Below are 140,507 nucleotides of genomic sequence, written 5' to 3'. Positions count from 1 at the left end.
CCCGTTATTATTATTATTACTATTTTATGTTCATCTGAGGCCAGAAAGGAGACCTCACAAATGCCTAGAATTTCAGAACTGGAAGGCGTTTAGAGGCTGGCTCTGCCAACTGGCTGTTTTGCAGACCCAGGAGACAGAGGTCCCCAGAGGGCATGGGGCTTGCCCAGGGTCGCTCAACCACCCAGGGCAGAGCTGGACTATGAATTCAGTCTCCCAGCTCTAAGCTTCCTGACCTTTCCAAAAGTAACCACTGTCTTGAATTGGGTATGTATCCTTCCCATAATACATCCTTAATATACCTTTTTTTTTTTAAAGAAAGAAAGAATTGTTCAAGGGAGGATGCAGAGAATGTGGGTCAGTAGAGAAAGAAATCTAGTTCAGAAGAGTAGCATTTAAGTCCTTGACTGGTTGGTATGCTCCCTGTGTGACCTTGGGCAAGTCATTTCCTCTCTCAGAAACTCAGGATGCCTGAGGAGCAGGAGTAGGAGGATGGGACTTCTCTAAGACTTGGAATGGGTCTAGTTTAATCAATTGGTCCTCAAATATTTATGGCCTAGGTTATGGCAAGTCAGTCACAAACTGCCGTCCTATGGTAGGGACAGATGTGGTGGATTGTTGACCCACAGTGGGCCACATCACTGCCTGGCCACCAAAGCTGGAACTAATTAGCAACTGCTCTGTCCACTTTACCACAGTCCCCAGCACTTCCTACTCTCTACACCCAGCGCACTTGCCTCCTGGACATGACCTGCCTGCCTTCTGAGTATGCAGTTTCTGGGCCAGGGGCGTGAGGCCATGGAAGTGGGGCTCAAAGCGCATCTGAATGACTTCATGAAGCGTGGGCCAGCCCTCGGGGTGCTCAAAATGACCATGTGGGATGCACGGACATCAGTCCCTCTTCTGTGGCCTGGCAGCGTCTCAGAAACATGTTGGCTAGGTAGAAGGAGCTTTCTTCCTACTTTGGTAGTCCCCAGAAAGAGTCTACAGGCTCCAGAGGTTTGGGGGTGACAGAGCATCAGCCTAGAGATTATGCAGCCTCTTCAGGGAAGGGACTCCCTTGACATCTGCCACCTCACCAGTCCTCCCAAAGCCCTGTTCATTGGTGGTCACCACTTCACAGATAAGAAACATTGCCTTGTACTCCGAACCCACTGCTCTGTGCTCCACTCCTCTGGCTGGGAGCCAAGGCCTGGCGGTGACAACAGGCACCAGGGCCTCAGCACAGATCTGCGAACAGCCACGACCAAGCTGGAGGGTGGCGTGGGAGGCTGCGAACCTCACGGGCAAATGTTGGGCCCTGGAGGCAGCTGCTCAGATGGGAGACTCTAGACGGCGCCACAAAGTGCTCTGGGGGTACAAGATAAGCAAGGGGACCCGGGGTTCCTGATAGTAAGCACGGGTCCCCTGGCCCTGGAGCCTGCAGAGTTGTTCAGAAATGTGCCTGCTTGTGCGGGAAGTAAGTACCTGCCGGGCACCAGGCGCCTTCAACATTATCTTTGATCCTCACCCACCTCACCCCCCGCTGTTTTACAGTTGAGACTGAGAGTCAGGGGGCAGACACCTTCAGTGTCAATTGCTCTCCCAGGTGCCTGTCACCCTGTCCTGGTCCAGGGAAGGGGAGAGCGGATGGGAGGTTGGGAATGGAGCTTGGGGACCCTGTGGTGAGGCCCTGGCCCTGGCTTGTTGCCGAGAAGCATCTTCTTCCTCCCAGATCTCAGTTTGTGAACAGGTGGGTGAACTTCACCTGGCCAGGTCTCCAAGCTGCTGGACAAAGCTCAGTAAACATTCTGTGCTCTTTAAAAAAATGTTTAGGTGGCTTTTATTTGAAAAACCATACACCTGAACTTCCAAAGGCTCTACCATGTGACTTTTGGTTAAGTCAAGCTCTCACCTTCTCTGACTCACCTTTACTTTGTCTACAAGACAACCCAGTAAATACCCGCTCAGATCCCAGGCTGAGGTTCTCAGGCCTCTGTCCCATTGTCCCCCAGGCCTCTTTGTTGGCTGTCACTGGACTGTATCAGGCTTGGCCTTTCGCTATGATTTGTTTCTTTTCTCCTTCCACCCATTTCCACTTTGAATTACTGGCCTCCTAACATAAAGGAGTTAATAATTTATTCATCTGCCACCACTCTGGGTAAAAGGTATCTCAGCTGATTCTCAGCCCCACCCCCTCCCTTTCTCCTACTTGGCCCTTCTATAGCTCCTCCCTCCCACGACAGCCATTGCTAACGCTGCATGTCAGGTATGGTGTGTAGTGCCTCACCTGGAATCGCCTAGTCTTACAGCAGCCCTGTGTGACAAGTGCCGTATCCCCATGTTGCAATTGAGAAAACAGGCCCCAAGTCACCTAGCTGGGAAGAGGAAATACACGCATCTGTCCCTTACCATCGCCAGTCCACTCACTCATGACATGACGGCACAACCCAGCTTCCTAGAAAAATCCAGTACCTTCTTTATTTTGAAGTCACAAAATCTAGTAATCTACATTTCGGCTCCGGTTAGCCAGCCTATCAAGACATCGAAGATCAACAGAGTTCCTCTCAACAGCTTGTCTGAGCCCTTGCATGAATCACCTATTTCTTTGTGAAGATGCTATGTTTTAATTTTTTCCTTTTGACTTTATCCTTATAATTAACATTTAAGAGCTTGCTCAGTGTCGGGAACTGAGCTAATCATTTGGAATGACCTTTTTATACTTAACTCATCCTTTCCATTTTACAGAAGAGGAAACTGAAACTCAGAGAAGCAGAGTAACTTTCTCAAAGTCACACAGCTGGAAAGTCGAGATGCTTTCTCGCTCAATCAGATTGGCAACTGGATTCAAATTTATATGTTTGGATACAAGCCCTCAGGGGACCTCGCTGTATACATTGCCTTTTTTTTTTTTTTTTTTAAATCCTCACCCGAGGATATTTTTCCCTTTATCTTCAGACAGAGTGGGAAAGAGAGAGGGAGAGAGAGACAGAGAGAGATAGAAACATCATTGTGGGAAAGACATCAATTGGCTGCCTCCCGCATGACCCCGACCAGGGCCGGGGACCAAACTGCAACTAAGGTCTGTGCCCTTGATCAGAATCGAACCCACAACTCTTTGGTCTGGGAGCCGATGCTCTAACTGCTGAGCAAACCGGCCAGGGCTACATTTGCTTTCAGTAGAATGACCGTCTGATCTTGGGATTTGCAAAGTGATGTGGGCGGGAGTCCCAGAGGGAGGGACCAAGCACAGACTCTCCCGGTTGGGCACAGCATCTGTTCTTCCACTGGGTCTCAGCCTGGACACCTTCTCATCGAGAAAAGGAAATGATCCTCCTAGCAGGAGGCATCCTCAGAAACCCAGAGGGGCCTGGGTTTGAATGTGCCATTTCAAGCTGTGTGACCATGGGCAAGTCCCTGTCCCTCTTCTGGCTTTCGGTTACCTTGCCTGACAGCCACGGCTTGTGCTGAGTGAGGCGAGGCCTTGGGATGGTCCTGGTTCCCGTACGGCAGATGTTGGCCTGCGTGCCGCCACTGCCCCGTCCCACGCTCATGTCAGACATCACCGATCAACCACTGCTTTTTTTCTTCTAAACCTCAAATTCCTTCTAAATGCAGTCCTCCAGGCAGCCACTATCAACTACTTAGAGTTGGCACACAAGATTGAAGGACATCCCAGAACCAAATTAGATTTAATTATTGTGTGGACAGGGTGGAGAGGGGACAGGCCCAGGGAGGCAATCCGGCCAGGGTCACTGTGCTTCTCAGTCTTCTTTTCCTTGTCTGGGAAGGCAGGAGGAGCCCGCGCTAGACTGCACCAGATCCCACCTCTGGCCTGGGGTGGGGACATTTCGTGGGACTCAGAGCTGTGCTCACGTTCAGGCTCAAGGTTTCTGGGTCACAGCCAGGCTGAAGGAGTGAAAAGGAGGAAGCCACATTCAGATCATCCTGCGGAGCTTGGCTCACCCCACTCCTGTGATAGTATCAACAGTAATAACAACAGTATTAATAAGAGCTATTAACATTTACTGAATATTTATTAGGTACCAAGCCACCCTGCTAAATGCTTTGTATGCATTCACACTTTAAATCCCTCTAATAGCCCTGGCCGGTTTGGCTCAGCGGTTACAGCATCGGCCTGCGGTCCAGAGAGACCCGGGTTCGGTTCCCGCTAAGGGCATGTACCTCGGCTGCAGTTTGTCCCCGGCCCTGATTGGGTTGTGTGGGTGGCAGCCACTCGATGTGTCCCTTTCACATCGATGCTTCTCTCTCTTCCTCTCTTTCCCTCCTACTCTATCTGAACAAAAAATGGAAAAATGTCCTTGGGTGAGGATAAAAAATAAATAAATAAAAATAAGAAATCCCTCTAACAGCCCATTTTTCAAGGGAGGAAAATGACTCAGGTGAAGTGACTCACCTGAGTTGTCCCCGCAGGTGAACCAGTGGAACCACTGAGATTGACTTGGCATCTGTCCACCTGAGGCCACTCCCGTCCTTGGCTCAGTGTGTGGACTGCCAGGCGCTGCTGTTGCTCCTCCGCTCACCATCCTCATTCCTCACTCGTGACCGTGGTGCTGCTCTGCCTGTGGAAAGGGGTGCTCTCCCAAGGGGACCTTCTGCACACGTGGAGCAGCACAGCCAAGCCTCTGTTTTGCATGGTGATCCTTCCACCAGAGCAGTCAGTGTCCTACCTGTTTCCGGGGCCTCGCCAGGCCGATGGCCCAGGGAGCCCAGGGCAGGAGTTTGGGGCTGATGTGGGGTTGGGCTCGTGCCCCACTGCAGATGGAGCAATTCTGGTTCCTGTTGTAATCAGCCGCACCCTGGCCAAGTCACGTTAATACTACTAGCCTCAGTTTCCAGGCTCCTATCATACTTTTCAGTTTTTCGAGCCCTTTCTTATTCATGAACTCAGACTCCTTCCAACAGCCAGATGAGGTATGATCTTCCCTTTGTGAAAGCGGATGCCGAGGCTCAGGTCACATGGATGGCAAGACCAGCCCTCAAACTCAGGTCAGGATCCCAGGCTCAGGCGCTTTTCTTCTCTCTTTCTTTTATCTGTTTTTGTTACAGATGTCCCTCATTTTTCTTCCACTGATACCCTCGTCCCTGCTCCCGTCCGCCAAGATCTTTCTTCATGTGTCCCAGCCTCTCCCGTCTTTGCCTTTGCCCCTGCTGTCCCCTCTCTTGCGGCGTCCTCCCTGCCCGTGTTGCCAGTTAGCATCATGGCTGCTTTTCTGGATCTTGCTCCGAAATCTTGAGTCCTTCATAATCTGATTATCCACATAGTGCCTGGCTCCGAGTGTCAGTCCCTGAAGGGCAGCAAGCCGGTCTGAGTCGTTCGTGAATTCCAGCGTCTCACCAGGTCACAGTGTTTAACGTCCTGGAGTGCGGGTCAGGCTGCCCCCTGGCAGGGCTTTTCACAGCCCAGCAGGGCTTGGTCACTGTGGAGAAACACGTGAAGGCTGTCCTGCTGGCCTCGACACCCGAGCCACCCCAAGCTGAGCCCGCTGCCCCTCCCCGATCTCCACCGGTGTCTTCAGCTCCCCACTGATGACGCGAGCTCCTGAATGGTTCTTAGTCTTGGCAGAAAGTTTCTCTGCTGACGGCTCAGGCCCTTAGTGAGGTAGGGTTCCCCCAGTGTCATACCTTGAACCGGTCTTTGTCTGTTTTGTTCACAAATGTACCCTTAGCACCAAACCTTAATGTTTTTAACAACAACAATAATAGCAATGGCTGTACACAGAGTAACAAATCTACATGGTGCACAGTACACACTTAGTACATATTTGATGAATGAATGAATGACTACTTGTACATCAAACCCTGAGGCTGGGCCCAGATAGAGGTTTCCAGGAAGGAAAACCAACCTGTCAATTTGCCCCTGTCTGGGGCAGCCCTGGCATGTGTCAGCTCTCTAATTCCCTGGCACAGCCCAGTAACACAGACTAGCACCCCTCCAGATGGGGAAGGAGCATGACGCTCCAAGGGAGAGACAGCTGTGATCTAGAATGCACCGAGACAGAACCAGGGCTCAGTGTGGTTGAGTAACTTGCCCAGGATTGCAGAGCTGGTGGGTGGTGGAGCTGGGATTTAAACCCAGAGCCTGGAGTCTTTCCCTCCTGCCTCCCAGTCTGCTGAGTAGACTGGTTTGGGTTCTGGTGAGGGAGGATGTGTCTGTCTTAGGGATGTCTGATCCAGAGATCCAGGCCTGACTCCAGACAATCTTAATGTGTTTAATAATAGTGAGAGTTGTCATTCACTAAATCCACATAAATCCCTATATGTGGCCTGCTAAGTACACGTTTTCCATATCCTTTCTTATTTGATCCTCTTAACCTCCCACAGGGTAGGTACTTGAATCCGGGTGAGAAAAGCTCAGAGAAGGGAAGAGACTTGCCCAAGGTCATGTGGCTCGGAATTTGAACCTGGGCAGCCTGGCTCCAGAGTGTGGGCCCGGAATCACTTAATTAGATAAATCTCTGCAGGCCAGATGTGTAAACTCTTCTTGAACCTGACGGTTTTCCGGAGCCCGACTCTGGGAAGGGAGAGGAGGCAGGAATTGACTACGTGACATTTCCTGTCCCCCTGAGCTGAGATGTGCAGAGTTTATCTGTCCCTTGCGCTGTTCCTGGGGTAAGGGAGAGGTGGAGGTGGGGAGCGCAGCCCAGCAGGCAGTCCCGGTGTCTCTAGGACCAGGGTTAGGGGAAGGTCAGAGCAGTTACCTTGGCGGAAGCTGCTGCTCACTCAGAAACCTCAGTGGCGGACAGGCCCCAGCCTCGGTCCAGGACTCTGGCCTCGGGCCTGACCTCCTGGGTTGCTGTCTCAGGCTTCCAGTGTCTTCCTGGGGTGGGAAATCTCAGTGGGCTGTCTTGTGTAACAACTTTGCTCTGACATTTTCTCCTTCGACACCCAAATCCTTGGGCTGGCCTGCCTGCCTCACTTCCCCGTTCCGGAGGAGCTGAACCTCTCCTGTTGGGTAGCTACATGATTTGAATAATCGATTGTTTCCCGACTGGCCCCTGGCCAGGCGGAGCTCAGCTGTGTGAGGCCTCCAGCTGGGGCTCCAAGGCAGGCCCGCCAACCTCCTCGTCCCATCAGTGAGGGCGAAATATGGGAAAAATGCCTGTGCTGTTGGCTTTGCCAGGCCAGGACCCAGCTGATTCCTGTGGCAAAGGCAGTGCTGGCCTGGGGCTTTGTCCCCTCACTGCCCAGAAGCAGCTCTTGGTGGGAGAAGAAAGCGGCTGCCTCTGCTCTAGAAAGTTCCCGCCGGACCGGCCTTTCTTGTCAGCTCACTTGGGTGCTGGTTTCTTGGCACCTGTCAAGGTGGAAAAGGAGAAAGCAGAGTCAGGAAGGGGAAGACATGAGTGCGGGAGCTCATTCATTCATTCAACAAACATTTCTTTATCCCAACTGCCCGCTAGGCTCAGGGCTAGGTGCTGGAATTCACAGATGGATCTGGGCCAGTTTTTGCTTTCAAAGAGCGTTCATTGTGTGGGGCGATGGCTGTGTTAACAGACCCATAAAGGAGAATGCAAAATCCGAGGAGCAAAAGCGGTCACCTAACTATGCCTTGGGGCAGAACGACCACAGAGGATCTCTGGAGAAGGCAGCATCCAATCTTGTTTTTGTTTTTTCCTCTAACAGATATTTACTGAGCATCTTCTATAGCAGATGTGGCGGCAGGTGCGGGGGATCTAGCAGTGAACAGCACCGCGTCCTTCCTCCTGGGGCGCCACTGCACTGGAAGAGAGACCATAAGGCATTAAGTTCATTCCAGACAGTGATGAGGCCTGTGAGGAAAATAAACAGGCCTGTGCACTAGTGAGGGACGGGGGTGCTGAGGGGACTTCTTCACTCGGCCTGGGCAGGGACGGACTCGGAGAATGTGGCCTTTGAACTGAAAAACGAGAGGGAGTGAGCTAAGCGAGTGTTCCTGGCACGAGAACAGCCAGTGCAGAAATCCCAAGGGAAGGGAGCGGGTCACGGAGGGCTGAGTGGTGAGGGGCTGGGGCCCGGGATGATGTCAGAAAGATGGGCAGGACCTGGAGCTTGTAGACACCCGATGGGCTCTGGAGGAACGAGCAGGGGACTGCCAGGGGACACGGGCTTGGTGACCTCCTGTTTGTTGGATGGCCCCTTAAAAACAGTTTGCGGAGGGACAGACCTCGGGGCCTGGCACTCCAGCCTTTTCCAGGCACAGATGGGGTGGCTGCGCCTGGAGAGAAGTGACCCCCCTCCCTAGATCGCAGTGGGAGGTAATCTAGGACTAGGTCTAGGTTCCCTGCCCACCGGCCAGGTTCTCTCCACTATGCCCTCGCAGCCTCTCTGAGTTAAGGTGGGCATTTATTAATTGCTTACTGTTTGCCAAGAAAGATACATACCTTGCCTAGTTTGACAGGAAGAAGGTGAGGCTCAGGGACCTGGTTAAGGGTCATTCAGACGTGAGTTCCTTATGGTTGAACCCTGGCCAAGTTCACTCTGGAAATGGGACTCGCACTGCAGTGCCCCTCCTTACCCACAGGGAATACATTCCGAACCCCTGTACGTGCCTGAAACTGGAGAGCACTGAACACCCGTGGTTGAGTTCATTGAGAAATTAGGCACAGTAAGAGGTGAACAACAATAACTAAAAATGAAATAGAACAGTTATAACAACATACTGTAATGGCCCTGGCCGGTTTGGCTCAGCCCACGGATCAGTGAGACCTGGGTTCGATTCTGGCCAAGGGCACGTACTTTGGTTGCGGTTCATCCCGGCCCTGTTCGGGGTCCCACAGGAGGTAACCGGTCGATGTGCCTCTCTCATGTCGATGTTTCTCTCTCTCTCTCTCCCTCCCTCCTACTCTATCTAAAAAGGATAAATGAAAAAATATCCTCAGGTAAGGATTAAAAAAAAAAAAAAGGTAACATGATGTGGTCTCTCCTCTCTCAAAATATCTTATTGTACTGAACTCACCTTTTCATTAAAGGAAGCACTTGATGGCTTCTCTTTGGCAAATCTGAATTGCCGGCATCACTACTGTTGCGCTTTGGGGCCATTAGTAAGTAAAATAAGGGTTGTTTGAATACAAGCGCCGTGCCACCTCTATAGGCCATCTGATAACAGCTACTAAGTGGCTGCTGGGAGGGGGGCGTCTGCAGCGTGGACACGCTGGACAAAGGGGTGATTCGTGTGCTGGGCAGGATGGAGCAGGACGGTAGGAGTTTTCATCAGGCTACTCAGAACGGCGCACAATTTAAAACTGATTATTTCCAAACTGCAGATGACCACAGGTAACTGAAACCTTGAAAGATAAAGCCACAGATAAGGGGGTACTAGTGTAATGCCTTCTAGTTTAAAAGACTGATGAGGATCCAGTGAAGTATCATGCATGTCAACAGCTTTCTATAGTGCTTGGAAAAATGTAAATGGTCACAGCATTTTTGTTTTCATTTCAATTATTTTATGGACCCTGGAACCTATAAATAGGTTAATCATGATCCTTGTTTCAAGTACACTCATCATTGGTCCATAAGTGCCCTCTTGTCTATTATTACAAATAAATTTAAAATACCTATGAATTTCCTGGCTGGTATGGCTCAGTGGTTGAGCATCAACCCATGCACCAAGAGGTCGCTGGTTCAATTCCCCATCAGGGCACATGCCTGGGTTGCAGGCTTGTAGCTAATTGATGTTTCTATCTCTCTCTTCCTCTCCCTCTAAAAATCAATACAAATATATTTTAAAACATAAAATAAAATAGCTATGAACTATTATCCAGGACTAAAACTAGAATATTGACCGTGATTGACATCTTCCTTTGGATTCATCCATCCCTCTCCTACTCACCTTCCTTTATGTTGGTATCCACCATCCTGAATCTGAGTTCCCTTTGCCTTAAAAAAAAATTTTTTTTTCTTTATTGATTTTAGAGAGAGAGGGAGAGACAGATAGAAACATCGATGAGAGAGATCATCGACTGGCTGCCTCCTGCATGCCCCGCACTGGGGATCTGGCCCACAACCTGGCATGTCCCCTGACCGGGAATCGAACCAGCGACCTCTTGGTACATGGGTCGACACTCAATCATTGAGCCACACCGACCGGGCCCCTCTATCTTTTTTGATTAGTTCTTATCTGTCACAGAAACTTGAGACTCATTAAAATAAAGTTTAATGAAAAAAAAATTATAGAGGTGAAAAAATATATTTATATCTATATGAAAGGTTATCATACACAATCTCCTGAGACTTTTTTTTCCCATTCAATCTTGTATTGCTGAGATCCATCCATATTGTTGCATGGCGCTGTAATTCTTTTTTGTTGCTCTATGATATTCCACTGGGTAAACTGTTCCACAAGTTTTATTTACTCAATTTCTTGTTAGTGGCATTTGGGCTATTTTCAGGTTTTGCTAGTGTAGAAAAAGCACCTATGAACATTTATGTATATGCTTTTTAATGAATGAATTTAGAGATTTTTCTCTTTATATATACCTGGGGGTAGAATTGTTGGGTCATAGGTCTATGAAAATTCGTTCAGTATTACAAGATAGAAGCAAACTGTTTTCCACAATGGTTGTATCAGTTTACACTCCCACCGGTAATATGCAAGAAGTTCTGATGCTCTGTGTCTTCTGCCATACACAGTATTATCGGACTTAATTTTTTCCAACTAAATAAGTATAAGGATTTCTCATTGCAGACTTTATTTGCAATTCCCTGATTACCAATGAGGGTAAATAAGTTTGTATGAGTCTGTGTGTGAGTCCCCTCCTGGGAGTGTCTTTTGCCCCTTTTTCCTTTTTTTTAAAGGGCTGCAGGGCGCCTATGGGTCTCGAACCTCTCAAGCAAGAGTGGTTGGCAAATGAAGGCTTGACTCAAAGGAATTGCTGAGCTAAAGCCAGCCTCACTTTTGCCCCTTTTTCTACTTGTCCTTTTTTTTGGGGGGGGGGGGGTGCGGGGCAGTTTCTTTTCTTATTAATTTGTAATAGTTCTTTATATTCCTGAGTCTGATCATGTTTTGGAAATAGAAATTCTAAAATTCAATATAGTCTTAACAATCTTTTATTTAATAGTTTGTGCTTTGGGGTCTTGTTTAAGAAAGTGTTCCTTATCGCACGGTAAAAAAGCTGCCCAGCTGGTTTGGCTTAGTGGTTAGAGTGTTGGCCCTCGGACAGAAGGGTTGCAGTATTGATTCCTGGTCAAGGGCATGTACCTGTGTTGCAGGTTCAATCTCAGTTGGGGTCCTTCAGAAGGCAACCAATTGATGTGTTTCTCTTACATCGATGTTTCTCTCTCTCTCCCCTCCATTCTATCTGAAAAATCAATGGAAAAATATCCTCAGCTGAGGATTAACCAAAAAAAAGAAAAAAAAAGAAAGAAAAAAGCTATTCACTTGTGGTTTCTACAAAATGTTCTAAAGTGTTTGTTTGTTTGTTTTAACATTTAAGACCTTAATCCCTATTGTATAAGGTATAGTGTAAGGTAGAGATTCAATTCCAATTTTTTTCTGTCTAGATACCCATTTTTTTTCTTATGTTTTCCAGTTTTCTTTGTTGCTGATGTATAGAGATACAAAAGACTTTTTTTGCATTATGATTTTATCAAGCTAACTTGCTAAATTCTTTTTCTAATTGTTTGTCTATAGGTTCTATGTGGACAGTCAGTTACAAATAATGGTAGTTTTCTTCTATAATTTTTAATCTTTATGCTTTTAACCTTTTTTCTTATCTTATTGCACTGGCTAGGACTGCCAGTACAAACTTAAATAAAGACAGTGGCACTAAGTGTGTTTGCCTTGTTTTTATTTTTATTTTAGAGAGAATGTTCTAAGTTCCCCCACTTAGAATATATGTGTTGCAGATTTTTTATAAAATGCTTTTTTTTTTCTGGTTAAGGAAGCTCTTTTCTATTCATAATTTACTGAGAGTTTTTTTAAAATAATAATAATTTGTGTTGAATTGTATTAAATGCTTTCAGAAAGTATCTTGAGATGATTATATGTTTTTTTTCTTTTAATCTGTTAACGTAGTTAATACATTTATAGATTTTCTAATATTAAACCATTCTTGTATTCCTAGGATAAAGCTAACTTGTTCACTATATAATATTTGTTTATGGTCTAATAATGTCCATTTGCATGAATAAAATGTGCCTTTGATTTTCACTTTTTATGTTGTACTTTTCTTCTTTGGGATTGAAATTACAATGGCATTATAAAATTAGTTGGTGATAATTTCTTTTTTACTGCTCTCTGGAAAAATTTGGGTAAATTTGAGATAATTTGTTTCTTGTAGTCTGATAGAACTCACCTGTAAAATCACCTTGGCCTGTTATTTTCTTTGTGGAAAGATTTTAACTACTGTTTAAGTATTTTTTTTAATTCAGGATTTTTAAATTTCTTCTTAAGTCAGTTTTGGTAAGTTCTTTTTTTGGAATATGTGTATTTAATCTACTTTTTCAAATTTATTGGCATAAGATTGCTTACAGCATTTTCGTGGTATTCTTTTCCATAACAATTGTGTCTTATCTCTATTTTTAATTTTTTTATTACTCTTGCCTCAAGTTTATTGACTTTAAAAAGACTATCTTGTGGCTTTGACGTCAACTGAGCCTTTGTTTTCTGTTTTGTTGATTTTTGCTCTATAGAATCTCCTTTTATTGTTGGAAGGTTTCTGTTTTTGTAACTTTCTAAGCTGGACACTTAGCTAATTAACTTTCAGCCTTTCTTTACTGAGTTCCACAATTTTTGATATATAGTGTTTTTATTGTCATTCAGTTCTGAGTAATTTTAAATTCTGCTATGGCTTTTCTTTGATCCATGAGTTATTTAGGGATGTTTTTAATGTCTACGTGTGGGGAATTGTTTGTCTTTTTATTTTTTTAAAATCTCCTTTATTGATTTTAGAGAGAAAGGAAGTGAGAGGGAGAGAGAGATAGAAACATTGATGAGAGAGAACATCGATTGGCCGCCTCCTGCATGTCCCCCACTGGGGATTGGGCCCACAACCTGGGCATGTGTCCCGACCGGGAATCGAACTGGCAGCCTCTTGGTGCATGGGTCGATGCTCAACCACTGAGCCACACCAGCTGGACGAATTGTTTGTCTTTTTAAAAACATAACTTAATTGTACCATGGCCAGAGAATGTAGACTGTGTGCAAACCTGTTATTTAAACTGTGAGACTTGTGCTATGGTCAATTTAAAAATTTTTTTTTGTTTCAGTGTTCCTGAAAATAATGTGTGTGTATGTTCTTTGTTTCTATCATCCTACATTTTAAATTTATCTTGATTTTTCTGTTTGTAACTTTTTTTTTTTTTTGTGGTGCATGCCCCTAGCAGGAACGGAACCCAGGACTCTGGTCCACAGGCCAGATGCTCAACTGCTGAGCCAAACAGGCCAGGGAATCTGTTTGTTACTTTTTTTTTTTTTTTTTTTTATCCTCACCCGAGGATATTTTTCCATTTTTTGTACAGATAGAGTGGGAGGGAGAGAGAGGAAGAGAGAGAGGGAAACATTGATGTGAAGGGACACATCGAGTGGCTGCCACCCGCACGACCAACCAGGGCCGGGGACAAACTGCAACCGAAGTACGCGCCCTTAGCAGGAACCGAACCCGGGTCTCTCCAGACCGCAGGTCGACGCTCTAACCGCTGAGCCAAACCGGCCAGGGCTGTTTGTTACTTTTTAAAAAATTGTTAGTTATAGCTTTTCCCCACAAAGACAAGATTAGCATTTTCTCAGGCCCCTTGGTCTCCCTCTTCCCCTTCAGCCCTTCTTTCTTCATCACATGTCCTTCAGCTCCCTTGACATCACATTAAAATTGTCTAGAATTTTTAGTTCTGAGTTATTTTAGATATATGTTCTTCTTATTCTTTTCTTTGATCAGTGATTTTTTTTTAACACTAAACTTTACTAAGTTATTTGTTCAGCCTTCTCATGTCTTTAGTATCATCTGTGGAATTTGTTTCTATTACTTTAGTTAGTTCAAAAAACTTTTTTTTTTTTTTTTGGTGAGGGAGAGGTCTCTTTTTGTACAAACATAAGCTCTTGAATGTTGTGATGTTTATTATTATTAGCCTTTAACATTTGAATGACAGTTTATTGTTGTTAATCCTCACCCGAGGATATTTTTTCCTCTGATTTTTAGAGAGAGTGGAAGGGAGGGAGAGGGAAAGAGAGAGAGAGAAACATCGATGTGAGAGGGGCCAGGGATTGAACCTGCAACCCAGGTATGTCCTTGACTGGGAATCGAACCCATACCCTTTGGTGCATGGACCAATGCTCTATCCACTGAGCCACACCAGCCAGGGCTTGAATGTCAATTTAGCTGGTTATAAAATTCTCCATTCAAATTCTTTTCTTTTGGTACTTTGGTCAATTCAATTTGATACTTACTCCTTTGTAAGTGATCTCTTTCCTCTAGACTTTTAGAATGTTTTTTGTTGTCTTTTAATAATCACTATAATATTTCTAAGTGTACACTTTTTCTTATTTGTCCTGTTTGGTATATTGGAGGCCCTTTCAAATTGAGATTTTTCATCTTTTATTACTTCCAAAGTTATCTTTATTATTTCTTCAAGTATTTCCTCCCTTGATTTATTTTTCTCTCCAGAGACTCCTATTATCTAGATGTTGGAACTTAGACTCCCACCTCTTTTTTTGTTGATGTAAAATTTCATATAATAAAATGCATAGATCTTAAGTGTTCAATTTAATGCATTTTGACAAATGTTCATTACTTTGTAACCATGACCCCAAAACAAGATTTAAAAAAAAGAACACCCAACACAACGAAACATTGCTAGCGCTCCAGCCAGTTTTCTCACACCTCTTTCTAGTCTATTGGCCTCCCAAATGTAATTGTTCGGATTTCTTTCACCATTTGCTCTTTTCTAGAGTTTCTTACTGATGGAATCTGGCGGCACGTACTCTTTTATGTCCAGCTTATTTCACTTAGCAAAATGTTTTTGAGACTCATCTATGTGTGTTGTGTCAGCAGTTTACTTCTGTTTTTGCTGAGTAGTTTTCCATTTTATTGACTACCATTGTTTCTTCATTCTTCTGTTAATGCACATTTACACTGTTTCCACTTGGGGGTATTATAAATAAAACTCCTATGAACACTTATGTATGAATCTTTGCATAGGTATATTTTCATTTCTTTTACGCAAATACCTAGGAGCGGAATTGCTGAATCATGGGGTAAGTGCATGTTTCACTTTATGGGAAATTGTCAAAGTCACTGTACTAAATTATATTCCCCTGAGCAATATGTGAGACTTCTGTTTTTTTCTATATTCTTGGCAATGTTTGATTTTGCAAGTAGTTTTGATTTGGTTTTAGTCCTTCTGGTGGGTGTGAAATGGGTTTAATTTTAATTTACCTGGTAATAATGATGTGAGCACCTTTCCATTAACTATTGGTCATTTGTATGTTTTCTTTTTGAAGTGGCTAAGTCTTTTGTCCAATGTATTTTGGGGATATTGTTAGTCATTTTATTGTCAACTTAGGAGTTCTTTATTTCTTGGATTCAAGTTATTTGTCGGCTATATGTATTGGGCATTTTTTTTTTTTATGAATAGTTTATTGATTTTTTTAGAGAGGGAGGAAGGAGAGAAGAGAGAGAGAGAAACATTGATGTGAGAGCACAACATCGATCTGCCGCCCCCCGCACGCTCTCCACCAGGGATCAGGCCCACAACCTGGGTATGTGCCCTGACTGGGAATCGAACCAGCGACCTCCTGGTGCATGGGACAACGCCCAACCAACTGAGCCACACTGACCGGAGCACATATTCTTTTTTATTATGTGTCTTGTCTATTCAATTTCTTGATGATATCTTTCTATGAACAGAAATTTTAAATTTTGGTGAAGTCCATTTGGTTAATTTTTTCTTTTATGAAGTTAGGACTCCTTGCCTACCCCAAAGTCATTCAGCTATCCTCGTATGTTTTCTTCTGGAAGCTGTATGAATCTGGTTTTATAACTTGGTTTATGATCCTGAGATTTGGATTGATGTTTTAACTATTAACCGGTGTCTTCCCATTTCTCCACATTATCTGTTCCTTAGTCCTCCCTGGCTTCCCCCTGAAAGTGCTCCTCCATCTGATACCCCAGCTCCCTGTCATTCCTTCACTGCCGTGTCCATTCTGCCCAGTACGTTTGCTATTATCATTGGTTTTTCATATAGAATATTTCCATTTGGGTCCTTTAAAACTTTCTTGTTCTATTTTGAATCCCTAATATCTTTCCTTATTTCTTTTGAGTGTTTCTAATGCTTCTTTAAAATTCTCAGGCCATTTGTTGAAGATGGCTGATTCCAGTGGTATCTCTCATCAGTCTGTTTCTTTTGAAGCCATTGTGCTCCTTGGATTTCCTGTTTGGTTTTTAACTCAGGAGCTCACTTCTTGGGGGACTCGCCAACTATTCTCTCTGGTGCTGGTAAGAACCTAAGCCTGACCCTAGTCTCTGTTAGCACGGAGCCCAGAGTAGAGACCCCCAGGCAGCAGAAACACACAGTTCCTCACTGGGTTTGCCATCACCACTCCCTCCTCCCTAACCCCCCAAGTAACTAAGTCCACAGGATTGGGCCCCACATTCAGCACCCCAGGAAGGAGCCGCCGGGGAGGGGCTGCCTGCCTAGGTCAGAGCCCACTGGACTGGAGATCTGGAGGGGGAGGGGTGGCGGAGTGACTGTGGAGGTGTGTCCTGATTCCTGCACTTCCATGTGGCCTACTCACTGCCCTGAATTACCCAGCAGACACTTGCCATCTGCCTGGGCCTGCGACGTCCATGTGAGAGCCGAGGGCTCAGCTGGTCTTTCCAGGACAGCGGGGGCAGGGAGGGAGGTTACTGGGGAAAGCTTGATGCGAAGAGGCAAGAGCAGAAATCAACCCCTATATTCTTTTCTCCAATGTTCCCCACCACCCTGGAGACTACATCCTGCCCCCTCTCCTGGCATCCCCCTCACCCTACACACACCAGTTTAAAAGCCCCTTTTGTCTCCCCAGGAAATTTGGTTTTCTCTGTCGATTCCTGGGTTTAGTGACATTTGCTCTATTGTTACTCGGGGGTGATTTGGGGAAGAGGGTCTGGGAGCCATGTATCTTCATCTCCCCTCACGGTCGGTGTTAGAGCCGAGCACGCGCGGCCCCCGCGGGCACCGCGTCCTCAGCCAGAGCACAGTGGCTTCGGAAGAAAACCAGCACACTGATGAGAGAGACCACTGGAGTCAGCGGTGGGCTGAGAATTTTAAACAAGCATTAGAAACACGCAAACGAAATAAGGAAAGAGTACTTCCGATCAAGGTGGCGGCGAACCGAACCCGGGACTCTCTGGTCCGCAGGCCGACGCTCAACCGCGGAGCCAAGGTGGCCAGGGCAAGCGGGTTCTAAATTTCATGTGAAAAAGCAAAGGACTGAAAAGAGCCCAAACAATTGTGAAGAACGAAGTTGGAAGACAAGGGCCATCTGATGTGACTGCTTACTGTAAAGCTGTAGGGATGACTACAGTGTGGTATATTGGTAAAAGGACAGACACATAGATGAATAGAACAGAGTCCAGAAATAGACTCATGCATATATTGTCCACTGATTTTCCGCAAAGGTGCCAAAGCTGTTCAATAGATAGTATCTTCAATAAAGAGTGCTGGAACAACTGAACATTCATTCATATGTAAAAAGAAAAAAAAAAGAACTTTGTTCCATAGCTCTATGTCACATACTACAATAAACATAAAAAAAAAAAAAAATAAGGAAAGATATTAGCAGCATATAATAATAAGAAAGTGTTTAAAAAAAAAAAAAAGAAAGAAGGAAATATTCAGTATGAAAAACCAGCTTCATCCTCTGTCTGCTTCTGCCCCAACCTTTGCACACATCCTACAGCTCACTGTTCTCAAAAGGAGACCTGCACGGCCTCTAGACCTTTGCATGGGCTATTCCCTCTGCTTGGACGGCCTTACCTCTACTTCTGCTGAAAGAATTCTTGTGCATCCTGAAGACTCCTTTCCTGACGGCCCCTTATGGTCAGTGATGGCATGGGCTTCTGGAACTAGGAAACCAGGGTGCTTGTTCTGGTTCTTCAACTAATTGGCTCTGTGACTTGGGACAGGTCACGCTACCTCTCTGGGTCATAGGCTCCTGCTGGGGGTAAGAAGAGAGTGCTGGGCAAGGCTAGATTATTCCCAGAATCCCTATTAGCTCTGACATGCTGGGGGTTGGTTAAGAACAAAGGTTCTGGAGTGGGGCTGGCTATGATTCCCTCCTGGGTCAGCACTTAATCAGTGTGTTTCAGTGAGCAGTTATTTCAACTCGTGAGGCCTCAGCTTACTAGCCTAGTGTAATGGTTAAGAGCTTGTACTTTGGAACTGGACTGTTTGGGTTTATAATTCCTGCCACTTGCCTGCTGTGTGACTGTAGGCAAGTGACTTGACCTCTCTGTGCATTTTTCCTTCTTCTGCAAAATTGGATTGCTACTAACAGTGCCTACCTCAGAGTGTAGGAGCATAATGAATGCAGCTATTGTTCTGCTGGTGGTGGTTTTACACCATTATACAGATTTCTCCATTCAGTTCGACAAATTCTTGATGTCTGTCTGCCAGACTCTGCTAAGTGTTTCTCAATACACTATTTATCTAAATTTTATCTCCTGACAGATACTGTCCATTGCCTTTTCTGTTTATGACAACCTTGCAAAACAGAGATGACTAGCAGTGTGTTTACAAATGAGGAATTTGCAGCCCTATGTATAAGGTCACTTTCCAAGCTGCATGGCTAGGACTGAACCCATGACCACTTCTTCCCTGGCCAAGGTCTTTCTACTATACGTAGTGTTCAGGGAGATTCTGCTGGGGCTTGGGGGTTGCTGAACGAATTGAGATGGGAAAGCTCAGTGAGAAGCTCCCTCCCACTTGCAAATGTACTCCAGCTGTGTGCCGGCTGGAGGCCACGCACAAGGTGTCTTTTGTAGGTTTCGTGCAAATGTAGGCTTAAGTGATAAGGCAGAAGTTAATTGAAGAGGCAGAACAAGGGTGGGTTGGACAATGAGAGGCTCATATGACCTGGGATCGAGAGCCAAAGGGTCTCTGGGAGAGGGAGGGGGACTCTTGTAGGACATGGAGGCAGCAGAGAGGAGGATCAAGTTTCAACAAGCCCGGAGCTGGACCAGGACCAGGAGGCCTGCAAAGGCAGATGTGGGTGTTGCCAAGAGGCAGCCCCAGAGGGCAGCACCGGCTGAACCCCAGCCCCACCGTGTACTGCTGCGGGTCTAGGCACCCGGCTTCACCTCTCAGAACCTCAGTTTCCTCCATTGCAAAAAGGGCTCCTAGTACCATTTGGTACAGTTAGGGGAGAGGGCACATGGGAGACGGGCAACCCTGAACCAGGATCTCAGTTCCTTAGCTCGTTAGGTAGGCGTGTGCGGGCTTGAGATTTAATCCTGAAGCTCTAGTTTCCTTTTCTGCAATTTGGGATCAGATTCTCGGCTGCGTGGGATTACTGCAAAGCTACAGCAGGACAATATTTATTTGTTTGTTTGATTGTTTATTTATTTATTTATTTTTTATCCTTACCTGAGGACATTTTTCCATTTTTTGTTCAGATAGAGTGGGAAGCAGAGAGAGGGAGAGAGAGAGAGAGAGAGAGAGAGAGACAGAGAGAGAGAGAGAGAGAGAGGGAAACATCGACGTGAAAGGGACACATCAAGTGTCCTCCCGCACGACCCAACCAGGGCCGGAGACAAACTGCAACCGAGGTACATGCCCTTAGCGGGAACCGAACCCGGGACTGTCTGGACTGCAGGCCAAGGCTCTAACCGCTGAGCCAAACCGGCCAGGGCAGGATAATATTTATTTATAAGATTAACCCTCTCTGACCTGTCTATTTAAAACTGTAAATGCCACCGCTCCCCCGCTATCCTCCTCCCCGCCTTCTTTTTCTCCATTAAACTCACCACCTGCATTGAGTTGATTTTCCTTTCCCTGTTGTCTGCTCTCCCCACCAGCAGGAATTGGGCTGTTTTGTTCAGTACCTAGAACAGCCCCTGGCTTATAGTAGGTGCTCAATAAACAGGGGTCAAATGAATGTTGGTTGAATACCATATAGGGAAGGCTCTAGTGCATAGGAGATGTTGAGTCAGTGTCAGCTGGGTCTTAGAGATGGAGGGCAGAGGCAAGAGAGAGGCCAGGACAGGCCACTTGGGGTGCCAAAGGCTGCTTGTGAAAGCACTTGGGGCCTGGATTTCAGGGTAGTGCCTGGGTCCCTCTCTGGCCACAGTCTGCAGAAGGCGAGCCCTGTAGGAGAGGAAAGCGAGGAGGCCTGAGCACTGGGACTCTCAAGGAGCCAAGACCCTTAGGCAAACAGCAAGTCCATGATACGTGGTTTTTCTCTATATTTTTTTTATTTTTTATTCTCACCCGAGGATATTTTTTTTTCCATTGCTTTTTTTTTTTTTAATCCTCACCCGAGGACATTTTTCGATATTTTGTTCAGATAGAGTGAGAGGGAGAGAGAGAGAGAGAGAAACATCGACGTGAAAGCGACACATCGAGTGGTTGCCACCCACACGACCCAACCAGGGCTGGGGACAAACTGCAACCAAGGTATGTGCCCTTAGGGGGAACCGAACCCGGGTCTCTCCGGACCTCAGGCCGACACTCTAACCACTGAACCAAACCGGCCAGGGCTCCATTGCTTTTTAGATAGAGTAGAAAGGAGAGAGGGAGAAAGGAAGAGAGACACATCGATTGGTTGCCTCCCGCATGACTCTCACTGGGGCCAGGAATCAAACTTGCAACCCAGGTACGTGCCCTTGACCAGGAATCGAACCCAAGACCCTTCGATCTGTGGGCCGATGCTCTAAATGCTGAGCCAAACCAGCCAGGGCAGTTTTCCTTTTTCCTTTGGCTTTTGAAACCACGTGGACTGCCCCAAAGTGGAACGAACTACCTCAAAGGAATGGCCAGCACCATCCCTGCCACCCAAAAGGCTAAGAGAAAAAGCCCTGAGTTTGGAGCCAGGTACACCCAGGGGCATGGCCTGGCCCTGCCCCTCTTTAGCAGGGGGACCTTGGGCAAGTTACTTCACTTCTCTGAGCTCTGTTTCCTTCTCTGTGAAATGGACGCTGACTTCCTAGGGCTTTTGTGTAAAATGCAATAAAAATGTGTATCACGACCAATCGCCACTAGACTGGAGTGCCTGGGAGGCCGAGCTCATACCTGCAGCCCCTAGCACGGGGCCAGGCCCACAGTCGAAACCTGGTGGTCAGAGCTGTTAAACTCAACTGACAGCAACCTGTTGGGAGTGTAGGTTCCAAGTCGCACACAGAGGAGGGACGTTAGGTAAATCCCACCCAAGGAGCTCCTACACTTCTACATATTTATAGATTCCCAGAAGAAAACTAACTTGTATTCAGTTGGACTCATATTTTACCATGCATGTGAACCTTACTGACCCATCTTGAGCTTGTTTGCAAGGTTTGTTCGTTGGTGTGAATACCTGGCTGAGTATGACACGGTGTGTTTGCTGACAGTGGCTGAGAAAAACGGAATCGGTGTCCTGAGGTCAGTGTTTCAGGTAACCAAAAGTCCAAGGCAAACAGTAAGGGGGAATTACTTAACTCATGTCGCTGTGGTGTTCAGAGGTAGCTTCAGGCATGGCTGCACCAAGGGGCTCAGAGGTGTTACCAAAGACTCAGATTCTCTGCATCTCTTTATTCAGCCTTCGGAGGGGTTGCTTCCTCTTCGGGCTCTACATAATGCCCTCCCCACCACCTCACACCTTCACAACACACCATCCAGCTGTTGAAAGTCTTCCAGCTTAAGCCAGTCAGGACCCCCTGGAGCTGGTGGGGGTGGGATCAGTCCCACCCAAGCCACTTGCTGAAAGGGGAGAGTCGTTTCCCAAAGGAAACTTTCTCATATCCTTAGGAAGGAGGAATGGATTCTGAGTGGCCCAAAATGATAGCGAATCACTACAGCAGTCAGAGGGGGTCAGTGGAAAGCCACAGAAACGTCTGCCTGTGCATTATGGTGTACCAAGTTACCCCCCTTCCCCCGCCAAGAAGCCGATATTGGAGGCAAATGGAATTAATTGTCCTGATCTGCAGATGAGGACACAGCCCTTGAGCATTCAGCCTCTCTGCAGACCTGGGAGGCTGGGGACCAGTGTGACGGAAGCCCCTCCCTTCATGGAAGGAGCGCTTTGTCCAGATAGGACCGGTCCCAAGGAGGCTGCAACCATGGTCCGGGGTGGAGGGAGCAGCCGCCAGACCGGTCGAGGCAGTGCCGGGCCCACACACGGTGGGAGTCTGGCCACGCTCACCGCCAGGACCCCAGCACACACTCACACACTCACACACTCACACTCACACTCACGGGTGGAGTGAGGTCACCTGCCTGCTCGCGCGGGACTCCTGTATCGGGTGGCCGAGAAGTCAGGTCTTCCATCCGTGCCGGAATTTGGCTATGACTGCGATGGGGGTAGCAAGCAGACTGGAAACGGAGCCAGACAGGCCTGGCCTAGATCCCGGTTCTCCCACGTGGGTGCTGTGTGACCCTGCACCTCCCGCCTCCTTTCTGAGCTTCAGTCTTCTCTTCTGACCCTAGCTGATCAATCGCACCCCACTGGGTTCTTGGAAAGCCGAACAAAGCTCCCGGCACAGGGTAGGCGCTCCTTTAAGAGTTTCTTCCCTTCCTTCTTCATAGTGTCCTGTTAGTAGCTGTGTGTCCTCGGCCAACTTACTTGACTTCTCTGTACAGTGGGAGCAATGATAGCACCTACCACATGGTGGTGGTGTGAGGATTAAACTAATGGATGCGTGTAAAGCATTTAGAACAGTGCCTGGCACGCTCGTTACCCTATTACTACTAGCTACAGGTATTGAGTGTTCAATCCGTGCCAAACCCTGGGCCCTTATCTCACTGGTTATTGTTGCATTCTCAGTCTTGCAACAGCACAGTGACATAGGCACTCACTAGGGTTGGCACGAGGAAACAGGTCCAGAGAGGTGAAGTGACGAGCCAAGGTGAAGAAGCCAGTAAACAAGGGGCGCTGCCAAGCTGTGCGCCCTTGGCTTCTTGTCTGGGGGTCGGGGCATAGCCGCTGCCCTGCTCCCTTCCAGGGTCACTGAGATCACACAATAGCGGCCAGGAGCCTCCGCCGGCTGGAAGGTTCTCCGGGAAAGTGAGGAACATCGTTATCCGTGGGCCCAGCTGCAGCGAGCGCTATCTCTGGGAACATTAGTGTACGCCTTGCTCCCTGACGTGAGGCGGGCATTTGCAAGCACCCTGCACACATCATCCAGGGATGCTCCTTGTGTTGGCCACCACCCAGCAAGTCACAAGTTCATGGCCCATTTCCCCGCAGTCCAGAGCCGCCTCAACCTCCTCTGCCGGGGCCCTTGTGGGACCGTCTGTGGAATGGAGGCTTGCTCTCCCAGCGGAGGGCTGCCAGGCTGTGTGGGGCACTGGGGGCTGGAGCAGGGAGATCCATGGGGTCCAGTGTCCTGCGTGAGGACTAGCTGACGTAGGGGGTTGTGGGGGAGGAGGAATGTGTCCAGGGTCGCTGGTCTGGCCAGGAGTGGAGCCAGGTCTTAAGCCTGAGGTCCTCCCCTCCCCCCACTGCAAGTCCCAGGTAGTTCCTGATGCAGGGGGGTCCACAGATGCACAGCTCAGGGACTTGGCATCAGTCATTCTTAGGACTCTCAGCCACTGTGACACTGTATAGCCTCGGGCAAGTCACCTCACCTCTCTTCTGTCAAGTAGGGCTAAGGGGAAGGCCTCCTCCCAGGGCGGTGACGCGTGTCCCACGAAAGGACGTTGGGGAAGAGCGTGCAGGGAGTAGCAGCCAGACGGCAGCTGCGGGGAATCCATTCATCTACAGACACGTAACGTGCCGTGGCCCTTCGGCCTCGCCTGCTGCTTCCGAGCTGGCCCTTCCCCTGGGAGACAAGCGCCCACAAGTACCGTCGAATGCTGGCTTAGTTGGTACTGCCTGTGTCACCTCGGGCCAGCGACTTACCTCTCTGTGCCTCCGTGTTTGTAAAATGGGGATAATGTTGCCTACTTCGTAGGTTGTTGCGGGGAATCAAATGGGTTAATATAGATAAGGTGCTTAGAACAATGCTGGCACATAGTAAGGGCTATGAAAAGGTTCGCTATTATTAAGAATACAATGACAAAGTAAGCAAAACAAGGACTTTTCTAGAATAGTCTCCTTTTGAAGTGTTCTCTTCGGTGGACACAAATCATTGATGTCTAGAATTTCAAGACACTGGCATCCATGCTGTGCTGCCAGTAACAGCTCCCCAAATCCTTAGCTGGTTCATGGGAGACCTATCCCTGCCATTGATATGCTGTGTGACCCCGAGGAGGTCAACTGCCCTCTCTGTGCCTTCCTTCTTGTGGATTGTGAGAGCAAGGGTGGGAGAGCCACATCTAGTACAGAGGGGGTCATGCTGCAGAGGTGTTGCGCGAAGTACCAGAGTCTGAGGGGGTGGCCAGCATCTCAGAGAAACTCCGTACATTGCCCTCCCCGCCCCCACTTCCAGGCTTGGCGCAGAGAACAGAACATGTCCTCTCCGTGGGATGGTGGAAGGAAGCCTGTGTATCCACAGAGCAGCCATCCCTGACCTTCCTTTGTGTGGGTGCTCCAGCCACCCCAGGCCTCAGGCGGGTATTCCTGGGCCCTGCCATCTCCCTCCCCCGCCCCCTGCTGCCAGCGTTCCTCCCACCAGTTGAATATTGATTGGCTTCAGTCCTCTGCCCTCAGAGCCCATCTGGGGCATCAAGACTGTCCAGGTGCCTCAGGAGCCCCAGGAAATCTTTGACTCCAGAACCCAGATCCTTGGAGCCTCTGGTTCCCGCTCTGCTGTGTGGTCTTGGGCAAGTGGCAGACATCCGAGCTCCGACAACCTCACCTGTAAAATGGGCTGGCGACGAGGCTTGTAAATGAGATGGGCATGCAAAGGGGCTGCTCTTGACCAGGCCGCGCTCAGGCAGTAAAGTCCTTTGCGGTCAGGCCAGGCTGCCTCTCTGTCCTCTGTCACCACTGATTGGCTCCTGCCTTTCTTCCTGACCTCGAAACCCTGCATCGCTGCCTCCTCGCCTTCACACCTTCGGGTCCTCCTCTGGGAGCGGCCTTTCTCTCCGTTCCTCTCACCCCTTCCAGCCCCTCCAGGGAGCCCGCTGGGCCGAGCCTGGATGCTCTCTCTATCCTTCAAGAGGAAAAGAAAGCGTCAGACTGCCTGGGGGTTGTTTCCTCCCACACAAGTGTGTGTGTGTATGTGTGTGTGTGTGACACAGGGACAGACACACAGATCTGGTTGTCTCCGGAAACACAGACAGACCCCCTTGACTGTAAGAACTGGGACCTCTCCGCCTTAGTCAAATACCTACCTAGTGGAGGTGCCCAGCAGGCAGGGAGCCGTTGGTTTCTAGTCTTGGGTCTAGAAGGACCTCGCAGGCATGCTGGGTGAGCAGGTCAGCCCGTGGCTGCCTGGCCAAGAGGGCAGAGAAGCCCCAGCCCCTCATCTACCCTACTTGCCCTTCAGTCCATCCTCCCGACCCTGATCATAGCTGCTGGCCAACGTTCCTGTAAACCTTTCCATGTATGAACTCATAATCCTCACAACACCCTATGGCTTCTGTTAGTCTCCCACTTTGCAGGTCGGACACCCGAGGCACAGAGGGTGGTGTCACTGGCCCTGAACTACCCAGCACGAGGTGGACAGAGGCAGAATCTGAACCTGGAGCCCTGGATCAGAGCTCTCTGTGATCTCTGCTGAGTGGTCTCTGCAGCCAGTCAGCATTGACCCGGCCACCCTTCCACCCACCTACCGACATCCCCACCTGGCCGGCAGGGCGCCAGGTTCTGCCAGCCCAGGGGCTGCCACCATCGGCAGAGCTAGATCCATGCTCTCTAGGAGCTCACGCCGTGGTGAGGAGGTGACACCAAGACTGATAAATTCAACAAGGTCATGAGCGCCTGCCTGAGGTTCTGGGAGCTTGGGGAGGAGCTGTCATTGCCCGCGGGCTGGAGGGGGTGGGGCAGCCCAACAGAGCTGAGGTGGAGGTGAAAGGGTGGTGGAAGGACTTCCTCCGGTAAACAGCAGGGAACGTTCCAGGCCAGAGGACGCAGTGTGCAGAGGCATTACGGCTGGAGGTGCTCGGGGGACAGCTGGCATCTCATCAGAGCCCTCAAGATAAAATGGCTAGGACGCAGGCGGGCTGCCGCCAAGACTCCCTGGACACGCCCACACTTGTTTTCTGCTGACAGGCTGTCAGCAGCTCGAGGTCTGAGTGGTGCTCCATGCCCAGCACCTGGCCCAACGCCCTCTGGGGAAGTCCCTCCTTGAGTCTGACCTGCAGCCCACTGTGACCATCACACAGTCCCTTCTGAGCCCTTCACCCAGGGGCTGCTTCTTGGCAGCCATAACTAATTCCGGCAGTGAATGAAGAGAGCCCAGCCAACCAGGCTTGCCAGAGACACTGGGCTTGGCTGAGAGAGGGATTGATGTCCTCTGTCCCTGACCCTGCCGCCGAAACGTTCCTGGGCTGGTCTTCAGCAGTCCTCTCTCCCCGGGCAGCCGCTGCAGCCCAGTCCGGTCTCGCAGGAGCCCCCAGCCCCATCCCATGGGGAGAACTCAGCACCTCTCTAGAGCCAGAGCCTCTTGAAAGAGCCGGGAAGCCCAGCTGCCTGGCCAGAGGCCTGGTTCCCTGCTGGCTCCGGGCTGGTTCGGTAGGTTCCCTGTGTGTGTCTATGGAGATTAGGAGCTGGGAGACCGGAGGTAAGTCTTTCCTCTTCTTGGGGGTCTCAGTCTTCCCATCTGGGTAATGGGATAATCTCTAAGGAACAGTTTCCCCAAGCAGATCTGCTCATAGAATGAATCGCTTGCCAGTGCCTGCCTGGGAGATTCTGAGTAGGTATAGAGTAGGAAGAACAGGACTTTATTTTGGGGGTTATATCTTTAATTTTACCTCTTAGATTTGAGTAGTCACTCCATTAAACTAAACCCTTCCCCTCCACTCCCAACACTCTTAACTCTTATGAGATCCTCACAACACAGCAGGGTGGGGCTTAGCCACTAGATGAATCTTGACATAAGGTGTATATACTTTTAACTGCCTCCAGACCATTGTAAAGAGCGCTTCCACCACCCCACAAAGTTCCCGCATGCACTTCCCGGTCTATTCCCCTCCCGGGTAACCACTGGGACTCAGACTTTGTCCCCAGGCACCCCTGGTGATTTTGTGCTCTGGTACATTTAGGGGCATCTGCTCCAAGGGCCCTCCCCAGCCCGGACATCCCAGGACTGTGACCACTGGACTGGGGCTCCCTAACAACAGATAACTGCCCCTCCGACCCCTCCAGGCACGCTGGGAAGCACCCGGGGACACTCCCTGGGTCTAGGTGGATTTATTAGGCTGGCTAGGGGGGAGCTTTAGAGGGTGGCCAGGCCCAGGAGCTGGGCGGGGTGGGGAGCGTCCCTGTGATGCAGAGAGCCTGGAGCAGGGGTGATTCCTGGGGATGTCCCTGTGCAGGGCTCGGCTCAGCACCTTCCGTCTGTGTGACCCTGTGTTACCTTCCCCACCTCCCCTGGGCCCCCACTCCCTCAGCCGGGAAGGAGATAACTGGATCTAGCTCTCAGGGTGGCTAATGAGGATTAAAGTAGGGTCACGTGTGTCATACTCACATACAGCAGGTCCTCTCCTGGGTGGGGGCTGGATGCTCAGTGCAGGGACCAGCCCCACGTCCTGACGCGGGAAGTGATGGGGGCTGGGTCAGCCTGCGGGCTGTGTGACACTTGGAATGACTTCGCTGGTACACCCTGCCCTGCCTTTTATCACTAGGGTGTTGTGAGGGTCTGATGGGAGTTAAGGGATTATTGAGAAAGAGAAAGTTTTGATAATATGGCTGGTTTTCCTGTTTTCGTGCTGACTTCAGTGGCCTTTCTGGGGCCAAGAAGAGAGGGCTCCCCTTGGCACCGAGAGGGTAGAAGCATCTCCCCGATCCTGGGCCCTCTGTCCCACGGGATCTGAGGCGCCCCAGGGGGCAGGAAGCGCTGGCTTTCCTTCCAGGCTCTGCGGGGCCAGCGCTTCACGTCCCCGAGCCTCAGTCTCTGCGTCTGTAAGATGGGCTCGTGCTCACCATCCGACTGCACGGGATGTCGGGAGCCAAGAGGAAACGGAGAGGGGGAGGGGGCACTGCAGAGGCAGAAGGGGCTCTCCAAGCCGGCGGTTCAGCTACCTCCAGCCTGTGTGCTGGCTCAGGTGACCACTGGCTTTGGGCCAACACCTGGTGGGTGCTTGACTGAGGCCTGACTGCTCCCCTGCAGGGTTGGGGTTACTGCTGGGTTTGAATGCCAGCCCTACCTCTGAGCTTCTGTTTCCTTCATCTGTAAGTGGGGACACTAGGACCCAGCTCATATGGCCTGGCACACAGCTGGGGCTCAGTAGGAATAGTGCCCCGTATTCTGGACATGGGTTCCCCGCTCCGGGTGGTTCAGTGCAGACTCAGATTCCTGGGCTTGTAAACGGGGTGCACAGCTGCTGCTGCTGTGGAAACCATGCCCAGCCGAGGGTTCTTCTCCCGCTGCTGCTTTTACCCCACAGTGTGCCCGCTGGTGCACAGTAGGTGCTTTTCTACCCTGGCCGGTCAGGAACGTCCACGAGGACACTGTCTGTCCTCTTCCCTCCGAGCTCTTAGTGCCTAGAACAGAGCTGGGTAGACAGCAGTGCTCAGGAAATATTTGGGAATGAAGAATAAATGGACGAAGGTGCGAGAACCAGCATCGGGTATGAAGGATTGGGCCGGGGGAGGGGAGCTTTGTGGGCTAGTCCCCTCCCTTGTCATCCTCCTGGGCTAATCCCCGAAGATTAACCTGGGGACAGAGCTGGGTCACTGGCCACTGACCCAGGGCTTTGGAGTGAGCGTCCAAGGCTAGTATGACCAGGCGTGTACAGGGTGTGGACTCCTAAGGACCCTCTTTGCCTCAAGATGGCCCTCCTGTCCTCCACCCTGGACATGTTCCTCACCGCGGTCCTCAGCTTCCTCCTCCTCGTGCTGGCCCTGGGCCTGCTATGCTTCTTCACCTGCCGCCTGGCCAGGCCACTCAGGTAGGAGCGTGCCCGGCCCGGCCCCGCCCGGCCCCACCCTGCCCGTCTTCCTGCCTCCACACCTTCAGCTTCTGTTTGCTCTTGTGGGGTAGCCTCTCTCCCTGTCCATGGTGGGGAAACTGAGGCCCAGAGCAGTTGAGTCAGCCTGGGGTTGAATTGCACTTGGCCATGGACAAGCTTCATTGAGTTTTCTAAACTGTAAAATGGGGGTGGAGTGGGGGTAGGGGTGGAGGAATGGGGTCTGACAACACTTGGGAGGATTACGTGAGATCACAGATGCAAACGGTTAGTGCAGGGCTGGGGACAGGAGTGCCCAGGAAACAGTAGTGATTTCTCAGTTGTTATCTGTCATATGTCCTGGACATTTTGAGACGTAGCCTGGGGCTGGCTTTTTGCCCAACTCCCAGGGCTCCAGTGCCTTCTGCCCCGGGATGCTGACTCAGGGCCTAGGCCCAGCCCTTTGGCTCCCTCCCTCGACCAGCCAAGTAGCTGCTCCTTCTCTGCCCCGAGCCGGCCATGTCTTCTGCACACTTGTCATGAATAATCAGGGCACGTAGCTGGGAGCCTGGCAGAGACGGTCTGGCTGGGAGGTGGGGGTGATGGGGTTGGCACACACTCAGATGCTCCATCCTGAGCTGGTAGAGCACTGGTGGAGGGTGGTGGGCAGCCGGGGCCCCCGCAGCCCCAGAAGCCCCAGACCGGGCCCCTTGGAGCCTGTCACCCAGGGCTGACAGAGAGCAGACTTGGAGCCTCTGAGTGGGGGTGGGGGCAGGAGAGGGGCAGCCAGCCAGGGAGACCGGCTGCTGAAGGGTTTCCGGATTCCCACCCCTCCCCTTCCCAAGCAGGGGCAATGGGAGAAGGCATCTGTCAGTCTCCAGGACAAGCTCGTCTTAATGTCACATCCCTGGGGCCAGAATTCAGAACATTCTAGTCATTACCACGGGCTTTTTCATTTAGTCAGCATTTAGAGATCTGCCTCACTGTGTGGGGTTAGTGATTCAAAGGTGGACACGACGATCTTGACTGTCACAAAGCCATCAGTCTAACGGAGAAGAGAGACACACAAGCGTAACCCTGCAGGGCTGGGTGAGCCGTTAGACCTTCGGGGGCCACCCCTCATTCTTCTGTTTCCTCATTACTTGTTTGTTTTGGACCCGAGGTTCACAGAGAGTTGAAGGGGTCATATCTCTGTGTATGGTGCACTAGCATGGGCTCAGTTCTTATTTTATTTATTCATTTTCCCTTCATCCCTGCTCCCCACGGCCAATCCCACCGCTCCCCAAAGGTCCTCACGTTACTGTGTGTGATGTGTCATTGGGTTTTTACGTGTCCTTGTTAATTCTGCTGTTTTCTGTATGTGGTTGTGGCTCCCATTTACGGACAGGGAACTGCATCTTATTCTTTGTTCTCTTCACTCAACCCTGTGTTTAAGCTCCATCCACACTACTGTTTTGACTTCTGGTTTTAATACCCCTGCCACATAGATAGATCCTCCACCACCCTTTATTAATTCATTCCCTAGTTATGGGCAGAGAGTTCGCCCCAAATCTTTATAAACCAGCAGTCAGGGGAATATGCCAAATGTTTCTCCAATAAGCATGATGGTTTCTATGGGTTTTTGGTATAAAATTTTCATTAAATTAAAGGAGTTCTTTTCAATTCCTGGTTTTCCGAGGGTTTTTATCCTGTAAAAGCCCTGTCCCCGTTCCCTCTTCCTAGGTGATTTCGTCACGTTGGGGAACCAGAGGCCCAACCGTGGTCAGGTCTCCAGTGATAACCTCCTTGCCGATGCTGGGCCCAGCCGCCAAGTAGTCAGGGCTGCCCTCTGCCACTCTGCTTGTTCGTAATTTGGGGCAAGTCACCTTGGTTTTCTCACCTGCAGCAGTCATATGGGCAGGTCGTCACTGAGACATCACGGTGAGGGACGTTACACCGGCCTTCACTGTGTCTGTGTCCTTTATAGATTGTTTATATACACTCCCAGAGAGGAGTCTTTTTATGTTATTAAAGTATAAGACGTGTCAGAAAGTGTCCATACCATACACCGACTGTGTTTCCAGACTGAACCCATGCAGTTAGGCAGCACCCAGGTCCATCAACAGAGCAGCACCTCTCTGTCCGCTCTGCCCCTTCCGTCTCCATCTCCCCCACCTCGGTGCAGCCTTTGTCTTGTCTTCTAACACCCTTGGTTCATTTTTATAAACTTTGTATCATTGAAATCACACTAGGTGTATTCTTGGGTCGGCTTCCTTCACTCGACCCCACCTTCGCAAGATTCGCCCTTGCTGTTTGGGGAGTCGACTGCTCCTCGCTGTGCGATCTCCATCCTGTGAACCCACACAGTGTGTTTCTCATCCCGCTGAAGACGGACACGGTTCTGAGGTCATTGGGATCAGCGCCGATGTGAACATTCTACTACATGCCTTTTGTGAACACACGTGGTCCTTTCTCTTGGAGGGCTTGTGTGTGGGGTCAGCTCTGGTGGGACCGGCCAGCTTTCCAAGTGGTTGTACCAACCTGCAGGCCACCCACGGTGAATAGCTCCTCTGGGAGTTCCGCGGCCTTGCCGGCGCTGGGCTTTTCTGCACACACCAAGGAAGGATTTAGGGTGATTCTTTCCTTCCCCCTGCCCTGTCCCCTTAGAGCACTGACTTTCAACTGATGTAAATAGTCACTAGAGTACATATACAAACAAGGCAAAGTCCCTGTTCGCAGACGCTCTCGGTGTGGTGGGTGCGCCGGGCCAGGACAGAGTGACTGCTTTCGAAACGGAGGTGCACGCAGTGATAGCAACAGCATGAAGCCCCGAGGCAGTGCCTCGGCGTGAGGGGGCTCCTGGGGCCTTCCCGACTTCAGTTTAAAACGACTTTGAATAACATTTTAGGGTATCGATATTGTACATCCTTTTATAACATGTTTAATGACATTAGGGTTTACTCTAGAAGCGTTTGGGAACTATAGCAGAATAAAAATAATTAGAAATCATCTGAAATCCCACCACTGAGAGCTAAGTGCTTGCCCTCGGATGTTAGATGTGGGGTGTTTCATCCGCCCTCCCCTCCCCACTGCCCAGCTGGTTCTTAAGGAGCCGGGTGGAGGGTGGAGGAGGAAGGCCGTGGGAAAGCCCAGGGCTGCGCCGTCGGATGGCGATTGGACGGCGCGCCTGGTGAACGCGGGGTGTTTTGTGGGATGTGGTGCCCCGAACCCTCGCCTCTGGGCACTGGAGTGCAGCCTGTACGTTTTTAAGGTTGAATGGAGACCACTTTTCCAGTGGTAGAGTGGTTCTTACCTATCATGACACTAAAGGTAGAATTTTGTGCCTCCTTGCTGTTTCTTGTGTAAAAAATAATATAAGCAGAACCACTTCAAAATGCAGCTGGGCCCTGGCTGGTTTGGCTCAGCGGTTAGAGCGTCAGTCCGTGGACCAATGAGTCTCGGGTTTGATTCCAGCCAAGGGCACGTCCCCGGCCCTGGTTGGGATCATGCAGGAGGCAACCAGTTGATGTGTCTCTCTCACATCGATGTTTTTCTCCGCCCCCACCTCCCTCCCCCTTTATCTGAAGATAAATAGAAAAATATCCTCTGGTGAGGATTACAAAATAAATAAATGGACTTAGGCCCTGGCTGGTTTGGCTCAGCGGTTAGAGCGTCAGCCTGCAGACCAAAGAGTGTTGGGTTCGATTCTGGTCAAGGGCACGTACCTCGGTTGCTATTCCGTCCCAGCCCTGGTTGGGGTCGTGCGGGAGGCAGCCAGTCATTGTGTCTCTCTCACATCCGTGTTTCTCTCTCTCTTTCTCTCCCTCCTACTCTCTCTGAAGATAAATGGAAAAATATCTTTGGGTGAAGGTTAAAGAGAAAAAAAGGAGTCGGTGCTGCCTTGCCCGTCTTACTCCCCAAACCTTTGGAATGTTAGAACTGGGCACAGTCACCTTTGGACTGGGCCGAGAGGAGCACTGTATCCAAGCAAATGTTTGCAAAAATAACAGGAAAGCAAACATTATGACCATGGCATTCTGACTGAAAGTTAATGACGTTCTTTACAATGATCATCACTATGTTCATTTCTCTGCACCTGTAGAGAAATTCCTTCCGTGGCTTATCCGCAGCCATAAAGATGCCTCCTTCTACTGATGCAACTATTCCCTTTCTCTTCGTCATGAATTCCCATCTTCATCTCCCTCTGCGTCCCACAATGGCAGTTCTTTTTTATCTCAAACACCTGTTGCCTCTCACCTTGACTTTTTTTTCCTTTTTTAATCCTCACCTGAGGACATTCTTGCATTTATCTTCAGATAGAGCAGGAGAGAGAGAGGGAGGGAGAGAGAGAAACATCGACGTGAGAGAGACATATGGAGTGATTGCCACCCATATGACCCCAACCAGGGCCGAGGACAAACTGCAACCGAGATACGTGCCCTTAGCAGGAACCGAACCCGGGACTCTCTAGTCCACGGGCCAACGCTCTAACCTCTGAGCCAAACAGGCCAGGGCTCACCTTGACTTTTTTTATATTTAGGTGAACATTCACGACAAATGGAATAATCATTTATATCTTGGTTTTGGTGGAAATAATATTATTTTCTGGAGAAACTCTTGCCACTTAAAATTCTTCAGCTACCAGTAACATTTATACACGATAGGGTTAGTACATTTCTCAGCTGCCTGACAGTGTAACCACAAGTGAAAAACATTCTTTCTCTTTTTTTTTCTCAATGACTAAATATTTATTTTCTAGGCACAAATATGTAGATAAGCAAGAGGGTAAATAAAGACAAACAATCATGCCCTGGCTGGTTTGGCTTAGCGGTTAGAGCATTGGCCCACGGACCAATGAGTCAAGGGTTCGATTCCGGTCAGGGGCACATGCCTCGGTTGTGGTTTGTCCCCAGTCGATGTGGCTCTATCACGTCGATGTTTCTCTCTCTCTCTTCCTCCCTCCCGCTCTATCTGATGATAAATAGAAAAATATCCTCAGGGTGAGGAATTAAAAAAAAAAAGACTAACAATTATGACCATGCCAATTGTATGATCACAGGCAAATAACTCTCACTCTTGGGATAGTGAAAAACATTCTTATGCCATTAATAAATACTCATTTTAGGCCATCTGGAAAATTCAAAAAGTTAAGTAAATCATTCACAGTCCTACTGCCCAGAGAAAGCCACAGTTAACATTTTGGTGTGTTTCTTTCCAGTCTTGTTTTTTTTTTAAACTAACATTTTCAAAAAAGAATAAAGGTAAAATATTAAAGTAACATCTCAAGGCGGAAGAAATCGGGAAGTGCAGAAAAAAATCATCGGCGTCATCATAATGTTACTACCCAGAAACGGCCACTTACCGGCCGATCTTTTCCTGTCTGTCACTCCTGTGGTTTTTGTATGTCTCGCCATAAACGACAAGCTCTAGAAGAGAATGTAGCAAATGTAGGCGTCCCTCTAAGAAAGAATGGACTCTTTTTGTCTCTAATGTTTTCGGGACACACGTAATTAAAAGCCTGGAGACTGGTGTTCTGGAACCGTGGCCCATGATGGCAGTAGGGGCATCATCTAGGAGCTTGTGGGCAATGCCGTCGGAGTCTCCGGGTGAGGATGGGGTGGGGCAGAATCTGGTTTAACAAGCCTTCTCGGGGGTTCGGATGCATGCTGCAGTGTGAGGAGCATTGCACCGAAAGACGGAACGCTGGTGGGTTCAGATGGACTGGACGTGGGAATTGACTTGGGAGGGAACCACTTTGCGGCATGGCACTCATTTATAATTCTGCAGCTGTGTGATGAGGCTTCCTGAGGGAGGGACCGCCTCGGTCGGCATCCTCAGGCCCCTCCTATAATAAATAGGTGCTCAACAAATACTTAGTGAATGAACTGACAAAAGGATTAAGTGAATGAAGATATGAACTCTAGAGCTGGGGCCCATGTCTGTCTTAATTATTTATTTCTTTTTTCATTTCTAGGATTGGAACATCAGTCAACATCAGCTAACGGCTGACCACTGCCAGCCCACACCCTTCCACCCACGTCGATTGTACCTCTGGGCTCCAGAGAGAGAGTGAATCTTGGAGCACATCATGATTTCACCATTCTTGGTGCTGGCCATTGGCACTTGCCTTTCCATCTCCATAGTGCCAGGTAGGATTGGGGGACACAGGCAGAGGGCGGGGAAGACCTGGTCCAGGTGTGACAGGATGAGGGCATTGTCTATGTTCAGGGTCGTAGGGCCATTCAAAGTATTTAAGAGCTGGAAACAAATGTTCAGAACGGAAAATCCCAGCTTTGCTGCTGTGTGTGATCATTGCAGGTCACGTGTCTCCCTTTATAGTTTTCTGTTTTTTCATCAGTGTTTCTCTTCTCTCATCTCTTTAATGATCTGAAATATAACTTGTTCTATAAACTCTTCCAAGTCTTGTACGCTAAGTCTTCTGTTGGTTCTGTCCACTTAACTCATGGAGCCCTGCATTTCCGTGTGGTTTGTAATTGTTGTGTGTGAACTCATCTTCAACAAGAGTTTATTTTGTTTTTTGTTTTCTACTGGAGACTCATACGGAAGTGTGTCTGCAGTGCAGATGATATTCGATTTTTCAACCAATTCTAGATAAGTTTATATGTTAATTTCTCAGTGTGAGGTTCTTACGCTATAAACTCAGACCCCACTTAGCCCTAGCTGGATCTGGAGTTGAGTTCATATTTCTCATGACTGGCTTTCTTTCCCTGTCCCTTCCATAGCTCCAAGGCCAAATATGCACATTGAAACAGCTTCCACCTAGACCTGTACCTTGTCTGACCCCCAGGGTCCCTCAGCACCCACTCCTGTGTACCTCTCTGGTTTTAAGTTGCCTCTTAATTTCTGGGGTTATTCTTTTCCTCTTTTCTTTCTTTTTCAAGCTATGCACTGTTTTTAATTGTTTTGGTTTTTTTCTTCTTCTTCAGCATTTCAGTATTTGTAATTAAAGAGGGGAGCCCCCCCTTGGCTCCATCCATTGTGTGGCTGGAAACAACCTCCCCACCCCACTCTCTCTGAGCCTGAATTTCTCCATCTATTTAGTGGAGATAATTCCTCCTTAAGGCTGTTGTGGGAAGGACATGGGGCATTCATAGTGTCTGATAGGGAGGGAGAGTGCTTAGGAAGAGTTATTTTAACAGATTAGGAAATTGGGGTACAGAGAAGGGCTGGCTGTCCCGGGTCACACAGCAGGGCAGTAGCAGAGCTGGGACTGGAACCCGAGCTGCTGGTTCCCAGGCTATCACTCTTGCTTTGGTTTCATCATGCCTTTCGGTGTGTATCTTCGGGGACCCAAGGTCACTCAGGGACTGAGTCCCTGCTTTCTCAGCACTCACAACCTACCTGGGTGAAAGGTGAGCAGATGGGGGGAAAGGAAAAGAATGAAAAAGTGACAAAATGAAAAACCTTCAAACATTCAGCAATTCGGAAAAAAAAGTTCAGCAATTCAGTTTTTTGTGATGTTTCGTTTTAGCCATTCTGATGCATGTGCAATGGTAGTACATTGTGTTTTCTTTCTTTACAATTTGGTATAATTTACACTGAAGTAGTTTTATATCTATGTAATCACCACCCAGATCAAGAAAACGTTTCCAGTCATGGAACACCAAGGTGCTTTCTTGTGCTCCTCCCAACCCCCCACCCCCACCCCCAAGCCAAAGGCAGGGACAAGGTATATTCCTGCCGCCACAGTGCATACTGTAAGATGACAAGCACTCTTCACATAGCATGGTATCATGAGCATTTACACATGTCATTTAATGGTCTGGAAACAATGGTCTCCTGATACTCAATTGTCCAAAGCCACCGTAGCTTACATCAGTTCGGTGACAACGAAGTCAGTTTGACATCCACTGAACCATTCTGAGGGACAAGCCCTGGGATGGCTCTGGTTGAAATGACAAGGGTTCTGCAGAGAGCAAACCCAGCAGGGAACTTGGCAGACTAGTAACAGAGCTTGTGTGGAGAAGGAGGAACAGGTGCAGGGCAACGGGGGGTGGGGGACAGGTTGTCGGTGGTCAGGATGGGTAGAAGTTCATCCCCATCCAGATGGCACCCAAATGGCCAAGGAAGCTCCTGGACAAAGCCTCGGCGCTGTGGTGCGCGTGGAGGAAGGCAGGCCCCTGGAACCACCCTGAGCCAGTGGGATCCCTGATCAAATCCACTGGCCCGGGCACTTTCCCTGGCTTTGCCTCACTTAATCCTAGCGCTGCCTGTAGCTAGCTGTGTTCCCCCATGTTCTGGGGCAGAAACTGCAGTGGCAGAGACTTGCCTGCAGGGACACAGCTGGATGGAAGGGTCAAGGTTCCAGCGGGGGACTCTGCCAGTGGGGAACAAAGTTACAGTGAGCTTAGCAGACTCCTTCAGAAGAGAGGTGGTGCTGGAGGCTGTCAGGGTGAAGGTGGTGGGCCGAGGAATTGGGGTGGGCTGACATAAGGGGGCCCGCTGGGGGACAGGTGTGAAGTGTGGATTGGGTCCAAGGCTTGAGATAGAAAGCAGCTTCCTTCCTCCCCCTCGCCCACCTGAGGCAGGGGCACAGCCCCGGAGCTCTGTGGATTTCCTGTTTTTCTTCTTCAGTTCTCATCTCATCACCTTCTGTTGCATTTCATAACGTGGAGGGAATAATGGTGGCCACCCCACCGGGCTGCTGTGAGGGAGCTCCCGGCGCTTGCCTGGAAACCGAGCCTGTGGGAGGGGCGCTGTGCTCTCACCACAGCCCACGGGGAGCATCGTGTCCTTAGCCCGCAGACATGCAGCACGGCCGTGGCCAAGACCCCCACTCCTCGTGGCCTTGGCCTTCCGCTCTGTGCAGCGGGAGGCCACTGGAAGAGAGAGTCCTGCCCTGGCCGGTTTGGCTCAGAGGTTAGAGCATCGGCCCTCGGACCAAAGAGTCTCAGGTTCGATTCTGGTCAAGGGCATGTACCTTGGTTGCAGTTCTGTCCCTCGGCCCTGCTCAGGTCGTGCAGGAAGCAACCGGTTGATGTGTCTCTCTCACATCGATGTTTCTCTCTCTCTCTCCCTCCCGCTCTATCTGAAGATAAATGGAAAAATATCCTCGGGTGAGGAATGAAAAAAAAAAGAGAAAGAGAGAGTCCCCAAGCAGCTTCTATCTCCGGGCCTCTGCACTCCAACGTGCAGGTTTAACGGGCCGAGTACAGAGGGGAGCCTGCAGGCGGCAGGAAGGCCCCTGAGCCCTCGGAGCCCAGGTCTGGTGATGGGGGGCGGGGAGTGGGCTTTTCATCGTGTCCTGAGGTCAGGTGTGTCACTGCCTTATCTAATCCAGTCCTCAGAAGACCCTGAGAGGAAGGTACAACCACATTTGAAGGGGAGGAAACTGAGGTTCAGGGAGGTGACAGTAGCCTGGGCAAGGGGGGAAATTGAGGTTCATCAGACACTGCGGCTGTGTTCTTTCCACTGGAGGACTGACTGCGGGACACACGCGGGCGAGGGAGAGGGAGAGAGAAAGCGGAAGAGAAAAGAGCACTCCTGGTTCAATTTTATCTCAAAATTAGGGATTTGGAACGTGCTCATTTATCCTAACAGGCGTGAGATTGTGTGTAGCTATTTCAATCTGGTACGTTAAACAAAAGGTAGGTCTTTAAACAAAAGGCAGGTCTCATTCCCTGCTCTGCTGTCACTAAGTCGGGATCCTGCTGAGCCGACCTTCATCAGTGAGCCAAGCAGAGTGTACAACTGCCGGCTGGAGCCGTCCGGGGATCCTGCAGTTGGAAGTAGTTTCTTCTCTTGAGCAGCTTAAACATTACCTTCCTGACTGTGCTAGCACAGTTCCCTGCTGCCTTAGCAAAACGTCTCTCTGCTGGGTGGAGGGAAAGAGCCGGGGCTTGGAGTAAACCCAGCTCTGCCGGTGTCTGCAGTGCTGTGTGGCCTTGGGCCAGTCGCTTGGTGTCTCTGAGCCTTGGTTTCTTCATTCTGGGATGTGGGGAGAAGACCCAGGGTCCACAGGTTTGTTTGGAGGGTCGGACTGGAATCTGTTTACAACCCACACGAGGACTGTCAGACGGGCAACTACTGCTCCCTCCTCAAGTCCTGGCACCCTGCCCTCAGGCGTGAGAAGTTAGGGGATCTGTCAGTTTGAAGATGAGAAGCTACTCCCACCCCCTGCTAAACAACTCTGCCTCGCTGTCTGTACAGAGAAAGAGAAAGACCCCAAGTACTGGAGAGACCAAGCTCAGCAGACCCTGAAAAATGCGCTGAGTCTTCAGGACCTCAACACCAATGTGGCTAAGAATACCATCCTGTTCCTGGGAGACGGTGAGGCCTGGGGACCGAGGGAGGGCCCGCAGAGCCACACCGAGGTGAAGGGGCTGCCGGAGAGGCTGGAGCTCTGGGGAGCGTGTTTCAGGATGGGGGGCCAGGCTGTGGACCCATGCGGTCCGCTGAGCCAGGCAGTCCCCGGAGGGTCTGAGGAGGGAAGGGAGGGAGGGATGCCCAGTCACATTTACAGGGCTATACTCTGTTGCTCACTGCCCAGCCTGACTTGGCGCCAAACTAGAGAGCTGTGGGTGCCCGAGAAGGCTGATTGGACAGGCAAGAAGCCTGAGGGGCTGAGGCCCCCTTTTCCCCTCTGCAGGGATGGGCGTCTCCACGGTGACAGCCGCCCGCATCCTCAAGGGTCAGCTGCACCACAGTCCCGGGGAGGAGACCAGGCTGGAGATGGACAAGTTTCCGCACGTGGCCCTCTCCAAGGTGAGCCCCAGCCCTCTGAGCCCCAGCCCTCTGAGCCCCAGCCCTCTGAGCCCCAGCCCTCTGAGCCCCAGCCCTCTGAGCCCCAGCCGCCGCCTCTCAGCTGGCAGGAAAGGGCCCTGGCAAGGCGGCCCGCCCTCGGGGGTCTCCAAGGCCCCACTGTGAGCGGAGAACAGCAGCTACTTCCCAAGACTTTATTTTGAGGGTTTAGCTCATTGATTTTTAAAAAAAATCTATTGAAGAACATACAGAGAGAAAAGCACACAAGAGCACAGCTTGAATTTTCACAAACTGCACATGTCACTATAACCAGCATCCAGGTGAAGAGACTGAACATGACAGCTACCAGAGGTCCCCTGAGCCCCCGTCCCCACCCCCCTGCGCACCCCACAGATGTGCTGTCCCCGCTTTAGTTCTTGCTGTAAAGGGAATGGTGCGGTGTGCACCCCCGCTGTGCTGGGGCGTTAGTCTCTCCCAGGGTGGTTCGGGAGATGTAAAGGGGCAGCTACTGTTCCTGGGGGTCATTGGTGGCGGTGGTGTTCTCTAACAAGGGTCCTCTAGGCAGGGCCTGACTAGAATGTTCTCTGGCCTTCAAGGGGCTTTCAGGCTGGTGGGGAAGGGAGACAGTTTCAGGGTCTCTACTAGAGGTCTGAAGGGGAGGCCTCTTCCCCAGATCCTAATTCTAGATCCTGCCTCCCCCTCACTTCCCCTCCCCTTCTCCCAGATACCCCACTTCAATACCACCCCCCACCCTTCTCCAGGAATCACCTGCCTCCCCACCCCCCTTGCTGGCCCTACAACCCCAGACCCAGAGAGAAGCCCTAGCTGGCCCAGCCCCCACCCCTCTGCCAATGTTTCCATGTGTTGGCGAGTTGCCCTCCTGCCCCTTCCTGCTGCCCTGGCTGCTGGGGCGGAGGGAACAGGGCAGGAAGCAGGCAGCTGGGAGATCTGTGTCCCTGGGGACCGCAGTGGGCAGCAGGGCTCGGCCAAGGCTGTGGGAGGGAGGCCTCTCTGCGTCCTTCACGCCCCAGTGTACATTCTGGGAGTGGGGGGTGGGGGGGCAGAAGATTGGGCCGGGGCCTGGCCACCTCCTGACCCTCCCTCCCACCTGCAGACATACAACACCAACGCTCAGGTCCCCGACAGTGCGGGCACCGCCACTGCCTACCTGTGCGGGGTGAAGGCCAACGAGGGCACCGTGGGGGTGAGCGCAGCCACCCAGCGCTCCCACTGCAACACCACTCAGGGCAACGAGGTCACCTCCATCCTGCGCTGGGCCAAGGACGCTGGTGAGTGCGGCGGGGATGAGGGGGGGCCCGGCTCTGGGACCTGTCTGGGTCTCAGTCTTCCCAACTGTACAACGGGGAGAGGGAAGGAAAACGATGCTCTCCAGGGCTCTTCCAGCTCAGGCTGCAAGTCGGAAATAGTCATGGGATCCCGTCCAGGGCAGGAAGGCTAGTGGTTTAGGAACCCACTCCAATGTGGGTTCTGGGCCTGGAGCATTTCCCTGAGTCTATTCATTTCACTATAAAATGGGCATGAAAACAGCCCCCTCAGGCTGGTATGAGGGAGGCAAGGGGCCTAGCCCAGTGCCAGCCCTGTGGGGGTCAGTAAACGTCTCCTCCTCCCTTCCTCCTGGAGTCGGGAGGCCCTGGCCATGTCCCCAGGAGCTGGAGTCAGAGTCCGAGGCCGTTGACAGGTGAAGCCTCAGGAGGCCCTGTGGTGCTGCAGGGGGGGAGGGGAGGGCTCCGGCCCGGGTGCTCCCCACTCAAGGTCCTCCGGGAGGCAGAGTGTCTGAGCTCCTGGGGTGTACGGAAGCCTCCACCCCCCTGTTAAGTACTGATGGGGAGACTGAGGCCCAGGCAGTCATGCAGCTGATGGGAGGCCAGTCTAGCTAGGAGGAGGGAGAGGCAGCTTGGACTCCACCGTCTCCAGATGAAGCCAACCCCTCCTCTCCCACACCCCAGGGAAATCTGTGGGCATCGTGACCACCACGCGAGTGAACCACGCCACCCCCAGCGCCGCCTACGCCCACTCTGCCGACCGGGACTGGTACTCGGACAACGAGATGCCCCCGGAGGCTCTGAGCCAGGGCTGCAAGGACATTGCCTACCAACTCATGCACAACATCAGGGACATCGAGGCGAGTTCAGGGGACGCAGCCAGTACAGGGACCCCTGGGCTGTGAGGCAGGGCCTCAAGGGGGTGTGAGGCCTCAGGTACAGGCTGGCACAGGAGAAGCGACTTGGCCCGGCGCCCCGTACACCTGGGAGGGCTCCCAGCCCATTAGGGGATTTGTGGTCGGGGCAGGGAGGCTCAGTAGGGTTTCTCCGCGGTGGGGCTGAGGGATCAACCCTGATGTGGCCGCCACCACACCTCAGGAACCAGGCGCCCGGGGATTATTTCATGCATTGGAGCCTGGCACCGCACCCCCACAACACAGGGCAATGGGTGGCAGAGTGGCCATCGAGGGGAGTACGTGTCCTGTATATTCCCACGAGCACAAATAAGCGCGTTCCAGGTACTCATCCAGCACGTCCGGAGACAAGGTGGTGTGGACGGTGGTCCGCACAAGCTCTGCTTTAAACTCGGGTTCGAATCCTTGCCCTGGTTGCTAGCTGTGGTCTTGGGTCAGGCACTTCGCCTCTTTGAGGCTCCCCTTTCATGACCCCCGCCTGACACGGACCTATCTCAGTGAGCCCATCGCAAGATCTGGAGTTACCCCTGCAGAGGTCAGCACAGGGGGCTCAGAAAGTGGCCGTACCCACGCGCGAGCCCCTTGTCCGTGCCCGAGACACCAGCTTGGAAACGCTGGGCAGGTTCAAGGAGGTAAGGGAGCACCTGCCACCCAGACGTCGCCCACCTGATGTTCCATCAGTTCTCCACTCTCTCTTCAGACGAGAATCTCTGGCTTGTCCCTTTCTCGGGTTCTTATCTCGGTGGGGATCAAGTGGGGAGGCAAGGGGACTTTGGTCCCCTGAGCCTAGAATGGGGGTTCAGTGAGGCTCAGAGGAAACCCCAGGTCCTGCCGACTCCTTACCCTGTTTCTAGCCTTCCAGACAAACTTGCTGGCTCCCACGCAATGCCCCCAGTTCCTAAGTGTCCCCTGGCCCCGAACCAACCATCTTCCCTTTGCCTCGCGGTGGACTGAACACCACCCGGTTCAGGACAAACAGTCCCATTGACCCGTTTAGTGAGCCTGCCTCCGAGGCAAAGCCACGGCGGACTTTGCCTCCACCTGACTTGTGTGCTGGGACCGGTCGCTTCTCCTCCCTGAGCCTCGGTTTCCCCACCTGTACCACAAGAACAGAGAGCCCCGTTTGCCCCCTCCTGGGGCCACCGGAGGCCGAGATGAGGTCATGGATGTGAGAACATTTGTTGTACAAGCACAGGGTATAATTACGGGGCTGCTCCTCAGAGAGATTTGGCAGGAACAGCCTGAGAGGGGGACAGGAGCTTAAGGGAAGATTTCTCCAGTGGGGGTGAGGGGAGGATTGGGGTAGTCCTCAGGGGCCATGGGGGGTGAGTGAGGGTGAGAGTGGGGGGCCCGGGGGAGAACTGCCCCTCCTCCCTCTCTTTCTCCTCGTCCTGTTCTCTCCCGCGGCCCTGCTCACCACCCCCCCAGAAGCCCCCAGCCCCCAGCCCCTGGGCTGTACATGAAACAAAAATCCTGGTGTCCGCCCTGAAAGTAAATATCTTTTGCTAAAAAAACAACAACAAAAAAGAAAGAAAGACACAAACCCAAACCCCAAAGCCAAACAGCAAGTCTGTTATTTGGGAGTTTAATGAGCCCGTGTGAAGTCTCTGCTGGGGCTGGAAATGAGGAGGCTCCAGGCAGGAAGATTGGGGGCTTCATTTCCACTCTGGAGATGCCAAGGGGTCAGGTTCTGTGGGAACAATGTGGGGGGGCCAGGGGTCAGGGAGCCGGGGCCCCTTCTCTTTCCTCTGTCAGCCGGCCCCGCCCCCAGAGGTCCGGGCCTGAGTGGGCCCGAGGACTTGCCCTGTGGGAACAGTGTGATCTGGAATTCCTCGTGCCAGTGCGAACACGCTCCGTGGGGGCCGCCCCTGGGCGCCGGGACCGCTGCATCACTGCATGTCTCTCCCGTGACAGTCCTGTGCTGTGACGTCCTGTGGGTAAGGAAACTGAGGCTCAGAGAGCAGGTCCAGGCCGCTGGTCAAGAAGGAAGAGAGTCAGGACGCACCGCCAGTTCCCCATGATCCAGACTGGTCCTGGGCACCCTCCCCACTTGGACCACCGGCCTGAACTGCCTGCAGGTCCAGGGATCCTGGGAAGAAGCTGGAGCGGATGGAGAGCAGGGGACCTTGAAATGCCTGGCTGGGGACAGGCTCCCCGAGCTGGACGGCTCTCCCAGGGTGCCGGCCGGGGCGGCAGCCTGGGCTGACGCCTGTGGTGACAGGAGGACACCGGTGTGGTGGTGACTGTGGGCGGCAGCTGTTATGCTCTTGGCCCCATTTTAAAAATAGTCAGGACTTCAAACATGGACTCCCAAGGAAAACAAACAGTCCCGCGTCCTCCGCCCGCGCAGGCAGCGCGGTGGGTAAAATTAGCCTGGCGGTGACTACACAGACCAGCCGGCCGCTGTTTGCCCAGGCTCCCAGCTGGGCTGCCCCAGACCTCCCTGGCGAGGCCTCGGCCTGCGGGCACCCTGCCGCTCCCTGGGGGAGAGGAAGCTTTCGGAGGCTCCACTGTGGGCTCTGCGGACCTAGCGGGGCCCTGGTGCCAGGGTCGGCAGGAGCGTCGGGTTCGAATCCTGCCCCTGCCCCTTCCTGGCCGCGTGGCCTTGGGGAAAGGAAATCAGATGTCTGCACACATTTCCTTATTTGGAAAACGAGGACAGTTTCCCTTGCGGCCTCCGGGTGAAGCTGAGGAACATGATGTGTCTGAGTGCGGGGGTCCTGGCAGAGGGAGCAGGGGAGGGAGGTTATCAGTCGCTCCAGTTTCCCCCGAAGCCCAGACCACAGTCCCAGAAGGCTCACGATGTCCTCTCCCCGAGCTGGGAAAGGGGGCTCCAGAGAGCGGCGTAGACTGAGCTCGGGACTCTCCCGGCTGGAGAGGCATCGCGCCGTCCCCAGGCGGGGACCACTGGGCTGCTGGATGTCTTGAAACCCCAGGGTACTGATGGCTTCTGTCCCCTTCAGGTGATCATGGGGGGCGGCCGGAAGTACATGTTCCCCAAGAATAAAACCGATGTGGAGTACGAGCTGGATGAGAAGGCCAGGGGCACGAGGCTGGACGGCCTGAACCTCATCGACATCTGGAAGAGCTTTAAACCGAAACATAAGGTAGCCGCTCGGGGGCCGGATGGCTGCGGGGTGGGCTGCAGTGGGTGTGGGCTGGGCGAGCCTCGCCAAGTGCATTTCCTCCAAAATGTGGTCGTAATTCTCACCTCAACGGGCCCAAATGGTCTAACATACGTGAATGGCACACAGTAGGTAGCTGATCGAGTCCTTCCCTCAGAGGAGGGCAGTGGAAAAGCGAGGCAGAGGAGGGGGTGGCCAAGGAACAGCCTGCATGGGCCCTCGGTGCACCTGAGCCCCACTGTGTGCAGGGCCCCTGGCTGGCAGGAGGCCCAGACAGCGAGTCAGATGGTCAAGGAAAGGCGGACGCTGTGTGCTCGGATGGTGGGCTGCCCAGGGCCTACTGGACCCAGACCACAGGGAGGGGCCCAGCGGGCCTGGTGGGGGAGGCAGCATTGGAGGTCTTGCCGGCAGAGATGGCAGGGCGTGAGGTAGAAGCCTTCCACGGGGAGTTGGCTGTGGCCAGGCCGAGGGCACGTGCTGGGCAAGGGAGGCTGGAACGTGGGAAGGGCCTGAGCTCTGGCTCCCGCAGCGGCTCCGGCCTTTTTAATCTGTGCTGCCGGCCGCTGGGCCTGGGCAGCTGGGGTCTGGAATGACTGTGGTCAGGGCTGAAGACAGTGGGGAGCAGCCTGGCAGCCACTTTGATGTCACTCTGGGGTTGGGTTTCTGAGGGTTCCAGGACTGGCCCCACGGGAGGCTGTGGGATGGGGCTGGGCCAAGAGTGAGGTGGGGGCAGGGGCTGGGGAATGGCCCCCACAGGATTGGTGGGGGTGGCACTGAGCTGCTTTGAACCGTTTTCATTCCTTCTGAGTCAGCTCAGGCTGGGCCACAGCCACCCGCAGCTCAGCCCAGAAAGACAGTACCCCTCCCGGCCTCAGTTTCTCTCCCTGGGACATAGGACCAGAGCGTGATCCTTCTTGCATAGGCAGGGTGCTTACCTTGGAGCTCAGTCTAGATCCCAGGAGGGAGGGAGAGGGCCCACAGGCAGGGTATCGCTGTGAGGTCCCAGAGAGACCATACATTCCTTGCAAACCATGCCTTAAAAGTAGGTTCTAGCCCAGCCAGTGTGGCTCAGTGGACTGAGCATCGTCCCATGGACTGAGAGGTCCCGGTTCGATCCCAGTCAGGGCACATGCCCAGGTTGTGGGCTCGATCCCCAGTAAGTGGCTCGCAGGAGGCAGCTGATCGATGTTTCTCCCTTCCTCTTTCTCTAAAAAATCAATAAAAATGTATATATTTTTTTAAAAAGTAGGTTCTAGAGTGTCTCACCTTTACCACGGAATAGCTATGTCATCTGTGTGTCTCAGTTTCTTCATCTGTAGAATGGGACTAATAATTCCTACCTTATAGGGCTGCTGTGAGGATTGAATGAGATAACACATCTTAGAAGCAGAAGAGGGGATGGGAGTGGGGGAACAGATCCCCACTCTCTTAGTCATAATAACTTTCTTCCCACGATAACCCCTGAGGTTTGAAACCCACGGATCCCAATGCCATTGCCCAGAGAAGGCAAGGGACTCTCCCCAGGACACAGAGCTGATTCCTGGCAGTGCCAGGCTCTGAATGGTGCCATCTTCAGACAAGCCAACCAGCCTCTTCCTGTGGCCTCTGTGCCCTGGAGAAGCAGCACTTCCTTTATTCCACCCTTTTAGGGGGTCCCCAGGGCAAAGCTAGGGCTTCACTTCCTCCCTGGCTCCATGGCCCAAGGAACATAGCCCGCACCTCTCAGTGGGTACTCAGGGCCCTGTGATCTGTGCCTGCCTCTTTGCCCCATGTTCCTCTACTTCAGCAGTTCTCAACCTGTGGGTCGCGACCCCTTTGGGGGTCGAATGACCCTTTCGCAGGGGTTGCCTAAGGCCATCGGAAAACACATATTTCTGATGGTGATTCGTACCAGTAGCAAAATTACAGTTATGAAGTAGCAATGAAAATAATTTTATGGTTGGGGTCGCCACAACATGAGGAGCTGTATTAAAGGGTCGTGGCATTAGGAAGGTTGAGAACCACTGCTCTACTTGGAACTCAACTCCCTGACCCCAGGCTGATCATGTCCACTTGTCCTCCAGGGCCTCATAGGACATCAGCTCTACCAGGCTCCTGCCTCTGGGCTCCCAGTGCCCCTGGTCTCAGGATTCTCCTCCCTCTGCATTAAGATTGCCTGTTTATTTGTCATTTCTTGAGGGCAGGGAAGATGGGCCCTTGGAGAGGGGTTGTTAAGGACCGAGGGAACAACTACATGCCCCAGACTCTGGGACCAGCGGGGTCAGTCCTTCCAACTCCCCCAGCCCCACGTGACTGACGGGTCCTTCCTCCTAGCATTCTCACTACGTCTGGAACCGCACTGAACTCCTGGCCCTCGACCCCAAAACCGTGGACTTCCTTTTAGGTAAGGGGGTCGGGGGTTGGAGTGGTGGATGCCTGGCCGGGTGCCCTGGGGTCAGGGCTGTGTGCCCCAGCACCTGGGGGTGAGGCCCCAGCCAGCCCCCCTGCTTAGGCACCTTTGCCCTCAGGCTCCAGCACCTGGGAGGGGTGAGGGAGGGGTGAGGGAGGGGTTCTGGTTCATAGAATTTCGGCCCCAAAGCTGCTGGCGGTGCAGGGTGAATAGCCACACTGAGCACAAGGGAAACTGAAGGTCAGAGAAGGGAAGCGGCCTGTGGCATGCCCCCGGCTGATGAGCATGACCCAGGTAAGTCGGAACCCTGGCTGGAGCCGAGACCAACGAATCCCAGGCTGCAGAGCGGGGACCTGCAGGCAGCCCTGCCATGTGGCCCCAGCCTGGTTGTCTGCTGGTCTCACTCAGGGGCTGCTCCCTGCTCCCCAGGAGTACGGAGCAGTGGTGGGGCCCAGGGGCGGCTCCAGGCTGGGTAGGACGAGTCCTGAGCACCACCATGCTGACATCCAGGTCCTCTTTCCCACCTGGCTATCGTGCCCCACAAGTGGTGGCAAAATCTCCCGCAAACCTTTCCCAAGGAGCTCAGCCCCCAGGGCCTGGGTGTGTCATCGGTGATTATGGGCTCAGAGCCTGGCGCCTGGAGGATCCCCCAGATACACACGGCCCTCTGCTTGCCTGGGTCACGTGGCACAGACTCCGTACCACACGGGCCGTGTGGACGAGTGTATGCGCTCATGGAGCACCACAGTTCCTCTCGTGCCAGGTTCAAACCCAGTTCTTACTCCCTGTGCGCGGTGCAACCTCGAACAGGTGATTCCTCTTCCCTGTGCCTCAGTTTCCTCTTCTATAAAGTAGAAATAATGGGGATAACGATAGGGCCTACCTCAGGGTTGCCATGAGGATTAAATGAGCTAATGCATTGTATAGGTTCTCTCCGTTGCCGTATCAAATTATCCCCAAACAACGGTTTAAAATAAGAGTTAGTGTTTATTACTTGCACAGTTTCTTTGGGTCAGGAATTAGGAGCAGCTTGGCCGGGTCTCTCACGAGGTTGCAATCATCTGAAGGCTTGACTGGGTCTGGGGCTTTCCAGATGGCTCACTCGTGCGGCTGTTGGCAGGAGGCCTCAGGTCCTTGGCACCGGGACCTCTCCACAGAGCTGCTTGAGTCTTCTCCCAACATGGCTGCCGGCTCTCCCAGGAACCCAAGACCATGCAAAGCGAGAGCTGCCTGTCGTAGGCCCAGATCTGGAAGCCACACGCTGTCATTTGTGCAGCATTCTACTGGATTCACAGGCCGGCCCTGGTCATTGTGGGAGGGGCACACCGGGGCTTCTTTGCACCCTCTTGGAGGCTGGCCCCCAGAAGCTTCCGAAGCTCTTAGAGCGGCACGGAGTGAGCAGTCTGCTGGGAGGCACCCCCGTTCGGCTGCACACGCACTCACGGAGGGCGAGGTGCCCTGGAAGGATATCCAGAGCCGAAACACCGCCTGATACACATGAAATCTTGTGACACGAGCAAGGAATGGATCATTCCTTGTTTCATAAGTGAGAAAACTGAGCTCAGTGAACAGAAGGGACAGTGACCCCAAACCTCCTGTTGTTCCGCTGCACAGGGCACTGTGCACTTCAAACCTGACCTGCAGGTGACATGTAAACACACAGCCAAGCTGCCCTGTCGAGTCCAGGGCACAGTCCTCTGCCCGAGACCACGGCGCTGTGTCCGGGCCCTTCAGGCTGGGGCAGGCTGATGGACTTGAACCCCAGACCGCCCACTCAGCAGCTGGAAACAGCAGGTCACTGACTCCCTGGACCTCAGTCTCCTCTGTAAATGGACATGGTGACCCCTCTCCGTGGTGTGGCCATGAGGAGGAAAGGGGCAACACTCCCAAGCACCCGGCATACTTTGCACCTCAAGAGCCATTCAGATGAGCTTTCCTCCTCCCTCGTTGTCCCCAAGTTGTGTGGGGAGCCTGTGCCCCCTGAGACACCAGGTTCCCAGCCTCCTCGCAGGGTGGTGGACTCCCCTCGCCTCTCCGCAGGTCTCTTTGAGCCCGGGGACATGCAGTACGAGCTGAACAGGAACAACGTGACGGACCCATCGCTCTCCGAGATGGTGGAGATCGCCATCAGGATCCTGAGCAAGAACCCCAAAGGCTTCTTCCTGCTGGTGGAAGGTAGGCCCAGGCTGCCTGCAGGGCCCCTGCCTGAGAGCTTCCGGGGACACAGCCCCGAGGTCGGGGGGGAGGGGGCAGCTCTCCGAGAGAACTGTCCAGTATGGGGGTGACGGGGGAAATTCCTTTGGGGAGGATGGCTTGTGGATCGGGGGAGAGGAGGGCAGTGCTGAAGCTCCCAGGCCAACAAGCTGTTCCTCATACATGTACACATGCCAGGCTTACTAGTCCGGGAAGGCTTCTCGGAAGAGGAGGCAGGTTTCTTCCTTCCGAGAATTCCTCCCTGAGGTCTGGCCCTGGAGGGGTGTGCAGCCCCCTTAGCAGGCCCAGGAGACATTCTGAGCAGCTGTCTGGAGGGGCTCAAGGATGCAGGCCCAGGGTTCCCCCCAGAGATGCCGGTCGGTCTGTGGGAGCCCTCAGAGCTGGACCATGGTCATCTGCTGTTACTAGGCACGCGTGGGGCCAGGGTCAGGTTCATGAGCCCTGTTCCTGAGAGGAGAAGGCCCAGGCAGGCCCTCTGGGAGTCAGCAGTGTTGTGTACCGGCATTCATGGAGCGTCCTGGGGCCGCGTGAGGCCCGGGGCGAGACTCCGGGCTCTTGTCCTGGTGCTGCATCTCCGCGGTGCGGCCTCTGCCCGCACACTGCTGTGAAGTGAGGCACGTCGTCCCCTCTCACAGAGGGGTATAAAGTGCTGGGGACAGGGCCGGGCAGCGAATAGTCCTCAGTGTCTCCATGCTGGTGATGATGGTGATGGTGATGGTGACGATTGCACAAAACTAAGTCAATAACAATTGGAAGTTTGAGGACATGATAAACTTTCTGGAATCACCCAAAGAAAGTTCTGAAAACCATTGTCTTCATGTACACACACACGGACACATTTGCACACATACTCACACGCTCAGGCCCCGCCGCCCTCCAGAGGCCAGTGGCCGCCAGCCCGGCTTGATTGCGTCCTTGCCAAACCCCGGGGTTCCCATTCGAGCTCGGCGGTCTCGGCCTGGCCCCGAGCAGGCCTCTGACGCCGAGGAGCCAGCCAAGAGCCGGCGGTGGTGAGCACGGGCTCCCCCGGGAGCAGTGCTCTTTGTGAGCAGGGCCAGGCCGGGCCGCCGGGCCAGCTGCTCCCGGAGCCACAACAAAGGAAGGACCCGCCCTCCCAGCCTGCCAGGCCAGAGTGGTGAGGGCAGGCTAGCGGCAGGGAGGATGGCCCGGCGCCCAGGCTCGGGACCCTCAGAGCTGGGAGTGTCCGCCCAGCAGCATCTTCCTGTTCGGGACGGGAGCTGTGACCTTTACACCAGGCCCCGTGCCTGGCCCCCTGGGGAGGCAGCGAGGGAGCAAGGCTTCCCCAGGCGTCCTGGAGGCCTGCCGTGGGCCCTGCCCAGGCGCCGTGGGCTTTCGCCACCTTTGCGGACTGTGCTTCTCATTCAGAGGGGACTATTCAAAGTGGAGGTGGAAAAGCAGGGGATCTAGAGGTGAGTCACACCTGAATTCAGATCCCAGCAAATGCCCCCTTGGGCACGTGCCATCTCCACTCTAGGCCTCAATTGTTCCATCTGTAAATGGGGCCGGTTGTACTCGTCTCTGCCCAGGATTGTTGTGAAGGGAAACAAGACATCGGCTTGTATGCCTGGCACCTCGTGGGCACTCGGGCACTGGTTCCCTCCCCGCCCCTGACATCTCAGGGCCCCCTCAGGCAGCTGACGAAGCAGCGCTGGGCGCAGCTCGGGGTGGTGGACAGAGCCCCGGCGTTCAGTCAGGGGGATCTGCTTTGCGTCCCGGCCTTGGTCTCGCCACATGTGGGCCTTCGCTCCAGCAACTGGCCCTGTCTGAGCTGCTGTACAGCTCGCGTGGCTGCATGGCGCCTGGCATGGCGCCTGGCATGGCGGTAGCTCCCCGCCAAAGAAAGGTGAACCTGGCGGTCGTGTGGTGGGGCTCGGGGGTGCCGACCTTCTTCCCCTGCCCCTCACCCGAGGCCTTGGCCTTGGTGTCGTAAGGAGGCAGGATTGACCACGGGCACCATGAGGGCAAAGCCAAGCAGGCGCTGCACGAGGCGGTGGAGATGGACCAGGCAATCGGGCAGGCAGGCACCATGACCTCCTTGGAAGACACACTGACCGTCGTCACTGCTGACCACTCCCACGTGTTCACCTTTGGCGGGTACACACCCCGTGGCAACTCTATCTTTGGTAGGTGGGCCTCCGGCGGGGTGGGCACTGGGCACTCCCAGGTCTGCCCACTGGGAGCAGGAGTGGGGCTGCAGAGCCTGCAAGCCCAGGGCCTGGCAAGGGGAGGCCCAGCGAGAGTTTACTGAGGGGTGGGGGATGCGGGACGGAAGGGCAGACTGAGGCGAGCGCGTGGGTGAGTGGCCGACGACCTGGGTGAGGGACGGATGGAAGAATGAGAGCGGAGGGAGAGATGGTGGGAGGGCTGTGGGCGCAGTGAAGGCCGAAGGGTGGCTGCTGGGAAGTAAAGGTTTGGAAGGTGGCCTCATGGAAGTGGGTCGCGGCCCTTCAGAAGATCTGGTGGTCCAACGTGACCCCTGTGCCAATGCCTTCCTGTGCAGGTCTGGCCCCCATGGTGAGCGACACGGACAAGAAGCCCTTTACTGCCATCCTGTATGGCAACGGGCCTGGCTACAAGGTGGTGGGCGGTGAGCGAGAGAATGTCTCCATGGTGGACTACGGTGAGACCTGCCACGACCCCGGGCTGGGAGGGGCCAGGGCACCCCTGGGGATGGGCCTGGGAACAGTGTAGGTTTGGGGTCAAGGTCTGGGGTCTCAGAATAGCCAGGACTGAGTCAGGACACTCTCAGTTTGAATCCCCTTCTACAGTGTAGTAGCTCTTGGACCTTGGGCACATAACTTCCCCTTTCTCAGCTTCAGTTTCCTCCATAAAAGGGTTCTGCCTCCAAGGTCATCAGAAGAACTAGATGCGTCTGATGAACTTGGCATGGAGCCTGGCATGAATAGGTGTTTGCTATTACAATGTTGTTTTTACTGGCTATATAATATTCCAATATACGAGCCTTCCCAGGGGGTTCATCCAATTCCATATTGTTAAATGTTCATTTGTTTTGGTGTCCACAGAGGCCCCTGGGGGTCTAATGGTGCAGCCAATGGTAAGAGCCTCTTCTGGGTTGACTTTCCTGCTAATCCAAATAGCTCAGATGAGGCTGATTTTCTCTTCTGGGGGTTGAGAGCACAGGCTTCTATGTTAGCACAGGCTCGGGCCCGAATCCTGTGGCTTATGCGAAGTGTCTTCCCTGAACGGAGCCTCAGTTTTCTCTTCTGTGAATGGGGCGTGTGAGCCAGCCTGGGAGGAGCACGGAGAGGCTGCCGCACGGCGCCAGGCCCCTGGTAGGCTCTCTGTAAATGTCTCTTCTGGCCCACAGCTCACAACAACTACCAGGCGCAGTCCGCTGTGCCCCTGCGCCACGAGACCCACGGCGGGGAGGACGTGGCCGTCTTCGCCAAGGGCCCCATGGCACACCTGCTGCACGGCGTCCACGAGCAGAACTACATCCCCCACGTGATGGCGTACGCGGCCTGCATCGGTGCCAACCCCGACCACTGTGCCTCAGCCAGCTCACCAGGCAGCCCCTCCCCGGGGCCCCTGCTGCTCCTGCTGGCCCTGCTCCCCCTGGGCATCCTGTTCTGAGAGCCCAGGGCCCGGGCACCCACTAGCCCATGTCAGGTGGCCAGCCTCCCTCTCCCAGCGCTGTACACTGCCCGCAGCCCACACCTCGAGGGCCAGGGAGGTGGGGGCGTCCACAGCCTCTGCAGCTGCCGGAAAGGGGACCCAGGAAACCAAAGTCTGCTGCCTGCCTCTCCCTTCTGAGCCTCCGCTGGGGCCAGACCCATTCCCCCTCTGCCTCCACCCCACCCCATGCCCCTTTGGCCAACAGGGTAGGTTTCTCTTGGGCAGGCAGAGAGCACAGACTGCAGAAATCCTCAAAGCATCTTATTTTTCTAGCAGACATATTTCTCCAGATCCAGAGGCTCTGGAGCTTCCATGGAACATTCCAGACCCTACCCTCCCGCTCTATTCTCCTGTCTGGACTCTACCAGAGCCCACCACGCTCAAGTCCCTACCTGAAGGGGAAACCAAGTCCTTTCTCCATGGGGGTTGCTCACTCCCTCATTCCAAGGCCTCCCAGGGCTCCAAGGAAGTCGGCCCCTGGGACCGGCTGTCCCGCCCCAGGCGGCCTGGGAAGGGCAGCCTGGGGGGGCTCTTCCCAGCCCCGAAGACACATGCCAGCTCCTCTCTGAAGCGACTCTCCTGTTTGGAACGGCAAAAAAAATTTCTCTTTTTGGTGTTGGTTAAAAGGGAACACAAAACATTTAAATAAAAATTTCCAAATATTTCTGAGGACAGAGCTGAGTCTTTGTGGTCAGGGAGGAAGAGGCTGAAATAAGCTCATTCCTCTGGGATGAGCTGGACTCAGGCCCAGGAGTGGAGGTGGGGTGGCAGGGAAAGAGGGGTCTCCTGGCCTGGGGGCTTTAACACCCATCCCCCCGAGTGACTTTGGACAAATTGCTTTGTGTGTCTGCGTCTCAGTTTTCTTATCTGTAAAATGGGAGACAGCCCACGCCTGGGTTGCTATGAGGATTAAAGAAGAATGCCTCTGGCCCTGGCCGGTTTGGCTCAGTGGTTAGAGCATCAGCTCGTGGACCAATGAGTCATGGGTTCGATTCCAGTGAAGGACAGGTACCTCAGTTATGGTTCATCCCTGGCCCTGGTCAGGTTGTGCAGGAGGCAACCAGTCGATGTGGCTCTATCACATAGATTTCTCCGTCTCTCTCCCTCCTCCCTACTCTATCTGATAAGTAGAAAAATATCTTCAGGTGAGGAATTAAAAATAAATTAATTAATTAAAATAAAAAAAAGAAGAATGCCTCTGTGCCCTGAAACCCAGAGAAGGCAGACTTTCAAGGGCCCCCTGACACCCTGGCTGAATGGCACCCACAAATAGAACTACATCCCCTGGCCCATGGTAGCTGCCCATTCATTCATTCATTCATTCATTCATTCACAGATGTTGAGTATGTGCTAGACCGCGTTCTAGTCTGAAGAATCTAATGGTGAACAACACTGACATGCTGCCTGTCCTCACGGAGCTTCAGCCTAGCTCGGTGACTGATCTCTTCATTCCTGATTGTCAAGCCTGGGAACTGGGTCCAGGATGGCACCTGGCATTGGGAGTATACAGGGCTTCTTGAGTTTGTTCCCCTTGTCACTGGAATGCAAGTCCCTATAATGATAATAGCACTGAATGTTGATCATTTGCCATCTGCCAAGCTCTGTGCTTGATGCTTTACGTGGGTTCAGCTCATTTACTCTTCCCTAGGAAGCAGGCCCCCATCATCTACATTTATAAATGAGGAAACCAAGGGTGTGGGAGGTGATGCGATCACCCAAGGTCCTCCAAGTTGTGAACCTGGGATTTGAATCCAGGTCTGTTTGATGTCAAAACTTCTACAATTAATGGAACCCTTTGTTTATATTGTGTTTCCAAAATCCTAGCAACCAGGTTCTGAGGCAGCCAATGCGAATGACTCGTAACACATCCCAGTTAAATATGAATTCAGAAAGATGAGATACCATACGTCAGAAGTAGGGGATCCTTCAGAAATAAACATGCAACTGAGCAGATTTTGCTCCGAGCTTCCTAGCAGTCCTAGCAAAAAGGGAAATACAGCCAAATGGATGCTGGGATAAAAAAATCGAACTACATGCCTACCTTCTTGCCAGGACAAAGAGATATGTCATCTTGGACTATACAGTGCGGTGTGTTAAGGTGTTATTCTCACACCATCTTCACAGTTGCCATTATGGGCAACTAGGACTCAATCCACCATGGGCGAGGGAGCTGGGGTATTTATTCTCCAACTCTCATCCCTCATTGACTAAGGCTGCTCTCAGAAAAATGACCACCCTGACCTTTCCAACCTGCCCCTGGAAAGGCTGAGAGAAAGCCCCCGGGCATGTGCCGAAACTTTAAATGCTCATGGGGTCAAAATGGCACCAACAGTTTTTTTTTTTCTTCTTTATTGATTTTAGAGAGAGAGGAAAGGAGAGGGAGAAAGAGAGAAACATCGATGAGAGAGAACATCGACTGGCTGCCTCCCGCATGCCCCGCAGTGGGATCGGGCCCACAACCTGGGCATGTGCCTTGACTGGGAATCGAACTGGCGACCTCTTGGTGCATGGGTCGATGCTCAACCACTGAGCCACACCGGCCGGGCTCACCAACAGTATCTTAAGCTTTGGGACACACTGATGGGTTAAGAAGGCTGTGAGTCAGAGTTGAGGCTTCGCATTCTGCTCCATCGTTTTCTCACTCCGTGAACTCGGGCAAGTTCTCTGACTTCACTGCCATGCACCCAGAGTAGAGCAAGCACATAGGGTCCCACTAGGAACAAGGGCTCTTCCCCCCGAGCCCAGGCCAGGGCTGATGTGTTCTTCAAGAACCAGTGATGTTCAGGCACCATTGCTCCAAAGTCTTCCACGTGCCTCCCTCACCCAGTCTGGGCTCCTGCACTCTTAGGTTACTCATCACCCTGTACTGTAACTGTTGGTGGCCTCTGAGTCCTAAGAAGCTAGGGGTGGAGGCAAAAGACCCAGCTCCAGCCATCAGCAGCCGTGGAACAAAAAGCTAAGGGTGACATTACCCACAGCACAAGGATTTCCATAGCCCTCAGATACTTTCTCAAGAAAAAAGAATAAAGATGAGCTGACAGATTCTTTTCTATTCATCCAGATAATCCTGTCTTCTCTTGAAATAAATCCAGAACTTAACACAATAAGAGTTTATTTCAGTCTTAAACATCTGGTGGTCAGGTGATTGGGACCCAGGCTCTTTCCACCTTGTGGCTCTTCCCTGCTCTAAGTTCCAGATGTTTTATTGAACCAAAATGTCTATCTACTAAGTTTTATCTGACCTTTCTAACCACTTCTTTCTAAAAGTGGCACAATCACTTCCACTCAGTCCATTGGAAAGAACTAGTCATATGATCCCACTTAGATGCAAAGGAGGCTGGGAAATGTAGTCTTTGGTTGAGCATCTGGTTGCTACCAAGAGCTCTGTAGCAGATTCTCAACCTGGGCACTATTGATACTTGGGACTAGATACTTCTCTGTTGTGAGGACTGTCCTGGGCATTGCAGGATATTTAGCAACATCCCTGGCCTCTATTCACTAGATTTATATGGGAGCAAGCCATACCCCCCAACCAGTTAAGAGCCATTGCTCTATAGTAAGGAAAGGGCATGGGAAGCTTGGGTGGTCAGTAGGCCGTCTCGTCTCAGCTTCGCTCATACTCAGGGCAACTGCCCACTCACCAGCTCCCCAGACATCACGGAGCGTCCTCACAATGTTTCCAAACCGGGAACTTTCACATATGCTTGGATTTCTGTTTTTTTTTTTTAAATTGGAAGGTGTGGCTGGCATTGCCCCACATTTCTGCAGGGCAGTGGTCAGCCAGAGCTGAGAGGTGGCTGCCCATCGGGCATATAGCTCTGCTGTTTGCCACACTGTGGAGAGAGTTGAGCGGGCGGGCCTTGAATGCCATTCCAGGAAGCTGGGAGTTGACCATGAAGACCCTGGGGAGCCATGGATGGTTCTGGAGCTGGTACATGAGTGCCAATTTTGAAAGATCCTCTTGGCAGCCAGTTTGGAGGACAGCTTCAAGAAGAGGAACTAGAGGTTGAGAGAGTGGCAAGGAGACTGTTCAAATAGACCAGGCTGGAGACGGGGAGGGGGACAAGCCCCAAATTCCTGAGGGTCCCGCTCCTGTTGTCGAGAAGGAGGCTAGGACAGCGCATGATGGCTAGACCGTCCGCAAACCGCTGAGACTGAGGGCAGGAGGCAGTAGGACACCCACGCACCACCCACTGAACACCTGAGACCTGACTGGTGTTGTCACCATGAGGGTGTGTTTCCACACATACCCCCATACCGTCCTGTGTAGTGAACATTATCCCCATTTTACAGATGAGAAAGCTGCAGCTTGGCAGGGGGAGTGGCAGCTGCAAGTTGAACCCAGGTCTGCCAGGCTCCCAGTCCATACACACCCCCCACCCCCACTTTGCCTCTGGGATGCTAACTTCTCCAAGGAAAACATCCCCGACCCAACAGCCACAGACGCCCTTCCATGGGGTAGTGAGAGCCCCAACCCAGTTTATAATTATTCCTGGTGGCTTACCAGGACCTCCCACTGAGATCTAGCCAACCGGTGGGGGATGGGAATTAAATTCTCAGAAGAGGATTTGGGCTCCCAAGTTCCTGTGTGGCTTCCTACGACCTCCTTGTGCCGATGCCCTGATCGCCATGCCAGCGCCAAGCCCTTTTCTGGTTCCTCCGCCACCTTTGCCCAAACCTCAGAACCTTGGGATGGATGCACACACGTGCCCCCAGCCAGCGGGGGCAGGCCGGGCTGGGGTCCAGCGTGGCCAGCACAACTTCTCCTCCTGCCCCTTGGAATCGAGGCTTGGAATCATTGAGGTAATGGGAACAGTAACAGCGAGAATTTCTATGGGGTTCCCAAGTGCCAGGCACTGCCTTACAGGGCACGTAACTCATTTACCCTCCGAACCCTCTATAGTAAGGGGGACGGTGGCAAACAGCAGAGCTATACGCCCGATGGGCAGCCACCTCTCAGCTCCGGCTGACCACTGCCCTGCAGAAATGTGGGGCAATGCCAGCCACACCTTCCAATTTTTCAAAAAAGCCAGAAATCCGATCATATGTGAAAGCTCCCGGTGTTTGGAAACACTGTGAGGACGCTCCGTGATGTCCGGGGAGCTGGTGAGTGGGCAGGTGCCCTGGGCACGAGCGAAGCTGAGACAAGATGACCTGCGACCACCCAAGCTTCCCACACCCCTTCCTTCCTCTAGGGCGGGGCTGTTACTGTCCCCATTCCACCGATGAAGAAGCAGAAGCAGAGAAATTCAGTAACTTATGTGAAGTCACACCACTAAGAGAGGGAGGCAGGACTGGAAGCCAAGGCGTGCGGCTCCAGGGAGCAGGATTTAATCCTGCCTTTGTGTCCTTTGGCGTTTGCAGGGAGAGAAGCAGGAGTCAGGAATGTAACTCGACAAAGGTTCAAGGTGGCTGGGGTGGGGCATCAGTGGCGAAGATCCCGTTCTCTTGGGCCTGGGCCCTTGTACTGGCGGGAACGCCCAGTGGCCTCCATCTGCCCATGACAGGCAGGCTGGCTCCAGGGTCTCCGGGGTCAGCCTGGGCTTGTACACGCTGGCTGAGGGCCCTGGAACCAGTCTCTTACACACTCAGGGCACCTGGTTGGGGAACAATGGCAGCTGCAAGGCTGCACCCTGAGGCCAGCTGGCTGGGTCAGGGCGAAAGGAGGGCCCAGGGGCAGGATCTGGAGGGGTCTGAGATGAAATCATCCACCCCTCGCCTCCCAGAGCCCTGGGTCCGGACCAGAGCAGCAGCTGCCGCCTGTTCTCAGGGCAGGAGCAGGTGGTGTTTGGCACGCACCCTGGCGGCCTGACTCGGGGCTGGATGGGCCTCCGTCTGCCCTGAGCCCTCCACTCCTGAGGGCTGTCCTGGGCCACAGGCCTCCTTCCACAGGCCCCAGACAAAGCTCAGGCCAGAGGGGGAAGGCTGCCCAGAGAGAGTCAGACACCAAACTGAGGTCACACAGTAAAATGGGCAGAGAAGCCCAGCTTCCACCTCCAGCAAGGGCTTCTCACGGCCTCCTGGGTTCCGCCAACTCAGGGTCAGCCTTGGGACCGTGGGTGCCAAGAAGGGAGGACTCACAGGGCCCCGGTGCCTGCTCAGGCCGGCACTTCAGCCCCTTCCCAACTGTCTTCCATCCTCCTAACAACACGGAGGCGGCACTGGCCAGCCTGGTCCGGTTCCGCAGAGACGAGAGCCAGGAGAGTGGCTGGGGTCGGGAAGCCCTGTCCGAGGAGGTGACACCGGAATCGCGACCAGGCGGTAAGCGGTGCCTGCACAGAGCTGGAGGGAAGGGTGTCCTCAGCAGGAATAAAGCACGTGCACCGAGGTGGGAACGAGCTTAATATGTGTGAGGGACAGAAACAAGGCGACATGTCTGGAGCCTGGGGAAGGGGGACAGTGGGCGGGATGAGGGGGGAGGGGTGGGCACCTCCGGTGGCTGGGGAAGCCACTGGAAGGTGAGCTGCAGAGAAAGACGTGATCAGGTCTGTGCTTTGGAAAGATCACTCTGGCTGCCATGGGGAGGGGCCGCGCCAGGAGCAGATGCCGGAGGGCAGGTGCCCGAGGCCTTTCTGTCGCAGGTGGAGGACGAGGTGCCTTGGACCAGCTCAGTGCACTGGTGACGGAAGGCGCTGGGCCCCAGGCACGCTGGGGAGTCGAAGCCAGCAGGGAGTGCTGAGGGGCTGGATTGGGGCGCAGAAGGAAGAGCAGAATCAGGGATGCCCTGGGTTTGGGGCCTGAGCGCCTGGGTGTACGAAAGGACCATTAACGGCTGCGGGGGAGCAGACTCGGGGAGAAACTGGAGCTGGTTCGGGTTATGTTAGCTGGAGGTGCCCACTGGACTGCGAAATGGACGTGCTGCCTAGTGGTCGGGAAGGAAACCACGGGGGAGGAGCCCAGGCCGGAGACAGGAAGACGAGGGTCACGAGGGTCACGGGTCATGCTGTGGGGCAGGCGGAGGGGGGATGTGCCCAACTTCACAGAGCCAGTGGCCGGGATCTGAGCAGGTCTCAGACTCCGAAAGCCACAGCCGCTCTTCCCGCCCTGCAGGGGCTCACCTCTGGGAGCTGGGAGCAAAGGGGGCTGCGTCCGAGGTGTGGGGGCTGCGTCCGAGGTGTGGGGGCTGCGTCCGAGGTGTGGGGGCTACGAGACTGGAGGGCAAGGAGAAGCCCTGAGAATGAATCTGGGAGCAATGTGGGCCATCGTGGACTGCCCACCCCTAATACAGCCTGTCTGGCTGGAGGAGCCCTTGTCGAGCATGGGGGCCTGTCCCCAGCCCACTGTACAGATGGAGAAACTGAGGCCAGAGGAGAGCAGGGCTCGTCTAAGTCCTCCAGACCCCTCCACCAGCCTCTAAGGCGGGCTCCTGTCTGAAGCAACTCAATGGCTGAGTTGAAACAATCCACCAGCGACACTCCTAAGTGGGGGTCTTCAGGCCTCAGATGGAATTGGGGGCTGGTGTCTTCCCTCCAGGTCCCCCCGAAGGCAAGTTGTCTTACGCCTGCCTCCACCCCATGCAGCCCGCCCCCCGCCTTCAGGACCCCACTAAGTCCCCAGCAGGGCAGCCTTGAGTCTGACTCCGGTCGTGGCTCCTGCCCTGCGGCCAGGACGGAGCCCCCCCTGGCCCCTGCCCAGACCACCCAGCGCCAGGGCCTGGTGGAGCCCGGCAGGGCTGGCGGGCAGTGCTCCCAGGCTGGCCAGCCGCGGTCTGGCTCCGCCCGAGGGGCTGCGGCCTGGGAACCACTCGCTGTCTCCTCAGGGAAGCGGCGGGGATCTCCAGAACAAACAGAACAAACCGCAGTCTCCCCCAGCCCCTCCGCCAACCCCGCGCCCCACCCGAGGAGGGGAGCTGCCTCTGGCCTCGTCCACTGACACCCCCCACTGTCCAGCCGCCACCAGGGAGGAAGGAGCAGAATGGCCGCAGTCACATGTGGACGGAGAGGCTGTGACTGGGCGCTCAGGTGATCCTAGGTGCCCCTCAGAGCCACTCAGGAGAAAGGCTCAACGAAGCTGGGCGGGGGTCACGTCTCCTTAGCTCCAGGGAGAGAATAAAGCCCTGGAAAAGATCTGGGTTCAAATTTGAACTCTGCCACATGGTAGCTGAGCGTCCTTTGGCAAGTAACTTCACTTCTCTGTGCCTCAGTTTCCCCTTCTGAAAAATGGCCCCAGTAGCCCCTGCCCCCCAGAGCTGTGGGGAGATGACCTGGAGGCCCCTGGATGGAAAGTGTCCTGCTGAGGTCATGGTGCCCAGTAGGTCCTCAAGGGACATCAGTCCCGGACCCATCAGTGGCTCAGTGGGAGCCCGACAGCCCGGGGATCCCTGGGCCTGGCAGGGCAGCCGGGACAACCTCGCTGATTCAGACCAGCTGGGGGATGGGGCGCATCTGACTCCACTAAAAGCCGCAATTAGAGCCCAATTTAAAGAAACGCTGTGTTAGTTCTTCCCAGGGCAGATGTGATTATAGGCTCAGAGCTAAACTGTTACTAAGAGGATGACACAGAGAGGCCCCTTCCAGGGCAGGATGGCGGCCCTGCTCCCTTGCCGCGCAGCGGGGGAAACCGAGGCCCCGAGCGGGAGGGGTGAGCTCCAGCTCACGCTGCAGGTTAGACGCGGCCAGGCCCGAGCCCTGCCTCCCGATGGCCACTCCAAGCTCTGTCCCCACCTCTTGCTTTTCCCTGAATCCAGAGCTAGAGGCACCTTGAAGGAGCCGACGTTCCTTGAAAACGAAAGATCGGGGCTGACATGGCTGAAGCTGGGAGGAAGCGGACCTGCCAGAACGGCCCCGTGTGACACGCCGCGGAGCCAGGGCCTTGGGCCAGCTGGCCACTCCCGGCCCACTCGGCGGGGCCCTGAATGAGACTGATGATAGTATTAATCAGGATTATGACTGCTCCCTTCTGAAGCACTCATGGAGGGAGGGCACCGGCTCACATTCTCACAGCAGCCCCGTGAGGGAGTTGCCTGCGTTCCCCCCACTGGAGAAAAGGGGAAACTGAGGTTCTAAGTGGTCAGTGCCTGCCCAAGGTCAAGCGGGGAGCCGTGGCAGTGCTGGTACTGGAACAGGTGTTCCTTTGGCACAGACCAGCTGCCCAGATCCTTCGGCACAGGTGCAGAGCAGGGTCATCTCGAGAGCGGTGACAGTGGCTGAGGGGGTCGGCGGACGAGGGAGCGAACGAGTGAGGAAAGTCTATTCAGGGATTCTTCCCTGGGGGGATGGGAGGGCCCCCTCCAGGGACACCCTGAGATTAATGGACCGCAGGAAAAGGCCCATCTTACCTCCCCCCAGACAAGCATCCACAACTTTCTGGGCCTTGGGAACCCCCCTGGCTGTCTAAATGCCCCCGAAGAGCACTGAGAACTGTCTTCGGCCTGCCCTCCCCACCTTAGTCCCAACCTCAGTGTCAGAAGCCTGAGGTCACTGTGCCCTGGTCCCCACCCCTACCTGCACCCTGCCCAGGCAGCACCGGGAGTTGGCATGGGGATCCGGGCGGGTGTGGGGTGGGACAGAAGCTGGCCTCTCCTCATCCCCTCTGCAGCTCACTTTGGGGAGCCTCCGTGGGTGGGGAGAGGCAGGGCACCCTCTGGTTGGTTCCAAGGAGCTTGGGAAGTAGGGTGCTGGAGCCCCCTGCTGGCCAGGTGCCCCCCTCACCACCACAGGTTTTTCATTCCTTGAACAAATATTTATGAAGCCTCTATTATGTGTCAGACCATGGGTTAGGCCCTAGGGCTCAGCAGAGAACACACTCGGACCCTCCCTCCTGATGTCTATGGTTCCACTGAGGAGGTGACTGGTGTCTGTGTCGTGTGCCCATCCGTGCTCCGGGGGACTGTCCCCATCCCCAGAAAACTGAAAGCTCCCTGTGGGCAGGGGCTGTGCCTCCCCCACCAGACTGACTCCCCAGGGACGGCTGTGCCCCACCAGGCGGAGACTCCCGGGCTAGCAAACCTCTCCTCTCCCTCCAGAGCCGCCCTGGACAGCGGTGCCAGATCAAATATAGGTGCCCAGTTAAACCTGAATTTCAGATAAACAAGGGATAATTTTTAGTTTAAGTCCCAAATATTACATGAGGTATACTTAAACTAAAAATTATTCCTTGTTTATCTGAAATTCAAACTTAACTGGGCTCCGTGTGTTTCTACTTGCTAAATCGGGTGACCCTACCCAGGAGCTCATTCCTTCTGCTGTCACCTGGCCTGACCAGCTGGCCCAGGTCGTGCCTGGATGTGGCCCCTGCCTGCTCAGTCGTAGCTCCTGTTGGCCCCGGAGCTGCTGCCCCGCCCGCCCTGCCTGCGACCCCAGCTCCGGGTGGACACCTGCCCCTACGGGCGCGCACAGTCCAGCCTGTGGACGCTGGGAATGCTGCCGGGCCCCCTGCGCGATGGACCTAGGGTGGGACAGCCACAGCTGTAGAGAGGGACAGCGTGCGCCAGAGACTGAGGCAGGGGCACAGAGATAAGGGTCATAGAGAGAGAGCAGATTGACGGGAGAAAGCCAAGACAGAGACAGAGCTGAAGGAGCCCACCTGGGCTTGCTGAGTGGCCTGCGGTTGAGGCTGGGCCCTAGAGCTCTAGGTCCTGGACAGGAAGACCCTGGGAGGCAGCTTGGGGTCCCCTGCACTGGCAGCCAGGGGTGGGCATCCTCCCCAGTCCTGCTGCTCTCCCTTTGCCCTGCCTCCCAGGGACAAACACAAGGACATTCAGGGCTTCCCAGAAGGGCCCATGGGCAGCCAGAGTGGCTTTTAAAATTAGCCTCGCTAACCAGATCTGGTTATTTCAGGAGACTCCGTCCCTGGCTGTCCCTGTGGTAGGGCGGGTGCAGGGAGGGACCTCCACATTCCAGGGTCCCTGGTTAAGCACCCCTGTGGCCTCAGGAGCAGAGAACACCCAGGTCCCAGTCCCCTGGCACTGGGCGGGCCTGTGCCTGTGGCTGTCTCTTTGACAATGTGGCCCCAGGGTTAGCCATGGAGGTCCAGGGACAATCCCAGCTGCTGGGGGACAGGGAGGACCCCTCCTATCGGGCATGAGTTCTACGTCAGATCCTTTAGAGGCCACGACAGCCTCTTCACAGCAATAGGTAAACTTTGTCCCCATTTTACAGGCGAGGAAGCTGAGGCCTGGAGGGACAGGTCTAAGGCAAAGAGATGGGGATGCCAGGTTAGCCAAACACCCAAGTCCCTGCACGGGAGGCCTCTTGCCTCCTGTGTCTGGAAAAACCTCTGGCTGCTGTTTCCACCACCAGAGTTATTTCCAAGCAGAGTCCAGCACTTCCCGGAACCCGGTGCCCCCCGCCCAAGCCCTAATTCCAGCCTCGGGGCGGTGTCCTGGCTCGCCCTCCCCACCTCAGACCCAGGGTGAGCACGGAGCTGGCATGGGCACAAGAGAAACAGCCCTGGACACTTTGGTCCCAGAGGCCAGACTCGCCCTCAGCCTCCCCCAGCCCCACCTGGGAGCCCAGAGGACGGTGGGTGGGGTGGGCGCCCAGGCGGAGCCCAGCCCAGAGGCCTGCAGACAGGGACTGGCACAACCTAGGGCAAAGGCATGTTCTGCTCGCCAAGGGCCCCTGCGTCTGCCACGACAGATCCCAGAACTCCAGCTCAGCTGTAGGTCAAAGCCATGGGGTGGGGCACATCATAAAGGGCAATAAGTGGGGTGCCCAAGCTCTCTTATAAAAGGATCACCAATCCCCCCACCCCCAGAAAACCATCTCCCATCCCCAACCTCAGGTCGAACCTCTGCGCCTGGCCGGCACCAGGGACTCCACCCTCCACGCTGAGCACTGGCCCTACACCCTCCGAGGTGGGTTTCGGAAGTGGGCCTCATTCGTGGCTCATCACCGCCCCCACACACACACTATGGAGCCCACCATAGGCCAGGGCCGCACCAAGAACTTTACGAAGTATCACCTCACTGAATCCTCACGTCAGGGCACCAAGGCCAGGACTATTAGCATGCCCACTGTACAGATGAGGAGACGGAGGCCCAAAGAGCCAAATTAACAGCTAGAAGGTGAGTGACCTCAAAGCCAAGCTCTTGACCTTGGTGCTGAACTGTGTCTGCTGACCCTTCGGGGTGGGAGGAGAGGAGACAGGCCAGGGCCTGAGGCAGTTCCAAAGAGCCAGGACCTGGGAGGGGGTCTGAGGGCCAGAGAACAGGGGTGAGTCTGAGCAGGGAGGGGTTAGGGTTAGGAGGGGGCCCACTGAGCCCAGGGCAGCCTAGAGCCAAACTCAGGTGGATGGGACTGGAGTTTGGGTGGGAGTCACAGCCCTGGGTGGCCCGGACATCTGAGGGTCAGAGAGGGTCCCTGTCAGGAAAAGCATGGCAGCCCCTGGGACACTCAGCATCGTCCTGGGAAGGTGTGGGCTGGTGGCGGGGAGGGGTGGGAAGGCCAGGGCATGGGTGATCCCACTGCAACCCAGTTCTGTGCCTACCTCCAAGCCAGTGTCTTCCAACCCACCTCACCCTGCTCTTCCTCCCGCGCTCCTACCTCAGTCTCCCCTCCCCACTCACCCACTTCCCAGGTGGACCCTTGAGGGCCTCCTCCACCCCTCCCACAGCCCACACCCCTCAGGCCTTTGTCCAGATGCTCAGGCCTCCCGACGCTTCCTGGTCCTCCTGGCCACCCTGAGCCTCCCCTCCTGCCCTGGCATTACCCTCTCGTCATGGCGCTCCGCTTTAAGTCCTCCGTGCCTCCCTGTGGCCCTCAGCACAAAGCCCTAGCCCCTTGCCTGGCATTCCAGCCCACGTGGCTTATTTCTCTCCATTTCCCTGTCCCCTCAGCCATGCCATCACTCAGAACTGTTTGCCACCGCCTGGCCGGTGCGGCTCAGTGGTTGCGTGTGGACCCGTGCACCAGAGCGCTGGTTCAGTTCCCAGTCAGAGCAGGTGCCCAGGCTCTGGACCAAATCCCCAGTGGGGGGCATGCAGGAGGTGGCCAGTGTTCTGTCTCATTGATGTTTCTATCTCTCTCTCCCTCTCTCTCTAAAATCAATTTTTTAAAAAACAAACAAAAAAACCTGTTCACCACCTTTCCAATTCCAAGCACTCTCTCCCCTCCCCGGGGGCTAAGCCCTCCCAGGATGCTCAGGCGGCACTGCTCCCGTCTTCCCGGTGCCTCCCTCTCCGGGGCTGGGCCCCTGCTCAGCACACCCGTCACTCATCACCCTTGATCGGAACTGCCCAGCTCTGAGCTCCTCCCGCGCTGCACCACGCGACCCCCAACTGTCCCAGTAAGCGATCCCTCGGCGCCTCCTGGTGGCCAGAAGAGGGCATTCTTGGGCTTTGCTGAGCAAGAGGGCAGTGGATCACTGCGGGCCCACTGTGCGCCAGACACAGAACCAACCCTGCGAGAAGCACTGTTGCTCCCGTCTAACAAGTGGAAACCGTGGAAACCGCGGCTCAGAGAAGCTACCCAGCTGGGAGATGGCGCCGGGACTCAAAGGTGGGTGGGCCCGATTTACAGCCACGTTCTCCTGTGGAGCAGGGGACGGTGGAGGGAAGAGTGGCGCCGTGCGGAGGAAGCCACGGTGGTTACAGAGCCTGTGGTGTGGCCTTGGAGGTGCCCCTTGGGGACAGGCCTCCCCTCCACCTTGGCACTGGTGGGACCTGAATGGGGTCGATCTGGGCAGGGTTCATGCAAAGCTAGGTCCATCTCGGGGTACAATAGCGATAAATAGAATTTATTTTGTACAACTGTTACCGACATACACACGGCCACGGGGGCTTCCCTAATGGGTGTTGGGGCGGGAAGGCTGGCCTCTGGCGTGGCGCCTAAAAAGTGTGGACAGACACACACAAGTGTGGACTCACAGCAGCTATGCCTGGCTGCCCCCTCCACGGGAATGGGGGTCACAAAGGCGAGACCTGTAACTCCAGGCCAGCTGAGACCCCTCAGCCTGCAGTGCGGAGAACAGGGAATGGCAGAGGTGAAGCTGGGTGCTGGCTGGGGAGCCGGGTCGGTTCCCCTCCCTCCCAGAAGGGGGCCACTTGTCTGTCACGTGGAGGCAGTGGACAGGGCACCCGAAGGTCTGTGGTAGGGCTTGAGGGTCCAGGAGGGGCAATAGGCACAGCCAGCTCCCTGTCCCTCAGCCCACCTGGGGTCCCAGGGACCCCAAGAAGCAGGGTAAAGTGATGGGAGGCTAGTCCCCCATTCTGGGGCAGGAGCATGGAATCACAGTCTTCAGTGACCTCTGAAATAATCGTGTCCGTTTGTAGCACAGGTGCCCAGGGAGAGCGAGCCCGGAGACACACAGCAGAGCCCAGATTAGAAGCCAGGACTCAGGACTCCCAGCCCAGGGCTCATCCCATCACATCTCACGTCCCGCTGCCTGTGGCTCTGTACGCACTGAGAGATCTCAGCCCCGCACCGTGCTCCCCTGAGTCTGGGGGGCACCAAGGTGTGATGGAGGGCCCAGGTCAGGGCAAGTCAGGCATAGAGTCTTGCTGCAACTGACCACTCCCTGCCCCAGCCTGGGCCCCCAGACTGGGGGTGGGGTGGGGTGAGGAGGATGCCAGTAGCTTCCCTGCTCCCAGGTCTGGATGGCTCTGCCCTGCAGAGACAGCCCAGTTGGTGGGCCAAAGGGAGGGTTGGGGAGACAGGGGGCAACCCACAGGCTGGTGGTGGCCTTGCGGGGCAGAGGTCCCATCTGCCTGGATTTGACACAGCATCTTCACCTTGTGCTTCTTCGGCCTCATCTGCGGGGTAGAGGGAGATGGAGACACCACCAAGCAGGGACGCAGGGCCCACCTTCGGAGTCCCAGGCTCTGGGTCTTTCCATTCCGCAGGGAACCCCCAGACCCACCCCTCCCAGCAATTCCCAAGTCCCTTTCAGGCTCCCGTCAAATCCTCTCAGCAACTCAGGGGCAGAAGTGAGGCCGCATTCATTAGCCCCATTGCACAGATAAGGAAACTGAGGCCCACCGAGGGGCCAATGACCTGCCAAGTAACTCATTATCTGAGTGGCAGAGGATCTGAACTCAGACACAAACCTCTCAGCCCAGAGAGGGGACAGAGGAACAAGAAGGCTTTGGCCCACCTGCCTGCCCACGCCCACCCTCGCCCCACAAACACAAGCTGAGGGCTGGGTCTAACCTGCTCAGTCACCTTCCGAGGGGAGCCTGGCTAACAGCCCTGCACAGACAGAGAATGGTGCGAGGCAGAGACAGCGCAGATGGGGACGGGAGCAGAGGACACAGGAAGTAGAAGTCACTGGCTGGGCCCAGGCTGGATGAGCCCAACCCTCCTGGCCTGGGGGGACCTCTCGGTCCAGCCCCAGCCCTGTCTCCCCTCTGCACGGCACGTACCAGCTGGGAACCGTGCTGCTCAGCCGCTTCCAGCTGGATCTTGATTTCCGGACATGCAGGGTCCCCCGACTTGCCGGCATCTGGATGAGGTGACCGCGACGGGCCTGGGGAGGGGGGCAGGAGGGAGCCACCTCACTGGCCGCGGGGAGGCACCAGGGAGACGGACATGGATGGGTGGTGGGCACTGGTTGGTGCTCCCCAACTCCGCCAAGTCCCTCCCCCACGGAGCCCCACCCTAACTCCCTTCTTTACCTCCCCATCATCCTCCAAGACCCTTCCAGAAGCCACCAGCCCTCCAAGCCACCCAGTCATCTTTGGCTGAATGATGACTCACCCACTGTCCCCTACATACCACCACCTGGGGCATGAGAAGTGGTCTCCACCCTCCGCGCCCAGCCTTGTCCCCCTGCTGCCCCAAGAATGGCCCTGCTTGGCGCGGGGAGGCTGCTCCTGGCCTGTACCTGGGGAGCTGCCCCCACTTGTGGTGCTGACGCTGTCCTCCAGCCACGTGCTATAGATGAAGGAGTCCCGCTTGTGGGGAGTCCCTGAGGACGAGATGCTCTCCTGGCGATGGAGGGAGGAGAGCAAGAGGGAGGTCAGCCCTCGGCCATGGCACTGGCCGGGCTCCCCTCGCCCTCCAAGCTACCTCGGCCCTCCTCCAGTCCACAACCCCCACCCTTGCCTGTCTGCACAGGGAGACCACAGGAAGACAGAGTGGGGACAGGACACACCACACCCTACCATTCATTCATTCAACAAACAGTCACTGGGCCAAGCCCGAGAGACATCGACAGACTGTGAAGAGACTACTGTAATTCAGACTCTAGGTCCCAGCAGGCGGGGCCTGGTCCGCACTGTTCCTTGCTGTACCTGAGACACTTGGAACAGGTGTGCTGAGTGAAGAATGACAAACGGTGCTAAGGGCCAAGCCCAGGGGTCTGTGAGAGCATAAGGCGGGAGTCCCAACTACCCTGGGGCTCGAAAACCAGAAAGGCTTACAAAGGAGGTGGTGTGAGGCTGAGCCAAGGATGAGGGGACTCAGTCCGACGAAGGGGAAGGAGGAGTGGGGGAGGGACCCCAGATGGAGAAAATGGCACGTGCAAAGGCCCAGGGGAGAGTAAGGAGTGCAGAATGCTGTAGTGGGAAGAGATGAGGCCGAGGAGGAGGGGCGGGGGAGGGACCTCACAGGTCTCAGAGCTTGGGCTGTGTGTGGGGGGACACCGGGGAGCATGGAAGGTCAGAGTAGGGAAGGGTTAGTCTGCATTATTCCTTCTGGCTGGGTCCCCTGATCACACCTCAGCCACACCTTAGGCTCATGCTTCTACCCTAAGTGTCTCTAGGGTCCAAAGAACCCCCATTCTGGTCTGTGGTGGAGCACCCCCACCCCGGCCTCTCACCAGGCCTGTGTCGTCCCCGTCCACGCCCTCTGTCTCCTCCACCACACTGGCGAAGCTGCTGGCGCTGGACGAGGAGCGGGAGAAATCCTTCAGCACTTCTGCTCTCTGGGCTGCAGTCTCCGCTCTGCCGCAGACAGCACCCATCAGCCAGCACCCACCCAGGGCCCCCCGGGCCAGCACCCAGGTCCGCAGCCCTCCCAGCCAGGGAGACGCCTGCGTGGTTGCTCTGTAGCTCGCCAGGCCTCTAAGCCGCCCTGCGCACTGTCCTTCCTCATACGTGGATCTGGTCATGTGCCCCCCTGCTCAGACCCCTGGGGGCCCCACTGCCCTGGATAACGTCTAATCCCCTTGGCTCGGTGCTCAATGACAACCAGTGAGACCACCGCCCAGGGCACATTTGCTGTTCCACGTGCTTTCACCTGAACCACCTCCTTGCTCATTATTACAGACGAGGAGCCCCCAAGGCACAGAGAGGGTGGGCACACAGCCCCAAGCCACCCAGCCATAGGTGGGAGAAGAGACAGGACCCAGGCCTTCCAAGTCCCCGGTCTGCTCTCTCAGCCTCTGAGTTGTGTTCCATGCTCAGACTCGTGTGTCTCCTGTGGGGGTCTTACTCTCTCCCTCAAATCCCCAAAACCAAATTCGTCTTTCAAAAATTAGCCAAGGGCCCCCAATTCAGGGAGGCCCTCCCTGCTCTGGGTCCCGCATGCCATCTCTCACCGTCCATCACCCTCTGCTGCTCTCTGTCCACCTGCCTGACTCTTCATCCCGGGCCGAGTCCTCGGGCTGCCCCAGAGCCAGCAGAGAGGTGCTCAGCCAAAAGGTGCTGCATGGAGGGCAGCCTGCTTGCTGGCCTCCCGCTTCCCCCTGCCCCTGCCCCAACCACTTCACATGGGCCTGGGCCCTCACTCACTCGGCTCCAAGGCACTGCCCTTCTTCCATCCTTCAAGCAGGCCTCAGGGCCTTTGTACTGGCTGGAACCCTCTGCCCTCTGAAGGGCTGACTCCTCACTCAGCCCTCAATCCAAACTTCACCCCTTTGTCAATGTCTTCCCTGAGCCCCCATCTGGCCCTCCCACACAGTCATTCTTCACTGCACCCCCTGCTTAGTTTTCCTCTGACCATAACCACATGGAAATGGCTTATTAGGTTATGTGACACTGGGTTGTCACTCTATGTATTCCAGAGTTTGGTGGCGAGTGTGTGTCAAAGGACAACCTGAGAGTGCCCAGCCTCCCCGACGCCTGGTGTGGTGGTGTCAACACTCCTGCAGCCCCAGGCCCAGGTGGGGATGGGGAAATGAGCCCACCACTGCAGTCCCAGCCCAGCGAGCCCCGAGCCCCACCTGTTCTTGGTCGTTGGCATCTCTGGGGAGCTCTGCGTGGAGGAGTTCTCTGACTTGGGCTCCTGTGAGACATGCCCGCTGTCAGGTGTCTTCTGGCCAGCTGGAGGGCTCTCCCTGCGGGGCACATGGGGGGGGCTCAGCACTGGGCCTGGCATCAGGGTAGAATGAGGCCCAGGTGGTGAGAGGCCATAGGCGCCTCCTGCCTCATACCCATACTCTGTATCCTCGGGCAAACCCACAGCAGTCCTTGCGGCTAACTGGCCAGGCCTGGCAGGTACCACAGAGAACCTACATAAGGCAGGACACCCCACACCCCTCTCCATGGGAGCAGGTATAGCTGTCCTCTGCTACGGGTCAGGAAACAGGAGCCCAGAGATGGGAGGCAACCTGCCAGAGATGCACAGCTAGGACATGCCAGAGCCGACTCGAAGCCAGGACTTGCAGGATTCTGGGCTCCTGGGGTCGCGAGGACGGTGCCAGCGCCATTCCTGAGCCTCAGGGCGCCCGCCACCCTGCTTCATCCACACCGCACTGCACCCTGCACCAGCCCCGTGGTGTTGGCTGTGTTCTCATTCTCATTTTTCAGACTGGGACAGTGAGGCTCGGAGAGGTAAGTGACTTTCCCAAGGTCACACAGCCCTACTGTGGTAAAGATGGGATTCACAGCCAGGAACTAGCCTCGGCTCCCAGGAGCTACCCTGCGGCCCACCCCTGCCCACACAGGTGCCCTCACAGACCCCACAGACTAGCTGAACCCCGCTCTGCCCATCGCTGGCCGTGAGAGCTGGGCAAGGCCCTGAGCCGCTGACCTCCAGCACCGTGCACGGTGGGGCCCAGCAGCCGGCAGAACGTTAGGTTACGAGCTGGTGTGGGTCAGAGGGGCACAGGCGTGGGCACTCCCTCCTGCCTGCTTTGCTCTGACACTGAAGGGGGCCAGGGAAGGGTCAGAGACACACAGCCTTCCCAGCTGCCCAGCCCACCCACCTTTTCTCCTGCACCTCCTGTATGTTCTCGATGCCGATGGCGCTGCTGCGGCGCGAGCCAAACGGGCCTGACTTCTTCCTCGTGGGGCTCTTCCCAGGGACAATCAGTGACTGTGAGGAGAGGTCCCCGACTCAGTGCCTACCGGCCCTAGGAGCCTGGTGCCCCCCCACGCCACCCTGAGCCCTGCTGCTCCAGGCCCTGAAGCAGAGGCAATGAGCGAGAAAGAACAAGAGGAAATGTCCATCCAGAGAAAGCCCCCCAGTTCAGAGAGGGCAACAGGACCCCCACACCCGAGACCACATAGCCGGGCGGGGCCAGAGCAGGCTGGCAGCCGCTCGGGCTGGGATGGGAGAGGCCAATCCTCACAGCGGCTGCCCCTCTCCACCCCAGGGCTTCCTGGGGCCTGCAGCCTACGGTCAGTGGGGAGAGAGAGGGCATAGCAACCCAAACCCCTACCCCATGCCAGCCTCAGAGCCTCCAAACTGGCTGGGGGAGGTTCTGGGCCAGCAGTTGACCGATACCCTCCCTCGGCTTGCACATACACAGAAGCATGCCCCCATCTTCTCTGGGGAATCAGGAAGGTGGACCCCAGGGAGGCATGGAGGGCAGGAACCCCCAGGCCAACTCATGGTGGGGAGGGGGAGTCAGGTCAGAGGAGAGGGATGGAGCTTCATGCAGAACTGGCGATATTGGGGGACGTGTGGCTGGGCATAGGGTGGTTGGGTGTTGGATCCTGGCAGGGATTGGGCCAGGGTCCCAGGGGCCAGGGCAGGGCCAGAAGCTCCTGGCAGGGGGCACCGGCTCTGGCACAGGCCCCAGGCCCCAAAGCAGGTGCTCAGTGCCACCAGAGCTGCCAGCACTCGACCCACATGCCCTGGGGCCTGTCCCGGGGGAGGGGGCAACGTCCCCAATATGGCCTTCGTCCTGAGAGCGAGCAGAGAGCAGCACGTGCAGGCAGCCTCCAGAGCCGGCAGCCCCGCGGGCGACAACCTCTTCCACGGTTCCTATGCCTATGGCACTGCCCCGGCGTCCGAATCTACTCGCACTTTTCCCAGGAATAAGCAATGACTGGCAAGCAGCAGAGGGAGGGGCAGAGACAGACAGACAGACAGACAGAGTGAGAGAGACGGAGGTGGCGGGAGAGGGGACACAGAGGTGACACAGGAGAGACAGAAAGGCCAAGAAGGTGGGGGGGGGGGGCAGGGGGTTGGGAAAGAAAGAAGAGGCCGGGAGAGGGAAGAAGAGGAGCGTGGGAAGAGAGACAGAGGACAGAGGAAGGAGAGAGTGACAGGTAGATGATTATACAGAGCCCAGAGACAGGAACACAACGGGGGAGCCCACGAGAGGGGCACAGGGTGGAATCCAGACAGACACACAGATGGCCCAAGGGGGAGACAGACAGAAATGGGGAGGCAAAAAGGGAGAAGCAAGGGAGAGAATAGTGGAAGGGAGGAGGAAGAGCGGGAGTAAAAAGACAGGTGTCAGAGGACAGAAGAAATATAAACATGTAAGGAGGAGAGAGGCCAAGGGGAGAAGAGAGAAGAGAGACGGGGAAGGAAAAACAAGGAAAGAGGAGAGAGTAGAAGGAAAAGGAAGCGACATGAAGAGAGGGGAGAGTTGTGCAAAAACAAAAACAGAAATGGGTCTGGTTACTGCCATGGTAGGTGCTGCTGGCCTGGCCCTGTCTCCGGGCCCTCTGCAGCCCCCCACAGGTGGCTGGGCCACTCCAGCGAGGAAGGGAATGGCTTGTAAATCTGGGTTGTAGGGAGGGTGGGCTTTCTTATCCAATGACATTGGGCTTGGTGACTGCTGTACATCAGAGGACCTGCCTTGTTCCCTGGCTAGGCCAGATCATGGGGCAGGATTGGGGTGGAAGGTCCCTCTCACCACAAGTGACACAGTCTCACAGCACTGAGCACAGGGCTTGGCATGCAGCAGACAGTCAATAAATGATCGATGGAGGGTGGATGAATGGATAAAGAAGAAGGATGGATGCAGAGTGGGGAGCAGAGCAGTGGGTGCAGTGCCAGGGGTGGCCACGAGGTGGCGGAAAGCAGATAGGCCCACAATTGAAGGCCTTACTCATCATGTGTGCCCAGCAGCCCCAGCCATGAGTATTATTAGTAGCAGAATCCTATAGAGCCTGGCAGACATCAAGTAATCACACAGTAGGTATTCATTAAGGAGATGCTCACACAGAAGCCCAATCCCCAACACATACTAGGTAGCCACGGACACACAGGCCCTGGCACACAGGAGGTGCTCACATGGCAGCCCAGGGCCAGGCACACAGAAGTAGGTGCTCACAGAGGAAATGCTCACACAGCAGCTCACTTCCGGACACACAGTGAGTATTCACTGATATCCAGGCTTAGCACACATTGTGTGTTCATTCGGCAGTCCATTTTCTGACATACAGAAGGTTCTCACACAACAGCCCAGGGCTGGGCACACAGTAGGTGCTTACAGAGTTTATGCCCACACAGCAGCCCAGGACCTGACACACAGTAGGTGCTCACAGAAACTCAAGTAGGTGCCCACACAGCAGCCCAATTCCCAGCACACGATAGACAGTGGGTGCTCAGTAAGGAATGTGGTATAGAGGCTGCCCCAGAACGGACCCGAAGTCACACCTGAGTAAGGGGCTGGGATGAGTGGAGGGCCGAGGGCCTGGGAAGGAGACCGAAGGCTCCCAGCACCACAGTGTCATGGCCTGAGCATGTGACCCCCAGTGGAGAACCTGGCTAGACTGAGTCTAGAGCCCAGGATGGACAAGCCTCAGACAGCAAGACAACGGGGGGCAGGGGAGACTGCAGGCCCCCGGGGAGCGCACTCACTATTCCAGCGGCCTTGGCCAGGTCAGGGTTATTGGGTGCAAAGCTCCCGCTGTGGCTGGTGGACACAGTGTTGGGCTTCTTGTTGCTTAGTCCCATGGCATCCATGGACTGGCTGCGGCTCCGGATGACCCGCTGTGAAGGTGAGGGCGGGGGTGGAGGAGGCACAGGTTTCATGAGCACCTACCCCTCAAGGAAACCCAGGCATCTGGTTCTTCCCTACCAATGCCCCTCTGAGTGACCTCAGGAAGTCCTTTCCAAGGGGGCCACACAAGAGTCAGGTCCACATGGTGCCAAGGGTAGTTTGGACCTTGGCTCTGCCACCAACTTGCTGGGTGACCTAAGGCAAGCCACTTACTCCTCTAAGCCTGAGACTCTTGTGTGGTAGTTGTGAGGACTGCAGAAAATATGGGCCATGGCCAAAAGCATGCAGAGAGAGCCCTCCAGAACCCTCCATCTATCCCTTTTAGGAAACCTTCTTAACGCTTCTCCTCCCTCCCTCGCTTTTTTGAGCCAGTCCATACTGAATGCTTACTATGGGGCCAGGTACTTTACATTCGCTCCCTCATTCAATCGGCCCTGGGAGGCAGGCACTCCTGCCATGCTCATTTCACTCATGCTGAAACCGAAGCAGAGGCAAGTCTGGGACCCATATGTCAAACCCAAATCCTTAAGTGTGGGCTCTGACCTAATCCAGGTCCACTGTCCAGCACCCACATGACGCTGGGATCACTGGCGTCCTCCTTCAAAGAAGACACCCAGACCAGTGCTCACCCTACCCAGCCCTGTCTCCAGTGGGCAGAGGCAGGGCTCACTTCTCAGGTCTCTTTCTCAAAGACGGTCTGTTTGCTTTAGTCCCAGGCAGACCTGGGCAGCTGGGCTAATCCCTAGGTGAGCCCTCGTCTCCAACTTTGTGGCCTGCCTGGGATGAGGGTGGGGCCCAACGGGCCTGGCGGAGCACCTTGGAGGATGGGCAATCCTCCTGTGAGTGGAGAAGACGGTGGAAAAGCAGCCACCGCCTGGGGATCTGTGGCCTGGAGGACTCCAGGCGCTATCTGAGGAGAAAAGGAACTCCCTCCTCTGCCTCTCACTTTGGACAACAGTTGCTGAGGTAAGTGGTTAGGATTTTGCATTTTAACTTTTATTACACCGATCTAACTGCTTTACAAATAATCCTCAACGATTGTATAAACTGTCATTACTCTACCAGACAGATAAAGAAACTGAGACTCAGGGAATGATCAAACTGGTAAGTGACAGCTGGCATTTGAACCCAGGGAATCTGTGCTCTTAACACTAAGCTAACCCAGAAACAGCCAGTGGGGCGCACAAGCTGGTCATACTGACCAAGTCCCTCTCCTATGGCCATTTGGTTCACACCCCTCTCCAAGACCTCTTCTCCTCCTCTCCAAGACCTCTTCTCCTCCTCTCCAAGATCTCTTCTCCTCCTCTCTTGTCCACCTGCTGACCACCGTTGGCACCAGAGACACCTGTTGCCACCCAGAGAGCTCCAACGATCAGCAGAACTCCCAGAGCCTCCGCCCCCATGCCTAGGCCCCACCCCCACCGTGAACTCCTCCCAAAATAGAGCCCCACCTTACACTCCCAACTGGAAGCTCCACCCTGCCACAGAATACATCAAGTCTAAGCCCACCAAAAGCCTAAGTCCACCACGAGCCACGCCCTCAACTCCACCCCAACGTGAGCCCGCCTCTAGCCCCACCCTGGACCACGCCCCCACCCAACTCCACCCCCAACGCGAGCCCGCCTCCAGCCCCACCCCCACACGTGTCCATAGCCCCACCCTGGACCACGCCCCCACCCAACTCCACCCCCAATGCGAGCCCGCCTCTAGCCCCACCCCCATGCCTTGTCCATAACCCACCCCGGGCTCCACCCCGGCCAGGTGCCCGGCCCTCGGAGCCCAGGTAGACCTGGCCTTTCACCTTGAAAGACTCGAAGAAGCCGCCGCCACCGCTGCCGTTCTCCATCTTGTCCTCGTCGCCGCCCAGACCCATCATGGACTGGCTGTGGATGTGTAGTTCTTCATAGAGCGTCTCTAGGAGGGCAGCCCGGGTCCGCTCCTGTGGGCCCGGCCGGGCCGACAGTGAGACCCCAGTGATCAGCCCTTCGCCCCACAGTTCGAATCCCGCCACCTTCTCTGAGTGAGTGGGGAGTGGGCCTGGGCTCCACCCTCCCCACCCCAAAGCCTACCAGGCTTCCCTCAGGCCCCTCAAGAGCTGGCCTCCAGTCCCCAGCCCCACTGTCCCCTCCCCCACGGAGCCCTCGGTGCCAGCCTGCCCACCCACAGCCCCTCCCAGGCATTCCTCACACATCCCTAGAAAGACCTTGCATCCTCTCCCCTGACCCTAGCTCTACTCGTCCAGCAGCTCTCCTAAGGCCACCGTCTGAACACGGCATTTCCCTCCCCTGGGGGCAGGGCTGAAATTCTAAGCCGGGGAAGGGGCTCAGTCCCAACAGCCCAGCCTCACCTCCAGTTTGGCAAACTTCTCTGCCTTGTAGCAGGCATATTCAGCATTGATCAGTTTTGTCAGCAAAAATTCCTGGAACTCAGGCCCCTGGGAGCCCCCAGTGTGGAGGAGAGAAGGGGGAGGTCAGGCGAACACAGAGACAAGGGGCTGAGCCTGTGTCAGGCTGCAGTACCGGAGTCGCACCCTGCTGGAGCCCAGAAGTCGCCCTCTTTGCTCCCAGGGCACCTCCTTGGGCCCAGCTCCCCAGCCCAGGTACCTGTGAGGGCCCCCTATGCCCTTCATGGCTGCCCATCCCTCAGGAGAGGAAACCCACAATGTAAAGGGCTGGGTTGGGGTCCCCTACTGCCTTGGTCTGTGGGGGACTGAAGCCAAAGCTGTAAGTGCGGTTTCTGAGAGGTGAGAGAGACATGTGCCCCCTCCCAAAACATTTTAGAAGAAAGACTGTCAAGAAGATAATAGAAATAAGGAAAGGCCATAGAGTCTGCTATGAAAAAATGTAAAACAATGATATAGTTTGTTCTGTGACTTTGTAAAAAAAAAAAAAAAAAAAGTCACCGTTTTCATTAAGATGAACAGAAAAGCCAGGCCCCAGGTGCACAGTTAGGGGAGCTCAGCTGCCCAGGCACATAGTGGGGCTTCAGGACCTAGTATGGCAGAATGTGCCCCCCCAGCCCCCACCCATTTAGTCCTGCCCATGACAGGGGCTGGGGGTGGCCTCTCACCTTCCTGAACACTGCGGGGTCCGGGAGCGGTGGCCCAAAGAAGGGCACATCATCTCTGGCAGTGACAGAGACCTGGAAGGGAGGGCAGCTGTCCCTGTGTCCCCACACCCACCAGAAACTCCTAATTCACCTCCCTATCCCGCCCCCTGCTGGGCACAGGGCCTGCTCCTTGGTGGGGGCTGTTCAGTGACTGCTGACTGAGTGGATGAACCCCAGGATTTCAGCTCCTCCATCCTGGGCCCTGAATTTGAGTGGTGGGAAGGGGTGCAGGATCTCGGGAGTTGTCAGGGATGATAAGGGGGAGGAGGCTAACTGACCTCTTTGAGGGGGGAACTTTGGGAGCAGAGAGGGCAGGATGGGAATCCTCCATCATTGGAGCAAGAGGGGGACTTGGAGCTCTCACTCAGGACTGTCCCCCTATTTACAGTTGGGAAAACTGAGGCTCAGAAAGGCCTCATCGTGAGTGAGGTGGTGCTGTGTCTGGGGCTGGGGCTGATGCCCTGGGAGGCTCTGAGATCACCCACCTTGTAGAGGGGGCAGTCGGGCCCCCCCGCCTCGGCCTGCACCACCACATAGGCGTGTAAGAAGTTGGATGCAATCATGTCAGGTACAAAGGGCGTGTTCTCATCCTGGAAGACCACAGCGACGATGTCATTCCCGATGTGCCGCTTCCGCTGCAACTGAGCACAGGGCCACGGGCCTTCACAGCCTGGCCAGGGAGAGCCGTGGGCAGGGGAGGGTCCCGCAGGGTGTGGGAGGGCTCCGGGCAGGCAGAGGCTATGTCTTGGGATTCGCTGCTCCCTCCAAAAGTGTGGTGAAAAACTTGTCTTAAAATTATTTTTATTTTCTTGGAACCCTGTGACATTTTAGGAAACTGAGGCCAAGAAAAAAGTGACTTGCAAGGCCCTACAATGAGTTAGGGGACTCGAACCCAGGGCTCCTGGTCCCCAGGCCCCACCTCTCGGCCCTTCTCCTGTCTAAATGCCCCAAACATAGCCCCTCTTGAACAAGCAAGTTCCTCCCAGGGTAAGTTCATTTGTTAAAATGAACAGAAAATCTTATTAAAAGAAAATGACGGTAAAAGTCATTTTTCTCACATTACCGTTTTATCCCCCTGGGGAGGGGGAGCGGTGGAGTGAGGTGGGGGCGGGGCGAGGTAGACAGTTCTGCAGGAAGCAGAGCAAGGTGACACATTTCCGAGTTCAGCTCCCAGCACACGCCCTGCACCAGCCTTTACAGAAGCTGTTCTCTCCACCTGGAACACTCCTCCCACTTCCTCCAGCTCCTTCGCAGCCTAAAAGGCACTTTATCTTGAAAGCTTTCGCTGACTCCCACCTCTGCCAAGTCTAAGCACCCCCACATGACCCCACAATGCCCTTCACTCCTGCACAATTACAGACTCGTGTGTGTTGCGCTCTCGCTGTCGGAGTTGCTCTCGTGTACGCTAGCTACGAGGCAGGTGCCATCATTACCCCAGACGGGGAAACTGAGGCTTTCACAACTTTAGAACAGCTGGTCTCCCCTGCCCCGACTAGAGCCCATAGGAGGGGGGCTGGACCACTTTCCCCTTCTATATCCCAGGGTCCACTGAGCCTGATGTGGTGGACACCGAACAGACAGGTAGTGGAGGACAGGTGGAAAGCAGGTGGGGGTGGGTGCCCAGGCTACCTGCTGGGTGTCCCCTTCTGTGTAGGGCAGCTTGGTGGACACGTGAAACATGATCTCCTTGTTGCGGAAGTTGCAGTACACAGACTCGGTCCCCGTCTGCCCGTGGGTCACATCCAGGCCTCCTCGGAACCTGCCCCAGGCCCCCCAGGCCATGGCTCAGTCTCCAGCCCTGGCCAGGCCTCCATGGGGCCAGGACCGGGGCTCCCTCCCTGCCCGGGGGCCTGGGTCAGATTGTGTTGCTTCCCGCACCCTAGGGCTCACCCCTTAAAGTCCTGCAGTTTGACCTTCTGGCCAAGAAATTCGAGGAACTCCACGAAGGCAGGGCTTTCCTCGTTGGTGCTGAAGAGTTCCTCCTCGGAGGTCTGGGGACACAGAGAGCAGCTGGAGCTCCCGAGCCGCCCCTGCCCCACCCCACTGAAAGCTGAACGGAGGACCTCTGGCAGCCCTGGAAACAGTCCCTGGAGAGGTGCTTTCCCCAGCAAAGGTCTGAGGTCCCAGATACACGGCCAGGTAGGAGGGGGGGCAGGGAGGAGGAGGCGAACACACCTGCCCAAGCTTCTGATAAATGACTCCGAACTTGAAGTTGTTGCTGATAACATGTTCATCAAAGGTGACAATGAGCCGGGAAGCCTGGGGGAGAGGACAGTGGGTGAAATAGACTATTTTTCTAGTTGTCATCTATCACTCTTGCTATGTGCCAAGCACTGTGCCTGGCACGCTAGGTGCATCATCTCATTTAATCCTCAGAACAAGCCTGGGAGAGAGACATTCCTGCTGTGCCCATTTTACAGATGAAGAAACCAAGGTTCAGGGCTTAAGTAACTTGTATAAGGTCAACAGCTTGCAAGGCAGAGAGAACCTGAACTCAGGTCTGTTAGGTTCCAAAGCCCAAACTCATTGCTCCTGAGTTTTGCCTATGAGCCCCCAGCCCTGCTCCATTCTATAACACCCAGCTCCCTCCTGGGCTCCTCTGTAAACTAACCTCATCATTCTAGAACAGGCCCAGTCCCAACGACTTGCCGTGGGACCGTGAGCCAGTTTTCCTCCTCCCTTTGGACCTCAGTTTCCTCTTCTGTAACTGAGAGATGGAATCTAATTTCTGAAGCCTTTCCCTTCAGTGACCTTTCCTGGACCTCACCACCCCTCAGGGGCTGCATCTTGCTCTAGAATTCAGTCAGATCTTTAAAGGCTTACATGTCTTTCAAGATCCACCTCTTTCAGGAAGCCCCCCTGGCTTGTTGAGGACAGAAGTCCCTACCCTTTTCCCACATTGTCACAGCGCCCGGAAATGCAGCTGCTGATGGTGGGGCAGCATTGATGAAGGTGCTGGTGTCATTCTCTCTCACCAGGCCCCCCTGGGGTCTGAAGGCAAGACCAGTGAAGCCCCCTGGCTTAGGAGCACCAGTTGCCCTTGGGAGGGGCCCCAGGTTACTGTGAGGGCTTCCCAGATGTAAGGCATGCCTCCAAGGCTGCCGGCACTAGGTTCAAATGCAGACCCGTATTATCTGCGCCCCCGGGTAACACAGAACCTTTCTGGGCCTCTGTTTCCTCTTGTACAAAGTGCAGACTTTGCAGGGTTATTGCGAGGAGAAAATGAGAAACTTAGGAAAAACACCCTACATACAGCAGGTGCCCATAAATGCTCAGTGCCCTAGTGACCCACCCTCAGTGAGCAGGGCCCAGACCCAGCCATACCTTGGGGTAGAGCACAGGGTAGAATCGATCCACATTCACATCTTCACACACCAGCTGCAGGAGGAGATAAAGGGGCGCCTAAAGGTGGGGCCAGGAGGAGGCGGGGGGCCTCCAGGCCTCCCAGGCCAGGGTCAGTGGGGGCCCAGCACAGAAAGGAGAGGGCACCACCAAGGCTGAAGCAGGTCTGTGGGCGACAGCTGCTCAGAGAGGGTGCAGAGAAATGGGGTCCTCTGCCTCTGAAAGTGCTCTAAGACAGTGCCAAACACGCAGGCGGGGGACAGGACCCCAGGGCGTGGACATCGTGGGAGGACGTGAGAGGCAGGACCTCAGAACTGGGGCTGCAGTACACAGGGCAGGACCCGGAGCTGAAGACGAGGGTGTGCTGAGGCCGAGCTGCAGCCCCCAAGCTGTGTGCCCACCGGGGGTGTCCAAAGGGAGCCCAGCATGAAGGAGCAGCAGCCTCACCTTTGCCATCTGGACCACGTTAGGGAACTCGGTGAGGCAGGAGATGGGGATGACATCATGGTATGTCCGGCACTTGGTCCTGGGAGGAGGAAGCCCACAGTGAAAGGCGAGGCAGCAGGGATGGGAGCCCCTCCACACACAGTGAGACCCCAGGGACAACCAGGGGTGATGATGGGGGCCAGGCCCGGCTCGGGCACTAACATGCTGTGCAACCTCAGGCAAATCCTTGGCCCTCTCTGGGCTTTAATGAGAAGACTGGGTAAAGTGAGGCGAGTGCTCAGATCATAAGACCACAGGGTCTCTCACCCAACCCTCACCTGAGCAGCAGCCGCAGGTGCTCCTGGTCCCCGATGACATCATACTTGAGTGAGAAGACAAGGTGGCCCAGGGCAGTGTCCAGTGAGTAGTAATTGAAATGTTCCTGTGGGGGAAGGTGGGGGCCAGGGGAGTGGGTGAAGCTGATCTTGGGGTTTCTGGAAACCAGACCAGAAAGCCAACTCATTCCTAGATGGGGGTCCTTCACCCAGCAGCAGGTGTCACAGCTAATAGCAGACTGCACCAGATATATACCCGTGTTCAAATCCCACTTTGCCTCTTGCCAGCTGGGTAGCCTGAGAAGGTCACCTCACCTCTCTGTGCCTCAGAGTCTCCTGGTCTATAAAACAGAAGGGAGCCTCCTACTGTGGGATGGTGGGAGGGACTGAAAGGGATCAAGTGTCTGGCACAGAGTAGGAGTTGAATGAATGTTTATAGAAACCCTGGCTCTCTGGGTTCCCACCAAAGTCAGGACCACATCTGTATCTCCATGTCTGTGGCCCAGCCCGGCCCTTCTCAGCGCTGAGCAGAGTAGGGGCTCAACAAAAATCACGCTGACTGACTGATTGCTCAACCTGTGGCCCCTGAAGCCAGGGCTGGTGAGAAACAGGAAGTGAAACATCTCATGAGCACATTGGGCGGCTGACCAGGCAGGTTCCCACCCTCCTGCCTCACCGGGAAAAGAAGCTGCAGGGGGGAAGAAAGGGAAGCAATATCCCAGAGGGCACAAGGGGAGTTTGCTGCGGGCACGGTTCACCTAGAGAGGAGCGCAGGGCTGGTATCTCGGGGGGCGGGGGGGCAAAGCCAAGGGCCAGGAGTCTGGAAGACTGCACCCCAGCCTGGCCCTGGGCTCTCCCTGCCAGCCCCAGCCCTGGGAGTGGGGCTGGCTCCCCAGCCACACCCACCCCAGGAGTCATCCTGGAAGTAAGTCCTGTTTAAACATGAGCACCTGTGCTCAGAGAGCAGGCGGAGAAAGAGGCAGGGACCAGGGGATGTGCCCACGAAGCCACAGCTCAGGGACAGCCTGAGTGCACCTGGGGGAGAGTGTCCCCCTCAGTGCTGCCTGGGCACAGAGTGACAGAAAACCCCAAACGCTTGGCACCATCTGCAGAGAGGGAGTGGCAGGTACTTGGCAGGAGGGCTGCGCCTGTCCTCAGGGCGGGGAGCTTCCCCAGACCCTGTGCCTCGGCCCAAGGGGCCCAAGGAGCCCAAGCGGCACAGTGGGAGACTGGGCTCAGGGTCCTGGGGAGTCAATGCCCAAAGTCACCCTGACCTCCCCCTCTGCCAGAACAGGCCCCAGTGCTTCCCCAGTCACCCCCCTGGAGTCAGGACATGGTCCCCTCCTCCCTGTGTTGCTAATCTGACTCTGGTCATCACGCGCAACCTGTACCTCCTCAGATCCTTCTGTGCTCGAGGCACTTTTGTCACTTGTCACTCCCTAGCAAACTTTTCTGAGTGCCAGCTGTGTGCTAGGCCCACAGAGTCCCCCAGATCCCACACCTGCCAGGCCTCTGGACAGTGGGCGCCAGGATGCCGGTCTCAGCTGGAGATGGACCTCCAGGCCCTGGACTGGCTCTGGCCCCAGGCAATGGCTCCTGAACCCGAGCCTGCAGGTTTAGTCTTAGTCACAGTGGACGCCACCCCTTTTCCTCCCAACCTAGCATCAACACCCCCCAGGGTCAGGCCAATGCTTTGGGCTCAGACGAAGGTCACACAGCTCCCAACTCCCCAAGAAATCACCCCTCCTCCAACACACACATCCTTGCATGTGCACACACACTCCGAGCCACATGACCCCTCCCACAGCATGCCCTTTAACAATATATCTGACGTGTAACTGTATAAACTTAAGGTGTGCAACATGTTACTTTGACATCCATATATTGTAACATGATTGCTATTGTAGCGGCATTTAGCACATTACATAATGATAGTACACTACAGTTGTCTATTCCCACAGCGTGTCTTGATGGAAGGTCAGCCAGAGCGAGGCCCAATTCTTAGCTCGGTAACTGTGTGACCTTGACCAAGTTGCTTTACCGCTCTGAGCCTCAGTTTTTTCTTCTGAAAATCTAGGACAATCCTGACCTCACAGAGTAATTAAGATGTAATAATAACAGCTAGCATTTATGAAGTATTTACTCTATGCCAGGCATGGTTTTTGTTGCTTTAATATACTTTATTATCTCATTTCTACAGATGAGAAAATAGGCTCAGGAAGGGTAAATAACTTGCCCAAGGCTACACCATTAATAAATGGAAGAGCCAAGATTCCCACCCAGGCCTTGAGATCCTAGAGCCCATGTTGTGACCCGTCACCTCAGAGAAAACTGACATCGCAACAGCACCCGGTGTGGAACCAGGCACACACAGAGTCCCAGCATGGGCCTCCCCTCCAGCTCCCCCAAACTTGCCCAATAACTGTTGCTTGGAACACTCTGGGTGACACTGACAAGTTGGACCAGGCATGTCTGCTAGTGACCACCATGCCGCAGGCCTGCCTTTTGCAATAGATGTGTGTTGAATGAATGAGTGAATCCACCATGCCTGCTCCCTGACACTCAGAGCTCTGGGACTGTCACCAGGCCCAGCCCAAGGGTTCTCTCCTTCCCAGGCCCAGCCCCCAATGCCAGTGGGCCACCCACCTTGCCGAGAAAGTGCTTGCGGTAGATGCGGGCTGTGGGGTTGCACTCCAGCTTCACCTTGGTGGTGGGAGACTGCAGAGGCTCTGTCTCCGGGATGCTGGTGATCTCGTGGTTGGTGCCTTCAATCCAGTAGCCCCCAAACTGGGGCAGCAGGATGAGGGGGAAGGGCCCTTCTCGCCCTAGGACCTGAAGGGGGACTCAGCTGAGAGCTACCCACACTACACCCCACCGGGGGTCCCAGGACAACTCAGACCTAAGGAGTACTAGGGACAACCCTGAGCCTACATGGGTCCCAGACCACACGGAGCCCCAAGTCCCATTCCCAAAGGACAGGGTGGGGCAGGTAGAGCTGGGAGCATGACCTTGGCAGAGAGGCTGAAATGTTTGGCCCAGAGGCCCTGGGTTCAAATGGGCTCTGAAGTCTTGGGCTATACACTGAGCTCCAGCTCCACGGTGGTTAGACTCCTGACAGGGAGGAGGACCAGGGCATCCCGACTCCTTGGGGTGAGGATGGGCTCAGGGGGGTCCAGCTGGTTACCTCGTGGACACTTGGGTAGGGAATGTAGTCCTCCTCCGTCTGCAAAACACAAGCAGAGCCAGGGCCCAGCTGAGAAGGGGTCCACACCTTGACCTCCAGCCTCCCCAGAACGCTCCTTTGTTCTCCTCCGGGCTGGGAGTGTGCATGGGGCCGGGACCTCACCTCCCCACCTCACAGGTAACCCCAGGAGGCTGGGGCTGAAGCAGGCTTTGCTCACTGAGTGTTGGCGGCCCCTTCTGGGCCTCGTCCTGCCCGGGGAGGAGGCTCACTGCCACCCCAGAAGGAACCTCCAGATCAGTGGTTGTCAGTGCATCAGAATGGCCTGGGGGGCTCATTAAACAGATGCCACCCCCAGAGTTTCTGATGCCCTGGGCCTGGCTGGGCCTGAGAATTTCCATTCTCACAAGCTCCCAGGCGGTGCTGATGGGGCTGGTGTGCGGACCAGACTTTGAAAACCCCCGCCCTGGACAAAGCATCAGGCTTATGCCCATGACCCACCTATAATCCTCACCCTGCAGCCCTGAGCCCACCCCCCAGGCCCAGCTGCCATTCTTCTTGGATGGTTGGGGTCCCATCACCAACCATAGAACCTTATGCCTACTTGGAGGGGCTATGCCGTTCCTGCCAAGAAAATTTTGAATCTAAACAAGAGCCTCCTTGAATCTCCTTCAGTCCTCGGCGCCCTGTCAGTCTCCTCAGGGGAGGCTGGTGGGGACAGCAGGGCACCCCTCCCCCATCCCCGGCCCCTCAGCCTTCCGGGGGAGCCACAGGGAGCGGGAGAGCGTAAGCTTCCTGGGTCCTGGTCTGAGTCTTCCTACAACTGCTCGTCTTAACTGGCTTCCAGGAAAACCGTTTACACAGCTGTCCTGTGAGGGGCGGGGCTTCCTCCGCGTGGGGAAGCCCGGGGAGGCAAGGTGAGTCTGCAGGGGTGAAGACAGGTGGGGAGGAGCTGGAATGAAGGCCTCAGGCCCACAGCAAGGGAGGGGTCCTGCACATCTCAGAACTAGAAGGCCGGAGCTGGTACCCCAGCACCCAGCCCGCAGGAGGACTACTTCATGAAAGGGGTGGGTTTTCCTGGGCTGGCTGCTTGGGTAGGAAGCTGTGGCAGGACTTACCAGGCCACACTCCTACCCGAGGGAGGGAGTCTGCCCCCTTTTCCCATCCCTGTCCAGGTCCCCAAGCCCTTTGGAGAGGCTGCTCAGGAAGCCCAAGGAAGGGGAGGGTGGTCGTGGTTCAGACCTACTTTGAGGGGTGGTGGGAAGGAGCATCGTTGTTCATCCATCCTGCTTCCCTGCAAAGAGAGGGCAACACCTCCTGTCACACCCCTTCCTCCCTTCGCACCCCCCGAGTGCTGCTGCAGGGCCACCTCCCCTGGGCCCACAGCCCTTCCTGTGTAGAAGGGGAAGGCCCACCGATGTGGGGTACTCCCAGAGCAGGGTGCTCGGTTACTCAGGCCTCTGCAGGGCTGGCTGTCCTGCTGGTAACCTGGGCTGTGGGAGGCCGGCAGCAGCGGGGAGGGGCTGGGGGCTCTGTGCAGGAATGCCTGCTGCTGGGAGTGGGGGCAGGGGTGGTGTGCACATGCCTGTGTGTAAGTGTGGGGAGCTGGGGAGGGAGGCTATTGCATCTACACAGATACGTGTTGTTGAGAGAGAGGGAGAGAGGGAGAGACCCGGAGAGGGAGAGGGAGAGAGGGAGAGAGAAAAGGAAAGAGAGAGGAGGAGGGGAGAAATGGAGACAGAAAGACCACGTAAGAGAGGCAGAGCAACAGAAAGGAGCAGGAGAGAGGGTTTGGAGGGCAAATTGACATCAAAGAAAGCTCCTGTGGATTTTTCACGTCCCCCAGCGCCCCTGCCCACCTCGCAACACACACCCATGCAAAAAACAGACAAGGGCTTGGAAGCCCAGGGATGGGGAGTGGAGGGTGGACAGGAGGGCAGGGGCTGCCTGGCTCATCAACACCTCCCGCTACTTGCAGCACAGCCTCTGGTTGCCCTGGCCGTGTCCTCCTCCCATTTTACCTGGGGGTCCTGCAGAGTCTGTAATGTCTCTTTGGGGGTAGGCTGAAAAGGGGACCCCAGCTCTGCTGGGGACCTACACAGCAATGGGAAGTGAGGAGACACAAGTGGCACCTGGGCTCCTACCCTGGGCACTACCGGTCCCCACCCTCTACGCTGGACAGAGGGCTCTGGACAACACACTGCACCATGTCCCTGCACGGTGCGCCAAGGGCTCCTGGCCTATCTTCAGAGAGGTGTAAGGCTGGAGATACAGCAAGGGCCCCCACCCCCAGCCCAGCCCCATCTGTGACTCCCAGGAATGGGCAACGGATCTAACCTCACCTGCATCTTTTCAATCATCTCAAAGAGATCTGTGTTCTGCAAGAGAGATGGAGAGAAAGCAGGTCAGTCCTCAGTGTGGACCAGCTGAGCCCCCAAAAAGTCCACACTAAACCCATCCATCCTGGTCCCCCCAGCTCTGACCAACCACCTTGAACCTGGAGCCTGGACCCCTGCGGGGCAGCACACCCCACTCGGTCCTCTTCCCCAGAGGAGGAGGCTGGTGCCTCAGACAGAGGGATGTGACCCTTGGGGAAAGACACAGCTCCCCATGTCACTACAAGGTTGGCAGTGCCAGGATCAACCCATGCACGCCTCCGAAGAGCCCCAAGTCCCAGCCCCAAAGAGGAGCTTAGCTGGGACCCTCAGGAGGATCCCTCAAGCAGTTTGGGCTGGGGACTGTTGGGGGAGAGGATGCTGGGATTTCCCACTGGCCCAACACACATGTGCGAGTCCACAGGCACCCCTCACCCCTCACAGACAGCCTCTCCTGAGGCCAGCCAGGGCACACACAGGGTTAATCGGGCATCTGCCAGCTGCCTTGGCAGCTTCAGTCTCTCCAGCGCCAACTCCCTGTGAGCCTTCCTGGAAGGCGGCATCCTTTATGGCTGGTGGGGCTGGGGGCTGGGCTTGGGAAGCCCCCAGAGTCTCCAGGATGGTGCCCCTCCCTCAACCCCTCCCAGCTCCTGCTGCCCAGTGGGGGCACCACCTGAGCTCATACACATGTGCTATGGGATTGTGCACCAGGAAACACATACTTTCTCTCTCTCTTGCTCAAACATACACGCAAAGGCCTACACACCAATATTTAAACAGTCTCACTGTACCAAAGAAAGCAAACACACACAAACCCACAGGGTCTGTGCACACCAATTCTTAGACTCAAAGCTATATGCTAACCGGCAAGTATCCATAATGGTGTCCTAAGTCACACAACAGTACATCCACTCTCACACACACCTAGGTCCATGTACAAGAACTACACACACACATGCAAACCCACCTCATGCAGACCTGCACACCAGTAAATGCACGTGAAGCTACACGAACACCACAAAACCACTCTCACATCTGCAGGTGGAGACACAATAACATGCACTCGCAGATACAGGCAGGCACGTTCATGGAAACTTAGCTACAGAGCCCCACTCCCACGTATTTTCCTCACTGGAGTCACACCCTGTGGATCAGACATGAATGACTTGATCCCACAACATTAGATGAGTTTTGAGAAAAAGGAAAAGCATACCGCAACTGCAGAGTGGTTATTCACCAAGGGTGAGGGACACAGGTTGATCCTCACACCCACTCAAGTACACACCATCCATTTCTCACACACACATGCACGCACACACAGCTCTGTTAAAAATCACTGGACACAAACACCTCATGTGTACAGTCTAAGGTTTGACCACAGGGGCAAAACTCACCCCATGAAATGCACCACAGGAGTCCACAGGAGACACTGACCCATGGTCACCTATGACCATACCCAACACTTCTGAGCTTGGATGATACAATTTCACAAACAGTTACAGCAGAAACCAGACATACACCTGCAGTGCAGGTAGACAAACATGCCTGTCAACTCAACACCCTGTACAACAGCAGCATCGGCATCTTTAGCCCACACAACTTCAGCTCAGCACAGTGAAAGGGCGCATTGATGTCCCCCAGAGCACACCACTCAGGGTGACCTAACATGGCTAGGAACAATGCACTGGGAGTCACATAAATGCAGCCACATAAACACTGACACATGGTATTGTCACCCAGAGTGCACAGAACACAGCAACAAGTGACACCCACAGTTACAGCCTCACAGGAGCAGCAGACACCCTGACACATGGACGGCTGTGAACCAAGTGGCCCAGAGCATCACGCAAAGTTACACTGTAACATTTAGACCATCCTAAAAGGGCCAGGGATGAACAAAACGGTCCCAAAGCTAGTACACACACACACACACACACACACACACACACACACAGCCACTGTAGCTCACAGCCACAGTGCCACCACGGGCACTCTGTTTAGTGGGCAGCAGCAGAAGGAGCCCAAGACCCGGGACCCTAGGGCAGGGAGGGGTGTGCCCTGTGGCCGCCGTGGCAGGGTGTCAGTCCAGAAGCTAACACACCCTCCATGACGGAGCCTCGCACACGCGCCCTGGCTGGGGCAGAGCCTGCCGGGCTCCGAGGAAGTCGGGCTGACCCGGCGGCTCCCGCAGAGCCCCTCGGCCAGGCCACCTCGCCCTGGTCCTCACCTGCCAGCTGGCCCCAACGGGCAGCGAGCCCCTTCGGGGACGGCCGGGGGGCGCCAGGGACCGCAGCTGCGCCATCCCAAGGCCGGCCCAGCTCCAGCCTCCGCCCCGGTGGCACTTCAGCTGGTCCAGCCGGCTCCGGCCCGCGCGCGCCCCGGCCCGGGCCCCGCAGCGCCCAGCTCCGCACTCCGGCTCCGGCTCCCGGCGGCGCGCTGCCTGCGCTGGGCTCGCCGGGCGGCCGGGCCCGGAGGGGGCGGGGCGCCAGGTACGGGCGGCGCGGGCCCGGGGCGGGGCTGCAGAGATCCGGGGCGGGGACACAGGAGACCCCGCCCCCTGGAGCGGCCCGACCCGCGGCTCCCCGGACACTGCGCCTGCGCGCACTTGCTGGAGCGCTTGAAGATTTCAGCGCACTGGGTTCTCTGGCACCCCCACTCTCCGTAGCGCGCCCCCCCACCGCCTTCTCTATCTTCCTAGACTTTGGGTACCACGGCTCAGGGCCTCTGGGACGGGGTTCTTGGAACCAGCAGTGAAGTCAGGCAGGATAAGAAGAGGGTTACCTTGGAGACAGAGGACTTTTCTTGAGCACCTACTTAATGTTGGGCCCTTGGCAAATCTCATCCTCTCCTCACAACCCCGGAAATACAAGTATCATCCCCATTTTACAGAAGAGAAAACTGATTTCAAGAGGTGAAATATGCCCAAGATCACACCGCTAGGAAAGGCAGAACTAGGAACCCAAGGAAAGGCCTGGAGCCGCCCTCCCCTCCTTCCTCCTCTCCTGTCCCCCGATGCCTGACAGTGGCTGGCCTGTTCTCTCCCTTCTCCAGGCCCCATGCCATACCTGGCTCTGCCTACCCCACCTCCATCCTAATTGCCCCTGACCCTGAAGCAGACAACCACAGTGCCTGGGTAGGGGCTGCCAAGGCCCCACCATGTGGAGCAGACTTCAGGACATATGGGTTCTAGCTGTGGCCTTGCTACAACTTGCTGAGTGAACTTGAGTGAGTCCCTGCCATTTCTGTTGCCATCAGTTTTCCCATCTGTAAAATATAAGGCCTCTGCAGGCCCTTCCAGCTGACCCTGCATTGTGCCTGCCATGGTACAGTGGGAGCAGGGCTGGGGCCTCAGCACCCCCTTCCCAAAAAGTTGCTGGGAAAGCAGCAATTGCTTCCTAAGCTGTGGCCAAGTCAACACCAGCTGCTTTGGACCCTGCAGGGGCAGGGCTGCCCACCAGCTTAGTGCCCAACCTCTCTTCATCCTGAAGGGACTGCTGGTAGCTGCCCACCACCCTCCATCTCCAGGGCCAAGGGCTCCAGGAAGGAAGGCACTGCGCCTTCCTTTCCCCCAGACCTGGCCCTGGGTCAGGTTGGAGCCCGGGGAGCCGGCGGGAACTCCAGAGATGTGTGTACCAGACACAGGGTAGCTTTGTTTTTAATAATTAACAGCAGCAAATATTGATTTATGCAGGCACTTCCAGGCCTGAGCGCTTCCGGGCACCCAGCAAAAAGCAGCCAGAGAAACATTCATTCCCACAGTGGGAAGAGGCAGGACCTGCTCGTATAACCGGAGATGCCTGTGTGCCAGGCAGAGTGGAGGGGGTACACACATGTGCATGCAGCTATATGTGTATATGTGACTGAGACCAGAAGTGACTGTGTGCCTGGACATGGTGGGTATGTATGTTTGTACATGTATCTGTACATGCTTGCATGCATACATGTGCAAGTTTCTGAATACATGTGCAGACATGTGATTGTGTCCTTGTACATAAATGTGAGTAGGCTATGTACGTACATCTGTGCAGATTTCTGAATCCCCGAGTGAAGAGACCCCCTATAAGGGGGCAGGGTAGGAGGGTCCTGGGCATCTCAAGTGTAGCTCCCCAATGAAGAGAGTCCTTTCTGTGTGTTCTGTCCTACCCTGGGAACATACAATGCTGATAATAGTTCAGCTTTTGATTTCTACTTTCCAGTTACTTGCAAGGTCATCACTCAATTGCAAGCTGGCAAAGTGGATAGAGAAGGAATTGTCACCTCTATTTTACAGGTGAGGAAACTAAGGCCAGAGAGGGGCAGAGATTTGCCCACCGACACAGGGAGATTTCCTGCCCCTCAAATTGAATCCTCAACATTATAAATGTGTGCAGAGTTAGGGGTGTGGGGGAGGGGTGGGCAATGTGTCACAGGCCTGGTTCCCTCAGTGCCACCACTGGTTTGTGGGGGATCCAGACGAATCCCTCAATCTCTCTGGACCCTGGTTTCCACCCCTGTCAAAGGAGGATGAACCACAGACTATCAAGATTCTGGGGTAGGGGTCGGCTGTTGGGAGCCTGCTATTTGGGCTGTGCTGGCACAAAAGGAGGTTTCTAGACAGACTGGCTGTAGGCCAGGAAACCCAAGGGGAGGCATCTCGGAACTAATCCAAGGCCAGCCTAAGGCCTTCTTGGGGCTGTTCCAACCCTCATTTTCCTGATGGAGGGAAAGACTGAGGCCCAGGGAGGAGAAGCTATGGTCCAAGGGCACACAGATGTTGGTGAGAACCCAGGCCTCCTCCCAGATGCTCACTCACGGGCCCAGCTGCCATCGAGTCACTCCTTCCTGCCAAGCCCCAGGACCCACATAGCTCACCTCGGGCTGCTGCCCAGGCCCAAAGAGCAGGGAGGGTCCTCTGACACTGTTCACAGGACCCCCACTTGGGACTCCCTTGGTGGTGGTGGCCCCCACAAGGCCGTCTATCCTCCCAGCCTAGAAGAACATGGCCCTTGTTCCAGGCCAGAGTGCTGGGAGAGGAGCTTGGCAGATCCTGCCTCTGCTATGTCCTGGCTGTGTGACCTTGGGAAACCACTTCACCTCTCTGAGCTTCTGATTCCTCATCTGGAGAATGCCTACCACCTGAGGTTTAATGAAAGGACCAAGAGGCATGATGTCTGTGAACGTGCTTTAGAAACTGTAAAGCGAGGGCTTATGATCCTCGCATTAGAGAGGCCACGAGACCACGCACTCTGGTCAGACAGCCTGAGTTCCAGTCCTGACCCCATGACAGCCTACCTGTGTGTCTTTGAACAAGTAGCTTAACCTCTCTGGGCCTTGATTTTCTCATCTGCAAAATGGGACTAATGATAGTAGCTAGCACATAGTACTTACAGTTTGAGGATGAAATGAAATACTCTATGTAAAGCATTAAGTACCCACGTGGTCCACAGTAAATCTCAGTCAATGCTAACCGTTATTACCAGTATTTGACACTGCATAAGTTTAATTATTTCTCTCTAAACTGGGCTTTGGCTTCTTGAGGGCAGGATCTGCGTCTAGTTCATTTCTGGCTGCTTGGCACCCAGCACAAAGTCTGATACAAATCAGGTACTGAGTGAACATTTGATTTCGATGATAACAACAATAGCTTCATTTATAGGGCTTTTACTCTGTGCCAGGTCTTGTGTATGGAATGCTTTATCTATACTTTTCCATTTAATCCTCACAACAGCCCTGTAAAGTGGGTACTGTCATTGTACCCAATTTATAGATGAGGAAACTGATGGTGATGTTCATGATGAAGATAATGAAGAATAGTTGGGTCCTGGCCAGTGTGGCTCAGATGGGTGGAGCGTCATCTTGTACATCGAAGGGTTGTGGGTTTGATTCCTGGTCAGGGCACATATCCAGGTTGCGGGTTCAATTCCCAGGCAGGGCGCGTGTGGGAGGCAACCAATCGATGTTTTTCTCTCACATCCATGTTTCTCTCTCTCTCTTTTTCTCCCTTCCTCTCTCTAAAATCTTTTTTTTAAAAAAGAATACTTGGGGCCAGTTTATTTCCAGCTTTTCTGTCCCACCCCCAGCCATGCTACAGACCCCTGTTCAACCTCTGAGGCTTTACCAGGACCACCCAGGGGTGAGGACCGGTAGCCTGAACATTTACCTTTGCCCAGTAGTCATTCTTAGGCATCTCTCAGCCCTGGGGGTCTCCGGACCAGGGGTGGGGGTGCACTTACCTTTGGGTAGAGTGAAGTAGTGTGTAGGGAGACCAAGTCCACTCGTGGCAGGTCTAGTGCCTGGGGGAAGCGCTGGTTCTGCCCATCACTCCTCCTGGAAGAGAAAAAGAGCCTGAGGTCAGGGAGAGCCTCAAGTTGGGAGATTTGTAAACTTCGGGAGGAAGAAGCAACCTCAGAGTTGGGGGACGTGAGGGGAGACAGATTCCATGAGGGTACTGGGTTCCCCAGGAGGAGGAAGAGGAGAAGCTTCTTAGCAGGGCTGCTAAACCGGCTCTCCTCCCCCAGAGAGCAGAGATGTGAACAGGGTCTCTCCCCAAGTTCTCCATTCCGCCTCCCTTACCCATGCTCCGGCCAAGAGGATGTCCACAGCCCATTCTGAAGATGGGTAGACTGAGGCAGGGGACAGTGAGGGGTGCTGTAGATGGCTGAGCCCTGGCTTAAGCAGGGTTAAGCAGGGCTCTCCGGTCTCTATGGACCCCTCCCTGAGCCTTCAGGGAGACAGCAGCCTTAGGGCTGAGAGGTCACGCAACAGCATCTGACACTCATTGGGCCTACTGTGTGCCAGGCCCTGTGCCAAGCCCCACTCTCCAGGCCCGAGGGCACAGACTGCTCAGCACACTGCTATTCCCACTTGACAGATAAGGACCCAGACGCATGAGAGGTCACACAGCTGGTCAGCAGCAGGGCCAGCATCTGAGGCCTAACCACCTGCAAGCCCAGACTCTGTGCCTACACCCATGCCCCTCCCTGAGGAAACTGGTCTGGTAAGGGTGAAGTCAGCTGTGTCACCCTAGAAAGCCTGCTGAGGAGGCCACCTCCAGGGTCAGGGAAAGGAAGTGCGCAGTGGTTCCTGCAACCCAGGGGTCCCAGGGCTGGGGAGCAGGCCTGGCTTCCACTGGCTGCCTAGGGCCACCCTGACATGGCTGTATCCCCATCCCGGTCCCAGCAACCAAGAGGATGCATCATGCGGGCCGCCAGGTGAGCCTCAGCTGCTTGAGTCAGGTGAAGCTGGGGTGCCACACCCCAAGAGGGGATGAGCCTACAGGACTGGCCCAGGAAGGAGACCCTAAGGAACTCAGCCCCCTGCTGTCTCCCCTCGGCCCAGCTGCTCCACAGCCCTGCCGCAGATGCCTCTCCACCTCCCGGGGTGCATCGTAAAAGGAGGGTCTTGACCCAGAAGGATGGATATGGTGATGGTGGCATTTCCAGCCTGTGACATCAGTGTGGGGGAGGTATCCCCAGGCACTTAACTGCTGTGTGACCATAAGTGACACACTCCTCTCAGCCTCAGTTTCCAAAAAAAACAATAGAGCCTGGGCAGCTACTAGTTATTCACTCAATAAATTCTTTGATATTCATGCATGCATGGTAAACTCTGGCTCCCCAAGTTAGGATCTCATTAAGTATGTGTTGAATAGTGAATGACTCAATGAAGATTGGCCATAGGGAGGTACTGAAGGTTTGTGAGCAAGGAAGCAGCCTAAACATAGGTTCCTGTAGATGGCAAGATGTGCTGATGCGGGGAGAGACGGGGAACGAGAGGCTAGAGAGAGGCCTACGGAAGTGGCTCAGTGGTTGAGCGTCGCCCCATGGACTGAGAGGTCCCGGCTGGATTCCCAGTCAGGGCACATGCCCAGGTTGTGGGCTTGATCCCCAGTAGGGGACGTGCAGGAGGCAGCCGACTGATGTTTCTCTCTCTCACTGATGTTTCTCTCTCTCCCTCTCTCTAAAAATTAGAAATGGTCCAGACAAATTCTACTGTGGCTGCCATGGGGACTGTTGAGACCTACTGTGTGCTGTAACCGTGTCAAGCATGTTTTACCCTCACCGCAGAGCTAGAAGGTTGGCATTATTTATCCCCCTTTTTACAGATGGGAGAAAATGAGGCTGAGAGGTAAAGCCACTTCCCCTAGCAAGTGGCTGACATAGCCAGAATTTAAAGCTCATGCCCCTGGCTGGGCCAGTGGGATGGAGAGCAGAGGGTGCCCAGGGCCAGGAAGTCCTGGAGTGGAAGCTCAGGTGAGGCTGGGCCCCCTTGGTGGTAGGGACCACTGTTCTGGTGTGGCCCTGGCTGCCCAGTGGAGGTTGCTGCCCATGATGGAGCTATGTGGGTGCTGTCCTTCTGTCGTCCCCCTGTCACGCCCCCAGGCTCACACAGTGGTCACTGCAGGTCAGCCTGGCCGCAGCTCCCTAATATGCTCCCCTTCCAGAACCTTCTCAGCTTCAGTCTCCCCATGCCAGGTGCCCATCCCAGTCAGGACTGTTCATGTTGGCACAGAACTAGGGCCTCTGAAGACATGGGGGTGCTGGCTTCCGTCCAGGACCCAGCCCCCAGGCCCTCAGCTCTCCAGCTCCTGGCTGGCCAGAGTCCTGTTCCTTACAAGAAGTGCCCGGCCCTGCTCCCCTCCCCCCTCCCCCAGGCAATTCCACCTAAAAGGTCATGCTGAGGCGCTAAAGTGCAGGGGAAGGAAAGGAACCCAGGGAACAGAGGCATCTGGGCTCTGCCCACTCCCATCATCCCTGCAGAGGGATGGAAAGGCAGTAAGAGCAGACGCACAGCCGATTGGTGCCTTGCACGACCCTGTTTCATCCTCATCGCTCCCCCAGGAGACACGTACCAAATGCAAGGAAACAGGCTCACAAAGGTATTTAACTTGCCCAAGGTCACACAGTTCATGAGGCAGAGCAGGAGTCTGAGCCCAGAACTGTCCGTCCAGAGCCCCAGATCTGAAAGTCTCAGGGCGGGCAGCCAGGGCTGTGGACCGGCCGGCACACTGGAGAGGGACAGTCACCGGAACAGCAGCAGCCGGCGCGGACCGAGCACGCGGGCAGGCTCGGCTTCAGCTGCTCCACGCTGTGGCTCAGCTAATCCTCACCTTGCAGAGGAGGGGCTAAGACACAGAGAGGTTAAGCAATTTGTCCATGGTCATGCTGACAGTAAGTGTAGATGAAATACAGAGGATTTGAACCCTGACCACCCAGGTCTAGATGCTGTGCCCTAACGCTCCACTAGACTGCCTTTTAGTAAACAGCAATTTCTCAGTAAATAACTTTTTTTTTATTCTTCACCTAAGGATATTTTCCCACTTATTATCAGATAGAGTGGGAGGGAGGGAGAGAGAGAGAGAGAAAAACATCGATGTGATAGAGACACATGGATTGGTTGCCTCCTGCACGACCCGACCAAGGCCAGGGACAAACCGCAAATGAGGTCCGTGCCCTTGACCGGAATCAAAACCTCGACTCATTGGTCCGCGGGCTGACGCTCCAATCGCTGAGCAAACCGACCAGGGCTCAGTAAATAACTTTTGAGGGAATGAATAGATTGAGCTCCTCGGCCCCTCCCCACCCCTCTAGCCTCCTCCTCCTCTTCTCAGCCTTCCTCACCTCTCACCATCTCTTCCCCACCTTTCTAGCCCCTCTCTCCCTCCCCTTCTGCCTCTGGCCTCTACAGACCTCCCCCAGCTCGGTCATTTTCCTCCCTCTTCATGAACTTGAACCTCCCTGCTCTCCCCTCTCCCTCCTGTCCCACCCCTGACTCCTCCTGGTCTCTACCGTTCCATTCATATGAGGTCCCCAAGCCTCTGCCCCTCCCCACTCCCCTCACAACCTTCCTGATGCTACGGCCTGACCCAGCTTAAAATGCTTTGCCTTATTCCTGCACCTGGAGCAGCTGGAAGGGCCTGGGGCATGCCTTCCCCTGCCAGGGCACGGCCAAATAGGAAAACTGAGGTTCAGAGAGGTTAAGTGACAAGCCCAAGGTCATACCAAGGAAAGGGACATGTCAAGGTGTGACTCCAGCCCAGAGCTCTTTTACTACCCAGATCACAGCCGCTCTCCACCCCGGGGCTCAGTCCTGCTGCCTAGCCTTGGCCCCCAGTGGCCTCCCCCTCGCAGGTCCTGGCTCTGCAGCCGTTGCCAAGCATCTTCCCCAGGTCCAGCATTAATCCTGCCTTGTTTGGCCTGGACACCTGCCTACAGATACAGGACACTTGGACAAGGAAAAAGGAGGTAGCCAGAGAGGAGGTGACTTGCTCAAGGTCACAGAGAAAGCTGGAGTCAACCTGGAGCCAACCCAGACACATTCCTGGGTCACCTTCAGGCCCTGCAGGTACGTGGCCACCAGCCAGCTGGCCCCAGCTCCCTTCCCTCTCGGAACACCCATCTCTCCCAGGGAAAGGGTGCAGCAGGGGTGTGGGGGCGGGCCCAGTGGCCAGGCTCCTGAGTGGGATGGGCCAGGCCGGAAGCTGCTGACAGCTCCTGGGTTTCTTGGCAACTGTCACTGCACCTCCCCCTCCCTTATCTCCACATCGAAGTAACAATAATCATCTCACCGCTGTGAGTACAGCTCTTTGTACTTTGCAAAAGCCCTCTTTATCTGCTCACCCGGGAGATTCATTGGAACTGGATCCGGAGATAAGGCAGTCGGCTAGAATCCCCAATTCCCAGAAGGGTAAACTGAGGCTCAGAGAGGTTACTCTACCGCCTCGAGGTCACCCAGCAAGGCAGGGACCAGAACCCAGGCCTTCCATCAGTCCAGGGCTCCACATGCCACACTGGGGCAGCTCAGAGAGGTCTCACACACGCAAAACGCAGGTCAGACCCAGACATGGTGGGAGAGATAGGTGAGACCGAGGACAGGTGACCAGATGTCTCCCTGGGTTGCTTCCCACCTGTTAAGTAGCTAGAGAGTTGGTGGGAAGGTGCTGTCTTTTCCTGTCATCTGCAAAATTGGAGATAATGTACCTACGTAGAGAGTGCTGTAGAAGTGCTCGCTGTGATTATTATGAGCCACTCTCCTGGAGAACCCCACCCTCTCTGGGCACCGGAGGGGGGACTGGACTGTCCTGGGGGTAGAACTTGGCCCTTTGCCCATCCAGAAATCGCTGCTCTGGACGGAGGTCCCCAGGTGGGTCTGCCTCTCCCGCCTCATCTCCACGCGCATGCAGCCCTTTCTGTCCTGCCCTGGTGCCGTGTCCTAGGCTGGCTGGGCTGCAGGCAGTTCTACCAACAAGGCTCGCTGTTGCACACTGCTGAGCCTCTGCCGGGGCTCCTTGTCCTCCTTTGCTGCCTGGTGACCTATTCATGCCTGAAAATTCTGTTTAAACAGGTGAAACTGGTGGCCAGAGCAGGTGACATATGACCACTGAGGCGGGAAGCCTGTGATGGCGAGCAGGGAGCTGGACAGGTGCTGGGCAGCACACACGCGATTTGGGAAACGAGATGTGGGTGGTTGGGGGCAGAGGAGGGGCTCAGCCAGCCCGTGAACATAGGGCTGAGAAGGATTTGGGGGGACTAGCCCAGGACAGAGGCCTGCGGGGTGCAGACCAGCCCGGCGCTCATCACCAGAGGTCCATGAGACCAGCTGGTTCTACCAACCTGGTGATTCGCGGAGGGGGAGGGAGAGGGGAGGTGGGAGACCTCAAAGTGAGACGAGGGTGCAGAGGGCTACTCCTGGAGACCCTAACCCTGACAGCAGCTCCCGTGGATGGGGCTTGGAGCTCCGTGTCTCCCAGTCATGGCATCAGGTCTGAGAAAAGTCTAATCTGAAACCAGAGTCTGGAGGCGGCCTGGAACTGCCCTCCCGGGGGCCACAGAGGCCCATTGTCTCCGAGCCTCACCTTCGGGCACCTCCCCCTGCTTGCCCCTGACCCTGCCAAGGTGCCAGGGAAGGTGGCCAGGGGCAGCCCGGTGAGTGAATTTTTGAAGCTAGGCCCAGGGAACGTGGCCCCCTCCTCCCTGGCCACGGACATGGCCTCCCCTGGCTCTGTCTCCCAGGCACCTTTGACCTCTGCCAGGACCGAAGGGGCAGCGTGGTGGCGGGAGGAGCCAAGCACTGTGGTAACCCGACTGAGAGCCCGTTTCCTTCACCCCACTTCAGGGATAAGGAAGTGGAGGCGCAGTCATCGAGGGGTAGAGCTGGCAGGACCCCTGAGGGTGGAGGACAGGGCCTCAGGCTCCAGGCTGGGCACAGGGGTGAGCTGGAAGGTGGCACATGGGGCCCCCACCCTCACCCCGAGCTGGCTGTGTGCCGAGACACCCGGATCCCGGAGCTGGGCCAGGCAGTGGCCTCCTGAGCAAACAACAGGTTGGCAGTCCTGAAAGGAGGTCATGGGACTGGCCCCCACCCGGGACACAGCACCTGGGGACCGGGCCTCCCATCCACCTGCTGCCTGCCCAGGTGGCCTGCTGCGGCACAGCCTGACCCTCCCTGCCTCCCAGGGGACAGGGGGAGGAGTGACACTGAGGTGACCTAGCCACGGGGCCTCTGCCCGGACCACATCTCTTCACTCAGCCTGGCACTCCACAGGTCACACAATGCCTTCCCTCCAGACCCCCACAGCCCCCCAGGGAACCTGTCAGGTACGTTCTCTCCATTCCACACGGAAGAAAACAAGCTGGGTGACTGGGCCCAGGTAGCACACCCAAAGCTCAGACCCAGCTGCTCTACCCCCATCAACGCAGGACAACTCCCAGCGGTGGGCCTGGAACACGCTGCCCACCCCAGGGCCCATGCCAAAGGACGGACCTTCCCAGCACGCTGCCCACCCCAGGGCCCATGCCAAAGGACCTTCCCAGCATTCCCGGCTGGGGCCAGACGGCCACAGTCTTCCAGCCCCACCTCCCTCATTAACCTATTGTCCTTCCTCCACCTCCGCAGCCAGTGGTCTCCCTCCTCTGAACTCCATGCATTCCTTCCCTCACTCCATCACCCACCCACTCCCCCAAGTGCCCTTCATTCCTACGCTCAGTCACGCATTCAGGACACAGGCCCTGACGCCTGCTCTGGGCTGGACAATGGGGCTGGGTGTCGGCATTGCAGACGGGTGAGCCAGGCCTCGCCCCCCCAAAGCAAAGCCCCAGTGGCACCACCCCAAACTTCTCCAGCTCTTCTTGGCACTTCTTGGGCCTCACTGCACAGACACAGAACCCTCCAATGCTGAGGCCTTGTTTAATCCATCCCTCTCCCTCCCGAGCCAGTGGGATTGCCACCTCATGGGCCCAGGCCAGGCTGGTGAGCAGCAGTTCCTGCCAGGACAAGCGGAAACTCCCGTGGAGAGGGACAAGGTCACCAACTCTTAACCAAAGATGCAGGGAAAAGCCCTGCTCTGTCTCAAAATCGCTGTGTTCAAGATTCAGTCACCATAACCTCTTCAAACAGCTTCCACTGGAAACTGGGACTTAAAGTAGATGACGCTGAGGTCTGGCTTAGACATCCTGCAGGAGGGTGAATGGCAGGATGAGAAACTGGGAGCTGAGCCCCGCAAAGATCGGCTGAAACTGGAACCCTGGAGGGCTGTGGAGGGGGCCTCAGGCTCCTCCAAGCTGCCTCTCTTTTCTGAGCCTCGGCTTCCTCATCTGCAAAATGGCATAGTAACACCTACTTTGCAGGGTTGTTGTGTAAAACAAATTAGATATTAGATGTACAATCTGTCTAGCCTAGAGCCGAGTACAGTCATGTGCTACACAATGACGTTTCGGCCCCTGACGGTGGCCCCATAACATTATGATGGAGCTGAGAGTCCCTATCGCCTAGTGACTGCAGCCGTCGCCAGTGTTGCACAACACATTACTCACATATTTGTGGTGATGCTGGTGTAAACAAACCTTCTGTCCTGCCAGTCGTATAGAAGGATAGCACATACAATTATGTACAGCGCATAGTCGTGGATAATGGTAATAAACAACTATGTCGCTGCGTTATGTATTTACTACACTGTACTTTTCATCACTGTTTTACAGTGTCCTCTTCCTAGTTACATAAAAGAAAGTTTGCTGTAAAACAGAGTGCTGTTATGCTAACAGCAGCCTCGCACACCTTGTGTTTACCACGTCTCTTTTTTTTAATCCTCACCCAAGGACATTCTTTTTCAAATATCTTCAGATAGAGTGGGAGTGGGGGAGAGAGAGAGAGAGACATTGACATAAGAGAGACACATCATTTGGCTGCCTCCCACACAACCCCAACCAGGGCTGGGGACAAACCGCAACCAAGGCACGTGCCCTTGACCAGAATCGAACCCGAGACTCTTTGGCCTGTGGGTTGATGCTCTAACTGCTGAGCCAAATCGGCCAGGGCACTATGTCTCTTGATTTGTCATTTTCTCTTGCGCTTGATTTAATCTCCTGTTGCTTTAAAAACGTAGGGTAGCCTGATTGTCCAGTGTTTAGAAGTCTGCGGGGCTGGCCAGGAGTGCCCGAGGTCTTCACTTGCTGACTCGCCAGAGCAGCTTCCAGTCCTGAAAGCGCATTCACAGTCAGTGCTGCACAAGTGTCACTGTCTATCTTTTATACTGTATTTTTCCTGTACCTTTTCTATGTTTAAATATAGTAAGATACACAAATACTTACCATTGTGCTACAATTGCCTACAGTGTTCAGTGCAGGGACATGCTGTACAGATGTGTAGCCCAGGAACAGGCTAGACCACAGAGCCTGGGTGGGGAGCAGGCTGTACCATCGAGGTCTGTGAAAGTGCACTCCCTGATGTTTGCACAATGACGAAGTCACCTAAACGATGCATTTCTCAGAACGTATGTATCCCTGTTGTTAAGTGGCACATGACAGTATACAGTAGGTGTTCAATAAATTATAGGCTCCTGCCTGGAGTGGTAAAATATCAGAGGTGTGGGCTCTGGAGCCAGACTGCCTAGGCTGGTATCCTAGCTCTGCTATCCAGCAGCTGTGTGGCCTTGGGCAAGTTACTTAACATCTCTGAGCCTCAGTGTCCTCATCTATAAAGTGGGATAGCAGTGCCTGCCTCCAAGGGTTGCCATGAGAACTAAATGAGTTAATATGTATACAGTATATAAACATTAAGCATGAGCATTTCCTGGCCTTCCCTTCTCTCTTCCTTCTTTCCTTCTCCGCAGGCTGCTAAGGAGTGAGGCAGGATTCCCGGATCAAAGTTGGGAGGAGGCGGACTAGAGTGCAACACCAGGATCAGTGTGACAGGGCTGCCCACGAGTAAAACCACCAGCCGTGTCAGGGACTGAGTTCCCTGCCATCAAAGGCAGGCAGAGCCTCTTGGGACGCAGAGAGGGAGGTACCAAGGTGTAGGAACAGGAGTAAAGGAAGCATGGGCTTGACTAGATGACCTCCCAGGAGCCTCCCACATCTGGAATCTATGCCTCTTGATGACTCTGGGGCCCCTGTGGCTGAGGACAAAGGCAGTGAATGGTTCCCGCTATTTTGAGGAAACAGACTTTCCCGGGTTGGCGGGCACACAGACTGCTACCTCTTCTCTGCGGGGTTGTTTGGCCACCCCTGGTAAAGACGGAAATGTGCACAGGCCCAGCAACTCCACTCCTAAAGATTCATCCTCCAGAAATACTTACACAGATGCACAAAAATATACGGACAAAGAACATTCATTGCAGCAGGGTATGCAGTAGTCAAACCTGGACGCTACCCCCCAACATTCATTCGAAGGAGGCTGGTTAAATACATCGAGGGGCATGCAAACCAGGAACTACCATGCAGTGATGACAAAGAAGGTCTCTAGTCCCGACAGAAAAAGGGGTCGAGACATAATGGTTAAGTGAGAAAAGCATGTTGTACAACAAAAATCTTACAAATACTTAAAATTGCACGTAAGAGTTCCCATGGCTAACCCCTAGGACGCAGGACCACGAGGAACTTGTACCTCCTACAGGACATATTTTTCCGCATTGTTTGAATTTTTACAATGAGCACTTCTTATTTTTGTAATCAGGAAAAAATAAAAGATTTCTTAAAAGTGAACATTTCCTATGAGTCAGCTCTCTGAGTACCTGACCCTTTAACCTTTTTCAATCATCTTGGGAAGGAGATATTCTTCCCTCACTATTCCAAGGAGGAGAAGCTGACACTGAGGAAGGCTAAACAATGGGGCCAAAGTCCCAGCCCAGGGTGTCAGAGCTGGGCTGTGACCCCAGTCTGGCTGGCCCTGAAGCTCACACTCTTTCTCCTACATCAGGCATCTGGTGACATGCTCTGAGGGTCAGGGAAGAGAGAAGGCAGGAGAGAAGCAGCCTGGTCGCTGGGCAGAGCTGTGCCCTGGGACCTCAGCTGTCACATCCTGGGAGCCAGGCCAGCTGAGGTTAGCATGAGCAGGCCAGTGCTGTCTGCCTCATTTGTAAATGCAAATGCAGGCTCTGCTCCTGGCTTGGGCTCCATGCCCTGAGCTGCTCCAGGCTGGTAGGCTGGCAGGTGCCCAGCCCCACCCCTGGCACTCTCCCCCAAGGCCACAGGGTCACTAGGCAGGTGGGCACGGGCTGGGACTCCAAATAACTTTCCATGTTGATCAACCTGTCTCTGGGACATTTGGCATTGAAGGTCACTTGCCACCTTCTCAGTGACAGCCTGGAAAAACGGCGTGCACAGTTGAAGGTGCCTGAGTCCGGATGGGCTGGTGAACAGATACAGAAGTCAGATGGACCTGAGTTCAAATTCAGGCTCTAGCTGTGTGGACTGGGGCATCACTGCACCTCTCTGAGCCTCTGTTGCTCACTGTAAAATGGTGGTGATGATTCTTCTCTGCAGAGTTGCTGGGAGAATTCAATGAGATAATGCATGTGAAAGTACTCCCTGATCCCGGTCGGTGTGGCTCAGTGGTTGAGCATCGTCCCATGGACTGAGAGGTCCCAGTTCGATTCCCAGTCAGGGCACATGCCCTGGTTGCGGGCCTGATCCCCAGTGGGGGGCGTGCAGGAGGCAGCTAATAGATGTTTCTCTCACATCCATGTTTCTATCTCTCCCTCCCTTCCTCTCGCACTAAAAAATCAATAAAACCCTATTTTTTAAAACGTACTGCCTGAGCTAGAAGCTGCCTTCCACGTGCAGGGCGTGTTATGATCCCACACGTGTGCCCGGGAGGCACGTGCACCTCTGTGCAAATGTGAGTGGGCAAAGGTCGCTCGGGTGGAGCAGGGCCTGCCCTGCAGATCCAGCAGGCGGGCGGGGCAAGCGTCTGCCACGTTTGCTGGCAGCCAGCACCGGGTTTTCTGCAGCTCGGCCTGGTGGTGAGAGAGGCGTGTGACTCCGTGGGTGAGGATGTAGAGGGAAGGCCTGGCAGGAACGTAAAATGTGGGTGGGAGAGAAAGTGCTCGTGTCTGAGGCATGCGTGGGTTTGTGCATGAGCATGTGTTACCTACCACGTTGTCTACCTGCCTAAAAGCCCCCAGTGGCTTCCCACTGCGCACAGGATGGAGACACTGCCTCACGTGGACACGAGGCCCTGCGTGTCCGTCCTTCCTCCCGGCCTCTGCGCACACTGGCCCCTCTACCTGCCACATGACACGCTCCCTGGCCTCCTGTCACACCCATGTGCTATTCCCTGTCACACCACATGTGCTACTCCCTGTCACACGCGCCCCGGCCTCCCATCACACCCATGTGCTACTCCCTGTCACACGCGCCCCGGCCTCCCGTCACACCCATGTGCTATTCCCTGTCACACGCGCCCCGGCCTCCCATCACACCACACGTGCTACTCCCCGTCACCCCGCCCGTGCTACACTCTTAGCCAGTCTTTCTGGAGCCCCCTCCCTAGCCTGGGCCGCGCTCCCAAAGCCTGCGTTGGGCCATCGCAGACCTGTCAGCTGGGGTTGGCAATGTCCTGGTGCAGGAGCATGAGATCACTAAAAGGCTCTCCCACTAGAAAGGGAGCTTCCTCGGGTAGGACCAGGTCTGTCAGGGGGCCTGGCACACGCCGATGCTGTCCTGGTCTGCTGTGCACGTACATAACTCCATGTTTGTGACAAAGCTGTTCAGTCGACAGTTGCGTCTATGAGTGTGAGTAGGGAAAGTGTGTGTGTGTGAGTGAGGGGCGGTGTACACGGGGTCATCTCAAGAACTTCTGGTGCTGTGGAAGGGCCAGAGCTGGGACAGGCTGATACATTCTGCGGCCGATGCCCGGGTGGCTGGGGTCACAGGGGAAGCAGGCAGCAGTTCCCTCGCCCCTTCCCCTAAGCCCTTCCGAAAACAGCCAGGCCCAGGGTCTCCATGCCAGACCCCAGATGCTTCTGGGAGGTGGGGTCAGCCAGGTGGGTGCCAGGCTGCCCCGCCTATGCCCTGAAGTGGGCCCCACCCCCACCAGCTCAGAGGTCCACCTTCTACCTGCGCATCCCACCTCACCCGAGCTGACCCAAGCCTGGGCTTGCATGCCGGACACCATGCCCCACCCCGGCCTGTCTCACGAGCAGCAGTTCTCAATCTGAGGGAAGGTGGGCCCCCAACCTCCCTGCCTGCTCGGCCACGTCCTCCAGCTGCCAAGAGATGATCTGGGATGTTCCAGAATTGGGGTGGGAGAAAAGAACCTTGATCCTACCTCCTCCGCCCTCCCACCCTTCCCACAGCCAGCTCCTTCCCACCCCGGCCTCAGAGCGACACCTGTGCAGAGGCGGGCCCTTCCCACCCACCCGCCACTCACTCCCAGTCCCCACCCGGAACGACCTTATCATCTGGTAGCTTGTTCGGCAACTGCCCCTCGCACTGGAAGGTAACCGGCGTGGGCCAGGGCCGCGTCCCCCAGATTCACTGCAGCGTCTCCAGCTCCTAGACACTACCAGGCACATGGTCGGAACACGATAAATACGTATTGAATGAACAAATGGCTCACAGAAGCCTCGAAAGAATCCTGTGAGGTAAATATCGTCCCTGTTTACAGGTGTGGAAACTGAGGTTCAGAGAGGGTAACCCTCTGGTCCAAGCTCACACAGCAAACAGACCAGGCCAAGATTAGAAACCATCTGACCCCACTGGACCCTAACACACCAGACTGTTCTGTGGCCAATCGTCCCATTTTAGTGGCAGGAAGATGAGTCTCAGAGAGCAATGCTTCTCCCAGCCCCTGAGCCCAAAGCGCTCCTTCCTCCTGCGGCACACGGTCTGAAACAGCTGCCCTGTTACGCTAGGCCAGCCCTTCATTTTATTATTTTTAAATATGTTTTCATTGATTTTTAGAGCGGGAGGGAGAGATAGAAACATTGATCAGCTGCCTCCTGCTCACCCCCAACTGGGGATCGAGCCCACAGCCAGGGCATGTACCTCGACCCGTGGCTCGGCGCTCAACCACTGAGCCACAGCGGCCGGGCTAGGCCAGCCCTTCAACAGTACCTCCTCTCTCCTCTCACTCACCCCAGGGTTGGGACTACTAACACCCCCGCTGCACAAAGGAAGAAACCACTGCCACCACTCAGCCAGGGGCGGTACTGCCCAAGGTCACCCAGCCAGGACTCGGCACAGCCCGTCTGGCTGCAAAGCTGGTGTTCTGAGGACCAGTGTCAAGGTCAGTGGCCAAGGCCAGAACGCATGCTCATGTGGAAGCAGTCTCACCTCCAGCAGGGGTGAGCTTCCAGGGGGCAGCATCCACACCCTGAGCAATGCCGTCTCCGTCACAGGGCCCAGCACACAGGGGACACGGCAATAACTGTGCTCGCTGGCATCGCTCGGTGTCAGACCCTGGGTTTAGTCTTGGTGCAAATGACTTCCTTTAAGCCCCACGGCAATCTGCGAGGCTGGTGCTACTACTGCCCTCATTCTACAGGTGAAGAGGCCAGGACCCAGAGAAGTTAACCGACCCTGTACACAGCGCTGGACTGACTGAAAGTCAGGAAAACTGAAGCTGGTATGTGAACTCAGGTCTGCCTGGAGACAGAGCCCACATCTGTCTACGCATCACCCACGCAGAGGGACCTGCGCCTGAGCACCGCCGGGATGTGGAAGCAAGCGGGGCCACCTGGCGGGAACCTCAGAGCCGCGAGAGACCTTGAGGACCACCTAGGCCTCTTCATTGTGCCAAAGGCGGGCACAGGGAAACTGCCCAGAGATGGGCATTCACCCCCCAGATCACACAGGAAATAGTGGCAGTCCCAGGACCAAAGCCCTTCTGGAGAGGATCTTCTCTTGTCTCCTTAGGCTAGAGGGGTGTTCTCCTGGAAGAGGGGGTCTCTCTGGTCTCTCCCAGGAGTCCCTCCATCAAAGAGGCAGCCTTTGGCAGAAGGGGCCACCTCCCGGCCCCTTAGGAAGATGGAGAGGGACACGTAAAGGGGCCTTAAGGCCTGCAGGAGCTGCACAGAGGATGAAAATGAGAGCAGTGACCATTTAGACCAGAAAGGGCAGACGGGGAGATACTATGTGATCCCCATCCTTATCTCAATGCAGAGACACTGTGGGGGACAGGAGACCCGGGGGGTGCATCTAGGTTCAGGCAGCTGGTTCTACATAAGGAAGAACTTTATATCTCCATCCGAGCTGCCCAGCAATGGAATGGACTACTTTTAAGCAAGGAAGGGCTAGTCAAGGAGCTGCTAAGAGGTCATGATGGTCTCAACCAGGGGTGATGGTTTTCAAGAGGTCCATGAAGTCACTGAAAATAAAGGTGCATATTTCTCAGGAGACCCCCAAAGGCTTCTTCCAATACTCAAAGGGTCATGCCCCAAAGGAGGGGTTCCTTGCTAAGTGGGAGGCCCTAGGAGGGTACTGCAAATGTCTCTTCCATCTCCGAAGAATCTAGGAGGTCCAAATCCTCTGAGTTTAACATTTATAAAGCCAAGAGCCTGAGACTCAGTGGTTCTGCATGTCAGTTACTGACATTATTTATTTTTATTTTTTAAGCCTCACCCGAGGATATTTTTTCCATTGATTTTTTTTTAGAGAGAGTAGAAGACACAGAGAAGAGAGAGACATCAATGTGAGAGAGACACATCGATTAGATGCCCCCTGCACACATCCTGACGAGAGCTGGGCATCAAACCTGCAACCCAGGTCCATGCCCTTGACTGGGAATCAAACCCACAACCATTTAGTCTGTGGGCCGACACTCTAACCACTGAGCAACACCAGCCAGAGCAGGTTATACTGACATTAAATACAAACTCTTACTCTGCATGCAAGACCCTGATCAACCTAGCCCTACCCCTCTCTCCAAACCCACCCCCAACCTCATCCCTTCAGCCACACTGGCCTCTTCCCTGCTCCCAGAACAAACTAAGCTTGTTCCTGCCTCAGGGCCTTTGCACCTGCTGTTCCCCCTCTGTCAGGACTGCCTCCTTGCCCCTGCTAACTCTTCCCACAGCCAGTTCCTCTTATTAATCAGGTTTTGGTTCAAATGCAACCTCCTCAAAAAGGCCTTCCTTCTATGACTTCCTCCGTCATCCTCCATCCCTATAGCTTAGGGTAATGTGCAAACTGGAGCTAGTTGCTTAAGCTCGAATCTCAGCCTTACCAAGACTTAAACAGATTACATAACCCCTCCATGGCTTTGTTTCCTTAGCCCCAACCAGGGATGACAGTACCTGTCTCATGAGGTGGTTGTGAGGGTTAAGTCCATCAATGCATGAAAGTGCTTTGGAACACAGCCCAGCACACAGTAAGCTCTAGGTAAGGATCAACTCTTCTTAGTGTGTACCCCTGCTTTACAATTCAGCACAACCACCACAGTTGGTTTTCTTGCCTATTTATAGACCATCTGTCCTACTCCCCATTTTGTAGATGAGGACACTGAGGCTCAAAGACATGAAGTGCTGGCCCAACCAAGCTCTCTGAAGATGGGGGCTGGGCCTGCCTTATTTTCCACTGGATCCACAGACCCTAGAACTGTGCCTGGCACACAGCAGGTGCTCAGTAATCACTGTGGCTGAATGAATGAATGATGAACTAATGACCGTGACTATTACTCTGAGGTGCCGTGCAGGCAGGAGGCTGTGCACTTAAGATTCTGTTTCAGCCCACCTGTGCCCACCCTAGTCCCAAATGACCCCCAGCTCAATCAAGGTCCCAGACTCTCTTAGAACTGGTTGCTGGAACAGGCAGGCTAATGAGGTGGGAACCAGCATCCATGCCTCTAACCCCAGTGGAACCCCCTTACTCCAGCTGGGCCAAGGGGATGAGGCAGGAGCTGCCTTGGCATTCGCCTTGGGGGATCCCTGCCAGAGGTATGGTGGCAGGTGTGGCTCCGGAAGCAGCTGCTAGCTCCCTCATCCTGTGCTCTCCAGCTACCCGCCAGGGGCCGGCCCACCAGATACATAATAGATGAGGAGGCCCAGCGGGCTGTGCCTGCCTGGCATTTCCGAGCCACTAATGAGGCCAGCCTCGTGCTTCCTACAGTGGCCAACACACTCCAGGGCCTCCGGCTCGGTGACTAGAGAGAAGCCCCCCGAGGACAGGGGCTGCCCAGCCAAGCCCCCTTACTCAGCATAGGCAACATCCAGGAGAGCAAGGGTTAAAGGTGGGCTCAGGCTGACTGCCCCGCCAGTCTTGGGTCACCATTCATGGACTGTGTGTCCTGGGCAAGGCAGGCCCCTTCCCTGAGCCTCAGTTTCCTCATTTGTAAAATGGAGACAATAAATAGTAATACTATCTACTTTTTAAAGCTGTTTAAGGATGGGATGAAATAATTCAGATGAAGTGCTCAGCCCAAGGCCTGAGACCCAGGAAATGCTTCATGTATGGGAGTAATGGATCCCATTACTGTGAAGGGACACATCTCAGTGACCAGATGGGCCTCCCAGTGGGGCTGGGTAGTGACTACTGCTGGGAGGTATTCAGGGCCATCTCACCCCCCCCCCACCCCCCGCTTAACCAGGAATTTCCTCATGTCTGTGGCTTCCTCATCTCCGGCCAAGGTCACTTCCTTGGCAAGAGAAAAATCTGGGTTCACATCCAGCCCTCATCACCTCGGTGACTTTGGGCCAGAGCCTTCACCATTCTCAGTCTTGGTTTTTTGCTTCTAAAATGAAGACACAAAGGCCAACTTGCAGGACTGTCAGCACGACTTAATGAGACAACCGTAGTAAAATGCCCAGCACACTGTTGGCACTTAATCTCTGCTGGCTCCGGCCTCCTCCTCCCAGGCTCCCAGTTTTAATTTTTTTTTTTTTATCTTCACCTGAGGAATTTTGTTTTTTGCATTTATCCTGAGATAGAGAGGGAGGGAGAAAGAGAGAGAGAGAAACATCAACGTGAGAGACACATTGAGTGGTTGCCACCCACACGACCCAACCAGGGTCGGGGACAAACTGCAACAGAGGTACGTGCCCTTAGTGGGAACCGAACCCTGGCCTCTCTGGTCCGCAGGCCAACACTCTAACTGCTGAGCCAAACCGGCCAGGGCCAGGCTCCCAGTTTTAAGGTCAAAGTTGACTCTCCTCTTCCCAGGGTATTTCCAGAACCCCCCTCCCCTGAACAACTGCGCCTAGCCGTTCCCTCACCATGGCAACACTCCTTCCCACCATTTGAATCCACCTTAAAGTTCAGCTCCCTTATTAACCAATGTCACCACAATAAATTCAGTAAAAAAGAAAAAAATGTCCAGCCCCTATTAGGGTTGCAGAACCAGAGTCACCTACAGTCCCACTGGCTCCTAATTCTCACACTGGGCCTCACACCTCATTCCTCTGACATCTGCACACTTGTTCTGAGCTCCTTCGCTGCAAATAACCTGCTGATGAGGTGCAGGGGGTCGGGTAAAGGAATCCAGTCATGATCAAATCTGGCCTCTGCCAGCCCTCACTGCCCCTCTGATCCAAGCCCTCATCTCTCCATCCCTTTTTAAAAGAGATGGGAGGAAACCACACCTCCTCCAGGGAGCCCTCCCAGCTTACTTGACAAAGTTTAACCTGTCCCACTCTTTGGACACTTTCAGTTCAGTTCCACAAACATTCATTAAGCATTTACTGGGACTGCGTGGAAGATGGAGAGATCAAAACAGTACAGCCCAGCTTTTATGGGACTAGTGCTGAAAAGTGGACCTAAGTCAAAAGTAACTTAAGCAACCCCTGCCTTCTAGAACCACAGAGCCTGCCCTGCTCTGCACTGTAACATAGACACGCTCAACTCAACTGAGGCCAGCTCACTGAACGATCCAATTCAACAAACACTTGTTGAGCATGAAGTGGCTCAGAGAGGGGAAGTGACCTGCCCAAGGTCACACCACTAGTATGTGGCAGAGGCAGATTCCAATCATGTCAATCAGACTCCGAAAGCCGTGCTGCTCCCACTACCCCGGGAAAGAGCACAAATGTGTGCTCTACAGGCACGATACGCAGGAGGGGGCGGGGTTCTAAGGAGATAAAGGGGGGGGGGGTGCGGGGATCAGGAGAGAAACATTCAACAAGTGGTGGTAAAGGTGGGCTGGGGGCATGGCAAAGGCTCATGGAAATGGGAAAAGAGGGCACACCAAGGGGAGGGGACAATTTGAGCAAGAGCACGAAGGTGGTGCTCATAGGGGCCACAGTCCCATTGATCAGAAATGCAGGGAAGGGAGAAGAGAGTCCCAGGCTGGAAAGGGGGGCGGAAACAGGCCTTGAATGCCAAGAAATCATAATGAGTAGTCCAAATCATTTCCATTTTACACTAATAATTTGCCAGGCACAGGCTGGGAGCTAAGAAACTGGCTTCCAGAAGTGGAGGGGAGAGAGAGGGAAGGGAGGGCCTAGGGGTTAGTACCTTGGACAGCAGCTCCAGCAAGAGGGCAAGGGGCAAGGCATTGTGGGTAATGGGTAAGCCCTGGTGATTTCAGACTCTTTGTAGGTGTGGACGGGGGCCCAGAGAGGAAAAGGGACTTGCCCAACATCACAGCGCAGGTTAGTTACTTATCGGTCCTGGGCCCTCATCTCTGACCCTTCCTTCAGGGCTCCCCAGAGTGGGCTTTCTGGGTCACCACTCCTTCTTCAGGTGTTCCCTCAAGTGCATCCTTCACTCAGGCTCGCCCTGTGGCCTGGAGGCCCTGGGACAGAGTGGGTGGGATTCTGGGCTCTACAGAGTCTGGAAGATCAAGATTTAAATCCCAGCTCTGCCAGTGACTAGCTGTGTGAACTTGGGGAAGTCATGTCCCCTCTCTGTGCATCTGTAATTAGAGACAAGAGTCCCTAACTTGGGGATGTGGTAAAGATTACGTGAGATGATGCATTCAAGCACCTAACAGTACCTGGTGCACAGCAGGTGCTTGACAAATGGCAGTTGTTGGGATATTGTTAATGAACTCCATGAGAGAGAGATGCCGCCTTCCTCACCTCCATCTCTACCTCCGCTCACACGACCTCTGCTCTGGGCTTTGAACACCATCTTACACGGAACAGAGGCTCAAACTGACAGGGCATAGCAGCAGGACCTAAGCCCAGAGAGGGAGGTAACTGGCCCCGGGTTACACAGAGAGCATCAAAGGAGAATAAAAGGGCGGACCCTGGAGTGCAGCCTGGATACCCCCTGTGCCTCCCACCAAAGATGTGGCTTCCTGGGGGCAACAGTGCCAGAGAGGAGTCGTCCAGCAGCTGGGGGACCCTGCAGGGCCTGGGGGCCCTGGGAAGCCCTCAGCAGGGGCAGGAAGCAGGAGCCAGAGCCCTTGGGGGCTCTTCTGCTGGAGTCGAAGTGGCAGCAGGAGCAGCCGACCGGGGCCATGTGATGCGGTGCCAGGGAAGCTAGGAAGCACTCGCCTGCTGGAGCCCTGGGGGTGCTGGTAAATCCCGAGGTGAGGCTGCACCTCCACCCACCGCTCTCAGTGTTGGGGAAGCTGCAGGCACAGCCGCCTCCTTCCCTCCTCCTCCAAAGACAGGGCAGCCTCACACTTAGGAAATGGGCTGGAGGAGAGGATTCTGAGACTAAGTAGGGAGTGGAACTAGAGGGTTTGGGGGTCAGTGAAAAGGCTAAGGGCACCCCCCGCCCAGCTAGGAGCCACCATGCGGTGGGAAGAAACAGAGAAATGAAAAAGGAAGGAAACCCTTTCAGTGACGGCCTACAGTATGCCATGACCTGTTTGGTTTGGTTTCCACAACTTACAGTCTGAAATAGGCATTTCCATTCCCATTTCACAGATGAGAACACTGAGTCTCAGAGAGGTCAGCAGATGCTGAAGGTCACACAGGCAGTGGCAGAGCTGACATGTAACCTGACTCGCCTGACTCCAAGGCAGAGAGCTCTAGAAGGAACTGTTAGGGGAGAATTTGTGGGGACAGAGCTGGTAAGGTCTGCCCACCCACTGCCTGGAGAGGATGGTTGGAGGGCTGGTGGGGTCTGGTATGGCATTATAGGGGGCGGTAGTGGTTTGAGAGTGTCTCAGGGTCCAGCCAAGCAGCCCAGCCCCAGTACTTACCACACACTCAAGCGAGGAGTGAAGGACTTGTCCACCCTGAAACACAACAAGAGGAGCAACAGGTGAGGGGACAGCCCCTTCTTACCCAGCCCAGCACACCAGGCCAGCTCTGCTCCCACCCCCCAGAGGAGCCTGGAGGAGGTGCTCCATGAATTGTCACCATCCCCCATAGGCTGCGGGAGCCCTGTAAGATGAGGGACATGGGAAAGTGTGGGGTAAAGAAGGAAGGAACAGAAGCAGGATTGGAGGTGTGGGGGTAGGGAGCAGGGGTCTGGGACCAGGCTATAGGGTGGCAGAGGGGTGGTCCTGGAACAGGTGGAGTGGACAGTGACCACAGCATTGGGTCAGAGCAAGGATGTGAGGTGTGGCCGAGGACAGCTTAAAGTGTTTCCAGACAGGACTAAAGATGTGGGTATTTAGGAAGAACCCCCCACCCCCTACACACACACACACTCCCCAGCAGCCTGCCTTGATCTGGGAGCTAGAGCTCACTCATAGCCACCAGGGAATTCCAGGGGACAAAGCCCAGGAATCTGGGAGCAGGAGGTCCACAGGAGCTTCCTCTTCTGCCCCACCCCCAATACATACACACCCTGCCCCCAAAGCAGAGCCAGAGGAAGTCTTCCAGCCCCCAGAGTTCAGGGGTCACCTCCAGGCTTTATTTCCCCCAATCCCTCCAGGCCCCACTTCAGAGAGTGTATAGTCAGTGACCCCTCCCAGATTTCCCCCCTACCCACCTCTGAGGGCACCTTGGGGTTGGGAGAACTGAAGAGGCTCCACCCTTCTGCCTAGCTGGGGGCGAAAGGGCTCAGCAGCTGTTGGGACAACAAACAACTCTTGCCTCCTGCCCAGAGCCCAAAGGAGAATGGCAAAGGGGCGCCAAACCAGACTGCCAGCTAGGGGGCACCATCTGGGGAGACAGTGCCAGGGTCTCCCAGGATTCAGCTAATATAGACTCCGCAGACCAGGAAAGTCAGGGCAAAGAAGCCAGGACTTGCCCAAGGTCACACAACAGAACCCACCCGCACTCCCTGGACTGCCTCTCCATGTCAGCTGACCAGAAATCTCAGGGCTCACCCCAGGCTCCTCTCTTCACCTGATGGCTTAACAGGGCCCAGGACAGGGAGGGCAGCTCACCCAGCCCTGTCAGGGGTCCCCTGGAGTCTGGGTATCCAGAGAGAGTATGCATGTTGGACACGCTCCCCATAGCTCAAAGAGCTCCTAGTCTGCACCAGCAGCTTTACATGCGTGAGCCCCAACTGCTCCACACCCCAAAAGTGTGTACCCCTCTAACTACAGAAAGGCAGGGCCTGGTGAAGGTTACGCAACTACTTGTCCAGCCAGGGACAAGTCTGTCTACTCAGTCTTCCTTCCCATTTACCACATTTCTGCCTAAGGCAAGAATCCCCTCGCATACCTCTACACTCCTCGGAGGTGGGGGCACCCGAGGTCAAGGACAGTGACGCCAAGATGTACCAGCCATCGCTCTACCTCCACCCAGGTCTCCAGGCCCGGGAAGCCAATAGCCCTGGGAGGAGGGGGTCCCTGAGAGACAGGGGCATGATATGGGGGCAGCCCAAGTGCCCAGGGGTGGGCGAGGGCCTGGTAATGGCTTCTAGGTTCCCATCTTCCAAGGCCTCAGTGCAGGGGCCCAGGAGACTCAGAGACCAAGTGGGGCCCCTGCAGGTCCTCCTGGACCTGCCTCCGCCCACCCCACCATCCCTGCACTCAGGAGTGCACACACACAGGCCCGGCGTCCTGTTCACACACCAGTCACACGCACATGCACCGTCACGCACTTGGGACACAAACACGGAAATGTTCACGACCCCACACGTGCACATGGACACCCAAGCGCAACACGCAGGAACACGCAGAGACTAAGCAACACTGCACGCAACGCACGGACGTCAAACCGCTCGCCTCCCGCACAGACACATTCACAGCTCGGTTCACAGCTCGGCGCAGACCCGGCGCCCGCGCCCGGCACGGCAGCGACGCGCACACACGTGCTCACGCGCACGCGGGCGCCCCCGCCCTACGCACCTACCCTCCGTAGGCCCCAAAGGTGAAGCTGCGCTTCCGGCAGCTCATGGTGCCGCGGCCGCCAACCGCCTGCCCATCTGGCCCGAGCCGAGCCCGAGCCGACTTCCCGCGCCCGGGTCACCTTGGCAACTCGGGCCGCCCCGCCCCCCGCCACAAGCCCCGGGATTGTCCGCGCCCCGGCGGGCTGCGGTCCAGCTGCCTCGGGCAGCGGCGCAGAAAGGGCCGCTTGTTCGCGCCGCCCTCGGGCCGGGGTGGGGGGTTGGGAGTGGGGAGATGGGGGGGGCGGGGTTTCGCTGGACTTTCTCAGCTGGGACCTCGGCAGGGGAAGGGGGGAATGTGGGGGGTAGGACGAGACCGACCCTCCACCCCCAGACCAGGGGCACCGGCTGCAGACCCTCCTTTGTGGGCCGCACCCTCTTCCATCCCCCACCGAGCTGTGGGTGGATCTGTCCCTGTCGTCATGAGGGGAAGAGTTCATAGCAAACAGGTCTGTCTGGTCAAGAACTTGGAATCCAGGGTCAAATGGTCGCAATGTGAACAGATCCGTGCTCTCCCTGTAGGTACCTCAGATTTCTCATCTGTAAAATGGGACTGATCTCCCCCTCGCCCTTGTGGTAATGGAATGAGTTAATGCATGCAGAGTGCTCAGCCCAGGCTTGGCACACAGTAAGTGCCTAAATAAATACCAACTACCAGAGCCCCACGCTAGGTTAGAAGCTCTGCTCAGGCAAATGAATGAGTGAAAGCAGGAATGGACCAGTGTCACCCCAATAAATTTAATTAAAAGGGAAAAAATAAAATGTAAAATGTTAAAAAAAAAAAAAAAGAAGATGTAAAAATTAAAACAAAGAAAAGAAGAAGGAACGATCTCCAATAGTCCTTCTATTGCTTACTCTCAACCTGGTCTGCCTGGGTGAGGAGGGCAGGAATGGAAATGCCCCACTCTCTTCTTGAAAATTCATCCGGCCTGGGTTCCCTCATGCAGCAACCCTGGGCTCTGAGTCCTATCGCGGGTCCCACGTTCACTAAACACACACCCTGAGCCCCTCTTCTGCACCCAGCTCACCAGTGCTCACAGTTCAGTCCACCCCACAGGAAGCTGCCTCTCCTGCCCCAAGTAAAAATGTGTCAGGGGCCCTGGCTGGTTTGGCTCAGTGGTTACAGTGTCCGCCTGTAGTCCAGAGAGACCTGGGTTCGGTTCCCGCTAAGGGCATGTACCTCGGTTGCAGTTTGTCCCTGGCCCTGGTTGGGTCGTGTGGGTGGCAACCACTCGATGTGTCTCTTTCACATCGATGTTTCTCTCTCTCTCCCTCCCTCCCACTCTATCTGAACGAAAACATGTCAAGTGAGGATAAAAAAAAAAAATGTGTCAGGGGACACTGGCCCAGCCCCCAGGACTTACCTACCCCTCCCAGAATGCCCACTCTGCCCCCCAAAGAGGGAGAGATTATTTCCCACCACCCCTGCACCCAGGGAAGCCATCAGAGCCTTGAGGTTTTCTGTGGAGTTTTCTGTTTAAAAGGACAGCAGGGAGCAGATGCAGTGGGGGGACAAGGGAGGAAGGATGACCAAGGGCACAACAGGATGACAGGGATTCTTCAGAAGCCTTTCCAGAACTATTCCGCCTGAGCCCTGGCCCAGGACTCAATTAGCACCATCTTGCCCTGGGAAATGACTGGTCCGGGTACAAGGCTCCACAGTTTGCCTCACCCAGGCAGGGGGAGGTGGTGTAGTAGTCTCCCCATTTCAGATGAAGACCCTGGATCACAGCCATCATTTCTCTCTTGGGGGCATCCACCCCCAACCTCTTCTCTTCCACCACACCCTGGTGGGCAGAGGAACCGTCAGGAGCCCTTGCAGAGTTCAGACTCAGCAGGCAGGCGTGATTTCCTCGCCCTTAGAACTAGCCCCTGGGTTTGGTTCTCAGGTGAGGGTCTGGCTCCCTCTTGGCAGGGTGCTCTGGAACCAGGGTAGATTCATGGGTGGAGGGACCAATCCAGGCGGTGAGGGAAGCCCACTCCTCACACGGCAGTCCAATGCGTCTCTGAGGCGCACTGAGGTTGGCCTGAAAAGGGAGGAAGTCCTTTCTTCCTACAAGGTGGCAGCAGGGAAGGGGGGACAGAGAGCTGGAAGGAGGGGAGGACCAGAAGCTGGGCCCGGGCTATGGGAGGAGGGTGCACAGCACCAGGGCTAGGACCCAGGACTCCAGCCACAACCAGGCTGTTGCATCCCCTAGGACATGGCCCTCGGTCTCGCCAGTCTGTCTTTTCAGTCGGAATGATTCCTAAGTGGGCTCTGCATGTCCACTTGGCAGGGTGGCCAAGAGGCCTCCAATGTGCCAAGTTTCCCAGCCTGGCCTGGTCCCTGGGAGGTCCTGCTGGTGTTGGGACAGTGGGCCCTTGAGAAGGGCCGTGGGGGCCACAAGGTTCCCACCGAAGACAAAGAGCCCAGTGTGGGCTCCCGCCTTCTGGGTTCTGACCAGCTGCAGCTGCCTCACTGGCAAGAGATGGGGGTGGGGTGGGGGTGGAGGTCACGTTCTCTTAGTAAAAATGCACAGGACACTCCCTGGCCAGCTCCTAGTGCCTCAGGCAACAGCATGATTGAAATGCACCTTCTTAACCTGCAAGGCCACTTCTAAGAATTTAGCCTCTTCATCAGGGCATGTGAGCCTGAAGGTGAATGGCCAGGAACAAGAGACAGAGGCACGAGCTTATGTCCTCATCCTTGTGAAAATCCCATCTTCGCCCCACCCCACCCCACCCCCATTCATCTTTTTTTTTAAATTTTTTTTTCTTTATTGATCTTAGAGAGAGAGGAAGGGAGAGGGGGAGAGCGAGAGAGAGAGAGAGAGAGAGAGAGAGAGAGATGAGAGAACATTGATTGGCTGCCTCCTACATGCCCCCGACTGGGGATCGGGCCCACAACCTGGGCATGTGTCCTGACCGGGAATCGAACTGGCGACCTCTTGGTGCATGGGTCGATGCTCAACCACTGAGCCACACCGGCTGAGCCCCCACACCCATTAAAATCCCAGCTCTCCCACTTGTCAGCTGTGTGACCTTGGGCAAGTCACTTAATCTTTCTGTGCCTCAGTTTCTTCATCTGCAAAATGAGGTTGATGATGAAGACAACAGTACTTACTTTGAAGGGTTTTACCAGGGATTGAGTTAATACTTATAAAGCACCGAGAATAGTATTTGAACAGCATGTATTTGTTCAATAAAACACCTGCTACAGCATCCTTTGTATTGGGCTAAACTATGTGAAATCAGGACTTTTGTAGAGTCAGCAAAGATTTATAGTAAGAGTTCCAAAACAAACTAGTGGCATCCAGACGAAGCCAGACAAATACATTAAGGTCCATGTATACCATGGAATACATACAGCTGTTGGAATGGGGCAGATCTATGTGTGGACGTATGGAACAACCTATAACACAGACAGACACATAGAAGCAGTGGACTGGGCTCTGCTACTTCCCAGATGTGTGACCACAATCACATTATTAATCCCCCCCCAGAAATCCAGCCTCCACTGGTCCACTGTGACCAGGAACTCAGAATTCTCCAGTCAGCACAGGGCTCATTCTCGCCCACTGGCACCGGAGGTCACTGCCACCTTCGGGGTGGGATAGAGCTCACTTCTTCCTTTCCCTCCACCCTCTAGCCTAGAAACCAGAGCCAGGCTGCCCTCCAGGGGCCAGGCCCTCCTTCTAGAAGGCAGCCTCCTCTCTGGACCTCTCAGATTTGCACCCAAGTTGTTCAAACAGGTGCCAGACTGTGAAGGGGGAGGGGAGGGTGCAGGGGTGGAGTGTTGCAGAGCTCCCTTTCCAAGCTGACCCTGGGGTTAAGCTCCGGGAGCCCCACCCACCTGCCTCCAGCTTCCACTTTCCAACCCACAGCAGAGAAATATAAGCGAGGGGCAGACTCCTGGGAAGATCTCAGGCCTGGGCTCCAGGTGGGGCTGGTGGGGTCAATTCTTGCCAGGGTCCCCAGCAACATCCCCTGCCCTAGTTATTTCCATTCGGGATGGTATCTGTCTGGGGCCTGCTGGGCAGGAGACAGGGCAGTCCTGGGTTTCCTGCCTGGCCAGCAGCCTCCTGTGTGGCTCTGCATTAATCAGTTTTCGTCCCTGGACCTCAGTTTGCTCATCTGTTAAACACTCACTCTCACTTTGCTGGGTTAGAGATAAAATAATGGAAAAATGCATTTGTCTTCAGAGAATTCCATTATCCACTATCCATTATTGAAGCATCATTATCCTTAGCCCTTGGCCTTTCTAGCCGAGCCACACCTTCCCAATCTCGAGATGCTGCAAACCCTGAGCTCCTGTAGAGTCTGGGGGGTCCCCAGGCCCTGGGGAGGGAGGGAGGAGTAGGTGTAGCTTGGCTCACACTATGTCCCCCAGCAACTGTCCATTGAGGTTATTAACCCAGCCACCCCCGTCCTGACTCTAAGACTCTTACCCCATTCAATGGGTTCCTAAGACACTTGCCTACTCAGTGTCTCCATCAGGATCAGGACAATCTGGCCTGGACAAAATGCCAGAATAAATGCCTTCACTCAGGCCAACTCCCCTAAGGATGTGACTCTGATCACCACAGGGCCATGTACCTCTAAGGTCCCTGAGAGCAAAACGCTTTTGGAAACACAGACACACGTAAGGGCATGTCTTTCTTCCTTCCTTCAATCATTCCACAAACACATATTGAGCATCTATTGTGCACTCGACACTGTCCAGGCACTAGCAATGGAGGATGAGCAAGACAGGTAAAGTCTGGGGAGGACCTGTATGCACACATGCACAGGAAATTCACCAGGTCACACATGCACTTGCCCTTGTACTGTGCACAGAAACCTCTAACTCATGCCTGTAGAGATTATATCAGATCAAATGCATGCTGATATGCTCACATGAACATCAGCCCCTCCACTGAAAACTGACATGGACATACATATGCAAGAGTCAAGTCAAGTCCACACCTACATGTTCCCAAATCAGTGTGTATTCACCTACTGACTGTGGCTGGGTTTGTACACACATGTGAACACATACCAATGACAACAAATTCATGCACAGAAGTCACAGGCCCACAAACCCTTAGATTATGCTCCATGCACTATGCACAGATTTGTGCACACACGCGCGCGTGCGCACACACACACACACACACAGTGCCCAGCTAACTAAAGGTAGAAGAGAGGGTGACTCTTTGGGGGTCCAGGGTTGTGCAACTGCTGCATCCCCAGTGAGAGGGGAAGCCAAGGCCCTTCTCACACATGAGCCAGCCTCCTTCTCCTACCCACCTGCTAAAGGCATGGCCCTCCCTGCCCATTTTCAGAGGCAGGTAGGCTGAGCTGGAAGGGAGACTGCTTGATGCCTAGGGCTCTACTAGTGCAACTAGGCTTACTGAGCCTTGTACCAGGGGGCAGGAGACTTGGGTTGTGACCCCAGCTCTGCTTGTCACTCATTGTATTTCTTAGCACAATCTCTTCCCACTTTGGGCCCCTGTTGATCCAGCTGTAAGATGGGGGATGGGATGCCCTGACAATTTCTTAAGGTGCCACCCTTCCATTCAGCCATTCCGGGATGCTGTGAGCCCCTCTTCACCCTGCAAAGGTGGGGGAACTTGATATTCGTGTGGGTGAAAAGCACATTTATCCCATCCTAGAATCTAACTGGTTTGTATATGTACATACACATGCATACAGGTGCAAAGTACTTGGTTACTTCATTAGGTCCTGGGGTGTGATCATGCTATGGAAGTAGAGGGCTTTTGCTTCTCAGGGCAGGGTATCATTTGGTTTGTGGAATTAGGTGTGCAGGTAGGCCATAACAGGAAAAGGAATGCTCTTTTTTTTTTTATCCTCACCTGAGGACATTTTTGTACTTATCTTCAGATAGAATGGGAGGGAGAGAGGGAGGAAGAGAGAGAGAGAAAAACATCGACATGAAAGGGACACATTGAGTGGCTGCCAACCAGGGCTGCCAACCCGCACAACCAACCAGGGCCAGGGACAAACTGCAACCGAGGCGCATGCGACCTTAGCGGGAACCAAACCTGGATCTCTCTGGACTGCAGGCCGATGCTCTAACCGCTGAGCCAAACCAGCCAGGGCCAGAACATGTTTTTTAAAGAGCAAGTCAAGCCCTGGCTGGTTTGGCTCAGCGGTTAGAGCGTCGGTCTGCGGTCCAGAGATCCGGATTTGGTTCCCACTAAGGGCATGTACCTTGGTTGCAGTTTGTCCCCGGCCCTGTTTGGTCGTACGAGTGGCAACCACTCGATGTATCCCTTTCATGTCGATATTTCTCTCTCGCTCTCTCCCTCCCTCCCACTCTATCTGAACAAAAAATGGAAAAATGTCCTCGGGTGAGGATAAAAAATAAAAAATAAATAAAAATAAACATGTTCTGGCCCTGGCTGGTTTGGCTCAGCAGTTAGAGTGTCGGCCCGTGGACCAATGAGTCTTGGGTTCAATTCCGGTCAAGGGCACATACCTCGGTGTGGTTTGTCCGCAGCCCTGGTTAGGTCGTGCAGGAGGCAACCAATCGATGTTTCTCTCTCTCTCTCTCTCTCTCTCTCTCTCTCTCTCTCTCTCTGCCCCCCTCCCTCCCTCTCACGTTATCTGATGAAAAATAGAAAAATATCCTCGGGTGAGGAGTAAAAAACAAACCAAAAAAACATGTTCTAAACTGGGCCTGGGGAGTCCGCCGCGGTCCCGGGCGCCCTCCAATGGTCATCCCAGGAACTGCACGATTAGGGGCGGGCAGCCTCCAGGACCAGGGACAGCGCCCTGGGACAGCAGCCCTGGGCGTCTCTCTTGAGGGAGGGGACCCTGAGGGTGACTGGAGGCAGCGCCCTGCATTCCCAGCGGTGTGTTCGCCACCCCCCGCCCCGTACTTCTCACTCCTCTCCTTGTGCGGAGGCAGCCCCCAAAGCCTGCCCTCTCCCTTCTCCTTGGTGCGAATTGCCCCGCCCCTCCAGGGACACAATGGCACACCTGCACGCCACAATGGTGGCACCTGTGACACTCCCACCGTGTTCCCGCCGCCCCCTCTCCCCTGAGACCCATTCGCTCCGTGTGCAGATCTCAGAGCCGCACCTACACGCCCTGGGACCTCTGTGATCCCAACAACAACCCCCCGAGGCAGATCATAAAACAGTTATGTCAACTATGACTGATGGGGAAACTGAGGCTTGAAAACTGCAGATCCAGCTTTTCTGATGCCTCCCCAAGACCTCAGCCCCCACCACACATGCACCCCAGCTCAGTAAAAGAAGTTCCTAGTTTCCAAGGCCCTGTGCCAAGCACTCTCGTTGGCTCGGTCCTCATGACTACCCTGTAAATTAGGTGCTGTTATCATCCCCAGCTCAGACCAGGAAACTGAGGCCCTGCTGGGCTAAGCCTTGCCCAAGGGTGGGTGAAAGGCCCTCTGAGGTCTTAAGTCTGCTCTGAGTCACTCTCAGGGACATTCCTGCCCAAAAGAAAGCCCTTCAAACAGCACACGCTGCCCTGTCCTGACACCACCAGAGGCCTGCAAGCCTCCTCTCCCTCCGGAGTTGGTGGGCTGGTTGCATGGGGCCCCACATCCCTCGCAGAGGAGCCCCCATCTCCTCATCTTCACAAGCTTTAGCTTCACAAAGCTCAGGGCACTTCCCCAAGGCACACAGTGGGTGCTTACTAAATACTTGCTGCTTGGCTGAAGCCCTGCCTTCCACGAACCAGGATTTTAAATGCAAACCCAGAGTCTGGGCACAGAGCATGGCTGAGCGAGCCACCAGTAAGGAAACAGGCATGAGAGCTGGACAGAGCAGGGTTCCGGTCCAGTCTCGAGCTGTGTGACTCTGAGCCTCAGTTCCCACATCTGTCCTAGGTTGGCTACGAACAAAAAGAAAGATAAGAACAATGTTATTCCTGTCATAACACATTAGGGATTGACATCAGCATGGCCTTAGAGTCAGACGGATGTGTGTTTGAACCTTTGCCTCTGTCACTTCCTAGTTTGTGACTTTGGGCCATTTTCATAACCTCTCAAAGCCTCAGTTTCTTCATCTTTAGAGGGGGGTGGTAATGACAATAATAGTTCTTGCCTCATAGGTTGTTCTTAGGATTCAGTGTCATGTGCTCAGCCCTGGCACAGAGCAGGCACCAAATAAGTGGGGACTGGGCACATGCTGGCACAGCCCTGCACCGAGTCAAGAGACCAGGTCCTAGGCCCAGCTCTGCCACGGACTCACTGTGACTGTGGGCAGGTCCCTACCCCTCTGGACCCCAGTTTCCTTCTCTAATAATGAGGGCCCTCCAAGGCGCCTTCTCAGTCTGATTTTTCTGGGGCAGTCAGGTCCCCGTGGGCATAGCAGGTGGGGAGGCCTCTAGGGAACAGGTCTGCCCCTTCAGTCTATCACTCTTGTCATGGAGAAGGGGACTATGTTCTTGAAACAGGGTGAAAGGTAGGCATCACTGGGAGTCCCAGAGCTTCCCCTGATAACCTGCCCTGTTCCCATACTGACCTCTTAGGACCAGCCTCCCTGAACCACGCCTAATGCCTGAGCGCCTCACCTCATGGGCCCTAATGCCACACCTCATGGCGCTGGGCCTCAGGGGTCCAGGACGATGTGGTAGCTCCGGGAGAAGAGAGATCTGCATTTGGAGCCCAGTACCAAAGCCAGATGTGTGCCCGAGGCCCATCTCTTTGCCTCTCTAAGCCTGGGTTTCCTGTCACAAACTGGGGAGGAGAATACAAACTGCCACATGAGCTCTGCCAGCCCAAGGGCTCTGGCGTGCATAGAGGCGACCCAGATGCGAAAGCCCTTTGTGAATTGCTACCATCAGGCATAATCATAATAATTATTATCTGTAAAACGAAGGGGTTGGACCAGCTGATCTCCATGGGCTCTCCTCCAGCTCTGATGCTGAGGATTTCTCGGTTTCTGAGCTGGGCGTCCATGCAGACAGAGGGGGCTGGGAGAAGCCAGGGTCTGTGGGATTGTACATCCCTGGGAACGTCTGCCAACAAATCGCTCCATTCATCCTCTTTCCCCAACCCAGCTCTGGCTGCTGAGGCCCAGGGACAGGCCACAGGGATGGGAAAAGGGAGGGAGGAGGAGCTGGAGGTCCAGGGCCGGGTCCTGAAAGTGTGGGGACAGCGGCCGAGTTGGAGCTGCACCTACCCTGTCCAGAACCATCCCCGAACCCTAGGGCACAGCCCATTCTTCTCCATTGTGCACCCCCCCCACCTAATTCTGCATGCAGTACACGAAGTGATTGAAAGTGGAGTCAGACAGCCCTTAATTCAATCTCAGCTCCAGCCACATACCAACCGGGTGACCTTGGGCAGGCTAATAAAGGCTGCTCTGAGAATTAAATGAGATAGATCCGTGAAAAGTGCTTAGCATAGGGCCCAGCATACTGTGAGTACTCAATTAACGCTCCCCATCTGTGTTCTATCATCCAGCCTCCATTCTGCGTCTCCCCTGCCAGAACCCTCCTGGAATCTGGAATCCCTCAGCCTGCCTGCCAGCTCTCACCCTGGCTGACACCGGGCAGACCCCAACAGTGCAGTGTGGGAGCAAGGGCAGGGGTAGGTCTAGTTTTCTCTGCCCCCCAGAGGACCACTGAGGGCCAGACCTCTCTAGCCAGAGGTCTGGGGGCCCGCCTGGTGACAGAGACAGGTTAGGGCTCTTTCCAGTCCTGTTTCTGGCGGCGTGAAGCCCGGGGGAGGGGCTGTAAGGGCACCCTTTGTACCTGGAAAAGCTCCCATGTCTAAGTGAAGGCGGGTGAAGAATGGGGCAAGGCTGGAGCCCGCCGACCCAGAGCCTTCAGCTCAGTGGCATCCACAGCCTGCTGCCCAGGCTGGCACGAGGGCCTGCAGCCATCTGCCAGGGGTGGACAGCATCTCTCAGGACCTCTGACGTTGGGCCTCATCCTGGCAGCCCCTCACAAGTTAATGACATGCCCTACATATGAGAACGGAGGAATCAGGGCTGCCCAGCAGTTCTGCACTGAACTTGGAAGCAGAGAGGAGTTGCCAAGGTCACCCCCCACCAGCCACCTCCAACCCTCCTCGCAGGCCCTAACTCAGCGGAGTGGGCCTTGGAGAGGGCTGTGCTCTGAGCTGGGGATGCGGTATCGTTTGCTCACAGACGGGCTGAGAGCTCAAGAGCAGAGAGCAGAGGCTGGGCCCTCCACTCCCTCCGACAGCCTGGCTGTGGCGGGCGTGTGGCTCCTTTGGCCTTGAGAAGGTCACAGCCTCTCTGGTATCTAAGGAGTCTGTCCTCACCACCGTCTCCCCACATCCCAGCAGCCTCAGATTCCCGGGTGAACCTGGCGAATAGGTACTTGCAAGAACGAGCGTGATCACCCTGGAGACAACACACCTGAGGCTCACCTAACACAGTCCCCTGCTCAGTCTCATTAGAGTCACAGAGCAAAGGCAGAAACTGCGACCAACCATCACACAGATGAAAGGGAGGTTCGAAGGGGCAGGCGACGTGGCCAAGATCACCCAACTAGTGGGACGGGGTCAGAGGGGAAACTCGGGTCTCCTGATTTCCAGCACAGCCTCTCCGTCCCTGCCGGCCGGTGCCAGGTCCTCTCACCTGCCCCTGGGATGGAGAATGCCATGGGCTTTCCTTTGTATTCCCGGGAAATGAGCCCGGAAACAGCCGCACCGACAGGCAGGGGCAGGGCAGAGGGCTGCTGAGGCTGGCCAGGCACCCAAGGCTGCCACAGCGGCTCGACCAGTCCCTCCAATGTTCCCCAGTGGCTTTCAGGGCAATGCAAATCCTTAGCCTGGCATTCAAGGCCCTTGATAAACTGACCCCAGCTCAACCTACTGACACCTTCCATTGATGTGGAACCAGTGGCCTGGTGGCCACAGTGCAGCCGGTCACGATGCCAGAAACCCCTTAGCTCCTTTTCAGCACAGGACTCCTAATTCCACCCATAGCCACCGTCACCATGGACTGACCACCTGCTACGGGCCAGACACTGACTCCTCAGGGGGACACTGCCCATCTCACATGATGGCAGCAATGCCAACTGCCTTGGAAATGAGAAGTAATGGGAAAACTGCCCACGACCCCAAAACACTGAAGAAAATGCTTATTTTTTTCTTGCTCTAATAAAATATTTGAAGTTTTAAAAAAATATTGTTTCTCCACATTTTGCTGGTGTTCGCTTGTCCTTCTGGGCATTCACGTGTCTGAGTGCAGCGCTGTTTCACACAGCAGCTCCCAGCCATCACGTCCGATCTGCACAAACACGCTCCCAGGCGGGCTGGCAGACAAGGGCTCATCCTCCCTGTTCTATGGAGAAGGAAATGAGGCACAGAGAGAGCAAGTGACTTGTCCAAAGTCACGCAGCAGACAACGAACCTGGATTCCTAACAACTTCTAGCCCATCTCCTTTTAGTCCACAAGTGCCCACGAGGAGCTGGGCCTGGCCCTGGGTATTCACCTGCATTAGTCTTCCTAACCCTTGAAGTGACCCCATCAGGTGCATGAAGTGGGCGATCCCTACTTTACAGAAAAAGAAACAGGTACAGAGAGATGTAGTACCTTGCCCCAAGTTGTACAACTTGTCAGTGACAAAGTCTGAATTTGAACTCAGGTCTTCTTCCAAAAGGAGACCCAAGGGTAGGTGGCCCCATGCTGGCAAAGGCATTTTCAAACAGAGCGAGGGCAGGGTACTTCACCTCCCTGAGCCTTTCCTCCTCATCTGAGATGTGGACACAGTAAAACCACACTGGGCTGTGATGGGGACCAAAGGATGCCACACCCCGCTCATCTCTATGTCCCTGGGACGTACAACACGCTCAATGCTGCTTAGCAGGTGTGCAAATGAGATGCCCGCCACTGCGCCAGCACATATACAAGCAGCATGGGTTTGGCTCCTTTCCCCCACTGGGGAAGGCTGGCATCGCAGTGGGACACCCCTGTTTTGGGAGGTCTCCCCACCAATACCCCTTTGCTTCTCCCTTGGTCCTCTCTGAGTCACTGCCTGCAAGTACTGGTCTTCAGCCCTAAAAACAGGGTGCATAATACCCACAGATGTAAACTATAGCTGCAGCCCCCTGCTCTCAGGTCCCCCTCTGTTGATCCCAGGGTGGCCACCCCCGGAAGTCCCAGACTGGCAACCACTGCGGGACCTAGTGTGGACCTAGAGTTTTTAACCTGCTGGAAGTGCTCAGCCAGGGCAGTGCCTTACACTGGCCAACAGAGCCAAACTTCCTTTGCTCATTAGCATGGGCTGCCACTTCCCACCTGGCACTCCCGAAACAGGTTGAGATGATGGTTCCCAGAGAGGGGAAACGACTTGCCTGGGCCACACAGCCAGCGAACCTCAGGGCCAGGCCTGGACTCGGAACCAGCACTCTAGCAAGCCTAGGGTGCGTGCCCGAGTGAGAATGGCAAAGTTCAGGGGCCTTTGCTGTTCCCCACCCAGCACCAGTCTGCCCTGGAGACGCATCTGAGCCACGGAAGCACCTCTCAGCAGCTGCTCCCCAGCGACGCCAGAGGCCCAGCCATGGGGTCAGGGCCCAGCCTGCAGAGGTTCTGCCAGGCCAGGAGGCAAGCAGAGGGGAACTTGGAGGATTCCCCTCCCTTTACACCAGCTGGCCCCTGGAAACCAGGACTTGGCACGGCCTCCTGGCAAAAGTGGCAACGGAAAGGAAATCCCAGGTGGCTTCAGTCTGGGCTGAGAGTGTTCGGTTCTGGGAGGGGCCCGTGGAGCAGAACCTTCAGGGGCAGCAAAGGGGGGATCTAGGGAGAGAGGGTCCTCTGGCAACCTGGCAGGTACAGGTGTGTGTGTGGGAGGGTCAGGAGAGGGTAGGAGGGTCCACTAAGGGAAAAGCACCAGGCAGTTTCCAGTATTCTTAGCCAAGTTGGGTTCACATGAGGCAGAAAAGAGGGAAGAAGGTGAGGTTTTCCTGGGAGTGACCAGAAGGGCCTTTGCCACCCTCTCCCGGGTGACGAGGAGTTCACGTCCCACACGCAGGAAGCTGATGTAACGCATGGGTGTGTGTACCCATGGTGGCCTGGGTGTGGGTGGGTGCAGGTGCATATCTGCCATGTTCATTTTAAGGGCGTGGGGCTTTCGTGTGCTCCTTCCCACATGTGTGCGCCCTGGAGGAGATAATGGAAGCAAGTATCAGCTGGATGAGGGCTTTGGAGGGAGCTGTTCTTGCCGACAACCACCTCCAATCTGTGTGTACGTGTCTAGATGGTGTGTCTTGGTGTTTGTAGTGTCCCTCAGAGTCAGAGGCAGGCGTCCTGGCCTGGGTGTCCCCGTGGATTCCTGTCTGGGTCTGGAAATGTTTGAGTAAAGTTTGAGTTTGTATCTGGCTGTGCCTGGGTCCCGGTATTTGCTCAGCAGCCTCTGACAACCGGCACAAAGGCCTCTAGGCCGACAGGTGGCGTAGAAGACAGACCTGCCCCAGGAATACTCAAAGGGCCTCTAGGCTCCGGAACATGACAGCCAGGCTGGGGGCAGGGCCAGGCAGACAGAGATTGGGAGCAGGGTCTCCGGTCTCCCTAACCCCAGGCCCGTGCAGATCTTGCTGAGGGGCTGAGGCCCAAGCAACAGAGACCCCCCCCCCCCCCCCCCCCGCCAAAAGGAGACCCTCTGCATTTCAAAAGGCCAAAGGAAGAATCCTCTTGTCCCCTGAGGGTGGCTGGGTAGTTAGAGCCAGAAGAGAGACCTCCTGAGACCCCTGCAGGACAGACACCCAGGGGCAGAGAGAAGAGGAGAGAGCTTTGCCCAAGGAAGGCTGTGAGCTGGGAAGGTCCCAGGGTGGGAACACCATCATGGCTGTGAAAAGGGGTGGCAACGCGAGTATGGGGTTCCAAGAGGGGCAGAAAGTCTGAGTTCAGGACCCTGGAGTGGAAGGATTCTTCTCCACCTCTATCCAGATGTACCCCCAGACAGCACAGAGCACAGGTCCACTGTGGACCACTCTGCCCCATCACTGACCCCTCCTCCACCCCACCACTGCAGAGATCCACATGGATCAGGCAGAAGGCAACTCTGTGACCTTGGGCAGTTTATTTAGCCTTTCTGAACCTCAGTTTCCTTATCTGTGCAAAGGGGACCTCAGCCCCTGCCTTGAAATATTGCTATGGATGGGAAGGTGCTCATGCCACTTGAGGATTAATCATTACCCTGGAATTCTTTCCAAGGCCATTAAGGTGCCCTCTCCCCTTTCCCAGATCCTCCCACTGCCAGGGGTCTCAGAGCAAGGCTGGGTCCTGGATAGAGAAGGGGGATCCCTGGGGCCAACTAGGCATGAATGACTACCCCCCCCCCACACACACACACACTCAGCTGCTGCCCTCAGCTGCTGTGCCAGACTCAGATGCCCTTCAGGGGTACCTTTGACGGAGCTGCTTCTCATTCAATAGAAAACTCAGGACTGTCCCCCATCCTCCAGTTTCTCCCCTCAAACACCCTGGGGAAGGAGGGACCACTGTCCTAGGCAGGGTAGGCTAAGAGCCCCAACCCCACTCCATTCTGGGAGGAAATGACACCTCATTTCACTTGCCCTCTGCCTTTCTCTCCTGCTATGTCCTGGCCCAGCTTCTCCCAGTGCCCGTCCTGCTGGCTTCGGACTTTGGTGAGGGAGGGGAATGCAGCAGGGAGACAAATGCCAATGTGCCATGTATGAGGGCTGGGGTGTCCACCCCAGGCCTGTGGTGTGACTCCAAGCACTTGGGGTCACGCACAGGTCCGGGTCTGACGACCATGGAGGGAGGGCGCTCACCTCCTGAGCTACTGTGTGTGTGCAAGTGTGTATGTGCAAATGTGTGTGTGTGCGTGCAAGCACGGCTACACACAGGGTATCTTCCCCAAGCCCAGGAGCCCCAGGACGGGCACAGAGGACCTGCGGGGCGCGGGGACCACCTTGTGGATTCCCACCGAGTCCTCAGATCCTGCGGAGCCAAGGGAAGCGACGAGGGGGCGCCCTACTGCGTGACGCGTGTCCTGCTCCCAGGCGGGTCAGGGACAGGGGGCGGGGGAAACGCGCTCTGTCCCTGAGGAAGCAAAGACATCACCACCCTCAGCTCAGGGTCGTTGGACCTGGGACCCCCACGTCCCTTCTCTGAGAATCGGCACGCCTCCTCCTGGGCGGTGTTAAGCCCCCCCACCCCGAAATCCAGGGAACGCGCCCACTTCTGCCCTCTCGGTGGTCCCTACTCTGAACCCAAGGCGCCCCCTCCTAGGGGGGAGCAGAAGGCGGTACCCCCTCACCCACGCCTGGGGGTGGGACCCGAGCCCCTCAACTGCGTCCTGGCCCCACCCCCGTAGGCGGAGGGCAAGGCCAGCTCAGCCCAGGCCTGGCCCCTCGCTCCCCGCCTCCAGCCGGCCAAGCACAGCCTGCACCCCTCCCGGCCCACCCCGGGCCCTGGGTCCGCGCCCTCCCCTCACCCGCCGGCGCGGGGGCTTGGCTGCCGGCCGAGGGGAACCGGAGCACCTCTGCGCCCTCCTCTTCCCAGGGCCGCGGCCGGGGCGGGCGGACTCACCCGCGGGCCTGGGCCGGGGGCGTCCTGGGCTCGGCACTCCGGTGCCCGCGGCGGCCGCTGCAGCTCTGCTCAGACGCGGCTCCGATCGCCGCCGCCGCAGTTCGGGGAGGGGGCGTCACGTGACCGCCGAGCGCTCCCTCCCCGCGCCGCTCCCCCCTCGCTGCGGAGCCCGAGCCACCCCCCTGCCCCCGCGGCGGCCGCCGCCTCTCCCGTCAGGCCCCGGGGGCGGGCGCTCTGGGCCCCCATCTTACAGGTGGGGAAACTGAGACCAGAGAGGGCAAGGTTACCCCGCTGGACTGTGGCAGGGCCCCTGCAAGAGCCCAGCGGTGCAGCCGATTCTCCTCGGGGAGAGGAACAACTTTGGGGGCAAATAGGAGCGACAGGAAAGGTGGGCGAGATGCCCTAGGCTCCCAAGGGTTCCGTGTGTCTGCAGGGACCGGGAGGAAGCAAAAGGCTCGCGGGGTTTGCTGGGCGAGGAGGCTGTGCCCTGGCGCCTGGTGCCGCTCCCCAGATGGTTGGCGGCTCTGACATCCTCCCTGGACTGCGCAGCTCGCTCCCCATTCCCGACCTAACCGGGAACCGACGTGGAGGAAGGTGGGATCAGGGCAGGAGTTGAAAACCCAGGCAGGATCACCTTAGTCCAACCTCTAGGCTCACAGAGGAGAAGAGACTTGACCCAGGTCACATGCAAGTGAGCAGCAGTAGCAGCGTGGCTGACACTTGTGGCTCCTGGGCCTCACTCCCCACCTCTCTGTGGTCTCCACTGGCTCCCCTCCAACGGGCAACCCCAGAGGAATCAAGGAAACAGGCAGTGTGGCTACCAGACCAGGCTGGGGGGGACAATGGGTGAGCGTATGCTTGTTGGTCCCAAGCTATGCCGGAGTCACAGAGAACACTGTTAGCAGGGACCTTTGAGACCTCTGGATCTCCCTCCCTTGCTCCAACAACTGGGGAAACTAAGGCCAAAAGGGGGTAGAGGCAAACCTCCATTTCATCAACCACTGACAATTAGTAGGTCAAGCGACAGGACCCCCCAAGGTCAGCCTGTCCCTAGGCCCTCTTCACAGATAGGACTGAGGGAGGACTCAAGTCTTGTATTAATTTATTTAACATATTTATTGAGCACCTGCTGTGTACTTAACAAATGACTGTCCCTTCCCTTCCCCCTCTATTTTCAAGAAGATATGGGGCCTTCAGCAACCCTGACATTAGCCTCTGGAAGATCTGAGACAAGAATGGCTGTATGTCCAGTCCCACCACCGCTGTTCCCCACTCCCCCCAAGAATCTCACCCCAACCAAGACATTAGAATTAAAAGGGACAAGCCTCAGTCCCTCCCGACCCCCCCCCCAAGCAAATGTGAAAAGGAAGACGGGCACTTTCCAGTCCCTCTCTGTCAAGTTCTCCCTCCTGCAAGCTCCCCCAAGCCGCGGATGAGAAAGAGGCCCAGCCCAGGGCTTCTCAAACTTCTAGATGTGGCCTGATCCCAATGCAAGACCCAATTCAGGGGGTCTGGGGCCTCAGTTCCTGCATTTCTAATAAAGCTTTGCAGTGTTGCTGGTGCTATGGGGCCACAGACATTCTGAGTAGCGCTGTGGAACAAAGTTAAGTTCAGGGCAGGAGGAAGACGGCTGCTTGCACTCCAAGGCAGACTCCTGCTAACTCTGGGCCCACCCCACTCCCACTCTTTGATTTCCAGCCTAGCATGTGACTTGGGCCGGGATCCCAGACCTTTCTCAGCATGCACCATGGCCACAAAGTTGGTTCGAAGTAGAAAGAGGGAAGATGAACCAGCATGGCCAAGGCACTTCTGGAGACGGTGCAGACGGGATTTCGTGGAGTAGCAATCAGCCCAGCCAGGTATGTTCTGCAGGTCACTGGTTCTGGAAAATGCTTGGTGAAAACAAATCCTGTTTGGGAAGGGCCCACTGAAAGCCTACAGACCTTCCAGGGCTGGGCTCCCACATCTCGGGAAGGGCATACAAAGCCCAGGGTTTTCTGAAGCATCCCTTTCCATCCTTTGGCTTCTTTGTACGCTTGGCCAGATGGATCCTTAATTCTGATCACAATCCCAGCGCCTCTTCCTGCTTCTCCAAAGAACCCTCTCCCTCTCCATGCTGAGACAGAGACAGTAGACTCCCAACTCCAGCCAGGGAGGCAATGCCGATGAAGGTACCCCACCTGAGCTGGAGCAAGGGGGCAGAGAGGCAGTGGGATGTGGGCATGCACTCAGTGAGGAGCTGCAGATGTGGCCTTTCGTTGTTTGGACCCAGCAGACTCCAAGATCCCCAAGGGCCCAAGGTCCTATTGGCACCAGGGCACTAGGGACTAAACGTGCCTGACCCTGGCTGAGCAGGCCAAAGCACGAACACTCTGCTGTGCCAGGCCTCTCTATTTCTTCTTTATAATCAAGGAGCTTTTCAATTACAGCATTTTCCTCTTTACAGAAAACCTCAATGCAAGAGCCTTATAATCTCTAGCCTGTCCTGGGGGGCACCATTCTGAGCCTGTCAGGGCCCCTGGGGAGAAGGCAACATGTGCTGTGCTGTAGGGGGCTGGGCAGAGCCTGGCATGCAGCCTGGGTACGGAAGGGAAGATTGGACAAAGGCCCCGCAGCTTTGCTTTCCCTGCCCTATTTCAATCCAAACCACTCAGGATTGACCACTCACGCATGGCTGCCTCCGGGCACAAGCCTTTTTCTCTTTCACTTAATACACTGTGACCTAGCCACCACCCCAGCTCTCCCAACTACTGAGAAACGAGAGCTGGCTTCAAAATAGCTGACATCTAAGAAGACTGGAGAATGAAAGTGTGGGTGGCACAACTCGGAATAATGCACAATGCAGTCCTACTATGGGAATGATGCCTCTTGGAAATAACTCCTCTGGATGCCCCCCCACCCCAGCTGGATCAAAGGGGAGAATGGGGCTGCAGACTGCCCAGCAGAAAAAGGGGAGAAAACGCCAAAGCTGTGGGTCCCCAAGGTGCTGTCTGTGCAGCAGTAAGGCCTAGGAGGGGCTGGTACAGCGGGGTGTCTGCAGGGGTGACTGGGAGAAGACAGTGCCACTCCAGTGAGAATAGGACAGGATGAGCAGAGCTGGCACCAGGGCACATCCCTCAGGCTAGGACACCAGGCTTCAATGTCTGGCTGCCCCGCTGATGCTGGAGACACAGCAGAGGATACAACTCTGGGGGACCTACCTACTCTCGAGGTCACAGAAGTCTGGTTCGTGAATGTGAGCACAGCTAGAAACCCCCATTTCAAGGATAAGAGATAAGCACAAAGGGGGGGCCGGCTCTGGTTATACCGAAGTAATAGCTCTCTCCCGGAGTTCTTGCTGCCACAGAAAAAGTGTCTAGTGGGAGGGGGCAGTGGGCAGGGAGAGGATAAACCAAAGGACTTATGCATGTAAGCATAACCAACAATAATGCTGGGGGGGATGGGAGGAAGGTGTCAATGGGGGGAAAAGGAGAAACATCTGTAAAAAAAAAAAAAGGAATTAAAAAAAGTAGTTTTTAAATAGAAAAAAAAGTGTCTAGAGGCTCCTGAAGCGTTCGTTTATTTTCCTTGCTGAGAACATACCATGTGGCTTACGGTGGGGTGCAGCGACGGATAAGATGGCTGAGCCCCTGCCGGGAACCTGAACAGTCTAATACTAGTTAGGTTGATTCATTTCTGGGATCAGAGTGGTTGTAGGTGCACACTTAAGATCCAGCCCAGCCCTGACTCTGGTTCCCAGAAAGACAACAAAATAAACAGTTCACTCTAGTTCCAGAATTCTGGCCAGTCCGGCAGAGCCTGGAGCCTCGCGCCCAGAGCCGGCGAGTGCGTGCTGCAGAGGGGGAGGCAACAGGCCAGACGGAAACCAGCCCCAGAAACAACTCACGCACAGATGCAGGGACTCCTCCGAGGCGGTCCGATTGGGCAATTTTCCAAAGGCACTCCCTGGAACTTCAAGGGTGGGTGTGGGTGTGGGTGTGGGAGTGAAGCTGAGATGAGCCCGCTGTCTCCTTCCACCTAGTTCACGTTTGACAACCTACACATCCAACTTCCTTTTCGAGATCACTGCAGCCCAAAGGGAAACACTTATCCAGGGCCATCAATAGCGAATAGCAGTTAAGTGTTCCCTAGGTTACAAATACAAATACAGCAGAGAATGCTGGGGGGGACCAAGATACAAGTGTGCAAAGGCCAGTGTGCCAGCTGGCTACGCCTCAACCCTAGACAGAAAGCCTAGGCGTTCTGTCTCCCCTGGGGTGTGTCCCCCACTTCCTGTGGCCCGGGGCTGGCCTGCCTGGCAGCCCTAGCAGACCTGGAATTCAAGCTGCCTTTCCAGCTGCTGTTAAAAGGCTCCCTTTCTGACCAAGCACAATTTCACTTCGAAGGGCCTGGCCTCCTCGGTCCTAGCCAAGTCTTTGAAAGCAGGGTGCTTTTTCCCCTTTTTTTCTTGAAGCATGTTGGGGGAAAACAGATGATGCCCTCTATTTGAGATCGATACGGTAATTATGTTGGACAAGCCCTTAGAAATGACTTCATGATGGATTCAGATAACCTCATGAATGAGAAAGCGTGAAAACGGTATTAAGAGCCAACATGTCACCTATGCCTGTGGAATGGAGGCCACTTGGCAACAGGATCCACTTCTTTGGGGATCAAGGTCCTGCTTCTGCTGGGTGGGACATAACAAAGGCTCTGTCCAGTAACGAGCTGGTGCAGATCCCAATTCTAAGAGCAGACCTGAGTCGCCCAGAAGAGGTCAGACAACTCCTTGACAAGTCACAAGATACATTCCTTCTTCCCAAAATTTGATATGGTTCAGAAAAGATACTTAAATCTCACGATATGAATAATATCACCAATTTGTCTGAAACATGCATTTTAAAAAAAGGTGATGAGCCCTGGGAAGGTGGCTCAGTTGGTTAGAGCATCGTCCTGATATGCCAAGGCTGCAGGTTCGATCCCCGGTCAGGGCACACACAAGAACCAACCAATGAATGCATAAAAAAGTGGAGTAACAAGTCAGTGTTTTTTTCCTCTCTCCCTTCCCGTCTAAAATCAATTAAAAAAATTTTTTTAAGTGATGAATGTGATATGGTTAGTAGTATGCGGTATTAATTTAATAAAGACTGGTTCTGTGGTTTATTTGAAGAGAAAGCACAAGAAATACCTGCCTGTGTACTCTGGTCTTGAACAATATTCATTTCGTCTCAAGAGGTAACTAAAGAGGGAAAAGAACACGGCTCGGCCATGGAAGCAGCAGCCTGTGAGCACTCGCGTCTTCCGCACGACTCTGCTGCCTGGCGCTCGCTCCGCAGCCCCGCCTGCCCTGCGAGGCTCCCGCACCTGTTCCTGATGTTCTTGGCAATGAGAATAAAACACTGGCCGCTGCCCCTCGGGGGCAGGACCTGCCCATCACAGAGACATAAATCTGCAATGCGCATTCTAAATGTGTTTCAAGTTACTTTCAACATGATCCTGCAAATAAACAGTCAAGGCAGCTTGGAGTAGGGCCGTTGGCTTCATGTTCAGCTTCAGGTCACCGATGATCCAACACCTTCCCAGTCACTTTAGTGGAACCTGCACAAGGTGGTTCCCCACTTCCCAGAGAAGGGGTTCCAGGTGGCCTGGTTTTGTTCATTCTTTCTGAAGACTTGCAAAGAGGACTCCACAGCACTTCCTCACAAAGGCCGGAGTCTAATTACAAAGTAACACAAAGTATTTTACCCAACAATGTTACTGCTTAACCTCAGTGTGGGAGTGTAAAAGAGGGGCCAATATTGCCTTGTTCTGAGATAAGAAAAGGAAGACAGCGAAGTAACTTTTCTTAGTTACAAGGTAAATGGTGAAATTATCAGGAACACAGATGACCCAACTTCTCAAGTGTGAGCTACCTGCAAAGCCAGCAGGCTCCGGACCCCAAGGCACTCAACAGCCAGACTTGAAAAAACAAAGGTTTGGGAGGTACGAGAAAGAGGTTGTTTTGTGTCTTGGCACAAAGCTGCTTATTCAGTGGAATATCTGTCCAAGTGGTAGTGTTTAGTTTATATTTTAATGCATAAAGGATTCCAATGTCGATCATCAAACCCCCAACTAATACTGGTGTCCATAGGCTACCGAGGGTTTGGAGGTGAACTAGCTTCAAGGATCAGAAATGCAGAGGGTGACAAAACCCTGCACCTTGTGGGAACGGATGGCAGGGTTAAAGGGTACGGAGGGTGAGAACCTTCTAAAGATGAAACTGGCTTTTCACCAGACTGAACTCTGTTCCCATCCCCTGTAACACTGAATACACTGAGCATTAAAATGCCAGGGAGAGGATGGGATTCTCCTCCATGATTTCGTCGCAGGAAAGACAGGCTTGAACGCTCATTTCGCCTCAGCAGTAACATCAGCGCTAAATCATCCCTCGGGTATTTAAAACAGGTTCTTCAATCCCAGCATTGGCTTCAAATATTAACCAGGGTCTGACCACACAGACTGGCCAACTGGTCACCTTTTTTTTTTTTTTATCCTCACCCAAGGACATTTTTCCATATTTTGTTCAGATAGAGCAGGAGGGAGAGAGAGAGAGAAACATCAATGTGAAGGGTCACATCGAGTGGCTGCCACCCGCACGACCAACCAGGGCCGGGGACAAACTGCAACCGAGGTACGTGCCCTTAGCGGGAACCGAACCCGGGTCTCTCTGTACCGCAGGCCGACGCTCCAACCGCTGAACCAAACCGGCCAGGGCCCAACTGGTCACCTTTAGCAACAAAAAATTCACTCTGGATTATTATTCCATAGAAATAAAGGGACACTCATTTCCTTTTAATTTGACAGAAAGATAACAGTAATGCTAAGCAACAAAGTTCATTAACACACAGAAAGATAATTATTCCCCCGGGGAATGAAGATGTCCAAATGGCAACCTACATTTCAGGCAACGGCACACTCTGTACACACTAGTTTGGGCTTCAAGAATGGTCAAAGATGTAAGGGCGGCAGGACAGGGGACCCTCAAGCTTCTACAAGAGGACCAAGCTAATTTTTTTTTTTTTTAAAGGACACATGCACATTAAAAACCCAGTGGGAAGAGTCTCTGCATTTCAATGTGGTCACAGCCAACCGGTCTCCATCTATGTGTACATACAAAACAAGAACTGGGTTTTAGGCTACAGCTTATACCTGTTTTTCCTGTACAAAGTGGTGAGGGCGACACTGCTAGGCCACCAAATACTGTGGGTAGGAAGGAGGACCCGGCCCAGAGCTTCTCTTCAAAGAGCAGAGGTGAGCGGCCTGTGGACAGATTCCAATTCAGTGGGTCTCGGGCGGAGTCCTCGCATTTCTAATAGTGTCGCGGCGCTGCTGGTGGGGGGTGGGGGCACAGCCAGCATTCTGAGCAGCGCTGGCGGACAGGGTCAGCTGCCTGCCAGGAGGAAGACAACCGCTGGGCTCTGAGGACAGGCTCATGGGGCGTCACCTGCTCACTCTCGGCCCACCCGACGCCCACGGGGAGTGTTAATAAAGGACCAGTACTGAGACTGGGTTATCGGCCTGGAAGATATGCAAAAGGCTGTTACTTTGTGCCACTGCATAAGGAAAAGAGACTCAAACAACACATTTTAAAGCTGTTATTAACAGCAGATTGGGAGAAAAGTCTCAGATTTCTGGGGCTACTGACAGGTTGCTGTCAATCCCTAGGAAGAACCTCCTCTGGCCAAACAGCTGCTTCGCAGGGAGAAGGCAGCTGCTCCTCCAGCACTAAGAGAACGTGCAGACAAGTCTCCACCTGGGGAGAGAATACGCTGCTCGGCCTGTTACTACCTGTCTGCTTCAGCTTCGCTTCTTTGGAGCAAAATAAAAGACTGAGATCTAAAAACGGGGATCAGCTATCGGTGATCTCAGCTTTGAGTCCTTTCCCTGTGCCGACCTTGAGAGGTGCCCACTGGCTCCGAGGATGGTTTGCAGCTCTCACACAGGCTCAAAGCCAACCCCCGTGTCCTCAGGGCACAAAGACTGGAGACATTGCACACACAGGGGAAACACAGTTACAAGTTATAATTCTACCAGTCATAATTATTCTGATAAAAAGAGCTATTCCAAAGCAATGCTGCCAACATTACTGGCCCATCCGTGGAAACCTGTCCCCATCTTCTGTTATTTGAGTTTAAATGTTCAGAAAAGGGGGGTGGGGTACAGGAAACCCAGCACAAACCCAAGGCTAAAAACATGTTGGCAGGAGAGCGCCCGAGTCAGCACCTCTGCCCCACAGGTGGACATACACACTCAACAGAGGAAACAGTGAGACAAACCCAGTCTTTTTTTGGGGGGGGGTATGTGCCCCCAGCGGGAACCGAACCCAGGACTCTCTGGTCCGCAGGCCGACGCTCCAACCGCTGAGCCAAACCGGCCAGGGCGACAAACCCAATCTTAAATTCCACGTACAAGTCCTTCAATATTCTTAGGACTATTGCTTCGGTTACATGTTGCTAATAATCCTGAATTGGATAAAATGGCACACCCCATCCACCCTTCCCCGCCTTTTAAA

At 54.8% G+C, this 140,507-nt stretch overlaps 2 protein-coding genes across 8 annotated transcripts in view; one reads left to right on the top strand and one right to left on the bottom strand.

Annotated features, from left to right (window-relative positions):
* The window catches only part of ALPL (alkaline phosphatase, biomineralization associated), a 57,730-nt gene extending 3,748 nt beyond the window's left edge, over positions 1 to 53,982 (top strand). The window contains exons 1-12 of one of the 3 annotated variants that reach the window (XM_036257072.1): positions 26,566 to 26,747; positions 35,027 to 35,201; positions 39,223 to 39,342; positions 39,662 to 39,777; positions 40,889 to 41,063; positions 41,742 to 41,917; positions 44,935 to 45,078; positions 47,410 to 47,479; positions 49,526 to 49,660; positions 51,652 to 51,843; positions 52,221 to 52,340; positions 53,049 to 53,982. In XM_036257072.1, the coding sequence (XP_036112965.1) occupies positions 35,141 to 35,201; positions 39,223 to 39,342; positions 39,662 to 39,777; positions 40,889 to 41,063; positions 41,742 to 41,917; positions 44,935 to 45,078; positions 47,410 to 47,479; positions 49,526 to 49,660; positions 51,652 to 51,843; positions 52,221 to 52,340; positions 53,049 to 53,314 (1,575 nt within the window). In that variant the 5' untranslated portion in view covers positions 26,566 to 26,747; positions 35,027 to 35,140 and the 3' untranslated portion in view covers positions 53,315 to 53,982. Of the gene's footprint in view, positions 1 to 26,565; positions 26,748 to 28,898; positions 29,077 to 35,026; positions 35,202 to 39,222; positions 39,343 to 39,661; positions 39,778 to 40,888; positions 41,064 to 41,741; positions 41,918 to 44,934; positions 45,079 to 47,409; positions 47,480 to 49,525; positions 49,661 to 51,651; positions 51,844 to 52,220; positions 52,341 to 53,048 lie in introns of those variants that run through there. The other 2 variants (XM_036257071.1, XM_036257073.1) reach the window with 2 other exon arrangements.
* A 13,030-nt stretch (positions 53,983 to 67,012) lies between these two features.
* Positions 67,013 to 132,074, bottom strand: LOC118626996 (RAP1 GTPase activating protein). 5 transcript variants are annotated; one of them, XR_004958990.1, is made up of 26 exons: positions 131,978 to 132,034; positions 114,412 to 114,447; positions 94,341 to 94,434; positions 88,096 to 88,131; positions 87,000 to 87,047; positions 85,757 to 85,795; positions 85,219 to 85,404; positions 82,576 to 82,679; positions 82,259 to 82,337; positions 81,794 to 81,847; positions 80,645 to 80,728; positions 80,360 to 80,460; positions 80,099 to 80,228; positions 78,955 to 79,110; positions 78,431 to 78,502; positions 77,709 to 77,795; positions 77,163 to 77,300; positions 75,220 to 75,351; positions 73,373 to 73,450; positions 72,383 to 72,492; positions 71,399 to 71,512; positions 70,055 to 70,178; positions 69,119 to 69,221; positions 68,658 to 68,792; positions 68,446 to 68,484; positions 67,018 to 68,048 (listed from the first exon to the last, which is right to left on the bottom strand). XR_004958990.1 is itself a non-coding variant. In XM_036257081.1 (26 exons), the coding sequence occupies exons 4-25, from the start codon at positions 88,111 to 88,113 to the stop codon at positions 68,476 to 68,478; spliced, it is 2,070 nt and encodes a 689-aa protein (XP_036112974.1). In that variant the 5' UTR covers positions 88,114 to 88,131; positions 94,341 to 94,434; positions 114,412 to 114,447; positions 131,978 to 132,034; the 3' UTR covers positions 67,018 to 68,048; positions 68,446 to 68,475. The 5 variants fall into 5 exon arrangements, 2 of the variants coding, with proteins under 2 accessions (XP_036112973.1, XP_036112974.1); XM_036257081.1 differs by having other exon boundaries at positions 68,658 to 68,761; XM_036257080.1 differs by lacking the exon at positions 73,373 to 73,450 and having other exon boundaries at positions 67,013 to 68,048; positions 68,658 to 68,761; positions 131,978 to 132,074.
* Positions 132,075 to 140,507: the final 8,433 nt, after the last annotated feature.

The sequence above is a fragment of the Molossus molossus genome, unplaced genomic scaffold, assembly GCF_014108415.1.
Source record: "Molossus molossus isolate mMolMol1 unplaced genomic scaffold, mMolMol1.p scaffold_m16_p_12, whole genome shotgun sequence".
NCBI lineage: Eukaryota > Metazoa > Chordata > Mammalia > Chiroptera > Molossidae > Molossus > Molossus molossus.
The sequence above is the reverse complement of the archived record's forward strand: the minus strand, read 5'-3'. Positions and strand labels throughout refer to the sequence as shown.

Coding starts and splice junctions, on each gene's coding strand:
- LOC118626996 (XM_036257081.1), bottom strand. Junction 79,111..80,098: donor CAGAAGGGGACACCCAGCAG/GTAGCCTGGGCA, acceptor CCCTGTGCTCAG/TTGCAGCGGAAGCGGCACAT. Junction 72,493..73,372: donor GCATAGGAACCGTGGAAGAG/GTTGTCGCCCGC, acceptor CTCTCCTCACAG/TCACTGATTGTCCCTGGGAA.